A 127,901-nucleotide genomic window follows, 5' to 3' on the forward strand; every position below is an offset into this window, starting at 1 on the left:
ACCAGGCGAATAGTGATTTAGCGTGGGATGTATACTATTTAGGGTCTGTTCCAATTGGCGAATTAAAATTATTTTTTACTTAAATTTGACAGTTCGACACTTAAACTTGACAGTTCTCCTAAGGAAATAATTATCGAACTGTCAAATTTAAGTGAAAATTAATTTTAACTCTCCAATTGGAACAGACCCTTAGTAAATAGATTTTTTTCAGAGTGGAGAGCAGACGAAGACGTTCCTGAAGGAGAAATATGGCGGCCTGGAAAGATAACGGTTTAAACTTCCAGTGGCATTGGCGCGGCGCTTTTCTGCGCGAAAACAACGGGCAACCTTCGCACTTTTGGTTTGATTTTCAAGGCGAGTGGACGCGGTTTGTTTGCCGGTGGTTTCTTTGATCTTCAATCGGCCGAAAACCGCGTGTTGTGATTCGTTGCGTTTTTTTTTCTGCGGCTGTCGTTTTGGATAAAGTTAAAAGTCGTGGAGTACCTAGAAGTTAGTGAGAAAACAACTAGTGCGTACAGTCTGTAGCTGTGATAATGAACATTATGAAAAAGTGTGGCTTTTGCCAGCAACCGGCTGGTCTGATGTGCAGCCGTTGTCTGGAAGTGTACTGCTCCGTCGAGTGCCAGATTCGCGATTGGTCCGAGCATAAGAAAGTTTGCATCGTTATTCCGTAAGTACCTTTGAGAATCTGTTTTTGGTTTGAAGCTGTTTGATCTTAAAAAATGTTTTTATTCTGCAGCAAGCTGTACCCCAACGACAGCTATTTAGATGTGTTAGCGAGTGGCGTAACGCTACCCCTGAGAAGCTCGTCCTTGATCGAGCAGGCTTCGAGCCGAATGCTGGCGAACAATGGGCGCTCGCTGAGGCCATTGCGCAAGCCAAACTTTCCGATGGGATCGGTTGAGGCGTCGGTTGGACGGGAAGCAACAGCATCCCTTCCGGATGGATGCGACAACGAGCAGGAGGACAAGGTTGAATCCAACGGAAGCGTATCGAATACGGTTAGTAACATTACCGTATCGACATCCGATTGCGAGAAGCGGATGTCAAAGATGAAGATCGAGGAAATCGGCCAGAACGGCATGGTTAAAGAATCGGCGAAGCCTAAGAATCCGGTTGGCGCCGAAAAGCCACAATCGTTGGCCAACTTGAAGTTGGAAATGATCAAGAATCACAAGAAGTACGTCGAAAATTGTCAGGGTGCGGCTGCGGCATTACCAGCGGGAGGTGCTCCGCCGTCAAACAAGCAGCGCAACAATTGGCTCTTGCATTTCCCGCTAGAGAAAGCCGACGGAGAGCCCTTCGAGGTGATCGTACAGTACGTTGTGGCCAACCGTCCCAATGAATGTTGGGTCATTTCGGCGGACCACGAAACGCAGTGCGATAAGTTGTTGCGCGACATCAACGGGCAGATCAATCCGAAGGGTGATCCCATCAAGTACGATGATGTGCAGGTTGATGATATCTACGCTGCACCGTACGAAGGTCTTTACTATCGGGTGGTGATCTTGGAGAAGGTATGTTATGTTTTTGGTTTTGTAATTGTTTTTGATGCTCTGTTCATCCCTCGCAAGCCTTGCAAGTGCTAAATAGTAAAAGTTTACGTAGCACTACTTGTAACTACTTCAACATTTGATGTTCATTCATGTATCTTCAAGGTCAAGTTAAATTAAATAAAATTGTATTAAAAAAGCGTTAAAAGTCGGATGCAGGTAAGTCTCACTAATAGGTTATTGCTGCCAAGTGCCAGTTAAACAACGCATAAAATTTCATTACGTTACTTAACATAGCTTAACATTACCTTATATATGGTACAAGCAATAGGTTATCGTTATGAACAAATAAAACAATCACAATTACATTACTCGTTATTTCCAGGTTGACGAGGCCAAGTCTTTGGTGAAAGTTCGCCTCATCGACTACGGGAACGAAGCGAATTTGCCCGCATCCGACTTGCGAGCTCCCCTCACGCTGATGAAGAACCTGCGTGCATTCGCCTTTTTGATCGAGATACGAAATCTGAACCGGCCACTCAAGCTGACCGAAACCATTCGGATCGGAATTGTACGATCGGAAGCTGACCGGAAGATTGTGGATATCGATCTGGGTCCGACGAGTTTGTTGGAACTGCTTGGGAAGGCGAACCAAGTCGTTGGCGAAGGCGGAATTGTGGCCATTCTTTCTTCCCGGAAAGCTTTGATCTTGCTCTCGTCAGAACCGGTGATGCCGATAATGAAGATTTTGTACACTCAGATGCCGGAGGCCGCAGCAAAGTTCCCGAAGGCCGAAAACGTCAAGGTGGGTGATTTGGTTTGCGTGGAAATCGAAGGAGTCGGCTGGTCAAGGGCTCAGGTTATGGAACAACACGACCGTAATCGGATTGTGTACACGATTGATAATGGAACGGTGGAGTTGGTTAACGCAGAAGATATGCGTTCCTTGCCGGATGAGTACATGAACAAGCCACGGCTCGTGTTGCAAGTAGACTTGACCAATGTGGTTATGAACGAACAGGAATTCAAACGACTCTGCTATATGCCAAGTTTTGCGTTCAGCTTCGAGCGGTTGAGTTACGACAAGCAACAACGCCGGATGAAGTGCCTGATGAAGGACGTTGAAGCTAAGCGGACCCTGGCGGAGGTAGAATTCGGGGATTTTGTTTGCGATCTGAAGACGGTTGGGATCAATTATTGGCCGAACATTCCTCAAGACAAGAGCATTGTCAAGATTTCCTCCGTGCTGGACGTGGGAACCGTGATTATCTGTCCGAAGGGCAAGGTCAATGTCTATACCGAGCTGCTACAATCGGTAATGCCGACATTGACACGTTTGACCGCCGTTCCAAACGTAAAGGATGTCGTTGTAGCCGTGGACGACGTCATGATGCCATACCGGGCACGCGTCCTTTCGATTCCGTCACCGAAGGAGGTTGAAGTTCTGGACCTGGACAATGGGCACATCAGGAAAACGCCCCTGCAAAACTTGTACACCACCAACGGGTTCGTGAACAATCTACCAGTCTACACCGTAAAGGTTCAGATTCGAGACATGAACGTTTCGGCGATCAAGGATCAGGCCTGCGTTCTAGATCAGCTGGATGCATTCAGAACCGGCAAGCGGGAGTTCCGAATGATGTTCGAAGGCGGATCGTACATGTACGGAGTCAAGTTGATCGATCTGAGCACCAGTCGCTCGCTGGTCACCATCCTAATGGAACACCACGACAAGAAACTACGGGAAGTCGAAGAAGCAGCTAAAAAGAAACAAGATCAAGAGGAAGCCGCGAAGAAGAAACGCGAACAAGAGGAGGCCGCGAAGAAGAAACGCGAACAAGAGGAGGCCGCGAAGAAGAAACGCGAACAAGAAGAGGAGGACGCACGTCGAAGGGCGAAGGAAGCGACCGAAGCCAAGGCTAAGCAGGAGGAACAGCGTCTTGAAGCCGAACGGAAGGCAGCAGCCCAGGCAGCGGCGGCTGCAGCAGCCGCCCGTGCAGAGCAGGAACGAAAAGATCGCGAGGAGCAGGAACGCAAAAAGAAAGCAGAAGCGGAGGCCTCTGCTGCTGCGGCAGCAACTGCGACGGTATGTTCTACGTTGAAGATCGACGATCTGCAACTGATTCCGCTTCCGGCGGGAAAGAGTGATGTCAAGCTTACCATCCTGGACGACAGCGATCTGGCGCAAGGGGCCATCACCGTCTGCGAAGTGACGGAGCAGAATGTGAAACGGTATGCGACCTTGACCGATGAGGTAAACAAGCTGGCCGGAAGGTGTGGCGGCGATGGTTATGCACCAAAGTAAGTAGATTTCAACTCGTTTTGTTATCAGAATAATAGGAAAAATCACTAAAGCTTGCACTGCCTTATCCTTCGCTCCCTCGCTTCATTCAAAATTCCAAGACATTTTGTCGAGTCCGTCGCTTCAACGATGGATGCTCCTAATTAAATTAAACTTTACAGTTTCCATGAAGGATAGATCTCGTTTTGCATTTGCGAAAATCCTTGAATAATTCGTTATTGGGTATTGCAGATGTCGACCCATTCTTCATTCAGATTTCTTTAACAATGTCGCGTTATTTAAGAAACACATGAATCACATCACTTGCCTATATGAACTTATATCCTGCTCAAGAGCACTGTGGAGATGTAGAGTGGATGCTAATCTATCATGATACAAATTGCATGAAATATTGTAAATGTACGATGTTTTTAACATGTTGCGCAAATAGTTGTGCAAATGTACATACTGCAAACACAACACTAAACCGTTTCCTTCCAGGTTGGACGAACTGTGCATTGCCATCTTTGACCTCGATAAGATGTGGTACCGAGCCGTTTGCATCGAGCCGCAGCCTGAGAACAACATATTCTTGCTGCAATTTATCGACTATGGTAACGTGGCGACCGTTAAGCGTGAGTCGATTCGAACTATGCCGAAGGAGCTGGCCTTCCCATGCGCGGCTCACACGTGCATCGTCAAAGGTAACGATGCTTAATATGGTTTACGTTTAGATTCTTCGAAACTTAACCAAACCATTTGAACGTTTATTTTCAGATGCAAAAAAAGTGGTGGCAACGCTGCTCCAACAACAGACTAAGCAGGGCTACGTAGTGGCCCAGGAGATCAAGTCCGAGGGCGAAATCTACTCGTTGAAGTTTTAAGCTTTTTCGTTTTTTTTTTCACATAAGTAGATCGATTATTGTTATTCCTTGTACTACAGAAGAACAACTTGTTTACATTTTTCTTTTCGATATTGTTTTTTCGAAATAATATTTTTGCTGTATGACCACATTTAAAATGACCTACCGAATAAAGTTTCACAGCTGGACAGTTAACATTGTTATTATGAAATTTTTCGACTAAAATATGTGCACCATAAATACATTTTCAAACTATCATAATAGTTATTTATGTAACGAGTTGCAAAAAGTTGATTTTTTCAGCACGAGTCGTACATTTATCCAACGAGGCTTGCCGAGTTGGATAAATACGAAGAGTGCTGAAAAAATCGAGTTTTGCAACGAGTTCCATACAAAATTTTATGCAATGATTTTTTCATAATGCAACTCATTTGAGTTGCATAATGTTCATAATGCAACTCAAATGAGTTGCATTATGAACATTATACAACTATTTTTCATTATGCAACTCATTTCAGTTGCATAATGAAGCAGTTCGGAAAAAATGGCCATTATGATACTAAAATGAGTTAGATAAAATATAAATTATGATATTGAATTGCATAAAATGCTTATCGTACTCACAATTTGCATTGAAAGTAAACCTGTCTGTTGTAGCAGTGCTGAAAATGTCATTTTACCTATCTAGATTCAATCGCCCACCAGCTCATTTTAGAAGCTGAATCTGAAAATTTTATCTTTCTGGTGCACCATTTGAAAAGTACATCTATGCGTTGGTAAACAATGACTTCGCACGTCGCTGCTTAGCCCTCATCAACCATCAATCCTTTGGATAACGATGTTAGTTTGCGTGGGCGAGTTGTTGTTAGGACCTACGGAGCATTTTCGTAGAAAGGCACAAGACCTCTTGTTCCCTTTTCAAATGTGCCGCACAAGTTTTTCATATACCATATTCTCAGGTTCAGCTTCTAAAATGAGCTGTAGGTGATTGAATTTAGATATGCCGAAATTAATTTTTTGCAATTATATGGCATAAGATTGAACTTTTCAATCACCGAAATTGTGCCGAAATGGCCTACTTTTCTTCACCAGTATAAGAGTGCCGAAAAGTAGTACTTTTCAGCACCTTTAAGAGTGCCGAAAAGTAGTACTTTTCGGCACTTTTGCTAGGGTACACTTTTCACAGGTTTTCCGAAACACTAATGGCCTTCCGTAGTTTTATATCGATTCGATGGCTGCTTCTTCGTCTGTTTGGCAGACCGAATCTGATTAGAAATGATTAAAATTCTGATTTGGTAAACCAAACAGACGTAAAGTGAGAACCAGCAGTAGCAAACAAAGCTCGTTGTTGACGCAACTCCGAATACTTGTGATACTTGTGAACACAGCCTACCTGATTGAAAAAAAAGGTTTGTGCGCATGGAAACTAGCACGTGGTTTCTCTAGAGGCATGTGTGGCAGTCAGAAATGATCATGCTCAAGGGTATTTTTTTATAATTGCAAAAAATGTTGTATGCAACTCGTTGCAAAACTCGATTTTTTCAGCACTCGTCGTATTTATCCAACTCGGCAAGCCTCGTTGCATAAATGTACGACTCGTGCTGAAAAAATCATCATTTTGCAACTTGTTGCATAAATAACTATTTCAGCACTGATGAGGATGATAATTTTGTTCTACCATCTATTGTAGCCAGTGGTGGAAAGCATCATGCGCTTGACGTGATTTTTGGTTCACATCAAATACAAACTTTGTACTCGTGCTCGCGATCCCAAAAAGCGAGAGCGGTTCACAGTTTGCCGAAGCGAAGAACCAACATAAAACAAATGTCAAACGAGCCGGATCGCAGATGGTTTGCCTGAAGGATCGCAATTGGCTCACATTGGTTCGTTGCCTTTTTTGCTCCTAAAGATAATTAATTTAAACAGACAAACAGATGTATCACTTAAAAGAAATTAGCATTAGCATTAGCATTAAGCAAATCGCACAAATTCGTAGGCGGTACAGCCCTGGATCGCTGTTATGAGGGTTGCATCTTTCCTGTCCGTTATCAAAGCACAAAGATTTGGGACTAATCTCTGACTCTTAGCCAAGATTGACTCAATCCTCCAACGGTCGAGTGCTGTCCTGGCCACGTCCTTGCGACAGCTGAGGGATGGGAAAGGAAGATTAGTTGGACACCTATGAAAGTACATAGAGACCTCTACATTCTTTCAGGCCTAGGTGTCACGGGAATTTGGATGTTAGTGGAAGGGTAAAGTTCAAAGGAAACGTTTGGTCAACGTTCAGGTGCACGCAATATTTTTGGTTGATGCCTGGTTCCTTTCCTAATTCCTCGTTGGGTGTTCGATTCCAAATCTGAAATAAAAAGTAAAGTTATAGATTTTTAAATGGTGATAGACTCACAACAGTTACATAATTACAAATTACCTGAATCCTCCTGAAAGAAATGGTTTATTAACAATGAAAAACATAACATGTAAAAGAAAAAAAAGTAGAGCAAATTGTGATCTTGGAATTTTTCTGCATTTAAATTAACAAAGCTAAAAAAATACAAGATCAAAATTTGTTATGGTAGATCTTACGCCGTAACGCACCATTATAAGGTGATTTACCCACGTTACGGGACCCCAATGTATCACTTAAAAGAAATTGCTATTAAAATCATCGTCATTAAAACATAATCGACCAATGCCAATCACGCTGTGTTTCGTTAACCGCTCAGTAGGTGGCGATAGTGAGCAAGCATCAAACAGAAGCTAAAAAGATGCGAGCGTCGTCAGCGAGCGATTAGAGAACTATAGAGTTCAAACCAACCGTTAAAATGTGAAACGATGAGATCTGAGTAGACCCGTCTGTCTGTATGTGGCGATATGTTCGAAGTATTACGTATGTTTAATAGGGATAGCGATGAGGACTCCCGTAGCAATGGTCTTAGTGATCAGTCATTCTCCTGTATTAAAGGCCAAAAAGGGTTGTGCGGAGCCGCAAGCATAGACATTTGCGCGAAAATCCCCTTCTAAAAGAAAGTTCTCACGAACAACTGCAAAATCAAGTCCTCGATTGACAAAATACTCCCAATAGATGGAGTGGAAGACCCCGCCCTCTATCCACGAATTGTTAACAACAAGGAGTAGGCAGTCCCAGGCTCCTGTCCAATTCGTTTCAATCGGGTGCCCTGATGGTCCCTTCCTTTCCCGATGGATCATTGAAGCCGACTTTTCCGCTACTCACCGCATCAAAACAAAAGCGCCACCGTATATGGACGGTAACACAGTGGATCATTGAAGCCGACTTTTCCGCTACTCACCGCAGCAAAACAAAAGCGCCACCGTATATGGACGGTAACACAGTGACAGCAGTCGAGTTACGTCAAACACACAAGGCTACGGTGGCGCTATCTGTTCATTTCATAGCGGCCGTTTTAGTTATTTTAGTGATCCATTAGTGATTGATTTTAATGATAGAGTCAACTGTCTTCGAAAAAATGGATGGTTTTTACCATATTGAGGGATTTGCACAAAAGTGCACGCGGCCTATCGTTTCCGAAAGGTACAACCGCGGTTTTCACCCCCTGTTTACTTCATGCTTATGGGAAATAACATTGCGGCGTTTCCTTTCGAAAACGATAGACCGCGTGAACTTTTGTGCAAAGCCCCTTTTTGAAACATTTCAACGACCGCGCGGTGTTTACGTTTCAAGAAATCTGACAATACCTACATGTTTCCCATATGCGAGTTTTCTGAAAAACGTTAAACAATAGCTTGAAATTGATATTTTGATTACAGGTATGGATTTGGACCATTGTGCAGTGCAAGCCCGTTAAATAAAATTTACTTTCAAATATTTAGCACTAGCTGTCCCTGCAAACGTTGTACAGCCTGCCTACTGTGTTTTTTTGACGTAGAAAAATGACCCGCAAAACGGAATAGTCTATTTTACGAGCCGATTTTATGAATGTTGTTGTTTTTGATGCGTTCCCGGTCGATTTTCCCAATTATTTTTTTCATACGAACACGTCGGAGTCCTGCACGAATGAAACACTGAAAGAAGTATAGTAGATCCGTTGGCCCGTTTCCGAGCACATTCGTGACATACACTCAGAAATAAAAGTATTCACGGAATTACTATTATTTATGCATTTTGTATCCACATCTCTCTCACTCTCTTTCTGTTTTCATACTATCCGCTGCTTCGTCTGGGTTGACAAATCACTTTACCACTTTATTAAGTCTATGACTTTACTTCAACCCAGGCTAAACGGCAGATAGCATGAAAACAGAAAGAGAATGAGAGAGATGCGGATACAAAATGCATGGTCCACTGCACGAATTTATGCTGGACTGCTTACTCCCACACGAAATTTGACGTTTGAGCGGTGCCGACACCGCTCAAACGTCAGATTTCGTGTGGGAGTAAGCAGGCCAGCAAAAATTCGTGCAGTGGACCATAAATAATAGTATTGCTGACTGCACCCCAAATTGGACTGACACAATAGTGTGCACACACCTTCAAAGTGTGATTACAGCGCAGGGATACGTCGGATCAAATTGAGGTCTTCGGTGCACTTATTCCTTGTGAATGGAGGAATAAGCAGTGGTGGCGCTACAAAAAAATGCCATCGCATCGCAAACCTTTGCTGTGCGATTGTGTTCGCACGTTTGTGGCTCACGATCGTACGACACGAACGCCAACGAGTGCATCGCATCTTTTGCAAGCGCGATGCTTTTTTATTTTAGAGGTTCGCGGCCGATATTTTTGTAATGAAATCAAATGTTGCTAAACTTTTTCGTCGATATCATTTATTGGTATGGTACCTGACCAGTATAATCATAAAACACCCAACTAATTACCTTTAAGTGTACAAAAAATGGCAACAAACCAAGTGCTCTACATTGTGATCCTTCTGGCGAACCAACTGCGATTCTGCTCGTTCGACATTTGTTTTGTGTTGGTTCGTCGATTCGGGAAATCGTGAACCGTTCTCTCTTTTTGGGTTCGCGAGCGCGTGAGCAAAGATTGTGTTTGATGCGAACCAAAAAACACGTCAAGCGCATGATGCTTTCCACCACTGGGAATAAGTGCCCCGAAGACGTCGAGACGATTCGAGGCAAATGTGCACTTTTATCAAACTTCAGGCGTACCATAAAAAGTGTGATAGTCCAATTTGGGATGTAGTCTGCAATAATTTCGTGTATACTTTTATTTCTGAGTGAACACCATTCTAATTGGGTTTTTAAAATTTGAAAAATGTATCGATTTTATGTTTTTATACGAAAGCGCACCATTTTCTGAGCCACTATGATTTTTTTCAGATTTTTAGAACTTTATCTTAGTACGTAAAATCAATTTCTAAGAAGTTTTTGAAATCACCTTTTGACAGCTGGGCAACTGCTTGACAGCTCCGCCCAGTACAAAATGCGACGAGGGGTGATGCGACGAATCGCTCCCATACAAACTTCAAATTGGGTTTTTAAATTAAGAATAATATATTGATTTTTTGATTTTATTCGAAAGAGCACCTTTTTTTAAGCCAGTATGATTTTTTTCAGATTTTTAAAACTTTATTTTGATACCTAAATTCAATTACAAAAAGATTTTTTGAAATCACCTTTTGACAGCTGGGCAACTGCTTGACAGCTCCGCCCAGTACGAAATGCGACGAGGGGTGATTCGACAAATCGCTCCCATACAAACTTTAAATCGATTTTTAAATAGGTTCCCGGGCACCAAAGTTCATGAAAATTTGGATTTCGGCTCAGTTTGGCAAGTAGATTGTGAATATGAAATTATCTCAACACCACTAAAGAAGCCAATTGATTTTTAAATAGGTTCCCGGGCTCCAAAATTCATGAAAAATTGGATTTTGGCACAGTTTGGAATGCAGATTCATGGAATTATCTCAACACCGTTAAAGAAGCCAATTTTATTTATAAAAGAAGAATATTATTTACCCATTTTGTCATTCATTAGAACCCACTGTGCAACGTCGATTCCCTGAGCCCCTCGTCCATCAGTTTTCAGTTCAGTGGTGTTGTTTTGACGCAACGTGACAGAGTCGTCCGTTTGGTCGTGTAAGTGCGCGGTCGTGATCCAACGGTTCTCCATCCATCGCTGACCAGCGTTACCAGATCTACGGAAATTTCCGTAGATCTACGGAATTGCGCTTATTTTACGGAACTACGGATCCGTAGAATAAATCTACAGAAAACCCGATTTTTATACGGAAACCTACGGAAAGCTACGGGAAATCTACGGATTTTCGACCTGAATCTACGGAATAAATATTCTGAAATTGTTGGTCATAGTAACCCTTGAATTATTTAAGTTTAATAAATCATTCTAGTTTGTCATTCCGTTGCAACCACACGTGTTTTCCTTCAGGTTATGGGCCTGTGGCACCATAGCAACGGACAAACAGTTGAAGAAAATTTTTTCGCCGATGTGAAGAACTGAAACTTTCAAGATTTTTATACAAGAAGAAAATTGATGTCGCTCCAGAGAACTCCAACACGAAGCATGAACGGTAGCAGCTCAGAAGCACTTCCAGGCGCCGGAGGTCCGGCCGGAACAGCAGGAGCAGGAAGCCAGCAAGCGGATTCGGTTGGAGGAGCACCGGTGGCGACGAATTCAAGAATCCTACCAGCGGGAGGAAGCCTATCGTTGCCTTTGGCAGAGCGGTTACGAGGGCAGGAAAACTACAGCTCCTGGTCCTTCGCCATCAAGATGGTTATGATCCGGGAAGGAACATGGGCAGCAATCAAGACACCAAATCCGTCGGAAGAGCTATCGGAGCGGGCGCTCGCAACAATTTGTCTGAGCATCGACCCGACGAACTACAGTCTCGTCCAGAACGCAGCGACAGCCAAGGAAGCATGGGACAGTCTGCAGGCGGCTTTCCAGGACAGCGGATACATCCGGGAATTCGGACTACTTCGGCAACTGACCGGAGTAAAGTTAGTGGATTGTGCTACGGTGGAGGACTACGTCAACCAGCTGATGTCCACCAGGCACAAACTGTCGCAGATTGGCTTCGAGGTGAACGATCGGTGGATGTCCAGCATTCTGCTGATGGGCTTGCCGAAACAGTATGAGCCCATGATCATGGGCCTGGAAGCGTCCGGGATCCAGATGCGAGCCGATACGATACGGGCGAAGATTCTCCAGGACGTGAAGTGGCCTGACGACTCTGTTGGAAGCGAGTCGGGTCGGGCATTCTATGGACAATCCAGGACGAAGCCGAAGTCATCCAAGCCGGACAAGAGCCATGTGAAATGCTTCCGATGCAACCAGCCGGGCCATTACGCATCTGAGTGCCAACGAGAAGGCAAGTCGGAGCCAAAGGGACAGCGTAGAGGCAGCCAGCAAGCACCGAAGAAATTTGACAGACACTCGGCCTTCATGGTACAGCACCAGCGCGCCAGTACAGATGAATGGATTTTCGACTCTGGCACGTCGTCCCACATGTGTCGGGACAAATCGGATCTGAAAGAAGCAGAAGAGGTGAGTGATAGTGTCATAGTTGCAAACAACATGGAGACACCAGTCGTTGCTAAGGGCAACGTGGTAATCAAAGCCGACTTGGGTGATGCAACCGAAGTGCTCGATGTTTCGGAAGTGCTGTGCATTCCGGAACTGGCGATGAATCTTTTATCCGTGCACAAGATCTGCAGTCGTGGTCATCAGGTGGTGTTTTCCAAGGACGTGTGTGAAGTTTTCGACCAGACCGGTCGGATTGTGGCTGTTGGTGATCAGCAAGGCGGACTATATCGTCTCCGCCAAACCGGAAGAAATGTATCGTGCATCGCGACGCCCAAGGAGGACATCGGATTATGGCATCGCCGCATGGGGCACTTGAATGCACACAGTTTGAAGCAACTTCGCAGTATGGTCTGTGGTGTGCAATTCGACGAATCCGATATGCCGGCGTGCATTCCGTGCTTGGAAGGGAAGCATCAACGTCAACCGTTCAAATTCAAAGGGGCCAGAGCAGCAGAGGTGTTGGATCTCGTCCACAGTGATCTGTGTGGTCCCATGGAAACGACTTCCGTAGGAGGCAGCAAGTACTTCCTTACCTTCGTCGACGATTGCAGCAGGAAGTGCTTCATCTACTTCATTCGATCGAAGACGGAAGTGCTGGAATGCTTCAAAGATTTTCAAGCGTATGCAGAGACCCAAACAGGTAGGCGAGTGAAGCGATTGAGAAGTGACAACGGGACGGAGTACGTGAATCATGACATGAAGCGATATTTGCGGCAATGTGGAATCCGACACGAAACCAGTGTGCCGCATAGTCCGGAGCAAAATGGTCTGGCAGAACGGATGAACCGGACCCTCGTGGAACGTGCTCGTTGCCTACTATTTGATGCAGGATTGGAGAAATCGTTTTGGGCCGAAGCGGTTGGAACATCGTGCTACCACGTGAACCGTTCACCAACGAAAGGTCTTCAAGTGACCCCGGAAGAAAAGTTCAGCGGAAAGAAGCCGGACCTATCCAATCTGCACGTTTTCGGTACGAGAGTGATGACGCACATACCGAAGGTAAGAAGGAAGAAATGGGATCCGAAATCGGAGCAAGGCATCTTTGTCGGATACGCAGCGGGAACGAAAGGCTATCGAGTCTACAATCCGAAATCCAGGAAGGTGTATGTGAGTCGGGACGTTGTGTTCCTGAACGAAGGCAGCAGCGAAGAACGACTGGAAGCTCCCGAACCAGAGATGCTACAGTTTCGGATGGCATCAGTGGACACCGATCCGGAATCCGAGCAAGGCGGAGAAGCTACCGTAGCAGAACCATTACCAGCGAATGAAACTGGCGGCGAAGTGCTGTCGGACCCATCACAAATTGCGCTCCCTCCACAACCAGAGGACCCCCAATGTGTGGTAAGGCGCAGTGGCAGGGAGCGCCGTATCCCAGGCAAGTACAATGATTTTCAGTTGAGCTTCAGTGCCGTCCCTCAAAGCATTTCCCCATCTCAGGTATTTCTCGATGAGCCGCAAACGTTTGCGGAAGCAATGCAGCGTGACGACAGCAACCGGTGGCATGAAGCCATGGAGGCAGAGATGAAATCCCACAGCGACAATGGGACCTGGGAGCTCTGTGCCCTACCGGCGGGGCGGAAGGCCCTGAAATCGAAATGGGTGTTCAAGCTGAAGACGAAAGCGGACGGCTCGATCGAGCGGTACAAAGCGCGATTTGTGACGAAGGGCTACTCGCAAATCAAAGGAGTCGACTATGAAGAAACCTATTCTCCAGTGGTCCGGTACTCCACGGTCCGCTACCTGATGGCAGTAGCAGCGAGATTAGGATTGAAGATCCACCAACTCGACGCAGTGACGGCCTTTCTTCAAGGCGACTTGACGGATGAGGAGATCTACGTGGAGCAACCAGAAGGCTTCGCAATCCCCGGCGGCCAGGTGTGTCGTTTGAAGAAAGCGCTCTACGGACTCAAGCAAGCGAGTCGCGTATGGAACAAGAAGCTCGATAATGTACTCAGGGAAATCGGTCTGCAGCAATCGAAGATGGACTCGTGCGTGTATTTCCTAATCGACGGCGACAAGATTCTCATCGTGGCCGTGTATGTGGACGATATGTTGGTGTTCGCCAACGATGATGAAATAGTCGACGCGTTGAAACAGCAGCTAATGATCCGGTTCCAGATGAAAGATCTTGGCTACGCGGAGCAGATCCTCGGAATGCGGGTCACACAAGATGACGGGAGGATCACATTGGACCAGGAAAAGTACATCGAGCAACTGCTCGAACGGTTTGGAATGAATGACTGCAATCCTGTTTCCACGCCGTTCGATGCAAGCCAGAAACTGAGCAAGGAAATGAGCCCGAAATCGTCCGATGAAGTCAAGAGGATGGCGAATGTACCCTTTCGCGAACTCGTCGGTGGATTGCAGTTCGTGGCTCAGTGCACCAGACCGGATATAGCATTCGCGGTTAATGCAGTCAGCAGTTTCAACAGCAACCCGGGAGAAGCTCACTGGACGGCAGCCAAACGCATTCTGCGGTACCTGAAAGGAACGAAGGATATGAAGTTAATCTACAGTAGCGAAAGTGAAGAATCGTTCCACGGGTATTCGGATGCAGACTGGGGAAACGATCTAGAGACCAGACGGTCCGTGACAGGCTACGTTTTCAAGCACTCGGGCGGTGCAGTTGCATGGAGCTGCAGAAGACAACCCACCGTTGCTCTCTCCACGACGGAAGCAGAGTACATGGCGATCGCAGCCGCGGGCCAGGAAGCTCTATGGTGGCGCTCATTCCGAGCAGAGCTCAGTGGCCTCACTACCACAGTTGAAATGCGTTGCGACAACAGAAGTGCAATGTGTTTAGCCGAAAAAGAAGTCGGTTACTCGGCGCGGACGAAACACATCGATCTGCGTCATCATTTCGTCAAGGAGCAGTTGGAGCAGAAAACTATTGCCCTTCAACACGTTCCATCCGAAGGTCAACTGGCGGATGTCCTGACGAAGCCGGTTCCGTATCCGAAACTCCGAGAAGCAAGAAAATCACTTGGGGTTTCTTAAATTCAGGGTTAAGGGGGGATGTTGGTCATAGTAACCCTTGAATTATTTAAGTTTAATAAATCATTCTAGTTTGTCATTCCGTTGCAACCACACGTGTTTTCCTTCAGAAATTCTCCCCCCGCTCATCAATTTTCATCTACGGAAGCACTTGTGAAAAAATCTGACATCACTGTCGCTGACCAGTCAGTGCAGTAGTGGCAGTAGCGAGCGGTGGTGGTAGTTGATCAACAGCGGTTCGTTTTTTTCCCGTTCGTTCGTTCGCTCAGTGATTAGCTGAATCTTGACCACAACGCAAGTGTTTTGTACGGTTGACAGTGGACATCATCCCGCATAAGCGCGACATCGCAGTACGGTTCTGGGTGTTTTGTGTTATTTTCTTGTTCTTTTTTTTTCCTCACGTTCAACACTCTTGCACAAACGGTTCCTTGGGCAGCTGTGTGCGTGCATAGGAATTTTGTTGCGAAGCACAAGAGTGACGACGACGACGACGAGGACGAGCACTGTTGTAGTGGCTGAGCTGAACGCAGTTTCGAGTTGACGTGAAAAAAGTGGTGAACAATTTTATTGACGTTCGCAAGGTGATTGGAGAGAATTTTGATTATCTTTTTCGATCAAGGTGTGATGTGTTTTGACGTATCGGAAAATATTCTGGGCGTGTTCCTCCGGGTGGAAATGATCTAGTGTTACTTCGGTTCTGACCAGTGGCTGCTTATCGGTGTGTGTTTTTGCGTTGAAGATGGGCTGTTCCTGTTGAAGGAAAAAAAAGTTGTGCAAATTGAATTAGGAAATTCTAGTGCGGAAATTTGTGAATCCGCAGACGACTTATCAACCGTGTTTCAAATTTTGATTTTTTTGAATGGTGATGTGCTTCAGCGGATAGTTTGCTAAAATCGACAGGAAAGAAATTTGGCTTACGATTACATAAAAGAACGCACTTTTACTCTTGGAAACATTCCCCGGCAGCAGCCAGCAAAACTACTTCACACCAGCAGCACCAGCAAGAGGAGAAACATTCCAGGTGAAATCAGACGAAATATGGCTTGACTGTTTTATCAGGTCCTTTTTGGAATATGTATTTCCCAATGAATCTTCTGACCCAAATAAATATTTAACATCATATTTTAATCATAAACAATCATTGTGATAGATTGTGATAAACATAATATACAGATATAATATTATTTTTTCTGAATGTGAAATTTAAGGAATTGTTGGGAACTTAAGTAAAAAGTACTGGCTTAATATTGGAAGTTACACAATAAATATTTGAGTTTTATGAACTTTTTTGATATATAAAGATTTTAAACTTTTTAAGTATACTCTTTGTTTCTTCTTGCAACCCACCCCCTCGACAAATGTGAAAAAAAAAACTCGGGATTTTGTCAGAATGTCTAATCAATAAAGACAAAGACGGCTACCTTAAACATTTTTTTTTTCACAAGAGTTACAAAAATAGCACGTTTCAAATGTACGGATATGTTCATATTTCCTCTGGGAATGCTGGGAAGAGATAATTTTTCTTTTTGTCCCAATTGGTTCTACATATTAGAAACAAAGATATTTAAAGAAAAACGCTGATACTCTCAAACCATCTCTAGGAAGCTCTAGGATGGCGATAATCTATACGCACCAAATAAGGCGTAAATTTTACATTATACCCTACTCAAGCCTATGCCTTTTTTATGACAGATATTTGGGAACATTTTTCCATAAGTACCTTGAAATTTGTGGTAAATGGAGACAATTGCAATAAAACATTTACTGGAAACCTTTTAGGAAATCTTATAAATCCCACTGAGAAAGAGAAGGCTGAAAAAATACCGAATCGATTAGTGGGGAATCTTTCCAAACGATCCTTTAGATTAGATAAACCGTTTTGGGAACTCCTAAAGAAGTTTCCTGAAAGAATCCCTGTTCGAACTTTTAGTCAAGTTTTATTGTAATCCATAGCCAAATTTGTAGTGAAATCCCGGAAATACTTGTAGGAGTTATTTTGAAGTATTTCTTATGGAATATAGGCTGCACTGGCACTACATACATGTAGACATTTATAGGTTCTTGAAGAAATCTTTGAATGACAAATGAATTATAATGCTCGTTGGGCCGTGACTTTCCTCGAAGTATCGCTGTACTTGGTGTTTCATTTTTGGTGTACAACGTTGTTTGAAAGCGTTATAAAAAAAAAAGTTCTAGAGATGGTTGCATATGGAATTGTAAAAGATAAAAATTTTAAATATCGTTAGACCAATTTAAAATTCTAAACAGCTCAAGGCAGAAATATTTGGTATCCATTACGTTTGGAAGTAACCGCTAGCTCGTCGGTTCCCCGCACAGTCAGCCGCGCAGTAGTCAGTTGCAAAGATGAAAGACGAAAAAAAAAATAAAACAGCAGTAATTTTTTGTCGTCGTGGTCGCAGAATTCCGCTCTGCTTGCTGGTGAATGTGTGTGCGCGCGGCGAGAGTGTTTCACTTGGCGGCGGGTGTTGTAGGTATTGACTGTTGCTGCTGCTGCTGCCGCTGGGTCATCACCGTCATCATTGCCGAAGTAGCAGTGTTCACCATGAAAATCACCGTCGAAAAGTTGAAATGAGGGAAAACCGGAATAATAGCGAATAATTTCGGTGTTCGGAACATCGTCACTTATGTCAGTTTAGATTTAAAAATCAGTTTCTTGGATATTATTTTTGGTGAAACATGAAATCGAATGTCCAGTTTTGTGAAGTGTGATTAGAGATAAATTCTTAATCTTTACGTGGTGTTCCAAAGATCTTTCCAACAGTGCGCAGTTTATCGATAGTTGAGAACAGAACTCCGAAAAGGAAAACCATCAACATCAACATTGTGGTGTGAAATAACTGGATACCAAGTCGTTGAATAAATTATTAGTGTGTTCCTGCATTTTGACTTCTTTCATTGGATACAAAGGATTATCGTCGTCATCAATAAATCACGGCCCAAACGACAGGTAAGAAACACTGAATATTTGGATATTCAAAACCTGCACCTTCCAATGTCCGCCCACGATCGACGATGTGCATTCTTGTCACGTTGTTGTAACCTTGAACTTGGTTTTGGTAGTACTACACGTACATGCCTTTTGTGGTTGCATTATTTACATGCATAACAACCTACGATGGTATTTTATCGAAACGTGAAGACGAAATAAAGGGAGGCCAAGAAACAAAACAGAATGAATTAAACATTTTAATTTTTTTTTCAATTTATGCTTCTATAACCGGAGATAAACAAAAAAAATCATAAGATTCCCAGAGATCTTTCCACCACTACCAGAGGCGAGGGCCATCTACAATAACAAACGCTGCGTGGGTGTACCATTTCATGAAGTAGTAGTAGCATCACGTTTGGTTGGGCGAAGATTGGTCTGCGAGCTGTGTTTTGCTTTGAGATTCAATTCCCGTACGGCTACTGTGTTCAAGTGGGTATTTTTAATTCTAAAGTTGGCTATTTTGGTACATTTTCGCGAAGGCGTTCTGTTTTTCGGGAGGATATACGATACGAATAAAACATGCGATTACGGATACCTCAATCAGGTATCGATAGCTAGACAAACATTTGTTCGATGTTTATCAGCTGAAGTGGATACAATATTTCTACAGCCAATTAATTACGATTCTCTAATTTTACACATTTGAATAAATTTTGAATTATTGAATAGAATTCGTGGTAAGGTAGACCGCTCCATTAATTTCATTGATACATCAGAAAATTGCGTAACTCAATCATTTGTCTAAGAATATTAATTAGTTCACTTTTTGGAGAAATTTCTATCAAAATTTGTGAGGTTTTTCGGTTGATCTTGAGAAATCTTTGAATAAATAGCTGTAAGCTTTTAGGCGCAAATTCTGGATTCTGTCAGATCTTCTAGACAAAATCTGAAAAGAAAGGAATCTTGAGAAACTTAATTAATGTCCAAGACGCAGCAAATTCATCAACGTTACTTACTCCGAAAAATCCTTGATCCTTAAAAAATAGCTGTGTGAATAAGATAAAAGGCGATCTTTAATCAAAATAACTTGATTAAGGACAGACTTGTTAGAATCCCAAAATGGCCGTCACAATGGCCGACTTTGGCACCTACTCACGATTTCGAGGGCACAAATCTCTTCGTAAACAAAATCAGCGCACCTAATCTTCTTATTTTATGCTTATTACAAGTGAGCAAGAACATAATAATAAAATGCTTTGTTGTGTGATGCTTGCTTCTTGAGATTTGTGCGTTTGAAATTTTGATGCACTGTTGAAGCGGGATGTCAATACGTTTGTCCTTAATACATTAATCGTTGATACGGATAAAAAAAACTCATGGATCAAAAAAATGGCAGAAATTTCACTCAAGTCCCTAAAAACTCTTGCTAAGTCTTCAAAATACTATTTTTTAATCCTTTGCTTGTTACGAAATAAACGAACCAGAAGCACGTACTACCAGCAACAGCGACATATATATCCAAGCCCAGAATATTCGACATAATCGTTTCCTGTGAAAGAGCGCCGCTCAGCAGCAGTGTGATCAAATTGGAACTTTGTTTTAAGGACAAACGTCTTGAAATCTCGCTTTAACAGTGCATAAGAACTTCAGACGCACAAATCTCAAGAAGCAAGCTTCAAACAACAGTGCAATTTTGTTATTCTATTCTTGCTCACTTGTAATAAGCTTAAAATAAGAAGATCAGATGCGCTGGTTTTGTTTAGAGATTTGTGCCCTCAAAATCGTCAGTAGGTGCCAAAGTCCGCCATTGTGGCGGCCATTTTGGGATTCTAACAAGTCTGTCTTTAACAGTATTGAACTTTATTTTGCGCACCCCTAAGCAAACCGACTGTTCCATGAGGGACCTAGAATGTGGCACTTGCTGGCTTTGTTTAGTGTGCCCAACAGACCCTTTGATTTTGCTGGTAACGCTTTGTAATGAGAATTGCGTTACTAAACGTTTCACAGCAAAATCAAATGGGTCTGTTGGGCACACTAAACAAAGTGCCCTATGATAGATCACGATCAGTAACTACACTGAAGAAAAATCCCCGCCAAAAATTGTATGAAAATTGCCTCATCCGAGCCCCATGCCTAATATAAGATGATTTGAAGAAGGCCATCATTCACTTGCCGATTTGACAGAATCAAAACAAGAGATATAAAAATCATTCAAAGCTAGCATTATATTCATACAATTCAAAATCAAAACAAATACAGGAAAGGATGATGGTCATTCAAAAGTCATCCAATAAAGCGGATGCAAAATAAATGAAAATAATTACGAAACCAAAAATTGTTCATATGGGAGTTTTTCACTTCTGGATTATTATTTTTAAACATTCTGGCAAAAACTAATATCACAACCATTCCAACTAATTTGAGAGATAACCCAATGAAGTGATTTTCATAAGGATTTTCACTCAAACTAGTTGGAACAGTTGTGATATTAGATTTTGCCAGAACTATGAGAAAATGTGTACTACAAATATTGTTTAGTTTTCTTTATTTCACTACCTCTAATTCCAAATGTTAAACACCGCAGCATCACTGCCATTTCCACGACATAATCCTCCTTCTTGTACAAATACTTGAATTGGTTTCCCACTGAGATTCTCTGGAAAGAGTTAAAAAAAATTAAGCAAATATCAATATTGCACCAATAAATAATCCAGAGAAACTTACCGGAAAGTGTTAGAATAATAAACAGGCGATCCTAAGGAGTATTTGGCACTCAATATTTCCCCTATCGCGAGACTTATTCGCTACGAAGTAAAAAAATACTTCAACCGTCACCATTTTTTGCGGGTACAAATAGCGCGCAAACAGCAAAATGAAAGGCGAACCAACAATTGAATGATATTCGTAATGGGATTAGCAAGAAATATTTGCAGCTTGTTTCAAAACTACTGTCATACAGAAGATAAAAACTTCTGGAGGATTTTTCGATGATCATCTAAAGAAGTTCTCGAGGATCTCCTGGAGGAATTCTCGTGGAACTCCTGGAAGAATTACCTAGGAGCTCCAGGAGGAATTTCCGAGGAACTCTTGGAGTAATTCTCGAGCAACTGCTGGAGGAATTTACGAGAACCTCCTGGAGGAACTCCCGAGGTTTTCCTGCAGGAATTCCCGAAATTCCTGGAAGAATTTCCAAGGAATTCCTGCAGAAATTCCTGACGATCTCCTAGAGAGGAATTCCCGATGAAGTCCTAGAGGAATTCCCAAGAAACCCCTGTAGGAATTTCCGAGGAACTGCTGGAAAAAATGCCGAGCAGCTCCTGAAAGAATTCTCGGAAAACTTCTGAAGAAATTCTTGCCAAACTTTTAGAGGAAATCCCGAGGAACTCTTGGAGGAATTCCCATGGATCTTCAGGAGGAATTCTGTAGGAATTCCCGAAAATTGCCTGGAGGAATTTTCGATGAATTCCTGGAGGAACTCCCAAGGATCTACAGGAGGATTTCCCGACAAACTGTTCAAAGAATTCATGAATGAGACTCTGGATCTGGAGGAATTCCCGATAAAATTCCGAAAAAGTTCCGAGCTACATACTCCGACAGTAATTCCCAAGGAACTTCTGTAAGAATTGCCGAGGACTTCCTGGAGGATCTCCAGGGATCTCCTGGATGAATTCTCGAGAAACTCCTGAAGAGTTTTACGAGGATCTTCTGGAGGAGTTCCCGATTAATGACTTTCAGCATTAATTTTATACTGAAGCCACAATGTGGGGTGTGAAGACATTTTAGCGTGCCTTGTGAAGACATTTGAAAATTTCACCTGGCATCCCTGGTCATACTACTCCATCATCATTGAGAGGCAATGAAGCATCGATTTCTGCAGAGTTCTTTTTTTGTTACCTCAGACTGAGGTTTGAGAAATCGAATGTGATGAAAAGGTACCATTTTCATAGGGACATAAAACCCAGCAAAAGTGTGCCCCTAATCACACACAATCGATTCGATTTCTGAGAAAAACAAAATGATAGAACTAAAATTTGCCCATGCATCGGAACTTTGGCCCCATCCATGTCTTGCTTCTAGTTTAGTCCCAGGACAACATAGAAAAACCCGGGACTTTAGACTAGTTAAAAGACTCTCAAATTATGGAATGTGTTCAGTAATAAGAATTCACGTGTGTCCTTGTATCACCAGTACTTATCAGTCCTTAATAGGTTATTACGCAATTAGTTACGTAAACCATGTTTGTTTTCCTTACTACACTTGATGTCTCGGCGGGGGCAAACCGTTCTCGTCTTTAACTATCCGTAAGGCAAAATAAATGCAATTTTAGAAACTGTCTCTGGTAACAAGGGCTTTGTACTATGATTCCTTATTACCGAAACACATTGCCCTAGCTTAATGTGTTGGATGTCACCAGGGTTCGGCTTGGTAGATCTTACTCCGTAACACAACCCAAAAAGGTGATCCTGACACTTTGGATTGGCGTTCCCTGTTTGGTGGACTTTTACATCAGCTAAATGGGCATATCTTGCTCGAAACATATATTTAGGCACGAAATTGAATTCTGTAGCGTGATTCTATTTGTAGAACAATGCCACTCGATCGAGAATCCCATTGGAACTGCCCCAAACACGCGTCATTTTCACTTTTACCTTCGAACAACGCAACGCGATGAAGATCCCCATCGCAGCTGCCCAAAACACGCGTCATTTTTCACATTTTCTTTCGAACAATGCCACCAGATCGAGATCCCCATCGCAAGTGCCCCAAACACGCGTCATTTTTTACTTTTTCCTTCGAACAATCCAGCGCGACGAGATTCCCATCGTAACTCGCTCACAGAGTAGCAACTACGAAGTGTAGGGTCACCAATTCTCATGCTCATGCTCAGTTGCTCTTCCCTCCGAGAGCGGCTGACACCTAACCCTCTTCTGAGCATATGCTCTAACGCATAGTTTCCAAACTGTGGTTCGCGACCCCTTAGGGGAGTTGCCGGTCTTCATCCAGGGGGTCGCGAGGGACAGTCGAAGATTGTACTGTAACAGACAACAATTGAGGGAATTTATGTGGTGGGTCGCGAAAAGTATGTTTGCAAGCAAAAGGGGGTAGCGTACCTGAACATTTGGGAACCTATGCTCTAACGGACCCGGAAACTTGGATATCGGCTAATGGCAATTCATAACGGACTCCCAATTCGACTGGAAAAGAAACAAGAGTCCCACATCAACATTCTTGTGCTCATCATTCTATCATGGACAGGGTAGAAACGTGACAGCAGCGCAAAGGCAACCAGTTCAATATACCTAGTAGAATTAGAATAAAATACATTTAGGCGCTGTACAAAGTGTAAGTGCAGCTGCCAATGGATCACTAAAATAACTAAAACGGCCGCTATGGAATGAACATATAGCGCCACCGTAGCCTTGTGTGTTTGACATAACTCCACTGCTGTCACAGTGTTAATGTCCATATACGGTGGCGCCTCTGTTTACATGCGGTGAAAGCTTGAAAAGTTGGCTACATTGGCCCATTGGAATTGCTCAGGCAGTGCCCCAGTGGACAAAAGAGCTGTAAATTAGGTTAAGTGATTGGATAATAAAAAAATAAATTTCATTCAGAAATTCTTCCGAGATTTTATTTATGCGAGCGTTCTGCATGATTGCTCCCGGATATTTATAGTGGGTTTTCCAAGATTTCTCCCAAAGATCCTCGCAGATTTTTTCCCGGAGTTGCTCAAGGGATTTTCCTGACTGTTCCTCTTGAGAATTTCTCACGGATGTCCACACACAAATTTATTTTAAGATATCTGCCAGGATTTGTACAGGAATAATTCCCTGATTTCTTATCGTTATCCCTTTCCAGTATTTCTTAGAAAAAACCCTCACAAAGTATATCTCTGGAGGTAATTTCAGAAGATATACAGAAACCTCACGGAAAAATCTGGGAAGGAACTCCTGTTGAAAATACCAGAGATTAAGTCTACAACAAATCATGAGAGAACCCCAGGAAGAATAACCAAGACGAAATATTGGCGAAATTCCATTCCCAACGCTATTTGCTAAAGAAATTCTACAATGAACTCTTGTAGAAGTCCCAGGAGTGATTATGGAAGAGAAATGCCAAAAGGATCTTCGTGAAAACATTTCTCGGAAAGAATTCCTGTAAATATCACGGATGGAACTTCAAAAATCTGGGAAGCATCTATAAAGTAACATTTACAGAAATCCAAAGAGCAACTCTTTTGGAAGAAATCCCGACTCTCGAGGAGAACTCCTGTACGTAATATCGGATAGCACTCCGGTAAAAATCGCGGTTAATTTAAGGAAGGAAAAATCATTGGAAAAATGTCTGCAAATATACATACCTAAGGAAATCTCGGCAGGAATCCAGAAGAAAATCGGAGCAGAATTCAATGAAAAATTCCTCAAGAAATTCCGGGAGGAGTTCTAAAACTAATTTCGCCACGTTCCCTGGAAGCAATTCTAAGATGAATCTCTGGAGGAAATCCAGAAAATCAAAGTTCCCGGAGAAGTTGTTGAGGAGGAATTTCTAGATAGATGAAATTCTATCGCTCAGCGTTTATTCGGGCATCCCCGTCTTGCAGGAAACATTCGATTGAACCCTCCTTTATTCCATTACCTTTGATATCAAACTTCCTTTTAATTTTTTCTTGCTTCCTGAAAATCATCCGCAAATTCCTCTGGATTTTCAACTTCTTCACGAAGTCATCATTATTGAAGATGACTACATTTCATCACATTCTTCCCATTCGATCGAAAAGCGTGATGTCATTCTGATTATAATATTCCTTCAAGATTTCGCTTCTGGTTGAACGAGCATCTCGTTCAACAATTCACACTAGAGACAGAGACGGACAATGATACAAAAAATATTCACATCTCTCATTCTGACGAACGTTCTATCCGATGATAGGTGGTAGATACACACATGAGCCTTCAACACTTCTATCAAAGGCGCAGCCATGTTCCGCTGGCTAATTAGCACATTGATGTCACGTTGGCTGGCTGGGCGAATCATTGCTATAGTATACTAAACTGCTGTCTGTCACCATACAGGTATGCTATGTTTGTGTGTGGATCTCCATTTACGATCACGACATCAGCATCATCTTCTCCATCGCCCCTCTGATTCGGTTCCGATTTATTGAACCTGTTGTTAGTCCGGAGAAAAAAAAATGTATCTACCCAGTTTCTACGACGACGAATAATCTCTGTCCCCATGGCCGCGCCTGATGGCGACTCGAGTCCACAGCATTAGAAAGCCGAAAACTGGTTCTCGAAGAATTTCGAATTCTATCACCTCTGGCACCTTATAGATTTAGATGCGGGGATGGGGATGCTAATTTCTCCAATCGTGTCGTTGATCGCGGCTTAGCTAGTTTTATCAAGCGCGCTGGCTGATAGAGATAGTCGCGGACCTGTTTTTTCGAAACCGAGTTCGATCGAATGCGTGAATTTCACCGCAACAATTCGCTAATGATGTCATGATTTTGTTTCAATCTGGACAGCGGTAGTGGCCGTTTGTCGGCTTTCGTGAGAGCACGCTAATGGATTCGACTTTGACACCCGGTGGCCTCACGATGATAATTGTGATTTTTATATGGCAGAAATGGTCGGTCATGCGGGGATGTCTCTCAGTGGAGCAATGAATAATTGATTTATAATCATTTTTAAAAACCATCAATGGAGTTCATTCTTACATTAACACTTCATTTTGAAGGAATATTTTTCCTTACCGCCAAGAAATCAAAGAAATTCCATGCGTGAAGCCAAACGAAATACCTTCTTCTTTGAAAATTCCTATGTAGCTAGTTCATCATTCGCCATTGAACCTTCTTCGATAAGAATTGAATTAATATATTAACGTGAGTTTGCCGCCTTATCATTTCGATATGCTCTGCGATAAGGTTCCCCAAGAGTAGCTCAAGTTGATTTCTGCCGATGACAGTTTCTAAGAAACTGTCGGCTTTTGCCACACGGTTGACCGTGTGGGCTGGACTGGACTGGACAGTGGACACACAATCAAACACTAACGACATTCCTTTTATGGGTCGTTGTTGCTCCAGCATACACCGCCGAAGCCAAAACCGATCCGATGGTCCACCACTGGAATCTGGTTATTTTGTAGCCAGCCACGTAGCGCAAAAATTCCAGCATCTCTTCGTTCGTCCTCTTCACCTTGATAGCCAAAATCTTCCCGTCTCGTCCACTTCAGTTCAGCACCATCGCGCAACACACGTATACGCATATGTGAATGTACCGTGAGAGGGGGTTTCTTTGATCTGCGAGACGACTTTGGTTGGAAGTAGGCTGAACAGATACTTCGAGAACTATATTGAATGATTCAGTAGATCTTTTGAATACACATAAATTAAAGAACGTTCATCTGTAGTTTTCGACTAGGAAATTTATGTGTTCTTTATCTTTTTAAATATTCAACTTTATCGCAGCTGCATTTGAATGTAAGATGCAGGAAAAAACAGACAATTTGCCTAGACTTTCGTGTAGTCAAATTGGAAAACTTTTGGAATTTCATATTAACACATAATTCACATTGTAATAAATAACACCCAAAGTATTCAAATGTATAGAATGAGCTATTAGCTTTATAATTTAGACGTTCGATTGAAATAAATCATAGCATAAATAAATGTGATTAAATAGTATGACACATATATGATACATTACGACAGAATCGATGAATATAAAGTCATTTGTTTGATTATATCATGCCTCTTTGTAAGAATTTGTTTTAAAACAAACAGAGTAAGTTCATCATGTATTTTTTCAGAAGATTTCTCAGAAATTGCGACATGAATTCCATCAGGGATTACTCCAAGAGTTCCTTCAGAGATTCTTTCAGGAGGAATCAGGATCCATCAAGAATCCCATAGGAGCTCCTTCAGAGATTAGTCTATGAGTTCCTTCAGAGATTCTTTTTGAAGTTACTTCTGGAATTCTTTGGAGTTCCTTTAGGAATTAGTGCAGGAAATCCTTCACAGATTCATTCAGGAATTCCTCTAGAATTCCAATCTGGGAATTCTCCTGGCGTTCCTTTGGGGATCGCTCCATTCAGAAGTCACTCCAGGAGTTCCTTGTGGTATCCCTGCTGAAGTTTCTTCAAGGATGTCTCCAGAAATTTCTTCGGAGATTCCTCTTGGAATTCCTTCGGGATGCCTCATGGTGATTTTTCAGAGATTATTTCAGGAGTTCTTTCAGGGATTTCTCTAGGGGTTCTTTAAGGTATTCCTGCAGAAGTTCCTCCAGGGATTAATTTATGAATTCCTTCGAGGATTTCTGCAGTATAGAAGCGCTTGTAAATATTGCTACAGAAATTCCTACAGTGATCTCCCCGGAACCCAGCAAACACGAAGTCGTATATGATGTAGAATAGGATGCTAATGTGGAGGCCATATCCGTACATGCTTCCATTTAATCGCGTATAAGGTATTATAATATTGTAATACTCATAACGCCTCCACTTTAGCATCTAATTCAACAGCATATGCGATCGTGTGTTGGCTGGGTAGTTCCTTTAGGGATCTCCCCAGTATTTCCAGCAAGATTCAGGGATGCCTTCAGGTGGTTTATCAGGGATTCCTTTAGAAGTTCCCTCTTCTATTCCAACAAGAGCTCCCTCAGGAATTCATCCAGAAGTTCATTCAGAGATTCTTTCAGGAAGGTTCAGGAATGCCTCCTGAATATCCATCAGGAGCCTCTGGAAGTTTTTTTTTCAGGAGTTCCTACAGGAAGTCCTTCAGAAATTAGTCTAGGAGTTTCCCCAGGGTTTCCTACTATAGATTCTTTAGGAATTCCTGCAGAAGTTCCTTCATGGATTAGCCCAAGCGTTGCTTCGAACATTTCTCCAGGAGTTTCAGAGATTCTTGCAGATGTTTCTTAAGATATTCCTGCTGAAGGGGATTCCCCCAGAAGTTCCTTCAGAGGTCTCTCCAGGAGTTCCATTAGAAATTCTTCCAGAGATTCTTGCAGGGGTCGCTCCTGTAGTTCTTTCGGAGATTATTCCAGGAGGATTCACGGATGCTTCCAGGAGTTACATAAAAGATTTCTTCAAGAGGTTCCTTCAGGAATTCATTCAGGAATTCCTACACGTGTTCCTTCAGGGATTTTTCTAGAAGTTTCTTCTAGAATTTCTTTAGAACTAGAATCAGGTATACCTACAGGAATTCTATTGGGCATTTCTCCTAGAAATCTTTTGGGGATTCCTCCTTAAATTCTTTTCGAAATTCCTGCCGGAAATCCTTTCGGGTTTCCAGCTGAAATTCCTTTGGAATCCATGCTGGAATTCTTTCGAAGATTCCTCCTGGGTTTCCATTGAGGATTTTTTCTTTGATTCCTTCGAAAATTCCTCCTAGAATTTCGTCGGTGATTTTTCCTGGAATTGCTCTGGAATCTCTCGGAAATTCCAATCAGAGATTTATTCAGAAGTCTCTGCTGGGACCTCTCTGAGAGAGATTCTTGAACCATACTTGATTCCTGCAGAAGTTCCTTCAGCGTTTGGTACAGCAGTTCCTGCAGAGACCTCTCTGAGAAAGATTCTTGAACCATTCTTGATTCCTACAGAAGTTCCTGCAGGGATTATTCCAAGATTTCCTTCTGGGATTCCTCCACGAGTTCTTTCAGAGATTTCTCCGGAATTCCTTCTAAATGGATTTCTTCTGAAAATCCTACGGAGGTTCCTCCTGGATATCCATCGGGGACTTAGGGTCTTCTAAGTAATGCGACCTAGTCAGAATAACTCAGATTTCAGATGTTTTTTTCAACTTTCGGATTGTGTTTTTTTTTAAATTTCTGTAAAATGGGTGAACGTCCAGAGGCATTTTTGACTCGCATTTTCAAGAGCACGGAAGAAGTTTGGAATTTTCGAAGGGACGGTAGAAGGTTACGATCGCAATGGTTGTTGTACGTTTTTCACATGTTGGTCTAGAAATAAACTGTTTATTTCTAGTTCAATATGTGAAAAAGCGTAACAACCGTTGGAAATTTAAGCTTCTACCATGAGCATGAGTATAGATGACCGCATAATTCGTAGTTGGTACTCCGTGATTGACCGGAACAATCGAAATTGCACAAAGAACGAATGAATTCTCAATATGCACACACAGTTCGAAAACACCAGTTATGTCAATAACGGCGCTGGCCACGTCCTTACTGTCATCGAGGAGGGAAGGAAGTGTTAGCAAGAAAACCGTTGTTATGAAGACCAAACATCTCAGTGTCTCTACCATTGTCATGGCAAGGAGTTTTTGTCAGTAGGGTAGGGTACATTGTCAATCTAGGAGTCACCTATGGTTGGTGATGTGAAGTGACAATTGATCAATAAACACTAACTTTCGCGCACAACCGACCACTTTTCTATACGAAAACCTGTCTTATAAAATAAATCCTGTCGCGCATCTCCACCCTATTAGGGAGCAGAAGTTGTTAGCCCGTTCCACGCAAGAATTAGCTGAACGCGATAAAGGACAGACTAATAATTCAAACCCTATGCATTCACAACAAGAAGCAACACTAAACACTTGTGCATCCATTTAAAGACACTACACCGTCTTCGGCCAGAGGCCGCACAGACTGAACATTACTAACATTCGACAAGGGACAACACATATGACACCCAGTGGAGAATTTTCCGTATTGACAAAAAGTTTCTCCTCGATTGGTGCGGGAATCGAACCCACACTCCGAGGCTTACGAGACACCTAAACGACTGACGCCGCTAACCGCTCGGCCACGAAGTCGTTTTCGCACGAGACAATAGCGAACGCGATCGGTTATCCTGCAATGCTCACCCCATATAGGAGCGATGCATGCACAGCAAGGAACAACACAATATTAAATACTGGACACTCACGCATCTATTCCGTTGGGAATTTTAGTTTCTACCACAAAGAAACAGACGTAACACTTAAAACAAATAGCATTCAAAAACATCCTTACGAAAAATGAACCGCGCAATGCTAATCATGCTGTGTTTGGTCGAGCTATCACTAGGTGGCGGTGGTGAGCAAACGTCAAATAGGAGCAGAAACGACGTCAGCGCCGTGGATGGCCAATCGATTAACTACCAAACTTTAAATCAACCGTTGAAAAGTTAATCGATGAGAAGCTATTAGAATGTGATGTCTGTTTCTCTGCACTTCTACCGTCTCTTCGGAAATGCCAAAGTAGTTTGAGAATAAGTAATTCCTTATAAAACCTGTGAAGTGTTTCTTGGAATTTCAAGAATCCCATAACATCTGAGAAAATGATTTCTGAAAGCATTGCTACTAAATCTTTGGTTGACTTTCTGGCGAAATTCTTTAAACAGATCTTGACAGACCGGAGTGTGGTTTAAGCAAAATTCACAAAAAAATTAGTGGACTCCGTAATGAAATAATTAACAGTTAACCTGTTATGTTTGCACGAGACTCTCTTCTGGTTGAAGTAATGTCTTGAAAAGAGAATAGTAACATTTTATAAAGATATCTTGAAAAGGATTATGCACATTCTTACCAAGAAGGCTGTTCTTCGTATTATGCCAAATGGCTTTTAGGCCAAATGCCATTATACCAAACGGGATTATGCCAAATAGGGTAGAGACAAGCACACGACAATCAATTCGCTATACGGGCACTTCTTCCCTCCAAGCCACGGGGCCACTTGACCATCTCCGTTCCCTGAAGGAACAGCCTTCATTTCGGATGGACAGACAATATCCGAAGTTCGGATGAAATTAGATGAACATCTACACGTCTCTGTTGTGTGCAACGTGCATGAATGTAAGAGCAGGACAGGAATTATTTTTGAATTTTCGTGAGCTTCAGGCACTGTCAGACACCATTAATTCAGATTGAACTTGAACTTTTGGGATGTCTAAAAAACGCGGCAGGAATATGTTTACGGTCATTATGCCAAACGGCGTTATGCCAAATGGCGTTATGCTAAATGGGGTAGAGCCGTGTGTTCGATTCCCACCGGAGCACGAGGGAAATTCAAATCTCAATGTCTCGCGCTTAGTATCATAATATGATACCATGTTATGGACAAATCTACAATGATCGATTGAGCTTTTTTTAGATTTGCCCGAAATACAATAGGGTTACCAAACCTATTCCATTCTACGGTACATTCACATTTATTGAACGAAAGAGCTCTCAAGCCTGTTGCTGGCTGTTATTGGAAATCTCTCGGTCCGAAGGGGGAAGTTCCGTTAGGCTTTTCATTCTCATTCTTGTGTGTCTTGGGTTTGGGCATCCGAAACCGGCTCTGACCGGGCACCGGCCGCCACCCGCCTCGCAGCACACTGTGAGTAAGGGAATCTTGTGACACGCAACCCCTACGGCGACGTGTGAAAGAGTTCAACCTGAGCCTGGACAGTGGAGGAAGGGGCACTCCCAACCAGAGAGTAAAAAATTCGAAGATTGAAAGTGAAGATTGACATTCTCATTTTTTCATTCGTGTTTGGCCACATTCATTGTCAGCTGAATGCCTCTCTTTTTTCATTCAATTCTCTGTCACGAATATTTTTTCGCACGTCGTAAAATGTCCAATTTCTGTTAACAGACGCACAATTCGACTTAATGGACAAATAGAGAACATAATTCATATTCTAATTAACTACTATACACAAGTTTTGAAGTAATTGGAAGTATAATCGGGAGTTACGGTCCAGTTTCATTTCTCAGTGAAAATTGTCAGTGACAGAAAAATGAATGAATAGGTGAAAACAATCATTCATCAAAATGAATTTTATTTTGATCCCTCAGTTGAGAATCTTCAAAATTCACGATGAATTTCACTCATTGAAAATGAAAATTTTAAACTCTGCTCCCAACCAACAGCGAGAGGAAGAGACCCAGGTCCCGGAAAGAGACGAACAAAAAACTGCGCGCCGCACACACTTGATTCGTTCGTCGGACGTAGTTTGGATCGGATTTTAAACGATAACCTGTTTTCTTCGGTGATCGGGCGCGTCCTCCCTGCCCGTCATATTCACGACACACGGCAAAGAAAACCGATTTGGGTAGGCTTGCCGCATCGCGATCGTTGTCTTCAATTTGTTATGTTCATCATCTTCATCCTTTCTTTTATTGGGTATCAATTCTTCTCCAAAAAAAATCTTTGGTGGAGTGATTGGCGCGCAAGAAAGACGACGACGTCGTTGATGATGAAGGGACCATGTAGCGTTACTACGATTTATGTTTATGGTACATTGACTATGTAGGAGAAAAGTTTCATCATCATGTTTTTTTGTATCAAAATGTCGATTACTAAACAATTTGGTTACAATCAACCATCTGCTCAAAAACAATAAATTGTAGAGAGACTGGTTAATGTCCGATGTGGACTTAGACACTTACAGAAGAAGAAGAAGCATTGTTGATCATCATATCCATCTAATATATTAACGTTCAAAATTTCATCCAATTCGGTTCACTGGTTTCCGAGATATGACAGTTCAAAAATTATTTGTCTAAAAAATACTGTTTTACGAGAACGAGCTTCGCGAAAGATTAACCAATCGAGCTCAAATTTGTACCAATGACGCACATATAAAAGGTTGACAAACAGTCAAAATTTGAGAATTTTTGATGCACGTTATGAAAAAGTTGATGCACTTTTTTGTGAGAGAAAAACAAGTTGCCTATCTCAAACATTTTGGCCACCCTCAGGCCAACTGCTAACTGATAAAGGTTAAGGAACAATAAGTATGGAATTGACATTCTTTATGTGTTTTAATCGAAGCTTATACCGGTTGAAGTATACGGTTGCCGAGATTTGGAATTAGAAGATACCACGGTACGGTACCATATCAGCTATAAAATAAATTATTCATCTTGATTTGTTTTTTTTTTCTGTGGTTGGTCTTCTGTCGTTGACAATGTTACAACTATGCGTTGGTGTTAAACCACAGTTTCATGGCTTTTGAACTGTGGTTTTAGATTAGTTTTGTCTGTAAGTTTGATTTCAACGTTGTGAATGAATTCCAGAATTTCATATATTGGAGTTGTATTGGATGCTCTGATCTACTTTAAAGCTTAATTTCACAATTTTTTGACAATACGATGAGATTATGAGTGCTCTTGAAAACTTGAGTAGAGGTTCAGCTCTACTAAATTGCTACAATAATCGGACATGCTCTGAATTCATACCTGATAGTTACAATAGTTAAATGTTTCTCCACATTCTATTAATGTTTACAAACCTATCGTGAACTAAATACTTGTCTACCTTGTTGCATAGGTTTTCACTATCGCCAAGATCTAGTTCTTCGTGGCTACTAACCACAATAATTGCTGCCTAGAACAGCAAAAAAAGTGAGTCAAGAAGTACCTTACCGATCTATTGATTTTTATTATTTAATCCAATTTCGCTAGCATTTCTGCTTGGCGGTTGGTACTTGGTATGCAACGTTCCGTACATATGCAAACAAGCATGCCTACCGTGGAATGCGATCCGGTTCCACGGTAGAATGAGCAAAAACGGAACGACGATGGCAGAAGTCATAGTCAGGCCTGCTAGCTGGTGTGCCTTTAGTTTAGTAGTGTAATGCATAAAGGCCAAAACAAACGGGTGCCCGGCCCGCCCGATGATGCCTAGCTAGCTGCCTGCTCGGTTTTGGTTTGACCCAGCTTCTGGCTGGCTGGCTGGCTAGTTTTCATGCCACTACGAGTTCAGGCCCAGAACGGACGAAGTGCGGAGAACGGAATTCCATGTGCATTGGAATGAGGTTTTTGCCGTTGCACCGGGATCTACGACGATGACAACGAGTGGCACGGCGAACGGAGAATGAAGTTTGCCTCTAACCTCGTAGCCTGGTAGTGTACTTAGCGTTATTCCCTTTTGATTGTGCTGTTTTGAAAACAATTTCCATGCTGTGAATTCCTCGTTAATCGTGGTTGTAGCAGTTTTACGACCGAATCAGACATCAACCTTTGTGTGCCATATGCACCGAAATAACCAGCCAGGCGTGCAATCCAGATTGAGAGGCACTCTGATGTTAGAACGACTATCGTCATCGATGTACAAAGTGTTACCTTCAATTAGAACGGGTAAAAATGAAGCTACTACCGTCAGTTCTATCGTGTTCGTGAATAAAGGCTTGACGGATTTCGCGCCAACTCGAACAAATGTTGGCAGCACCCTCTCAGATTACTACGAAACTTTCTTGGTGTGTAGACCTTGCCCAGATAAGCCACTTTGCATACTCATTTTTCTATTTTTTTTTCTCGACTGACTTTTGAAAAGGGCTAAACTTTTTTATGGATTTTTTAAAAATGTTTTTAATCAAAAAATGACTACTCCTACAAAAAAGTGTTGTATGGGTGATTATCACAAAATAAGTCAAATTTTAAGAAAAAAATCCAAAATGAGCCCTACACTGAAAAAAATCATTTCTAAAAATTCAAAGTTGATTTAAAAAAAAACACCATTTTTGATTTTGACGAAATTTTGTCTCAAGACAGGTAATTATGTTCCCTACCAACCGTCCATACATCACAAGATGGGCACTTTTAAGGAAAAAAAGTATTTCTAACAAAAACTTTTTCTTGTTCGAATGATTTTTTTTTCACTGTATTTTGTTATCAACAATAAAACCAGTGAAGGCCATAACAATCCCAGAATCCAATGAAACTCAATTTTCTAGGAGATTTTGTGTTATTTATTCAATCATTTGGAAGGGTTTTCCTATACATAAAAAACTTCAAAATATTACAAATGTATTTTCTTAGGAAATGTAATGTTTGATCGCAATATGTATTGAAGTGCACTTTTAAATATATAATTATTTATAATTATGAATTTTTCAAATATATATATATATATATGTGTCTTAGAGCCAATTTCAAACATGTTCTTTTCTATTTTTTTCCGATCATACTAAATATTTTTGGTTCATCTTCTGAATTAGAACACCTGTTTGCCTTTACTTTGTCGTCAGGAATAGGCAAAAACTATGGAATACCAGTTTTGGCGTTATTATATATTTCTTCGAGATCTTCTGACATTTTAATGTACTGTTCAGTGGATACGTAACAGAAATTTAATTTAGTTATATTTTTATCTGTCTGTACAACTGCCCAGTTATATAACTCTCGTGGAGTTGTTATGGTATTTCCATAATCTCGAGCAAGACTTGCTCTCTTTGCCATTCGCTTGAGAGTGCCACCAATAGCATCACATGGACCTTTACCGTGGGACGTTGCAAAAAAAATGCCATTCTGCTCTTAATGCATGCTTTGACTGGAATCTACATAGACTAGCAAAGTTCTTCTTATTTTTGTATTGTGATGCTGCCCCATCAGACATAAAATAAATTTTAGAAAAGTTCGTTAATTGTTTCATAAAATCTATCATTTTTTGAGATGAACAACTAGACCGCAACTGTATCGTGAGCCATTACTTCCGATATGATAATGAAGCTAACATTTACAAGTTTATTATCTTTCATATAGAAAATTTCAAATGGGTGTATTGTTGCTTGCGAGTTGTTCCAATGATATCCTTGAGCAGCGTTTTGAATTATGAATGAATAGTTTTCAGAGAAATCTCAAATCGCAAGAATTTCATCATCCTTTAATGTATCTTTTTTATTTCTGAGAAATGATTATTGTTGTTTATGAATAAAGTCGTGTGTTATAAGTTTGTCAATTTTATCAACAAGATACGGAACAAATTAATCAACAGGTTTAATAATCGTTTCTAAATTACAGCGATCAGTATTCAACCGCTGCTGAAATATAATCTCTTCTTTGTCATTTGATTCTAATATCAATGTAAGTTCCTCTTCAATGTGTTCATTACAAGCGCACTTTTCACAAGCACGGAAAAAGCAATTATCTGTTCTGGTGGAAATATCGCAAAGCATTTTTTGTATTATTTCATCTTGTGACACAATTCTTATACTGTTGAACATTAAATTTACATTTTCATGAATAGTACATATGCATACATTATGTATACCAGTAGAATCAAGTAAAATACAATGCTTTGGTCGCAACTGTGTAAATACTGTGAAACCAATATTCACAGTTTTGTACATATCTACAAAAATCATATAAGCCTCTTTGAGCGACATCATCAAAAGTCGTTTTTGAACTTGTTGTTTTTTTCCATTTCGAACCTCAGAAACAAAATCATTTGTTCCTGGCATTGGCCTGCTGATATCATTATCATCAAAAAATTCTCTTACTATTTGTTTTGTATCGTCATCAATACCATGCCCCCTTCTTTTTTCGGTGGTACAAAGAATACCCTGTTCATAAACAAGATCCTTCACCTGCCTCGCCATATACATTGGTGCGTTAAACTCTCTTGTGATTTTATTTACCGACCAAGACTTAGGAAGTACAGATAGTATTTTAATCTGTTCGCTTCTGTCAGTTGTAGGGTGATTGAACTTATCCTTTAACTGCATAATTATCTCGTCATACGCCTCCACTTTGCCAACATCCGTTGAATCTATTCCGAAGATATTTTTTCGAACTGCTTTCGTAATCTGCAATGATTTGTTTATGCGATATTCCATACTTCTCATGTTTCTAGATGAGATTGGCGATAAACTCAATGTTTCAGCAATGGTATTAAACTTCTCAATATTATGGGGACCCTGTAGTTGATCTGTTGACGGAATTGACTCCAATGATGGAATAGATGGTACCATATCTGTAAGATAAAAGTTAAGGTTAACAATATAATAATGAATACAGTGGAAAGTTAATGATAGTTATTTATGCAACGAGTTGCAAAAATGATTTTTTTTCGCACAAGTAGTACATTTATCCAACGAGGCTTGCCGGGTTGGATAAATACGAAGAATACTGAAAAATGTAGTTTTGCAACGAGCTGCAAAATGAGTTATATAAAAGAAGCTAACACGTTGAAGGCTTACTTACCCAGCTCATGTTCGATTTGTTGACCACTCGTTGACGGTTCTGGTTCTGGAACATCATGATGTTGCTGCCCACTAAATGATGGTTGCATAGTTTCGTCGTTTCCATCCGATCGGCGTTTTTTCGTATTCGGGCTTCTGTTGTGACTTATCAATCCACGACATGACTCACAAATACTCATCGATTCGTCGATTTCATGTGTATATCCCAAGGAATGAATTTTATCTATCAATCTTAATGACATGCCCCGTAGATTATGACGGTTGCACTTTGGATTGTTTATTTTTGCACTGCACTTGAATTTGTTGAATTTTGATTTATACGATTGATCCATTACTTTTCAGAACTGCCTTTAATAACCAAAGAGAAGTAACACGTTGAATGATACCGATTCATTTTCTTGTTTTGTTCCTAAACAACTCTTGATTTGTTTTTTTTTCGATTAGGTAGTTCGAATCTAATAAATAGCCTTACCTAATATTAGGTAAGAACATGGGGTAGAAACGTTTGGGTAGAAATTACAGCAGCACGTATGAAATGCGTGTTCTAATTGTATATTGTTTCGTACTTCTAGAGTGCTGCTGCGTGAATATGGGTGCATTGCATTGTCGCATATGACACAATAAGTTTCATTGCATTTTGAGATTACTAGATAACCTTCACTGGTTTAGTTTGTTTTTAAAAAAAGACACTGAAAAAATAATAATTTGGACATGAAAAAGTTTTTGTTAGAAAAACTTTTTTTTCTTAAAAGTGCCCATCTTGTGATGTATGGACGGTTGGTAGGGAACATAATTACCTTTCTTGAGACAAAATTTCATCAAAATCAAAAATGGTGTTTTTTTTTTAATTAACTTTGAATTTTTAGAAATGATTTTTTTCAGTGTAGGGCTCATTTTGGATTTTTTTCAGTATTTTTTTCTTAAAATTTGACTTATTTTGTGATAATCACCCATACAACACTTTTTTGTAGGAGTAGTCATTTTTTGATTAAAAACATTTTTAAAAAAATCCATAAAAAAAAGTTTAGCCCTTTTCAAAAGTCAGTCCAGATAAATTTTGAAGAAACTAAGTATGCAAAGTGGCTTATCTAGTCTTGGTGTACATACCCAGAAAGTTTCATTGTAATCTGAGAGGGTGCTGCCAACTCCGAATACGATTTGGGGCGAAATTCGTCTTATCTTGTTCGCGACTGGCCCACATACTTGCAACAAACTAAACTCAATGTACCAGCCAAGGTGTTTCCCAATCGTTGTTATCGGCCAACTAACATGACGCCGCCGCTGCCTATCTTCTTATCTATATGGAGCATGCCGCGCACAGTCTACCTACCTACCGCCACTCTGTCGGCTGTTTTCCACAAATTACTATACATGGAGGGCCACTTGAGTCACGTGTCTCTAGGCAATATCGTCCTCCCACATGCACGCATCAGACAACCAGACCTATAGTATCAGGCCATCATCAGGCAGGTGTAGTCCCCAGCATGGACTGCAACGCCAGTCTTCGACAACGGTGTAGATAATTGGTCATTGAGCGAACAGGAAATTCATATTTTGTCAAATTGGATTAGATCAATAACCTGCCGCTGCTGAGTCGTAAGGTGCAAGCTGACCAAGTGACCTTGAACGCTGACTAGCTTAAATTGTTCGTTGCGAATATGGGTACTACTGTTTATCATCGAAAGACGTAGCTGCAGCAGTTGAAACACCACACTGGTGCAGCAACCACTTCAGGGGGTATGACGGTAATAAGTTAATGAGTAAAGATACTGCTAAAACTGGATTTTCCCAAATGAACAGTATTTCACAAAACAAACATCTTCAAATGAGTGTAATCGGTTTCATACCTTTTAATTCCTCCCTATTTGCTTATCCGAGTGGATAACTGACACTGAGGAAGATTACAAGTGGTAGTCGAAATACGCGTATCTGTCAAAGGATAAGCAATTAGGGCGGAATTAAAAGGTACGAAACTGATTACACTCATTCGAAGAGGGTATTCTGCTTAGAGGGTTCAAAAAGTCGGTACAAGATAAAAACAAACATGTTGATATGCCACATTGATCAATGCAATGGTGGTGCAGAGGGCCGTCATGGAAGATCACCATCACCATCACCAAGCCGCCACGAGCCTTTTGAGATTGCTTCTGCTACGGTACCTCGTGGGTTCCAATCTGATGATAGAAAAAATTCGCTTGCGCTTTTTGTGAATACATAGATCCAATTATTGTGAATTCACCATGCATGAAATACATACTGCTGCAGCAGGCCTCTGGTGCTCCAGACCTGCTGCAAGCTTCGAGTTATCTCCACTGATTCACACCATGTTCCACTGATGTACAGCAGTTTGAGCGTACGAACGATGACAAAATTTCATCAGCAAACTTGTACACTTGATTTCGATGCGCCAAGCGTGGCACAAATCAGTCTAATCAGCTTCGCCAGAAAACCATGTTTGATCACAATCTGCCATAACTCGTTTATCTTCACTGAATTGTACACCGCTTTGAAATCAATAAACATATGATGGATCTGCAAGTCCGGAATTTATCGAAAATCTGCCGCAGGGTGAACATCTGATACGTCGATGATCGGCCTTCACAAAACCCCACCTGATATTCTCCGATGAGGGATTCCTTAATCTGCCTCAAAATTCCGGACACAATTTAGTACGCTGAATTGAGAAGTGTTTTTCCTCTGTAATTCGAGCACTCCAGTCGATGCTTTTTTGTATTGAGGGCAAATGAGACCATCCAATCAAATAGTAGGCCTATTTGCATATATTCAATGGGGCACTGTAAGCCGTGATTGCTGACATTTTTTTTCTAGTCTGATGTTTCGTGGCCTTGTTCTTTACAATTTGGACTTGGTGGTTTGATTCTATTCAACTCGTGGGAATGTGTGCTGATTTATGACTTGATGACGGCACGTTAGCACCCCTAGGTGCCCGAGGTCCTTCTGGGATTCCACAGAAAATTCCAACCGCGATTTTTCCAAGAAAGTCTTCGTGGTTCCTCTACAAATTTGTTCCAAGACTCCTCCAGGAATTTCTTGTGGGATTCTCGGGGCGTTCTTGATGAGACTTTATTAAGAATTCATTTAGAATCATCTTCTGTGATTCCTAATTTCTTTCAAGATTCCTAAAAGGCTCCATCTTAGATTTGTATAGGAACTCCTGTTGGACGAAAGCCAGAAAGAGCTTGCTGGAGTATTTCCTCAAAGAAATCCTGTAGCAACTTCATAAGGAATGCCATAAATAAAAACTGTAGGAGGTATTGCTCAAAATACTCTCTAATAAACTTTTGGAGGATGCCCATCAAAACATCTGAAGGAGGGGTGTCAGAATTTTCCTTCTGTTGAGTTTCATTTCGGCTTGGATAAAACGAAATCACTGAATACGAAAATTTATGTTTAATAGTGCCCAATGAACAATATTAGAAGAAATCGGAAGCCCAATTATGTGTACAGTGAGAACCTGCCGGATCCTCTAGTGAAAAATTCTCGTCCGCAGTTGCTGAATCACACGATGTGTACCCCTCTTCAAATCAATCTGCTGGCCTGAAATTGCAGTTTCTTTCAACGCAGTGGATGGAATTGATTCGCATGAAATACACTACATCTGTACCACACATGGTGTCGGATGAATGCTTCTGAACTGCAGATTCGCGACGGATATCTCCTGGTGCGTTACGGGTATCTTGGCTTCCTGTACAAAGTAGTAGTACCCGGATGACGATTCAGTGTTGGCATGGTGAGATTAATCCGATTTATCTTTTCTATGGGCGGACTTGTTAAAGAGGTCTTTTCTGTATTGTTATAATTGGGCATACGCCATAACGCATGTGGATCGCTTCACATAGATGAATTACAACGTGAGATCTGCGATTCATCTTTCATGCATTCCTGTGTAAAGTAATAATGTTTGACGCCTGGGTAAACATTAACTCTATTTTTTCTTCCAATGATAGCAACTTTATCTCAAACAAGTACTCAAGTTTATTCTAAAATATAATCATCGTTTAACAACCTCCACATATGTTTCTAATTTTTACTCTTTCAGCGGTAATAAGGTAAATAATGATACATAATTAAATATTGCTTTACAACATCTTTTCATACGCTTTTTCGCCACGGAAACCATCCTATAAAACCCCATCCAACTTCCAACTCCAGATATCTATGAAGTGGGCCAAGTTCTTGGACATATTCTGAGTAGATATCTAATCAACATTTCCTCCCCATCCCCGCTGATCGTAAGGACCTGGCCAGGTGTCGAGAGTTCGTTCAATGAAAAGTCTGTCAAGCCCCAGGCAGCTTTTCTGGCGCATTAAACGTCTCTATCGACAGCCACCCCAGGATGTGTACGGTCGGCTATGCTATGCTATGCTATGCTATGCTATGCCCATCAAAACATCTGAAGGAATTGCAGAATGAACTTCTGGCGGAAATCCAGCAAAATCTGCAGAAACTCGAAACGGAACGAATCCTGGAAATAGTCTCGAAAGCTTCTGAAAGAAGTTTCTGAAGTTTCCGAAAGAATTTCCCGGGAGAATCTCGGCAAGATTTTCCAAAGGAATTCCGGAAAAAGTTCCCATCCACGTGAGAGCGCCTGAAGAAATTCCAGAAGCAATTTCTGACAGAATACCAGAGTTCCAGAAGTAGTTGCTGAAAGAATCCTGGAAGGAGCTTCTGGTAGAATCCCGGAGAAATTGGAAGAATACTGAAAGAAGTCCTTGTAGGATTCGTAGAAGGATCTCAGAAAGAATTCCTGAAGAAATCCCAAAAGAAACTCCGGGAGGAATCTCGCATGAAATTCCTAAAAGGAATCCCAGACGGAGTTGTGGAAGGAGTTTCTGCAGGAATCTTGGAAGGAATTTCTGAAGCAATCCTAGAGAGAACTCCTGGAGGTATACTGGAAGAAATCCCGGGTGGAATTGTTGGAATCCCCAGCCATATTTTCCAGGAATATTGGAAGTCATATAAAAACTTTTAAAGACATTCCCAAAGAAACTATTGAGAATCTAGGATGGAATTCCTGAAGGATTCCCCGAACTTTTGTAGAAATCCATGGAAGTCCCAGAACGAATATCTGAAGAAATCCTGAAAGATCCCTGGAGGAATCACAGAAGAAAATCCTAGAATAAATTTGTGTAGAAACCACGGAAGAAATTCCCGAAAAGGAATTTTGAAGGAATTCAGGAGCTCCTAACGTAATCTCAGAAGGTATTCAAGAAATCCCAGAAAAAAATATCTGGAAGAATCTCGGGCGTATTTCCTTGAGGAATCCTGGCATGAGTTTTTGAACTAGAGGGAACTTCTGAAGGAATCCTTAACCCTGGAGCTGTTGTATTTTGTACAACACATTGAAAAAAGCTCGCCTTCTGTACTCAGCATTAACGTGGTGCTGACGGTGCTGACGGTGGTGGCCAACCGCGCGACTTACGGAAGGTTGATAAACCCCCGGCAGAATCTTATCAAGAACTCCCTGCAAACTTCACCTGGCAGGCAGCCACCTTTGTTTTGTTAGTCAGCAAGTTTAATGGTTTAATTGTTTAATAGTTTATTTTCAATGTCGCAATGTCGTTGCACTTGACGGGAGAAGGCGCTGTTTCTCTCCGGCTGCCATTGACAGTTTTGTAAAACCTACGCATATCATTCTGTTCCATACCTTCTTGCGCTTGAGCAATCACTTTTAACTTATAGTCTTTTTTCTTTCTATGGTGGATTGTTTTTCGGCTGTTCTTGCTTCCGTTCATCGCTCCCTGTTCTGCTCTGGGTCCCCGAAAAGCAAGCATCCATCGCTTATCGTTGAACCACTAGTACTTAGGTCGTCTTTGAGCAGTGCTCATTACCTTCCGCGCTGCCGTACTCATTGCTCTATGGATGGACTCCCACATTGTGATGAGATTATCGTTCTCGTTGATCTCACTTATCCGATCGTCTAACTTCTGCAATTCGGTTCAGCTACCTTACCGTCTGTTGAAAAACGCTGGATGTTGAAACGCATCGATCGGCGGTTCTTGGAGTCTGGTACGGTTTATGACCGAGCTCGAATCTTACCTACGCGGTAGTTATCTGATTCGATGTTGGGACCCCCAAAAGTTCTAACATCAAATCAACGACGTCTGAGTTGACAGCAGGAACGTAATCTAATCTCAGGTCGCCGTTATAGTTACGCGTGAGAGTCGGAGTGCACGTGTGCGAAGCTGCAAAGAAGAATATCAACAACAGCAAATCAACGAAAATCCTTTGGACGCGCACTCTCACTTTCACGCGGCACTATATGGCAGCGCGGTCAGGCCGTTGTCGTTTATGAAGGAGTGAATTAAGGCTCTCCCTTCCCATGATTGGACGAAAAAAGTCATCTCTTCCTACCTGCGCATTGGCGTAACCGAGGACAATCTTTACGCCATGTTTTGAGCATTCTGCATATGCGTAATTGTCAAGGGCGTAAACGCGCCCTTCACGTCATCAGGTTTGACATTGATCAGGTTGTTCAGTTCTAAGTTAAGAAATTTGCATTGATCTGCCCGGTACAAAATCCTACGAGAGGTGATTGATTCAGATTATGGATCACAACACCGTTAAAAGTTTTTTTCCTTCTTAGAATCATAGGCTGTTCTTTCGAGTTATACTGATGTAGAGAACATTTTTTTTGTTAGGAGTGAGCATGCATGTTAACAGACGGAATGGATGAATCGGTGCTTAAGGACAAACATCTTGAAATCCCGCTTAAACAGTCCATCTGAGCTCCAAACGCACAAATCTCAAGAAGCAAGCTGCAAACAACAATGCATTTTATTATTCTGTTCTTGCTCACTTGTAATAAGCTTAAAATAAGAAGATCACGTGCGCTGGTTTTGTTTACGAAGAGATTTGTGCGCTCAAAATCCTGAGTAGGTGTCAAAGACGGCCATTGTGGCGGTTATTTTGGGATTCTAACAAATCTGTCGACTGTTTTTGAACAAGTTTTTGAAAAACATAGGGGCTTAGGATGAAGAAGGGTACACATATCCTATGAAGTATAATCGTGCAAAAAACTACATCAATTGGTTAACATGTAAAGATCAAATCATGCATCAAGGCTTTCTGCTGGTGAACTGCGGAGATTCTTGTAGTATACCATGCTGAAATAAAGGTTCCATCCTTGGCTCTATCTCAGATAGAATGTATCACTTATACAAGAAAAAAGGAAACAACATAATGAATCTGGAACTGCTTTAACAAACCATTCTGATTTTCTAAAACACACATTCAAATTGTGATATAATTCGTCTAAAAGAATGTGTGTTTTATCAACCGTCATCTAGCAGCTTGCTGTCAATGTTCGAAGCCGGGTTCAAAGCAGAGTTGATGTACACGTGCTGTAGTCCCATGTACGCGAGCCACATTGCAAGCTAGCTCCCAGGAGCACAGTACATTTTGAGACTGAAAGTTGTGCGCCTCATTTTTCTCAAGATGTGTCTCATGAGCTTCGTCTCATGCGCTGATTAAATTAGAAAATTTCACGACAAAAACTTCCTAAACGAACGAGAATTGAAACCTTAACCGTTGCATTGAGAGTCCCTAGTCGTATCGCATAGACCAACCAGACACTTGTGTTGTGTACGGAAAAAAGTTGTTGAGGTTCTTCGTTACCAAGAAGGTGTTTTTCACCTTAGATACCAACAGCTCACGCAGCGCATGAGACGAGCTCCCCGGGAGCTATGTGCCTAGCTCGCACCCACCAGATTTTCGTGAGCCTCCTAGCAGCGCAGCACACTGCGATTTTGAAGAGCTGGGAGACAATTTGGTGGGAGGCTCTCTGTCACATTTATGTACACATGAGCAATGAACTTCAAAGTGAAGAAGCCACTCCTCCAGATACTTGAGATTCGCAATTGCCGTTTCCACTTGTTTCCGGAAAGGCTCTGCCATGTGTGTGTGTCGTGTAGGAGCATTATCCCCATTTGTATATGGTGTACGCTACAGGGAATAATTGTTCACAATCACATGCATCACTTCTCCGACCAGATTTCATATGGTTGGAATACAAAAGCTAAAGACGCGCTGCAGCTCCTCGAGAGCAAATATTTGCACGAATTCCTATTTATGCGAACTGTAAGCCAGCTAAACGCGAGAAGAATCAGAGGAATCAGCACCAGATTGCATAACTATAATAGAATAATGGATCAATCTTCCAGACGGGAGTTGTTCAGCCAGCACGTCTGGCCGTTGCTCTGCATTGAAGATGCGGATAATTTGAAAGCTGTAAGAACTTTCTTCCTATGTGTAGGTATTTGTTTTCGCTATTCGAAATTTAAATAACGTTTGAATGTTGGGATCTGGTTGTTGCATTGGATCATGTTATTAATTGCAAACTTTGATCGAAGATATCAATGTTAATTCGACATCTTACAATCGCGAAATCAATACTAGAATCTTCCAACGTACTGGGATGGATGTAGGACCACCAGCAGGTGTCGAAACGAGAACACCAATAGTAGTTTACGCAACAAGGTGCAGAATGACGATTTTTACAGCACGAGGTGGACATTTATCCAACGAGGCTTGCCGAGTTGGATAATTACGACGAGTGCTGGAAAAATCAAGTTCTGCACCGAGTTGCGTACAACGTTTTTTTGCAATTTCATAAATTACCCTTGAGGATAGTTTTTAACAAAACTTTTTCATCAAACTGCATACTGATGTTCATAGCCATGTTTGAGAAAATCTGAACATAACAGGTTATACTGTGCAGTTGTCACAATTTTTCAAAACTGCGTTCAGAAAGCATCAAGAAGTTGACCAAAACTGAAAACAGTGCTGTAATGGTTCATTACGCAACGCAAATCAGTGCTGTAATGAACCATTACAGCACTGTTAATTTGGTGTGGGAAAGTAGGCCTTTTCCTGTCAGATTTGCGTGAGGTAAAACAGCCTATTACGATGAGAAATTGCAAAAAACATGTACATACTTTTTGTATGACCTAATTCCCATCAACCATGGAACTTCTAATGATTGATGATATGTATCATCAAGGGTGTGTCAGGCATTCTTTTCATTTAAGGCGAGGGGCTGACTGTTTTCGTTTTTTTTTTCTTCCGTTAAGTGAACATTCTCGAAAAGAAAGAAATTGATTCATTTGACTGATACCGAACCGAAAAGAATTGGAAACTGAAAACTAAACGAAGTGCGCGAACCGGTTTGTTTGTGTTTGCCACAAATTGCTTATACCAGACGTGACACATTTCAAACATTAATCAAAAGAGAATTTTATGGTGGATGTAGGGTATCGCGCCACTTGGGCGGTGGCTTCTATATTCGTCTGTTTTCCACTATAACTCAGTCAGTTTTGAACCAATTTATTTGAAATGTTGTACACGGGTAGATACTATACCTATCTCACCACATTCCAAAACTTGTGTCAATTGGTTCAAATTTGACTGAGTTATAGTGGAAAACAGACGAATATAGAAGCCACCGCCCAAGTGGCGCGATTCCCTAGATGTTTGAAATTTATATAATTAAGTGATGTGATCTACAGTTGATCTTCGTTAGCAATCCTAAGATTGAATTTGTTTCAAGTATTTACATATACTAAGTATTGATTGACGTATTATTCAAAAACATTAAATATTGTCGCGCTTATCTTTTATTAGAGTCCTGCGGCGGTGCCACCGCCGCGGTGGTACGCTCGCAAGGCATACCACCGCATGACAGTCGCAAGGCAAAACAAAAGAAAAAGTGTTCCCGCCAAAAACAAAAGCACGTGGATTTCGCGAAGTGACAGATGTTTTTGAATGTATTTGTGACGAACGGCAAGAGTGGCTCAGTGGAATGAGTGTTCTTGCTGTCAAACCCCATATAATGGAATTATATACTTTTAAATCTGGTGACGCTGTTATGATTAGTGACTGTCGCGCTAATATCAGAAGCCAGAGGCAGATAATCGCCATATTCTGATTTTTCTTGAGAGGCATAATAACAAAAAATAATAGAATTGGTTGAGCAGTCTTTAACCGTTATGTGTCTGACAATTTTTTTGCTTTTTTTCTACACCGTGCTTTTTAAATGGGCGCTGGGTACCCGGGTACCCTGTCGGCCACATAAGGGTTAAATTAAACTATGAACTATAGTTGTTTTAAACCAGCTGGCCTTGAATTCAAACTAACAAAAAGCTTGAAAAGGCAATACGTACTTATCGTAATTTGCGATGGCTTTACTGCCGTGAATCGCAAGTCAGTCCCATCTGCATTTTGGGCAAAAATGAGTTAATGGCCGTTTTCGAGCTTTCTTCGGATGATCTTTCAGCTGCGTGCAAAAAAATATATAGTTTGTTCAGTAAAACTGAAAAACAACACCAAGTCAAATTGTCCCATAATGAAATGTAATCGCAAGTCAGTCCCATTACGAACTTGTGCACCCTCCAGTACAAAACCTAACATTGTTTTAGCCAGTTTTATATTTTTCACTGTTACGTTTCCAAGTTTGAAACAATATGTGGAAGTTTCATGATGATCGCAGAAGTTTTCAATTTATGGCGATTTTATAGAGTTTCGCATAGAAATCGAATTTGAAAACTTTAGAGGCCATTTTCTCAATGCCTACTTTTTACATATGGGACTGACTTGCGATTCACGGCAGTTTAGCACGACCACTTGAAGATTGCTCGCGAGCACGTGTTGTGGAAGCGTGAAACCCATGCGTTAAATATGTTTAATTGCTTTTGCAGTGCCAATTTTCCACCGATTTGTAGTTACAACGGTGGCAGCCGTATAATGGTAATTTGTTGTCAGGTTATTGTAGGGATGACCTACAGGAAATACTTTCCTCAGGTTTCTTCGAAGAACTTTCCCAGTTCGGTAACATTAACTGAACACACTTTTGAACAAATGAACATTTTTATCTGGTTCATCATCGATTGCCTACTGTCCTAAAAACTACTTAGCAATAGCGAAGTCAATAGGCCTCCTCCTTTCCTTTCCCTTGACATGTTGATTGATCCCATTTAACTAAAGTGTGTACACTCGTGTCGTGATCTTCGTTACGCGATACCTCCATTTACAAACCGGCATCAGCATGAAAGGTCTGCTGTTGCTGCTGCTGGCTCCCTTCAGGTTCACGCCTCTCACGTGCGCTGTAATCGTTTTCATGGGGCGCTCATCGGTACCACCCGTTTGGCGCACTGCTCTTCAATTTGTCCGCCAGGGTCTGTACCTACTGTTTGAGTTGTGTTGAATGAAAATACTCATGAGTAAATTAGTATCGGCCGTGGTGCTGGCTCTCTATACATACCAATCCAATGGATTGCGATATAATTTATAGAATATCAATTTAATGCTGTGTGCTACTTAACATTATTAGGCTTTTTTTCTGCAAGAGTTCAACCATTTAAAAGTTTACTAATCAGGTATTTTAATCTGAATTAATATCTCTTTCTTTTGCGGAATTAGTAAACATTTTCTGTAAGAAGTACTTTAGATGTTGTTCTATTTATCTGTTCAAATCCATCATCAATTCAATTGCTTGACAGCTTTATTTTTCCAGTTCACCTAGGTGTCGGATTTTATGCACCGATAAAACATTCCGTACGACGTGAGTCCGATAAAGTGGTCTGTATGCCAAAGGAAACTGAAATGTCAACAAGGCGTTGTCAGTGCAGCTAGCGAAACAAAGCACATTTGATAGATAGAGGGTGAAATACAAATATTTTGCCAAGGTTTCAAATGGCTCCCGTATAACATTGATTCCAGAGTGTAGATAGACATGCTTCGCTGGTTCCCGGAAAAGAAGTGTGGGCGAGGTGGGTTACCGTTTCCAGTTGATGAGTAAAAACAAGTCTACGGAGCTGATTTGAGCACTGTTGTTATTCTCAAAGTATTTCAACAAAATCTCTTAGGAATTGGATTCATTACTCTTTGAAGCTATGCCGTTACCATTGGACTTGCCAGAACCCGAAGCCGTTTCATAGTTTTCGCTTTTCGCCGATAGCTTATCCTCAGAACACGCATGTTCGGAATCCACCTTTTCCGATGAAAAATCTACACCACACGTTTTGCAGTACGGTGGACTTAGCGATGGCAGGTCTTCAGATGTTTCGTCACCTACCAGACTCTGGCGCCGGGCTGTGTACTCCGCACTTGCTGCCGCCTTTTCGTTGTATCTCTTCAAAGCACTGACCTCTTCCTGAGCATCGACGAATTTCATCTCCAGGCTGAGAAGCTCCCGTTGCATACTGTAGAAAGTTTGTTAATTTTATGTTATTTGAGAACATTGAGAGGGAATATTTAAATCATACTTATGAGATACTTCAGACGTTTTTTGGCACTGTTCCTCAAGGGCAATCTTATACTGGAGATTTTGGCATTCCAGTTCCACTACGCGTTCCTGGAGTTCCGTTCTCTGCTTTTCATTCACGGTTTCCACATTAGAAATCTGAAAAAAAAAAACAATCATGTGAATTTGCCACACACATATCTAACAATGCAACTCTTACATAATCAACGCTTTCCTTCCTAAGAGCGTCGTAGTCCTTCGTTAGAGCTTCTAGCTTCGTAGTCTTCTCCCGTAGGGCAATACTCAATTGGGCAACGGATTCCTTCTGCTGTACGGCTGAATCGTACTGTTGCTTCAGTTCGCTATACTTGGCGATCCAGCTGAGGACTGGGTGGTATGAAATAGTACAACAAAAAACATGTCGGTTTGATACATTATTACGGTACTTGAAATCCACGATTTTCTAGGTTAGTAAAGCTGTTTCAGCACGTTTCGTTTATTGATCAAACGAGTGAAATAAAGTAATGATTAATTTCAATTATGTGTTTGCAGCATATGACAGATACGTATTTCGACCCCAACTGTAATGTCAGGTTTAATGTCTCATAGTTGAGCCAAGAACGAGACAGCTTACTCATATCCACCAGGGTTTTCTCCGAGGTTTCCTCCAGATACAGGAATTCTTCCAAAACTTTTTTTCAGCAATTTCTTCTGAGATTCCTTCACGAGTTCTTCCTGGGATATCTCTAAAAGGTTTTTCAGCTTTGCATCAAGAATTGCTTCTAAGATTTTTCAAAGAGTTTTATTCTGGCATTTTCGGAAAATCCCTCTGGGGATGCGCATCGCAAGCTGCAAGGCCGAAAAAAAAAACCCAAGTATCTACTTCTGGGATTTGTTTGGGTTATCTCCAGTAGTTTCTTCTTCCCAAGTGTTCCATATAGAATTAAAACAAAAGTTTTTTCGGCATTCGTCTTCTGGACTTCATCCATAAATAACTTCTTGCATTCATCGAAGAGCTTCTACTGGATTCCCTCCAGAATCGTCTTTTTGAAATCTCCAGGATTTCCTACCGGAGTGGAAATCTTCCAGGAGTTAGTTTTGGGAAATCTTTAGAAGTTCCTTTAGAAAAAGTTTCTCCGAGAATCCTCCAGGTGTTATTTTTGGGATCGCTGGGAGTTGTTTATGAAAATCTCTCAGGATATTTTTTTTTTCTAGAAATCATTCAAAAGTTGCTTCTGGGCATCTTTTAAGAGTTTCTTTTTGAAAACCCTCCTAGAGTTCCTTCTGGGAGTAATTCAAAAGTTTCTGGAGTAATCCCTAGATGGAATTCCTGGATCAATCGCTTGAAGGAATGCCCGAAAGAGTGCCAGACTAAACTACTGTGGAAATCTCTAAATTAATTCTGCAGCAATTATTAGATAAATTTCCAGAAGGAATCCAAAAAGGAATACGGAGGAATCCACAAAAAGCAATCGTGATGGAATCCCCAAAAGAATTCCTGGAAGAATCTCCAGATGGAATTCCTGCTGGTATCGTGCTTGGAGGTATCTCAGCAGGTATTTAGAAAGTTTTTCAAAAATGTAGTCCTTGGAGTAATCTGCGAATGAAATTTCTGGGACAATTTCCAGAAGAAATTCCCGAAGAAAATTTAAGCAGGATTTCATGGAGCAACCCCCGGATAAACTATTTTTCCTGGAAGCCTTCATTTTTGTTTTTGAATGTCAATAAACTTAGTGATGGCTGCAATGAATGTTGAAATCATATAAACATACTTGTTACATGAACACTTCGAACTGTGTTGCATACAAAAAAAAAACGACGTGAAAATAAAACCGCACTGCGTTCATTACAGCTGCTTGGTGCTTTCATTTTGTTATGCAAATTTCCGGAATTCAATTCTGTTTCCGAATGCCGTTCTCGACTGACTGAAAGGGGTGAATGAAATGCAGTGTCCCACATTGGGCGCACTCCAACCTCCTTCACACACACTTACCTTTACGCTTTTCCTCGTCGATCTCGTTCAGTGTGTTAAAAGCACGTTTCCGTTCCTGTTGCAGCTCGCCGGAGATGTCCTCGCACGTCTCCAAACCGGACTCAATGTCAAGCAGCAGGGACTTGAGCGTGAGTTTCGTTTCCTGCAGCTCCTTGTTGGCCACCTTGAGGGCACGTTCCCGCGCCTGCAGCTCATCCGGAAGGCTCTTCAGACGTTCGATCTCGGTCATTAGGGTTTGGTTCTCCTCCTCCAGGGCGGTATTGATTTTTTGCGTTATGAGCTCTTCATTGTCCTTGAGTGCCTTGATTTCTTGCTTCTGGCGCTCGACGGTGGCATTAGATTCCATCAGCTTGCAGCTATTGTTAAAGGTGATGTTGATTGGAATGTGAACTAATTAGACTTTTATTCTTACCGGTAGAGTTTAGTTTGTTCGTCTTTCATTTTCATAACCCGGAGTAATTCCTCCTGTTCGGTCTGTGCTCTGCGAAGTTGACCCAGATAGATTTCCAGAGCTTGATTGCAGCGGCAGTTACAGCCGCTAAATTTGCTGACTATTGACCCCTTTCCCTGGGAAGATTGACTGTCGGTATCGCGGACGCGATCTACCGAAGGACATCTTCCGGCCAGATTCAGCTGGCATCGGTACAACAACCGCTGGGTGTTGAGTTCATTACGGACATCCAGCTCAAGATTGCTGAGAGTGTTCTCCAGATTGTCGATTGTGTTGATGATTCCGGCCAAAGGCTCACTGTCATCGATGGCATTTGGCGTGCTGGTTGAAGACATTTTTGTTAGATATTACGAATCGTAGCAACCCATGAAATAATATGTACTTGTCATTAGCATGAAATAAATTAGTCTTTAGTAAACCGTCAATCAGTTCAGTCGAACTTCCCTACACCTCCGAATACCCAATAGGTTGTGGGCCCGAAGCAAGCGAAACGTGGAAGTTTCTGGAAGCGCCATGGAAGGAAGCAAGGTATCGATCGTGAAGCTGAATAATTCCAACTACTCGGTGTGGAAATTCAAGGCGGAAATGCTGCTGACTCGAGAGGACATGTGGAAGTACATCGAGGATGAAGCCCCGGAGCCCCTGACGGACGTCTGGAAGGGAGGTGATCGCAAAGCAAGAGCGACGATTGCGCTGCTGGTGGAGGACCAGCAACACCCCCTGATTCGTGATACGAAGACGGCCAAGGAAGCATGGGAAAACATCCAGAAGCACCACCAGAAGACGTCCCTCTGCTCGAAGGTTGCGGTCCTGAAGAGAATCTGCAACAAAACGTACAAGGACGGGGACGACATGCAGAACCATTTGTTCGAGCTGGAAGAGCTGTTTAGTAAGCTGTCGTGCGCTGGACTGGACCTGGGTGAGCCGCTGATGGTTGCACTGGTGCTGAGGAGCCTGCCCGATTCCTTCGATACGCTGACAACGGCCCTCGAGAGCCGTTCCGACGACGAGCTGAAACTGGAGCTGGTCAAAAGCAAGCTGCTGGATGAAACGGCGAAACGGAACCACGGATCGGCGGATTCAGCGTTGAAGGCCAATTTTTCGAAGAAGAAGAAGACGATTGTGTGCCATTTTTGCAAGAAAATTGGCCACAAGCAGAAGGAGTGCAAATTGTACGCCAAGGAGACGGAATCGGAGAAAGGTCGTTCGCCGAAAGCAAAAACTGCACGCAGTGAAGACGCGGTAACGTTCGCCCTGATGGCAGGAGGACAAGCGGATTCAGGTGAGTGGATTGTGGACTCGGGGGCATCCCGGCACATGTGCGGCGAGCGAGGATTTTTCGAGGATCTCAACGAAAGCCCCGTAAAATCTGTCAGCCTGGCAGATGGAAAAATTGCGAAGGTGGATGGCGTCGGCGCAGGGCGGTTGTTGTGTTACCATGACGACGGAAAAACAACCACCGTTACCCTAGGCAACGTGCTCTACGTACCAAGCTTGGAAATCAATCTCCTCTCTGTACCCAAGCTCGTTGAGAGAGGCGCCGCAGTGACGTTCGATGAGGTAGGATGCCGGATTCTCGTCGGTGGCCAATTAGCAGCGGCCGCGGTCAAAACTGGTGGACTCTACAAGGTGAGGACAACGAAAGAAGTGACGATGGCTGCGAAGGATCACCACAACGTGGACTGCCAACACGTGTGGCATCGGCGATTTGGGCATCGAGATCCCAATGCGCTCGAAGACATGGTTAGCAAGAACCTGGTGAATGGGCTGAAGCTATACGATTGCGGAGTGCGAGAGGGATGCGACTGCTGCCAGAAAGCAAAAATGAGTCGGAAACCGTTTCCGAAATCGGTGGAAAGGAAATCCACTGCTGTGCTCGACCTCGTGCACACCGACGTTTGCGGCCCTGTGGAAAACGTGTCGGTGTCAGGGTGCCGATATTTCATGACCATCATCGACGACTACAGTAGGTTTTGCGTCCTGTACCTGCTGCGAAAGAAGGAAGAAGTCCCGGAGAAGATAATGGAGTACGTGGCCATGATGAAGACCCAATTCGGCCGGCCGCCGAAAGTCATCAGAAGCGATCAAGGCGGCGAATACACTGGAAGTGCGCTGAGAAAGTTCTACAGGCAAGAAGGGATTCGGGCGCAATTCACCGCAAGCTACTCTCCGCAGCAGAATGGCGTCGCCGAGAGGAAGAACCGGTATCTGGTCGAGATGAGCCGGTGCATGCTGTTTGATGCCAAACTTCCAGAGTGCTACTGGGCTGAGGCGGTAAGTACTGCCGTTTATTTGCAGAACATTTTGCCTTCGAAGTCGGTTCCAACAACTCCGTTCGAGCACTGGCATGAAAGGAAGCCGGATGTGACGCACCTGAAGGTCTTCGGTAGTGCGGCGCACGTCCACGTCCCCAAGCAGAAGAGGAAGAAGCTGAGCCCGACGTCGACGAAGCTAACGTTCGTTGGGTACTCGCCGGACCACAAAGCATACCGCTTCTTGGACCGATCAACTAGACAAGTAGTCATCAGTCGTGACGCAAATTTCGTTGAGGAGGAGCGCCTTGAACAGGCCGACAGCGTCAGTGGGCATCAGGAAGCGGAAAATGTCGTTGATTTCGAGCTTGGATCGAGGCCAGTCGAAGTCGAGGCTACGCCGGCGGTCAATCAAGAACCGTTGGATGATTTGGACAGCGATAATGAACACCTGGACGATGAAAATTGTGGTTACGACACAGCAGACGATTCGATGCTGGATGAAGGCGCTGCGTTTCCCCGAAGATCGATCCGTCAAACCAAGGGTATGCCTCCAGTACGATACCGCGAAACGATTGGCATGGTTTCGCATTCGGATGCTGAACCACGAAGCTACAAAGAAGCAATGGCCAGTCCGGAAAGTGTATTCTGGAAGACAGCGATGGACGAGGAATTCCGTTCCCTGATGGAGAACGATACGTGGGAGATCATCACGTTGCCAGCCGGCCGCAAGAAGGTTGGTTGCAAGTGGGTGTTCAAGCGCAAGGAGGATCAAACCGGCAACGTCGTGCGGTACAAAGCCAGATTAGTCGCCCAAGGCTTTTCCCAAAAATTCGGATGCGACTATGACGAGGTCTTCGCCCCGGTGGCCAGGCAGGTCACCTTACGTTCGCTGCTAACGGTGGCGGCTGAGAGGAATCTACTCGTCAAGCATGTGGACATTAAGACTGCCTACTTGTATGGTAAGTTGAATGAAGAGGTCTTCATGAAGCAGCCTCCTGGGTACGAGACCGGTAACCCCGCCGGTGTGTGTCGCCTCAAGCGGAGTCTGTATGGGCTCAAACAAGCGGCACGGGTCTGGAACAAAACGATCGACGATGTGTTCAAGCAAGCTGGATTCGTGCAGTCATCAGCCGATGTGTGTCTCTACGTCCGGACGAGGAATGGAGAACAATCGTTCGTCCTTATCTATGTGGACGATATTTTGGTGGTCTGCAACTGCGAGGACGAATTTGAAGAGATAGTTGCCCACCTGCGGAAATGCTTCAAATTGACCGTGATGGGTGACATCAAGCACTTCGTCGGGATCCAGGTCATCAAACAGCGTGATGGGTACTACATCAATCAGCAAGCGTACATCACGAAACTTGCAGCGAGGTTTGGCCAATCGGATGCGAAAGGCTCGAAGATTCCGATGGACCCCGGTTACCAGCAAAAGGAGGAGGATTCAGCTGTACTACCGAACGGCGACCAGTACCAAAGCCTGGTGGGTGGTTTGCTGTACATTGCAGTGAATTCACGGCCGGATGTCTCGATCAGCGCTTCAATTCTCGGACGATCAGTCAGTCAGCCCCGGGTTAGGGACTGGACAGAAGCAAAACGGGTGCTAAGGTACCTCTACAACACTCGGAATTTCCATCTGAAGCTAGGAGCGGCAGATAGCGGCCTGGAAGTTTACTGCGACGCCGACTGGGCTGGTGACACCAGCGACCGGAAATCAACTTCTGGTTTCCTTATCTTTCTCGGCGGAGGAATCGTAAGTTGGGCCTCCAGGAAACAATCGTGTGTGGCTCTGTCGTCTACCGAATCAGAGTTCATCGCTCTGGCAGAGGCGTGTCAAGAGCTTCAATGGCTGCGAAAGTTGCTCAACGACCTGGGCAAAAGCGTGGATCTTCCGATCCGCATACGTGAGGATAACCAAAGCTGCATTCGGCAGGTGGAGAACGAGAAGGTGGATCAGCGGTCGAAGCATGTCGACACGAAATACTGCTTCATCAAGGACCTGAAAAGAAAGAATATCATCAGTTTGCTGTATTGCCCAACTGAGCAGATGTTGGCAGACATGATGACCAAACCACTAACGAGCGTCAAACTCGGAAAGCTACGTGAAGCTGCAGGAATTGTCGCTATCGATGTCGAGGAGGAGTGTTAGATATTACGAATCGTAGCAACCCATGAAATAATATGTACTTGTCATTAGCATGAAATAAATTAGTCTTTAGTAAACCGTCAATCAGTTCAGTCGAACTTCCCTACACCTCCGAATACCCAATAATTTTTTCCAAACTTGAATTTAGATTACGAATTGCTGAAATTTAGGCTTCTAATTTGCGCCACTCACGGTTCAAATGTGATGTTATTTGATCAATTTGATAGATATGGAATTCAAGGCTACTAGGATGCAAGACTTCAGTTAGAACTTCAGAGGTTCAAATTCCGGCTTCAGATATATCGAATTAGATTAAGCCTATATAACTGAAAGCCAATTTCTCCATGTCCGCTTGAGGACAAACGTCTTGGAATCCCGCTTCAATAGTGCATCAGAACTTAAGACGCACAAATCTCAAGAAGCAAACTTCAAACACAGTGCATTTTATTATTCTGTTCTTGATCACTTGCAATAAGCCTAAAATGAGTAGCTCAGGTGCGCTGGAGAGATTTGTGCCCTCGAAATTGTGAGTAGTTGACAAAGTCGGCCATTGTGGCGGCCATGTTGGGATTCTAACAAGTCTGTCCTTAACTAATACATCTCTTTTCAATTGAGTGTAATGCGTTTTTGTACCTTCCAATTCGGCCCTCTAATGCTTATCCTTTGATAGATACGCGTATTTCGGATACCACTTGTAGTCTTCCTCAGGGTCTGTTATCCTCTTTAATCCTGAGGAAGACTGGAAGTTGTAGTCGAAACATGTACGCGTGTCTAAGGTGAAAAGAGTATACTGCTTAGAGGGTTCGACACTCGGTACATGATTATAAATCTGGTTTGGCAATATAGTTAAAAACTTGGTTAAACCAGGTTTGAGGCTAAAACGGGTGTGAATAAATGGTTAGATCAACCGTTTGTAGCATTGTTGTCCCATGTTCTGTGGGAATCCCTATTAACATGGGACAACTATGCTGCACACGGCAGAGAAACTCTTTACTTATGTCTTGGTGAAGATTCACATATTCTTGAAATTACCCCAATTACCTCTGGGTCACACAGGGACAAGATCATCAGCTTTGACGTGGACTCGTGTTAGATCGACTGCCGCTATTTATATGTGTAGGTCAATATCGGAAAGCATCTTTCTTAACATAAGCTCTCACGTAATTTTACAGAACTGGGGCCACTTACCCCCTTTTTCATTCCGCTCTTTTTCGTGTTAGAAATTCTACCTACAGAGTTACAGGAACGATTGGTGTTCTCATTCACCTGCCAGACACGTCTTTCAACAACTTTTTTCGTTTGACTTATGACTGTCACTACAATTCGAGCATTTCAATTTAATCCATGTGACAGTGTCAATGACAAAACGATGGCTAACTAATATTGCTTTGCTGTGAGCTCAGCTGCCTGGAATGGTTAAACGAACAATGGGACAGTTTTACGGTGTATCGTGACTGACAAGCTTGTTACTTGCTATTAATTGCCCTCCTAATGTTTGAGATTATTGTTCCTTAACACCTCTGTTTTTATTTTTATTACATATTTTTCACCAGAGTCACGTTCATTCGATTGCTTACGTTTTCTTTTTGTCTCTCTTTTTTGCAGGTATGTAATATAAACCGGAAAAGTTACACTGGTGACTCCATAAGCTTTTCAAAGTGCGCTGAACTTCCTCTGTTGATAGTTGGTGGTCACCCACCAGCTCTACTGGGCTTCAACAAATATAAAACTCACGCAAATACGCGATCAATTACGCAAGAACCCCGAACGAAAGTAACCAGAAAAGGTAGTGCCAGAGAGGAAACAAACGGTATCATAGTGTTCGTCCGGTCCGGGGTGAACAGCGAATAATAATGAAACAACAAACGTTTGGCTACTCCCAAAGAGCATGTGGTTTGCACCAACTGACCATCATCACTATCATCAGCCAGCGAGGTATCGAGATTCCGATGGATCTGGCCCACCTCGTGGTCAACGCGCGCACGGCGGCGTCGCTTGCGGTGAGATAAGCGCTTCTTCCGTAATAGACCGACAATTGAAATGGCAGTGAAGTGTGCGGTGATGTAGACACCTGGATAGAATAGAGTAATGCGGGGCAAAAGTTCGCACCTAACAGACTTCACAAAATAGCTATTGAACAAAAAGAAAACAATATCGTTTTTCTTCGTTAAACGGGTCCCTATCATGTTGCCTTCAAAACGTAGTACTAGATTTTTTCGCGTTCCTTTTGTAGTTTTAGTAATACAATTTTTAAAACAAGTACTCCAATGCGAACTTTTGCCCCATAGTGGGGGCAAAAGTTCGCATTATGCGGGGCAAAAGTTCGCACCTTGTACAGGGTAGTTTATTGGTGTGATGTTCATTTATTTCATGTTAATTCATGTTCGTCTTTTCACTCTAGCCATGAAATCTGTTTCTTTCTGTTCTTAGCTTTACGGCCCAACTGGAATACGACCTGGTGTTCAGCTTTTGTATAGAGCGTGTTTTATAAAGATTTCCACAACTATTAATTAGGAGCTGTCCTTTACAGCGTTACTGAAGTTGTCAAAATACATTATGGGGTAATCATAGAGATACATGTTGCACAAAATACATGAAAAAAAATCAAATATGCAGCAAAACTGTTGAACGGGACCGTAATCGAATCTTATCCCCGTCAGTATGGTGATGAATTACATTTTACATTTTACATTTATTTATTTATATAACTATGAATTTACAAACTAAGCTATTGAAGACCCCGGTAAAGTAGATGCATAAGACCTTCAAAAACATACGAAAAGACACAGCGAGGATAACGGAGAAAATGTTTTAAAATGTTTTCTAGTCATTTTTCATGTATTGACTTAAATGGATGAACATAATGTATGTCTTACAATCAATCTTCTTACAAACGTAAATCCAAACCCTTTGCCGCAACGATTTCAGGGTGTATACTACACATATTATGCATATATAGTAGTTTCTATACGAAATTATCATTGCTTCAAAGATTCTGTAATTATATGGATGTACTAGACTCAGAAATGTAGTGCGAACTTTTGCCCCACAGCAACTGCGAACTTTTGCCCCACTGTCGAGGTTTTAACAATGTACCTTTCTGCAAGAAGCACTAGTAGTTTATTGTTTATTCAAGTGCACCTCTAGAACTACTATGGAATAACAGTTCTCCGACATCAATAGGTTATGAGATTCTTCTTCTTCCTGTTACTACAAATTCTTATTCCAAAAGGTCCAAAAATTCTATCAAAACACCGAAAAACACATTTTTTCGCATTACTCTGCCAAACCATAACGAAATCGTTCCAATTTTTATTGACGAGTTGCTGACCGGATTATGTGTCGAACCCATACAGATTTGTTTGGGTTCTTAACTCGTGCTCAGAAAAAGACCCACTGCAAACTTTTGCCCCGTGCGAACTTTTGCCCCGCATTACTCTACATTTGCATTGCCAATGGAGCCCGCACCGCACCGGTGTGTCCCATTGGCACACAGACCAATCTATCTGAAATGCATAATTTTTCGTGAGTGAATGACAAAGCAAATAAAAAGTGAAAATTTTCGGACCCGACATTCGAAAATAGCACACGAGTACCGTTGGTTGAGGTTGATAACATTTGAAGAGCTGTACCACTATAGTTTTGTATAGGATTGATATTACTACAGACGACGCTCGTTAGGCCAGTTCATACATCAAACATCGTCAAATATAACTACAACATTATTTTATGTACCTGTTGAAGTTCTAGCAAGTTATCTTTGAGATGGAATTAAATTTGGCGACAAACATATCTAAAGGTCCAATCTGCAAAAGAGAGGCTCTCTTTGTTCCGATTCTCTTTAAATTATTACGATGTCACAGTGGACATTTCGGCAATTTGTGATGTGTAGATCGGAAAAGGATAATTTAATCTACCTTCGGACGCAAGAAGTAAATCAAAATGCACGTTATAATCGAAAGAGAGGAGACTTGAAGAAAGCCTCTCATCTGCACTTAGGACCTATAGACATGTTTGGCCTGATTTATCAATCATATTCTTTCAATTAACAACCAAAATCATTCCCTAACCAGTTATGAGATAGTAGTAGTGATTCTTATTTGCGGATGTGCACATTGTTTTCTATTCAGTTGAATAATCTGCTGATCCACACATCCTTGTTTTTGCTCTTATATTTTTCTCTTGATTACATACGTTTAATATGGGCGTGTTTTGATAGGGAATCTCAGCATTGAGGCTAGAGATCCTAGCAAAAAAAACAAAATACAGAGCCTAAACCAGTCTAGTGCAACTATTCCACCAGCTGACATTCCGTTCCGATCTGCCGTTCGATGGACTTTCGATTTCTGCTGGTGCGCGCCTTGCTCGTTGATGATGATCTTCGGTTCGGATCGGATGGATTGAGGCGTGGCGCTCATTTAGCATGCGGCCGTTCGATCAATCGTTGCATTTTACGCAATATCGGTAGTATTGAAATTCATGCCGCGAAGTCGGCTTGTCACTCTGGTTTGGGGTCTTGGAATTTTGGAATGTGCGAGGAATGGTGGGAATGCGCGATGCAGTGTTTTTGCATAAAGTTTGCAGGGAAGAAATTGTGTGCTATTTGAAGTAACGGCAGAAGTGATATAATATTGCAAATTTGTATGCACAATGAACGCTTTCAGAAATCGTGAAATGTTTGCATCATTTTGGCCCAGAATTCACAGCTGTCAATCATGGAAGGTCGTGATTTTGTAAAGATTCACCTATATTCAATTTTGAGGAGTATAATTATAATTCTACTGTTATACATCTCTTGGAAAAATAATTAAACGTTTTCAACAACAAATACTAAATTAGTATTTTAACCCTCGAGCGATCGCGCTGTTGTATTTTGTACAACACGTTCAAAAAATCTCGCTTTTTGTACTCAGCATTAGTGTGGTGCTGACGCAGGTAGTCAGCCGCACGAGTTACGGAATGTTAACTATTGAAAGGTGATAGTTCGAAGATTGATTGTTTTAACAAAGTTGAAGGTACAAGTTGTACAGTTAATCTATATATATAAAAATGAGTTTGACTTCCCTTTGAGGCAACAAAAGTCACGAACGGCTGAACCGATCAGGATGACTCTTGCATGGTTAGATTCGTATTCATGGTGGCAGTGTTTATATGTAAAAAAAAAGTTAGGAAAATGAACTAAAAATATAAGAAAATAGACAAAATGCTGATTTTTTATGACCTGGGAAGAAAATCAACACGATCAAAATTAATTCAATCTAGAGTGCGGTGCCGTTATGAGCTCAACAGTTGTCAAACCACCACACCTTGGCAAAACAAAGTTTGCCGGGACAGCTAGTTGTTTCATAAAAATCAACACATGTCCCAAAAAAGTTTTGCAATACAATGAACAGTAAAACTCCCACGAAATGCATCGCGCCCATTACGTGATTGCATAAGCAACATAACAATCCGTATGCCGCGCCGGCAATAATAGCAATGATTCCGAATAAGAAAAATCCAAAACAGAGAAAAAATCAATACGTTATCAAACTCTGTTAATCGATTATACCGCCACGCCGTGCCGCCGGTTTCCGCAAGTGCACCGCGACACCAGCTGTATACGAAAATTCAACCATCCGCGTTGAGGTTGAGACTTGAGATCATTTCACTTTCCATTTCAAGCCCCATTTCCCACCTGATGATGCGCAAGAGATCGGAAATTGGCGGTTCACTTACACACGTACATACCTGTCTGTACATCAGTACACATAGTTCCGATCGATTGTTGTATGCGAGGGAACAAGTAACTTTTTCATTGTAAATATTTGGAACCAAAAAGGGCAATCCAAAAGTTTAAATTTTGTGTACCTGTATGTTTTTAAGGCCTCAAGTGATGAGATTTATTAGACAGATAAGCATGTAAGGTTTAAGATGTTAACTATCAAGGTCGTAATTTGCCATATATTGTTTCAAATCATTTGAAATAACACGAACAAATGATTTATTGCTGAAATTAGCAGAAATGAGAGGGTTCAATAAATCTGTCAAAGTATCTAAAACTTAATAGCTACCCATTTTTCCTCTCGATTAACTTTAGCTTTTACTTTTCATTTCCATTCGTCCTACGTCCTTCTGAGTTCATGGTTTTTCCAATTCCCAAAACTCGTTAAATGCTTTTTGTTTTGCATCACTTAAACTTGCTTTTCCACTTGAACCCTTTTCATTTATTTATTTAGGTACTTACACTATGATTTGGACTACACCGTACAACCAGCGGTGGTGGAATGAAAGAGAAATTGAAAAATAATTGCACTTGGCGCTGGCCACACTTTTTGTCTTCTTTTGCAAAGACTCTTCTGCCCACCTTCCTACCAACTATTGCTACGATGGCTATGATGGGCTCAATCAACGCCAGTAACGTTGACCAAGCACTCGCAAATGAGGTAATATCTTGATCGATTCAGCCCATTGCATTGATACCTAAGCTGCTTATGATGGATTGTTCAGTGATTGAATTGCGAATTGTTCCATCTGAGAGTTCTCTCTCTACTCATAGACTTTTCCTAAGAAGTATATCTGATCGGTTTAACATTGATGCGTTTTACTGTTCTTCCGGCCTAATGTCCTCATGACCCAGCATCATTGATAAACACAGTAACATTAAACTAAAAACAGCAGTGTATGCTAGCTAAACTGGGCCCATATAGCCGAGGCGGTAAACGCACGGGTATTCAGCATGACCATGCTGAGGGTGACGGGTTCGATTCCCGGTCGGTCCAGGATCTTTTCGTAAAGGAAATTTCCTTGACTTCCTTGGGCATAGAGTATCTTCGTGCCTGCCACACGATATACACATGCAAAATGGTCATTGGCAGAGGAAGCTCTCAGTTAAAAACTGTGGAAGTGCTCATTGAACTCTAAGCTGAGAAGCAGGCTTTGTCCCAGTGAGGACGTTACGCCAAGAAGAGAGAGAGAGAGATGCTAGCTAAACTAATTCGTTCTTCAATGTCCGGGTTTCCCTATGACCTAAAAATATCTGTATTCTTATTTAATTGTACAATACTGAAGCCTTTTCAGCTCAATTACTTGAACTTGTTCAGTGTTCGCCCAACATATTACGAAACACATCTCCGCGTTCTCACACGTACCATTCTGGTGTCGTAGGTTCTAGTGTTACACAACAGCATTCTAGCATATAGGTAGTCTAGTCATTTTAAATCCAGCAAACAGTTCGGTCGACGGACCCGGCACACTTGTGCTGAAACTTTACAACCGACCGGCGCAACGACCAACAAACAAACAATTTAAGGTCGGCGCTTTATTTGTATCACATTCTCACATGTCTAGATACCTAGCAGGTATCTAATTGACTAGGCAAGCAGCCAGAGTGCTGTCTTCATTGAGCATGCCCGCTTCGCGGTTATTCTAGGGCAACGCGCCGCCACGCTGCTTGTGTTTTTTTTCGTCGGTACATACGAATAGTTGTTGATCGCTAAATGTTTGGCACTGGAGCGAGTAAAAATTGCACACCCCTCTCGAGCCCATTAGGTGTAAATTCGTACAAGTTGTACAAATGTGATTGCATTGTGATAGTTTGCAAGTGGTTAGACGTGAGTAAACATAGTGTATCAATTTGAAACTAGCTCAGACGGCAGGGTGTAACGAAAAGGGAGCAAAAAAGAGTGCAATCTAATCATATCAAAGCTAGCGTGTAATTATTAGGTGACTCCGCCTATTAGCAATGTGTAGTAGAGAGGGTGTATTTCACCTGTTGCAAGCACATGTTCATGAAACGATGACGTCGAGTCGTAATTTCCAGACGACTTATCACTGATGTTCGTGTGGTACATCTTTGTACCTATATGCGTGCATCTATGTATGATCCTTATCAGAAGATACTCATCCGAACCACTGTGGACCATACCGACGATTATTCTGTACATAAACGCGAGAAGTGCGTAATTGAAAACCATTGCTGCCCGAAGGTAAACACAACAACGGAATTAATTAACTGATTACTCATAGCCGATGCGCATGTTTACATTTGGTTTGGCAGCATAGCATTTGGATGTAATTTGCTAGCTGCGTACGTGTGCGACGGTGCATAGTAGCTCAATCGGGTGATAGAAAAAAAAAACGAATGATCTTGGGCGTATTAAAGTGATCTGGCGTAGATAATGCTGTAGGAGAGAGTGATCCATTCTTCTTCTACCCTTCCTTTATTAAGCAAAACACTCTCACCGGGACAGGCACTTACGCAATTATTAACTGATATCTTGCGTTGCATATTAGAATCCAAGAAAATTTTCAAATTTTTAAGGGATGTTTGATTCGCACTTTTTGCAGCTGCCGAACACTCTACTTCCCAGTGTTGCTCTAGAGCACCATCGATTTTCGACAAATTCGAGACAAACAGAATTAGATGAATATGATGTAATCGTTTTAGAAAATAATCGTAATTAGGTTAGGTTAGATGTCTTTATTAGAGAGATTTTCAGCCCGAGGCTGGTTCACTCTTAATATAATCGTAATCTCATGAGGTAAACCCAACTATCAACAACTAGCTCCGGTCGATAAATAAAAGATGAATATTTATTGGTGAGTTCTTTCCATATTGATTAACCCATTAGCGCATAGTACTGTCTTGAGATCAGAAGCTTCAAACGCCCAGTCATTCGAGGTCAGTTAGGTATTTCTGTGATGTCCGTGAAGAAATGAAAAAAGTTATAGTGTATTCGGCAAACTTGTTCAGGGGGTCAGGGACTCTTTGACAGTGAGTTCCACTAGGTTTTTCTAGCGGGAATGGAACAGTTTACTCTGATAGGTATTGCGACATGAGTCACTATCGGTAACATTTCGCTCGTGTTAGGCGCAACAAACGTGGTTTATAACCCGCAGTGCAACCTATCTTGGGGCCAGAATTATTCCAAGCGTTACTATATAGTTTTGTTAACGTTTTTCTATAGTGTTATGCTCAAAAGCATAAAAAATGACAAGAGAAGGTGAAAGATATTATTCAGGATGTGGTAGATCATTTGAAATACATCTCAAAGCATAGTATGTATACAGTTGAATATCAGTTGCGATGTTCTAACAAGTCATTCAAACTATTCAAATATAGGAACTACACTCTAGATCTAGACCAGTATCCTAAATCTGATGCATTTTTTAGCATTAGATTGATTAGACGTAACAACGAAGCTCGTAGCCAGCCGTATCCGAGTACGGATGTTTAATTTTCGCTCTCGTTGTAATTTTTCACGACCAGCTGTTTTGTGAATTTCATCGAAATTTAAGTAGATGTTGCAAATTGTATATTGTATAGGAAAGTGTGAAGTTCTAGAAATCCCGAAAAACAATGGACTTAACTCCAGGACAGTTTGGATGGCCCTGACTACTGTTACGAGTGTAGAACTGAAGTCCTGCTCCTCGGAGCAGTTTGTTTGGTCTGGTATATTTCAAAAGAATATTGAACTGATTTGTACAAGGGTGTTTTTGATAATAGTTTACGCTATGTCTGAACCAGCAGATTATAAAAATTGAATGTACATCGGGTTTCTTTCCACAGAATACCAAATTTGAAATATTTCATCAAGGAAATTTTAATTTTTTAATCATTTTAGCTGTTTTTAATACAAATTTGCATGAAATTCTCATTATCGGCCAATTCCTCTCCCATACTAAACGTATGGAAAGTTTTTCAGGGATAGAATATTTTGAAACCTCCTGCACATGGAAATATAGCTTGAATTCTGATGTTTGGTGGAAAGAAACCCGATGTACTATCGATTTTTATAATCTGCTGGTTCAGACATAGCGTGATGTAGGATATGCGGTGTTAGAGTTCATGGCGAACATAACTACTGTAACATCTGAAGATGTCAAAAGCTAAGCTCCAGGATAGTTTGGACAACATTGAATTCATATAATAATATCTATTAGTCGTCAAGTAGGTTCAGTAACCATCGTAGGTTAAGCAACGTTACTCTGTATAGCGGATATGACTACTGTCACGATCTATGGCAAAACATTTAGAGTTAGTTTGGATGACTTGCATAATCCTTCTAATAATTGCAAAAAGTGGCTTCCGAATTTCAAAGAGATTCACGAATTACAGCAGATTATGCAATCTCATAAAAAGATCAAAATTACTCCTGTAGATTTGAACGACTGGAGTTCAGAACAGTGTGGAATAGCTACCCGAGCAAAGTCTGACAGCAAATCGAAAACTTATTTTGATGTTGTGATATTGCAAATTATGATTACTCAGGTTGATGTCGTTTTGGTCGTTTTAACGGTTAAAACATCAAAAATGAGAGCAGAAAAATGTTCCTGTGACAGCAAGTTGAAAACAATTCCTGCTATCAGTGATAGCAAATTGATTACTGTTTTTGCTATCAGTGCGAAAAAATGGAAAAATCGTTAAATTTAGAGTTTTTTCGAATAATATGGAAATCTAAATGCAATACGCTAATTGCACTGATGGTATATCATTAGATGCTTTATACAAGGTCGCCTAGAAGTTTTGAAATGACTTAAAAACTTAAACATTTGTAATTATTTTAAATGACAGCAAAACGATATCAAAATTTGAAATCGAAATTAATCAAGTCAATCTGATATCAAAATATGATATCAATTTGCTGCTGATTACAAATCGTGTTTTCGATTTGCTATCATTTTGTTGTTAGACTTTGCTCGGGTAGAACATCCCCATATATGAACAATTGTTCTATAATCATGAAGAAGGCTATCAAAATATGTGTGAATGTAAACCATATCCCTTTCGAGACGGGCCATAAAAGACTAATTATCTCATTTATCTCTCATAAACTAAACATCTTTTAGAACAAAACTTTTTTTACTTTGGCTACTTTTGTGCTGGTCCGTCCTCAAGGTGGACAATGTTCTATAAAAAAATGCAGGGAATTGCTCACTTTTAGGCGTTTTATGGCATGGAAGATTGATTGTAATTATTAAATAACTACAAAGTGTTAATTTATAAAAAAATAGTCACGTATTAGTTTATAAAGAAAAGCTAACACGGGTTTTTCAAATCATAGAAGTGAATTACAAGAAGTGAAAAAATAAGCAAAGTCTAATGCGTCCCAGTCCAATCTAATTCGTGATTTCGATAATATGGAGTAATATTAATCACCCAAGTATTCTTTGAAATACCCGTACATACTGTTTTAGTGTTACTTGAGATGATATTGAACGTATATTTTTTCTAAACTAATACTTTGTAGTTATTTCATATTTACAATCAGTATTCTATACTATAAAACGCCTAACAAAAGGCAATTTCCTATGACGTCTTGGGACGAAACAGCACTATTGTGCTAGTTCCACTTTGATTACCCAGAAATCTTGTGCTTTTCAATAAAGTACCACTTTTTCTATCGATTTTTGTTTCTGCATACCTGGATTAAACAAATATTTATAAAAAAATACACCAGATAAAAGTTTTTCAATTTCTATGGTGATTGTTTATTTTTTTGTTTGTTTTGTGGCATATTTTATGAACAATCCTAATCAAAGCTGAAGTTCAGAAAAAACAAGCATGAAAACAAGTATAAGTAATAATTCTATCATCAAAATTAATTACATCACATGTTTTACGGAGAAAACAATTGAAAAAAAAAATGTGTAAAACTAATGCACAAAAACAGCACAACTGTGCTGATTCGTCTTGAAAGGGATGATAATCAGTATTTAACACTAATGTTTCATCTTTTTTTCAAACTTCTTTGTGTTCAGGATGTTCTAGTAGGTATTTAAATGATGTCTCAAACTCAATTACTCCGTTTTTTTCTAATAAAGGAGTAGGTTTGCAACAAATTTTTCCAAAGACAGTGGTCACATGACCCTCCGACCCCGAAGGGTTAAGCACAGAGAAACAGGCGTAACACTTAGAACAAATTGTATTGAAAATCATCGTCACGAAATCGTAATCGCCCAATGCTAATCATGCTGTATTTGGACAAGCCACCATTAGATGGCGGTAGTGAGCAAACGTCAAACAGGAGCAAAAACGATGTCGCGACTGGTCAGTTGACCAACTACTGAATGTTTGAATCAACCGTTAAAAAGGCAACCGATGGAAAGCGAGTAGAGCGTGACGTCTGTTTCTCTGTGCTCGGAGTATTTAATCAAGTTGATCAGGAGATCAAGGGCTGGACAGCTTGTAAATTGATTGTTGCTGGATTTATTCTCTAGATAGCGCTTCAATAAGTAAGCTATCAAGTTGGAGTTTTGCTTGATTGGCCGCTCGTAGATGCTACTCCAGTATCACCCAGTAAGCAGCCACACTAACTCAAGGAACCAATGAGATATCTGCCAGGAACTAGCAGTTATCTTTAGAGTGAGAGCGTTGGTATATTCTATTTTAGGCGATTTTGGGGTAATGGTATATTAGTGATTATGACCCTTACAGTTATATAGGGTAGAATTTACGAATCAGTCATTTTTACCTCACTTCTATCCTCTTTCACACTTTATATAACAAACTTAGCTGATTTAGTATGGATTCTATATACCATTTTTTACCTTAAGAGTGTAACTTAGTCTAGAACTTAGTTTATGAACATTCCATAACCATTTCTGAGTCTTGCCTTTCAACTACCAAGCAAATAAATTGGATTTGTACCAAAAAAATGACTTTTGCACGGGAGTGTAGGAAGGGGAAGGAAGTGATGAGTGCAATCGTTTGTATCCACATCAGACCAAAAATACTTGCATAAATTCATGCGGATGACGGTGTATTGGAGGGATATATTTGGCAAAGGGTTCACACATTGGTTCGTGGATGCCAGCCGTAAGTGAAAGAATTGTGTGTTTTATTATTTCGAAGATGTGCTGTGCGGTACAGTTCGCTTGATGACATAATTCGTAGGCGTTATCTGATAGATTGGCACTGTGCTGTGAAAGTTTGGAAGGAAGGGAAACAATTGTTCAACCCGATTCTGTTCTAGCGATTTAGAAAAAATCACCGACTTCGGTAATGTTAAGATTGTTATACAGGAAAACTCGGTAAAGCTTGCAACTTTTACCGAACTTCGTTAGAGTTTAACAAATAAACGATAAGATTTTACCGAAATTTGGCAATTTTTTACAGTATCTCGTTAAAATACCGTTACCGAACGCTCAGCAGTTGAGATTTCGGTAAAAATTACCGAACGCAACTAGCTGTGAGGTTGTATATGTAGAGAGAAAGTATATAGAAATATACAAAGCAGGAGGAAAGCGACGGGCCAGGGATTGAACCCAAGACTTTCTGCATACAAGCTAAAAGCGGTAGCCACTAGACCACCAAACCCGTCCAGTGTAGGTAAGCTATAAAGTTGGAATTCACCAATAAAAAGGAGTAAAAAGAATCATAATCACTGTATCTCGAGATTTCGACTATACAGAATAATTTCGTCTTTAGTAAAATTGATCCGGATCATCATCAGGACATAAATGGCTCTCGGATAATCATCTTTTTAATTCTGAATGTATCTGCTAAGCGACGAACGTGAATTTGGGAACTCTTATGTAATATTCAGTAGGTATCTCAAAATTCTGAGAAAATAAAAGTTTAAAATCTGATGTGGCCGAGCGAATGCATCATCAATACTACCCCCACAGACAACCAGACGCATTACTACTTGGAACAAATGGCGTTCACGTTTATCATCACGAAAGCAATCGCCCAATGCTAATCACATTACGCTTGGCAAACAGCTAAATAGGTTGTAAACTTCAAGTCATCACCAAAAAATTCTAGCTGCGGAAAATCGGGAACACTGCAAGCAATTCTCACAGTATCATTTCAGAAAAATTCCACAAGGACATTTTTTTTTTGATATACGTTTGAGATTGAGCGCTTCTGTATCTGTATCTCAAGATTCAGACTATATAGAACAATTTCATTTTCAGCAAAGATAATCATTGACTAACTGAAGATCAATTGTTTAGTTCTGAAATTTTCTACCAAGAGACCGTCGTGAGTTGAAGGAGTTCCAATCTCCTGTATCTCATGATTCAGAAAAAAATAAAGTTTCACAATATGTCGTGGCTGAGCGAATGTATCATCAACCCTAACCCAATAGACAACCAGATGTATCACTTGGAATAAATTGCCAGACAACTCGATGTATCATCTGGAGCTGAAGCAATTCTCACAGTAACATTTCAGAATGTATTCATGTACCTTGCTGAAAATTTCATTGATACACATAATAATTTATATATTTTTGTATTCCTGTTACACTTAGGTAGAGGTTTTATTTTAGTTATATTTTCCATCTGCATTACAGTTAATAATTGCGAGCTTTCTTTACCAATTAACTAATTAAAATGACATCGGCTGTTGCTGGAGAAAATTTCGAGCCTGGATTTAGATTCAGCGCCCCAAAATGTGTCAGTGACATGTACGGTTACTATTGAATCAAAACGCTTCGATGTGTTTGTTACATTTCTATATCGTGTTTCAGGCACGAAAAGATCTTTCTGAAGGAATGTGCGTTTACCTAAAGTTGGGTTGGGACGCTACTCGTTTACTTTATAACCAACCCCGAGTAAATCTATCAGAGTCAGCTGAAACTTCTGTCTTCACCGTTTGGAGTGCCATCCATCATAGATATTTATAACGCGCCATTTTCCCCTCAAAACGCTTGGCGCACGAACCGACCGACCAACTCAACTACGATGATAAGATACCGTACTGGCGGTGGTCGCGCCAATTTAATCACGTTCCCCCAGTTGCGAAAACCACGCTCGCATCCGCACCGGCTAGAAACACTGGAATTGTGATTTATTTTCAGAATGATAAAGCTTTTTGCTTCGAGTGGAGAGCAGTGGTGTACTACTCTTGCGTTCACGAACGATGCCACTCCAGATGCTCGCGGAGTGACCTTTTGGTGCACCAAACCAAAACAGATATTTGTTGCGCTTTCGTTTGCCGCGCTCACCTTGAATTTGGTGTGGTACATGGTTCCTGCTACAGACAGACCGTCGAACGGCTATGGTTAAACAGAGGAATGCACGATAATCCTCGAAAACTAAGGCAGTTTATAAGTTCATTACTTCAACTGAGACAGGTGGACGGGTGATCGTCAAGATGGTACACTACATAGTCTTCGAGGCACGCGAGTTTGAGCACGAAAGTGAAAAGTTGAAACGATCTCGGACTAGGTAGCGGGTAAGAGGAGGAAAAAATCTACGGACGTGATGATCAACTCGTCATCTTATGGTCAAGCCGCGTGACTCGCAAGCTTGTTTCACAGTGATGATGGACGCTGCGGGACTTAAAAACCAGGCCTCTCGAGCGATACGAGCGGGCCATCAAAGAAGTACATTCCTGATTGAAGATGGCGAAACGTTAGAAAACGGAACCCGTTGCAACTCGTTTTGCATGAAATTTGTGGTTGCCTTGTTGCGATGAAGAGATGTGTTTCCTCACCACTAAGTCGCAAACTATTAGCTCACCGAATAAAGATACGACGTACACAAAAATGCTGGAGAAAGCATTCGCTATTGAAAAAGCTAAACTTTTGTTTGTACATATGTAGATCAATATAATGTTGAACCCACAAACGGTAGAATATATTCTCCCAGATCCAGTTTTCAAACTTATGCAGAACGTAGATAAGCGTCAAACTGATTGAAAGTGGCATGTCGAGCTAACGAACGGGATAACCTTCTGTTGTTAACCTAATGAGCTTTCAATGTCGTACCAACCCATTCCAGTTTCACGCCACACAAATTGATCCCATACAAATGTTTCCATTGAGACCGGCGCACTCACCTCACCACCATTCAATCGTTAGTCATAATGGGCCTTTTTTGTAGGCTGAATCCATCGAAACGTTTTACGATATTGTTCATGAATAGCTCGTATCGAACTTTATTAAACGACTTCAATGAAGACCTGGTTTCAACCGTTATTGATGCGTCTTTTGCTAAATGACCGGTTGCAAAGAGCGATGGATCAGGTTCGCCATAAATGCTGACGTATTTCGCGGATTGCGGTCTAAATTACCACCGATGAATGATGATCATACACCTGATATTATCATGTGCTGAGGGCAAGTGAGACTCATTTCAACAAATCAATTGCTTATATCTTGCGCTCGTTCCGATGCATCGGAATTGAACCGTAGTATGTATTGCCGTAAGGTGCATTTCCCTCCCGTACGCATCTCTCGACACATGATATCTAGGCTAGCTTGTCAAGACAATTATCATGTTTTAACAGCCACACAGTACAATGTGGCATTAAGCGTTTTGTGAACGGGAGTCGATGGGCGGGGGTAAGTGGTTTTACTGAAAGGCCTGCTTCTGATGCTCCCGACCGACGCACGCTAGCCAGCAGTTGCAGCATTGCGATGGCTTCTTCATCAAACGCGCATCACTGACTGTCATCATCACAGCTCGTGCTCCCCGGGATCAAGGTTAAGGTGAAACCACCCGAGTGATCTCTGCCAGATGGAATCCGGTTGAAGAAAGCGGTTTCCATCGCACAGCTTATAGGTGGGGCGGCGAAAGGTGATGCACATATTCATATTCAAATAATCCTCTATATGTGCGTAAATTTCAATGTGCAATTTCAGCAGCACGTGACATTTCATGACACTTTCACTGGAATGCTGTGCAGCTGCTAGGATAGAGGTGAACAGCACGAGACTAATTTCAGTTAGTTTCGCTTTCGCTAACGAAGCCCATCTGATAGTCAGCCGGCCGACGTTTGCCAATTGTCGGTCGAATCGACAAGTTACCTCTGAGTGCACCGATTAGTGCAACTGAAAAGACACTCTCCTCTCTGTGTTCACCGGTGGTCTACAGCATGATGTCTCACAAAATCGGATAGATCGTATGGGTTGCGTGTGGGGACGCGGAAATATTTTGACAAATGAGGAAATCACTTTACCTACCTCTCTCGGCTAGGCTAATCGAGGACAACTTCGGCACTGACGCTGCGGTGCAGCAAAGTTTCGATGGGAAAATTCAAACGAACCTTAATCAATTTTAATTATAAACGGAACTTCGTATCGACGGTATGGGTTCCACCACCCGGCTAAGACGACAGCCCAACCCAGACGATGCGATGTTTGGTGATTAAGTATCCGACCTATCCAACCATCTCTAAACACTATCATCAAGCGTTGATTCGATTAGGACGACGAAGTGCTTTTCCCCTTTGACTGTCTAACAACAAGGTTGAGTCTGACCGGTGCATCGACGAGTTGGCTAACCGCAGTCGATGATGCTGAAGTTGCCTGGCAGTCAGTGGTGACCGAACGGGTTGCGATGACTGCGGAAAGAAAGTAGACAACGACGACGATGATCGTCCACGGACGTGACGTGATGATGGGAGATTACAGGGCAGTCAGTGCATCGAGTTGTTAGGTCATTGAATGAATCACAAAGTATGACGTTTACACAACCTCAGTATCACGGGTTAGTGATGCTGTGGACAATGCAATGAAATTTTAAAAGATGATAGCTATGGTATAGTTCTTTATATTGATTCAGAAGTTCTATCATGTCTGATGGCGAGTCCCTTTTTAGTTACTAAATTCAGTTATCCTCACTGTGACAAAGTCAGCTTAGTGTTCTATGAGCATTTCTACCGTTTACTGAGAGCTTCCTCTGACAGACCATTTTGCATAAGTGGCAGGCACGAAGATACTCTATGCCCAAAAAAGTCAAGAAATTTTCTTTTACGAAAAGTTCCAGGATCGACCGGAATTCGAACTTGTCACCCCAGGATGGTCATACTAGATACCCACGCCTTTACAATTAATTTGAAAGTTAAGTTCATTTATGATACAGAAAACAAGATTGAATGAATATAAAGCCATTTGTTCGACCATTTCAAACATTTTTGTATGAATATCTGTTTTGAGATAAACAGGGAACAATAATTATGTACGATCCTTCTTGCAGAGTCTTTACTTGCTGATTTTTAATATATTCAATATTTCCTTAAAATTTCAGAGGCATATTATTCTGGTTCAATTCCTGGAAGACATTAGACATTCAAACAGATTTCGTTGACCATTTTCCGGAAAATCATTTGACGAATGTCTGGCAAAAGTAATCGTGGAAAAAATGTGATTTATGCCTTTTTGAATGCCTGGAATAATTTCTAGCAGTCCTTATCGTATAGGAAGCCCTGAAGGAATTATTATTCACACATGGAAAATATTTGTTGGTGAAAATGATGCATAATGCTTTTTCAGAATAACTGAACGGCTTTGTAACGAAACTCCTTGAGAGCTCCAAGATGTAATATGGATAAAATGCGCTGTACCAATGTGTTGTAGTTTTTATTTGGTACTAAGAGAAACCAAATCGGTTGACAGATAGCTGAGAAATTTATTTGATACACTTTGTCAAATACCTATTTGATTTGTATAACTCCCAAGTACTCTTCGAAAGATATGTCGGTAACAAAATGTTCAATCGAATTAAAATTTAATAGCGTTCTTCTAGGATGTTTGACGCAACCAATATTTGATCTATTGTGGTATATCCCGTGTCCTTTGTATAGTGCATGTCGTGTTACTTGATGATCACTGTTGAGTAGTAATAAAGTATTCGGGTTTGTTACAGTACTCATTTTCAACTTAATCGCAAGGAAGGATTGTGATTGATAGGTTCTGCTTTAGCACGCTCCTTTTTTACTCAAAATGGGATTAACGAAAATGTTAAGAAATGATACCGATATTGATCATGCATCGGAACCCTAGTCCTTACTGCCTTAAACCAGTGTACAACGAAAAAAAAAAGATTAGGAATACTAAATCCAGTTTTCCTTGTTTCAAGATCATTCTCGGCCACAAGCAAACCGACGACCAAAATTTATTCCTTTAATTACTTAAATATGCTGTTTCATAGTTGGCAGCAGTTAGGACTATGGTTGAGTTTTGGGTAGATCGCCGCAACGCAACCCAAAAAGGTGATCTACCCACGCTACGGGCTCCGTTAAAGATCGGGCATCTTTTAAACCCCCTCAACCATTCATCTATCAGCACAGGTCGCCTGACACCTTGGATTGGGGTTATCTATTTAGTGGATTTCTATCCCCGGAACAGGTGATCCGTAGTGCTATTCTAAGCCGGCAGCTACACGGGCAGGTCCGGATGATGCTGGAGTTGCGGTGGAAATTTATTGATTTGTCTTTATTTCAGAGACTTTCAGCCCTTGGCTGGTTCGTCTCTTTGCGGTGGAAATGACCACGTTGCTCGGGACTGCACGAGTCAAATCATGCATGCTGTGCAAAGCGGAGGACGTAAACGACCCTAAGACGGGAGGCTTTAAATGTCCGCCCTATAAAAAGGCGAAGACAGGTCAACAATGACTGAAAACCCAAATCAACCGCAACAATTGCGATGTCGCACAGCAACTGTTGTGGCAGTTGGCAACAGAGACTAAATGTGATGTTGCAATCATCGCAGAGCCGTATAGGTTGCGCCCGAGGACCGCAAACGGACAGATCCAAGATAGCGGACATACAAGTGATGGGTAGATTCCTCACTCAGGAAGTGGTCGAGAGTTACGAAGGCTTTGTGGTTGCCAATGTCCATGAAGACTCCAGTTGGTGTTGCTATTCAACTCCAAGGTGGTCGGATGAAGAGTACAGCAAGATGTTGGATGCACTCACGGCCACGCTGATCGGGCGGGAGCCGGTAGCCATCGGAGGCAATTTCAACGCTTGGGCCGTGGAATTCGGTACAGGGGGTACAGTCTACTGGAAGCCCTGGCGAAGCTAAAGCTAGATGTGAGACTTTGAAACAGTGGTATTGAGCCAATACCGCAGCGTCGGCCGTGAATCCATCATCGATGTTACGTTCTGTAGTCCGTAGCTAACGGAAGACATGAACTGGAGAGTCAGTTAGGACTGCTCCCACAGCAATCACCAGGCGATCCTTTACAACATTGGCCGACGAGCCTCTACGGTAACAAGGCGAACGAGGACCCCTCAACGGAAGTGGAAGGCACAGAACTTCGACAAGAAGAGTGGAGACTCGCGTTTCGCAAAGCTCGCCTGGCTCTCAAGCGGGAGATTAGGAAGAGCAAGTCGAACTGCTTCAAAGACCTGTGCCAAGAAGTCGGTGCCGACCCCTGGGGCAACGCGTACCGAATAGTGGTAGCAAAGTTCAAGGGCCCGGAAACACCCGTCGAGATGTGGCCAGACAAGTTGAAGACGATCGTGGAAGGCAGTAGCGATTCCCTAACCTCAAATTTACCTGTACAATGAATGTTAATTCTTGAATTTTCTCAACAAACTGGCTTGTAATTTGTAGAAAATGACGAGAATAGCCGTTTCCGTTCATTTGCAATTTGATTCTGATCTTGAATCCTCCGCATTTGCAAGTTTAAGGGTAGTTGGACAGGTAAAAAGTGAGGTTACGAGCCGCCACTGGTGGAAGGTCTCTTTCCGCACCACGATTCAACTCCGTGGCCGAATACGCCATACGAAAACGAAGAAGCTGAACCGAGAGGCTCATGGATCATTAACGAAGAGCTAATAGTAGTCGCTAAGGGCCTGAAGGAAAGCTTCTGGTCCGTATGTTATCCCTAATGTGGCACTAAAAATAGCGATGAATTCCTTGATATGTTCAGGATGGCGCTACAGAAATGCTTGGATGAAGGCTATTTCCCAGACAGATCAGATGGAAGGTCCAGGTTTTACTGCCGAAACCGGGGAAGCTGCTAGAGGACCCAGCATCGTACAGACCAATATGTTTGCTCGATACCCTCGAGAAGATACTGGAAAGGATCATCCTTAACAGACTTACACAGTGCACGGAAGGTGAACTTGGTCTTTCGAGAAGGCAATTCGGATTCTGGAAGGGAATCTCTACGGTGGATGTAATTCAGGCAGTCGTGTATAGTGCAGGGAAGGCATCAACACAGAAGAGGAGAGGTAATCTGTTTTGCGCCGTAGGGACGATTGACGTTAAAAACACTTCAAATAGTGCTAGCTTTGAGGGTATCGGTTTAGCACTGTACAGGATACGGGTGCCTTCCAGTACGATGGAGTATTAACGGTGCAGCTGCCAAACGGAGTTGAGATCGTTTGATTCGCTGACGATGTCGTTCTAACGGAAACTGTCGAGACGCTAGAGGAGATCGAGAGGTTGAAGGCGGAGGCGTTAAACACTGTTGAAACGTGGATTACTGGAACTAAACTTCAGTTGGTTCATCATAAGACGGATGTGGTGCTAGTGAGGTATGGAGAATGCTACCAGCGGAGAAACACCAGGAACGTGAGGATTATTGTCAGAGCGGACTCGTTGGCTAAATGGCAACAAGAGTGGAACAATGCGGTGAAACAACAGGTTGTTGACGGCGTAGAACTCTATCACATTTACTCACAAAAGTGAGAAGAGGTTCTCATCGCCGAGTGTGTGAGTTTTGCTTGACCGGTCAATAGTGAAATATGTTGTTGATGTTTACATCTGAATAATGAAAACAAGATAATGATTCGGCGTACATATTCCATCATTGAGTTCGAAAACAGTAAAGAAGATAGTTATTTGCGAGTAGTTTTTAAGAATTTCGTGGTGCTTAGTGAGTGTTGATTTAGAAAACAGAGCGTAAGTTGAAAGCAAAGAAATATGTGTTCAAGTGCTATAGTAATGTCGTGATCTTTCATTTTCGGTTTCTGTAACTGTTTTTGGGTTTCGAGAACAATTAGCTGTTTCCGTAAGGTCCCCTATCCATCGCGGTGGGGCTGCCACCTTAGGTATAGCTTCCGGTGGAGGAGTATTTCATACTCAGCCGCTGGATGCCAGAACAGACGCTGTTTGAGCCGCACCTCCTTGGTGAACAGACGCTCGGGACGTACCTTCTCAATCTAGCTAAAGGACAAAAGTGCTCAGGCTGCACTACCAGCTAGGCACACAACTCTTAGCTGGCGGTCTTTGTCATCGCTTGACCCGTGGAAGCATGAGGTAGGAATTTGTGAGAACCAGAAGTTAGACGCTCCCCTTATCGATTCACCATTTTGCAGCCCAGAACTTTAGCCTTGTATGTTAAAAAAAAATTGTCGAAGTTCGCAAAGTCATCAGACGCTCGTAAGAGAAGATATAAGGCAGTCTGGTTCTTCACATTTAACACGTAAGGGAATAATAAAAGCAATAAAATCTATCTGTGTCCCATCGAACTTTTTTATATGTGGCCTTTTCCATACAAGCGTAACACACTACTGTTAAATTTTAAATATCATAAAAACAACTAAGTGTTTTAGACTTTTTTTTTCTAAATTTCGTTTTTGAAATCCTATGGTTGTTCAGAAATTTCATCGTACGCAAGTTATGTTGTATTTCATAACACTGAATCAAAAAGAGTGTATGTATTAGTATTTATTAATCTTTGTCATCCCTCATTCATTCAGTCTAAATGATAATAACGATGAAGCAATTTGAACTATTCTTCGCTCTCTTTGTAAGGTTATTTCCTCAACTGTTGTCGTCGTCACAACACTTGTTGTGATATACTTTGTATGAGAAAAAGGTGTGAAACTCGTGCAACTGTATCTCGTTACGGTAGAAATGGTGTGATTTTTTTCCACTACATTTGATTTTGTCTCTTCTCGCGTTCCTCGCCGATCGCTGTGTTTCTACAACCAACCGTGTCATCGTACGTTAACTCATCAACCTGTTCTGCGTGTCCGATGGATATTTAGCGAACGTTGTAATACCTCTTGGGCAGAAATCACATCAAGCTTTGCCGCCGAATGAGACATAAGCATTGGCGTCATAGTCGAAGCATGTCTTTCTTAGGTACTGGCTACGGGTTCGAAGATAAGAAACAATAATAAATGATCCAATCACGATTTTTCACGCCTTCAGCGACAGAGAGCTGCCGCGTGCGATGGATGCTTGTTTGCTCGTTCGTTCGTTTGTCTGATGGAAAATTGTAGCTTGATTGTGTTGTTTAACTATATAGCTTTTATCGGTCAGCAGCTCTTGAAATGTGCTGTTCACAGTCAAGGTTGATATCGGATCACTCCGCCGGGAATTGACAGTTTAGCGCCGCTAGAAATAGACGCTCTATGTACCATAGCGAAGACCAGGGATTCCCAAAACTTGAACATCTACTTGAATCAACTAATTTTATCTGGTTCCATTTACCGTCAATGATCATTGCTATTATTTTATCGAATTGAACTTGGAGCCAGTTCAAAGCAGCGTGATTCTCGGATACTCATCAATCAATGAAGACGTCGTCGTCGTCGTCGTCGACCGAGACCGTGATTTTGCTGGACAAGATCAACCACACCACTGACTGCCAGCCACAGCCATCTATCCATCTATTACGTAATAACACCCATTTCCCTCGCTGGGTGCTTAGAGCAGCTAATTTATGACCATCAACAAGTTACATTCCGTTCCCATTACAATTCATCACTCAGCGAACGAATCGAGATTTTCCCTTGGTGTTCGGCCGATGGCTATAGTGCACTTTCATTAATGATTTATTAAGCTGTGCAATTTTGCCTTTTTTCCTCCGCTTTTGGTTGGATATATCTCTCTGCACTGCGCGCGTTGAGCTAAGCACGAATAGATAACACCGAGAGTTCAACTTGCTGTGAGTCATAAAAGCAGGGTTGGTTCCCAAGGGCATCGCATGATTGCGGCTTAGAGCAGAGCATTTGCGAATCTAATGAGCACACAGGATCTCAGCGGTTATTGAGTCATTAGGCTGCTACATGTAGTTCAGCTGCGTAATGGGATCGCGTTTCGATTTGATGTGTAAAACAAATACGTGTACAACTTAACTCTTGTTCTTCTGGCACTTGTACCGAATTGTTCGAACATTTGCTCAACGCAAAGACCTACATTCATTGCACTACTAGACCATCCATAGCTATGTACACCGAACCGACACGATAAGGTGTAACCATTTCATAACAGCTGTTTTTCGGCGGAGCAATGAAGAACATTTAAAAGGCTCATCCAACAAGAGAGTGCTCGTCGGTGGGCTTGAAAACGTGGGGAAACCAACTAAGTGGGGCTGATATATTCCAAGATGACGATTGTGCGCCTTTTGTCAGCAGTCGTCGCTTTTGTTTGCAAATGCCGGGTCTTAGGGCTTCAGCTTCATGTTTTAAGCCGAGCGAGCAAGCAGAGACAACTCTTTTCCTTCTTTTAGATGACTCAAACTACTGCGGTGGTGGTGGTGCTGGTGTTTGGAGTCTACTGTTCTTTTTCACTTTGCACATGCTTAATTACTCGTTCGTTACCATTAATGATTCTCTTACGCTGTGTCTCTGTTTCCACCATTCCGGGGGTTTACTTGCTACTACACACAACATGAGAATCGGTTCAAATGGTGCCCTTTTTCCCCTACGGCGGCGCGTAGATTGCTAGTTGTTCTAATTGTTATTTTTCTTTCTTTCTTTGTTTCAGATAAATTGCAACTGGAAGTGGAAATTGAGCTTTTGCGCACGCGGGGGGAAAACTTCGGTTATGTAGCCCCATAATGGTTGTCTGTGACTAAAGGTGAGCTTGAATGTGTTTTTTTCGCTGTGGGACTATTTTAGGGGGAGAGGTGGCTTGGTGTTCTAATAACTATCGCTTCTGATGCGTATGCAGAAGGTATTGGGTTCCTTCTGCGTTGAATCTATCTATCTACTAGTATTTAAACTGATGTATATTCTTCCCATTGAGTTGTCCAAAAGAAGTCGCACGAAACCTAATGAAAAACTCGTATACGGGAGAACAAAAAATTGTAACAGTTCTCACAAATTCTTAACAAAGGAAATTTGTAAACAAATCACTACGCAGGCATTCGGTCAATGAACCATTTTATGAAACCACAACATTGCTGATATCGCTATTGCTATTCACGTGTTAGGACGCAAACTCCTGTCAAAATTTCATACATAAAATTGGCTCGTAAAATGGACTACAGTGTATCAAACAATTTAAGACAAAGGCCACATCAACATTGCGTAAACAAACACGTTTCTGTCGACTTAGGGCCTTCTAGGATCCATCCACGCACGCATCTCACCACCATTAACAGGAAGCTTGATGTTTGCGCTTTCTGTTTGTGGAGGTGAGGTGTGTGGGTGGAGTTCAAAAGGCATCAAGTCGATATTTATTTATTTATTTATTTATTTTATTTTTAACTAAAAATTTGAAAGAGGGAAAATCCCTTTGAGCGATTTCCATTTGAAATACTTCTCAAAAAGGCACAAAACCTCTTCATCTTTTCAAAAACATTATAATAATAAAATCTAAAACTAAAGGCTCAAACGGCAAAAAACCATAGCAGAGCCAGTGTCTTGATGCTTCGTCGATTGGATCTAGGGTCATCATTTGCTCAAGAGTCATCAAGGGTCATCAATGGATCAAATCTGAAAAAAAAACAAAAAAAAACAGAAGAAACAAAAGATTTCAAACAGCATATGAAATTTCATTTAAAAATCAAAATAACAGCTTCATTATAGGAAGACATTTTCTACCGAGTATATCACGTACAGATTCCGGGATGGAATGATTGAAAAGATTCAAACTACAAAAGAATCTTTTTCTAGGTAATTATAACCTATGGCATACAAATACAATGTGATCAATGTCTCCATAAACATGTTTGTTTACAAAATGTTGTTGCGGCCTTTTCAATTGTCGGTCTTGAATTGTACGTACAGCATTTTTTTCGTCAAAGTAATTTTTCATTCAAATGTTCATAATTTTTTTGTACGTCTATCAAAAACGTTGACATTATGACCAATCATTCAAATGTTTTTAACTTTTTTATACGTCAAATACAAACGCTGAAATGTTGACCAATCATAAATCATATATTGATTGGTCAAAATTTCAGAGGTTTTAATTGACGTATAAAAAAGTAATAAACATTCGAATAAAACATTATTTTGACGAAAAAGTTCCTGTACGGACAATTGAATGATACACTGGATATCCGTTGCAAGAACCAGAAACAGTTTGAAAAGAGAAAAAGTAAACATTTTCTGAGTTCCATGTAATATAACAATTTCTGGAGATCTACATCTTTGGTAATGGTATCTATGAATCGATATTGTTGAAATTTTGACACGGAGTCACAAATTACTTGCATTGCATGTATTTTTTTAGTTCTCGCAAATTTCATGTCCTCCGCGAGCATTGTCCGGGTTTTGTTCCCGTAGAGAAACACCGGTCTTATCACCGTTTTGTAAATTGTACATATGGTGCGAGGGTGAATCTTTTTCGACCGCAGGTTCTTGTGGAGCCCATAGTACGCAAGACTTCCACTGATGATGCGCTTTCGTAATTCACGGCTAGCGTTGTTGTCTGTGCCGTGAATTAGGATTCGAATTAGACGAAGTTCTCCACCACCTAGAAGTGTCCTCGTCTATCGTAACACTGATGCCTAGGTTTGCCCTGCTGTTCGCGGTATTGCCTACCAGCATGTACATTGTTTTTGACGCGTTCACGATCAATTCGACCTTTGTTGCTTTACGGTTCATGCCACCCTTCCAATGTTCTAGCAATAATATCCATGTCATCCGCAAAACAGACAAATTGAACGAATATCGGGCTGTTAAGCCCGGTACGTCGCATAACACTTTCCATGGCGATGTTGAACAGCTGACATGGGAGTCCATCACCTTGTCGCATTCCCGGGCGACATTCGAAAGAAGTAGATAGTTCAACGTACACATTTTTTACACCGTCCATCGTCGCTTTGATCAGTCTATTGAGTTTCCTGGAGAAGCCGTCCACGATTTTCCTTAGCTCTCTGTCGTACGTGAAGTCGATGGGAACTAGTGATGCGTTGGGAACTAGTATTCACTGACTTTTTGAGGTTTTACCGTGTAATGAAGATCTGGTTCGTTGTCGAACGGCCGGTGATGAATTCGGCTTGATAACTTGCAAAACACTCGTAAACTTTAGGTGAAATACGACGGATAGCACTTTGTAGGTGACATTCAGAATTGTGATCGCTCGAAAGTTCTCACACCCCAACTTGCCACCCTTCTTGTAGGTGGGTCAAATGACCACTTCCTTAAACTCCCCTGGTAGCTGTTCGGTCTCCCAGATCCAGATTTTCAGCCAGTGCAGACAGGTGGCCAACTTTTCTGGGCACATCTTGATGAGTTAAGCTCAGATACCATCCTTACCAGCTGACCTATATATAGCATCCTTAACTTTCCTCAGTTGGCTCGTTGTTGCTCCCTGCTGTACTGAAGTAGTCATTTCTCTCGCTGCCTTGGTCCTCCATGTCTGCGCTTCCCACACCATACCACCTGTTGATCACACCACGTCTGTCTGTCAATATGCTTTCGACTTGCGGCACGAAGCCTTTGAGGAATGCTTTGAGCTTCTGGTAGAACTTACGTGTATCTTGGGAACGGCACATCAGACAACGCTTGTTATCCCGGGACTGGTGGATTTGCTGGTTTTACATCGTTCCTCGTTCTGCCGAGTCCCATGCTGCAGCATAACCGACCACGCTACGTTCTACTCTTCTAATAATCTCTCTCACTCATCGTTGACCTATCGTTACTTCGGCTACGCTCCCAACGCTCCCAACGTTGTTGATGGCTGATTTTATCGTACTCCAGTAGTTTGCGAGGGGCTTCAATGAGCACTCTTTCGTCCGGAAAGAATACCATGAGATTCTTTGCCTATCCCTATACGGTGGCGACATCCGGTTGTTTCAGTCGCTCCATGTTATACCGAGGTGACCGTCGGTACCGTACGTTGTTAATTAAGGTAAAGTTTTTGGCGCATTTTCACTATTACCAAGTAGTGGTCAGAATCTATTTTAGCGTCACGATATTGTCGGAGAAGTGCCGTCCGGCAATCAGGACATGGTCGATTTGGGATTCCGCCTGCTGTGGTAATCGATAAGGGAGGCTGTGCTGGAAGAGGCCATATTCTCAGAGGGGGTGAAATAAATCAATCGTAGGCCGTTTTCGTTCGTCAGCTGGTGGGTGCTGATGGGAACATTCAAATTGTCGGTCTAAACTCCGCCTCCTGGCCAACTCGAGTGTTTGAGTCTCCTATGATGACCTTCTCGTCGTGTTTTGGACAGCTATCGTACTCGCGTTCGAGCAGCACGTAGAATCCGTCCTTGTTATCATCAGTACTTCCAGAGGCTGTGCACGCTTATTATGCTAAAGTTGAAGAACCGACCCTTGACCCTTGCTTGCACATTCTTTCGTTAATCGCTCCAGCATCTTGCCCATCACTATAAAAGCTGTTCCCAACTCGCGTGTAGTGCCGCAGCGCTGGTGTATTACCTTTATGTGTTTGTACTGTTGATCCTGTCCATCACAACTCCTGCAGCGCTACAGTGCCGAACCCGCGGTCCTCCAGTATATCGACAAGTATGCGGGTGCTCCCAATGAAATTGAGAGATTTGCAGTTCCACGTACTGAGCTTCCAATCGTAAGTTCTTTGGCAGCATCCAATTATTGTGTTTATTCATTTATTACGTTTCCCGGACTGAAAAAAATCCCGGGATTCGGGATTTTTATTTTCCTTATGCCGGGATTTCCTGGGATCCCGGGAAAAATAAACATTTTCCAAAAACTATGAAAAAACTAATAAAACGATTTCTTAAACACTTTTAATCAATATATTCCAAATGAAGCACATACTTCATAGACATTTGATTGTGTGAGGGCAGTTGGACATTCAAAAATATTTGAAAATTTTCAAATAAAGTACTCATTTTCTTTCAGAATAGGCTGATTTGGGCCATAGGTTAACTTCTGCCATATTTATCCGATCGAAGCTTTTGACAGAACTTGAAGATATTTCTAGAGAAATCCCTTATCATCATGAGACGTGAATAAAATGTGTGAAGCATATGCATTGGAGATACATTCATGTTAAAATTTTGGAATTCCGATTTAATTTTTTTGGTGAAATATTTCATGGAAAAAAAAATCCAGAATAATCCAAGGCAGACCCTCTCAACGAACTTCTTGTGAAATTGAATATCTTCAAAAAATCATAATAAAATTCTTTCAAAAATTTTTACATGATTTCCATCCCAAAATTTCTATCCCGAAACTCCATTGATATTTTTTTCGATTTCTTTGGCAAGATAACAACCTTTAGCAATTTCTTCAGATGTTTTTTGTGGTTTTGCAGCAATTTTTGAATTTCTCTGGTATTACATTATATTCTTCGATTTTATTGCACAATTCGCTTTATTTCTTGGAACTTCGATATTGCACGATTTTCTCAGGTGTTGAAAAACGTCAGCCCAAAAAAGTTCTGGTCTCACTGCTGGGTTGTGCTTTTACCTCGACAATATTATACATATTCCTCAGAGCCCCAGGACAAACTTTTTATTTTTGACCGGCTGATACTCAAAATCTGTAAAATATAAAAATAAGCGGTTTTCAGTATGATCGATGGGAAGAGTTTTACTTCATGCGAGGGTAGTTGTCAAACCGGGAGTCCATGCTTGAACCTGATTTTGCACCGGAAATAAGTGTTCCCTGGTGCTATGTTTGGCGATATGTTCTACAGCTGCCTTTAGGCTACTTTTTCAATAAGTAGTTGTTTATTCTCGATAGATCAATCAAGGTGGAATCTCAGTCAGGCCTTAAATTTCTTAGCGAAGCGTGCTTTTACAAATTGGAATCAATTTTGTAAATTGGGACAGAAACCGATAAACGCCTAGAAGTATGCAATGATCTAGTAATAATTCGTTGGCTAAAAGTAAGACCCGTGTTTGAATTTTAGGTGGATTAATCACATGAGTGATACTTTTAAAAGAAGGGCTCAAATATACGAAACCATTGATATTTTTTTCGATTTCTTTGGCAAGATAACAACCTTTAGCAATTTCTTCAGATGTTTTTTGTGGTTTTGCAGCAATTTTTGAATTTCTCTGGTATTACATTATATTCTTCGATTTTATTGCACAATTCGCTTTATTTCTTGGAACTTCGATATTGCACGATTTTCTCAGGTGTTGAAAAACGTCAGCCCAAAAAAGTTCTGGTCTCACTGCTGGGTTGTGCTTTTACCTCGACAATATTATACATATTGCTCTGTTTTTTACCATAAATCATCCGAGAATTTCTGCAAAAAATTTGAAAATAGTGTGCTGTTCCTTCCTGTAAAAAATCCTATATTCTCTTAGAAATTTCGTCGAAATTATCGTTTGCTCCAGACACATCTAATCAGATGTACTACATTAGATAAAAATAAAACTTTGCAGAAGTTTACATATTTCACTTGTTTTGCAAAAAAATATACACATTCTGCTACTAAAAATGTTGAACATAGCCGTACATTTCAGGAATACTACTAGAACAATCTAGTAATATATCATAAAATAAATCATTTATTTTCACAGATATTCTACTGATTTAGATTTATTATAATTGTAATGTAACACCACATAAATGAAAAAAATGAATGACATAAATTCTGCCAAAAAATCTTTGGTATAATTAGTTCGACTTTAATCAAAAATTTGATTTAAATCTAAATAATATAAACTAAACCTGCCAGATAGCGTAGAATTAGATGAAAAAAATGGCAACATTGATAAAGAAGATTTGAAGTGGGAAGATTTATTTTAGTAGAACACATTATTGCTATTTTTTTGATTTTCGGGAAATCCCGGGAATTTCGGAAAAATATCCCGGGATTCAGGATTTTTCAGATCCCGGGATTTTTGTCCCGGGAAATCCCGGGCAAGACCCTCTATTTATTACGCTAAAATGGACATTTTTTTACGGGTGGAGGGGGGGGGGGATGTGGGGTGCTCTTCCCTCCGTTACGATTTTTGGTATGAAAATTCTAAAAATTTTGTATGGGCCCTAACGCTTGGCCGCACGCCTCCCCTCCCCATAGGCAACTCCAACGGAAGCTAACGATCCCTCCGCATCTGGTGGCAGGAATGAGAAACCTATGAAAAGAGGGGCTCCACCAAAATTTGCCATTGCGCAGCATAGGCAAACTGCACTTTTTTTCACTTTTTCATATCGAATTCCGCATCGTAGAGAAACAAACGAGCACTTTTTGAAAAGAAAATCTGATTCTCTTTCAGATGCGCTTAGATCCGGTAGGTACTTACGAACAACTTATGTGATTAATTTGAGGAGCTCTTGCTATGCCTCCGGCGGGCAATCTTCCGGATTTTTTGTTAGCTGGCCAATCCGGTGTCTGTCGCCGTGGGCATCGAGATTGATGATAATAGAAGCCATTACCAATGGAAAATAGCAACCACCAAGGCAAAATATGAGTTAATTTTGAAAACGAAAAATTGAATTTTTGATGTAAACAAACGATTTTCACCTTATCTCACTTAGCGCCTCTACAATTGGGGGTCATCCGAATTCACCTATAGAGCGTTACGTAATTTGTGGACGGCGCCTTTTTGTTCGCTGGGGTCATTGTCGTTGGTGTCGTATCATATTCTTTTGTTGATTTTTCGCTGCTCGTTTTTTTTGACGACTGGCTCGCAGGACCTAACACCAAGAAGAAAAGGGTGTAATATTAGTAACAAATTTTCAGAAGTAGACTTTTACATACATAATTTTTTTTTGATTGATCATAATAATGAATAGATGCAAATGATCATGGTAAAAAAACTGAACTAATAAAAAAGTGGAACTAGAATTTATAGAAAATGAAACAACAAGGAACGGACTCACCGAATCACCCCATCTAGCTGACTCTCTGTGTTTGCCTCTGATTACAACATCCAAAAGGTCAAAAATGTTTACTCGAACATCAAATTTTATTTGTTGATCCACCCTACTTACGGAATGTTTGCTGTTGGATGACAACGATGACACTACGAAGAAGTCTAATACCACTGATGCGCTTTTCCGTGCATGTGGAAATGATTGCCATCCTAACCGGATCTCTGTCAATGTCATCCTCCTGCTAGCTCAAGTATTTGAAAAATGAATCAACTGTATCTGCATATAGGTTCAAGTATTTCCCCTTCTGCGGGAGGTAGAGCTATATTCTTCCGTTTTCCCTTCCCGTTCGGCTCGGAGTCTGCCACTCAAATCATCATCTCATGTTCATGGTTTGTAGGTTAGGCATTTGTGGGACACATCGGATGAGGTATTGATCGTCTTGGTATGTCATTCTGAAGGGACACTTACCGTTTTCCATACTCCAATGCTAATGTAATGCAAACGAAATGTACGAGCGAACGAAATTCTATGATGATGATGGCAGGAATAATTTCCTCTATTGATTTTTTAACTGATATCGGTAGGTATAGTTGACCTTTTTATTTGCATACTTGTTTTGAAAAAAAAAAATCAGGTAGCATTGGTAAAGCTACTCTTAATTTTCTTGGGTATAAAGTAACTTCCTGCCTGCCAAACGATATAAAAATGCAAAATAAGTATCAGCTAAATAAGAAAGTTCGTAGTTAATAAAATGCGGAAGAGTTTGTTGAACACTAAGTTTATGATCCCAGTTGAGATGTTAGATGAAGAGAGAAAAGAAAACTAGAAGTGATTTGATTGATGGAATAGGTTTATGAAATTCGTCCAAAATTTATAAATAAAATAGTACCTACTAATATACCCAAAACATGTCTTAAAATGCAGTACCCGCAATGTTTAACATTTGTTATTGATTTCGCATCTCATTATTTTTGAATTCCTAATGCTTATTTCATTCTCATTTTTTCCCTTTTCAGACACCTACTCGTTTGCGTTGATCCGTTTGCAAAAACTTCACACCACGGTCAGAGGGCTCCCTGACTGGTTGGCTGGCTGGCTGGCTTGCAGGTTGCGAGACAGAGAGGAGCCACTTGTCGTCGCTTGGCGACTGACCAACAAGACCACGTTCAATTTAGTTTCATTAGGTTTTTTTTTTCTTCTGCTGCCATAGCTTAGCAGTAATAGTTTAGCACTTTAACGGTGTCGCCAGCATCATCATCACCATCACTCCCAACATAGGCTTCACAACAACTACATCAACAATGTCACATCACAGCGACGATCAGCTTCTGCAGGCCGGCAGCGATTCCTTCTGGGAACCCGGCAACTACAAACGAACCACCAAACGGATAGAGGATGGCTACAGGTAAGGGAATATGTTTTGATCTTTGTCACGGGGCGTGGGAAACTTCCGCTGACCCATCTCTTTGGGGGCAAAAAATACAACTACTATTCACACATCAACATTGTCATTGGCAATAGTATCAATCCCATTTATTTACAAATAAAATATTTTTCAAGATATTAGGAACGAAAAAGATAACATGAAAAAAGGAATATTGAAATACAATGGCGAGGAGGCTGCCCATATTCGCATAATCGATGTAACCACCAACGTCTGCTCTGATGGGAAAACACGATTTAATAGATTTTTTCCGGATTTACATATGCACCGACTATTTGAATGAAATAATCTGTCAGTTTCGTGGATTACAGCTACAAAAAGTGAGCCGCAATGATTTTAAGATGTTTCATGTAATTTTTCCATATTTAAAACGTGTACGTCAGTTTATGCGACCATTCAGTCGTTTTGATGAATGATTACACGGATAAGTTGACGTAACAACCAGATTGCTATGACCGTTATGTTAGCTACAACTGCGGTACCCGTTTTCTGAACACGTGTAAGATTTTTTTCCGGAATGTCCGTCTTCTTCTTCTATATGGCTCTACGTCCCCACTGAGACTTGGCCTGCCTCGCTTCAACTTAGTGTTCTTTGAGCACTTCCACAGTTATTAATTGAAGGGCTTCCTTTGCCTGCCATTGTATGCATTTGTATATTGTGAGGCAAGTGCAATGATACACCATGCCCAGGGATTCGATAAAAATTTCCCGACCGGAACGGAAATCGAACCCGGGTCTCCGGCTGAATGTCCGTATTCGTGCGTTAAATACATTTTTTGTTGATAAGCAGCAGTCCCGACTCGAAAGAAGATGTATTAACCGTGATTTCAGAAAAAAAGCTAACACGTCACATTCTGAAAATGTGAACTATCTGATAGTGCGTCGAGCGTACCATAAAGCGTGGGCATCGTAGTAAGATTCACAGTTGGTCGGTTTTAAATCAGACCGGAGCAACTGTCTTTAGTTTAGTGATTCCTTGGCTTATCTTTACCTGTCCAAAAAATCGCCTAGTCCAATTTGACTTTACGCCGACCAGTTTTCTTATTTCGTTTAATGTGTGCAAAATACCGGAATTAACATTAATCCCCAGGCTCTGCGATGGATCCTAACGACTTATTCCAATGCACCATGCAATTAAGGCAGTCTATGTTGAAAAGGTTATTTTATGCCTTATCCAATATGGTGTTGTACTTAACTATTTATTAAGAAATACCTTAGTAATATTTAATTTTTTTTTTTTTTGAGATTTACTTGATAAACTGAAACATTAAGTGTCACCCGCGGGCCTTATTTATTTTTTCTCATAGTCGACAAATTACGAAATGTTACGAAACTAATTTCATTTTAATAACGAAACTAATTTCATTTTAATAACCTTCTACACTAAGCTGTTACAATTAAATTAGTAAACATCAAAAGCTCATACGCCCAACGCCTAATCAGATAGATATGGATTTAATTTATCTAAGTTTTGGAGGATGTTTACGACTGGGAAGAAATGTTGAACTGTTGTGGCTTTCTTAGTCTAACAGGATTAAAACGGCTATGTCAAACTCCTGACCGTTTCACTTTTGTTAGACTGAAAAGCTACAACAGTTCAGTAGTATTATTTCAATGATGGTTTTGAAACATGGTTTGATGGTTTGCTGTGGAATGATTTTACTCGTGGCTAACCATGAGTTTACTATTTCATTAATCAATCAGGTGCCACAAAAACTCACGTTTCGGGTTTCAATGAGTTTGCTTCAAGCACTTAGTAAGTAGCTGAAAGGGGGTTTGAGAAGTTTAGCGTCGTAATTCAAGGGAAGCGATAGATATCTACCACAACCATCCATACAAAAAATATAACTGTTCATACATGAGGTGTTTGGATTCTAAACTAAGGAGATTTGACAAATACCCATTTTAGAGTAATTTAAAGTAAGCACGTTAACTACGAACAATACTCGCCGCTAACCAGGCATTTGGCGGCGTTGCATGAACTACGAATTTTTCCAAGTATGTAAATAAATCGATACAGTATGAACCCAATTTTGTCAGCCCCACAAACTTTTTGATCTCATTAACTTACGGTCAAAGTTTAACTAATTCAATCATGTTCATCACTAAACTACTGCTTGAAAATCTATTTAGATATTTAGGGAGAACAAAAAATGTGTCCCCAGAACCGGCTGACAAAATCGGTTAACTGATGTATGATGAAGTGGATAAAACACGGCAGGCTGCGGTGGGCTGGGTACGTAGCTCGTATGCCAGAGAAATGACAAATTATACCATATTAGCAGAGAACCAGGAAGAAGCCGTTGGCTTCGTGGTAGGGCGCGCACGTGGGCCTTTTAGGTCTTCCTCAACTGCATTTTGCGGCCCTAAGGGGCTCCAAAATCTCAGGGTGACTGGAAGCGATTGATCCAGGACTATAACCAGTGGAAACGATTACTTCAATCGGCGTAGACTCACCATTACGAATTGTAGGCTATCAAGTATCAATTTGTTAATTTATTCGCATGTTGTTTTCAAAGCATCATAAGTAAATGTTACAGTATATCTACATTGCATCCATAATAAGTATTAAACATAATTGATAATATTCACTATGAAAGTTGTTGATATTGAAAATGATTTTCAGGCATCTGAAATCAAATAATTAGATATCTCAAATATAAATTATGTTTATGTCAATAAATTATCTTAATAAATTATCTCAATAAATTATGTTCAATCACGTTTTATGGGGAGATTTTAGTTTTCTTGTACACAGACGTCAGTATTGCGACCACATGGTGGTTACGTCAAAACGTTCTTTTCAATATACTCACATGTTTTAGAACAAACACATTTTTTTAATAATTGGAGCATATGCTATACATGGTGTAGGATATGTTAAGCTAAAAAAGTGGATTTTGACCTATGTGGCGTTTACGTCACCTATGCGAATATGGGCAGGAGGGTTTTGGCCATCTTTCGAGTTTGGTAGGAGTTCATACAGAAGATCTCTTTTTTATTAAATTGAATTAAACATAGGTTAATGTTAGTTCTTCTATCAGTCATACTATATTATTAACAGCCCTTCATACGAAGTCCATGAAGGATTGTTTGATCTAAATACGAAAATTGTTTTGTGGAGAGGAGGGGAAGGATTTTTTGGTAAAATACTTTAAAGAATTTCTAATTTATCTGCAGTGTGAAACATCCAATTTCTTCTACCCAACAAAAATCTTGAAGTTCATCAATAAAAATGTTTTCAGTAACATATCGGCTCCAGCACAAAATATGGAAGACTACCTCTTACAAAGTAGACTTCTACAGTATAAGTGAAACTATTCAACTAAAACACCATTGAAATAATCTTTACTTCTACACTTCTTCTTGATGTTTCAGGTTTACATGGCTATTCCTTTCAATTTGTAAACACCACCCATTTTAGTATTTACTAAAAGTTTTTGGTGTGCTTTTAGACAAAACAGAAAGTTTATCCAAATTTAACTTTAGCACCTGAAAAGTGTGTGAAGATTCGTAGCCGTGGGGTTAGGGTCACCAAGCTTCTAATCGCACCATGCTGTGGGGTGAGAGTTCGATTCCCGCTTCGGGGGATGAAACTTTTCGTGTGGGCTTCGTGGCCGTGCGGTTAGCGGCGGCAGTCGTCTAGGCGTATTGTAAGCCTCGGAGTGTGGGTTCGATTCCCGCCCCAGTCGGTGGAAACTTTTCGTCAAACGAAAAATTCATCACTGGGCCAGTGGGTGTTCTGTGTGTTGTCCGTTGTCTAGTGTAAGTAATGTGTCCAGTCTGTGCAGCCTCTGGCTGAAGACAGTGTGAATTGTCGTTTTTTCTCAAAAAAAAAAAAAAAAGTTCTTCGTATCCACTGGTGCATTTTCCGTGTGTATTCCCTTGTCTAGTTTTAAGTTTCGTTTGGTCTGTACAGGCTCTGGCTAAAGACGGGTGTCTGTGTCTTTTTTTAATGATACCGTTAGCAAATCCAGATTATTTTAAGTCGTATCCATCGGCAAGCTTAATTACATTGCTGCTGGCGAAAAACTTTCTATCCGATGTCTTATGACGCCGGAATTAATCACCATTGCTGATTCACGTGTTCGCATTCAAGTGCAGAAAAAGAAACCGAACGATCTGTTTTATCCTGGATCGCAACTTTTGCATTCAAAACTCTTCGCTGAATCCGTCTCCTTCACATTCATCCTTGTGTTGTTTTTTATTCTAGTCTTGACAGGTATTCGTTGCAGCCTTTCCGTTTCTGTCAAGCCTTCCCACACTCGAAGAAAATCCTTTATTTATTCGACAATACTGATTAATCAAACAATCTTCAGTTTTGATGAGCTGCTCTTCTCGCTGTTTTCTCCTCATCGCTGTCTACTCGAAAACTTTTGCTGACGAATTCTATAAATATGTACAGAAGCTTCTAATTTAACGACTTCATTGAGTATTATCCATCCTTTTCTTCTATCACAGTGACAAAACCGTCATTCGAGTCTTGTAAGCTTGCCACAGCCTATTCCCGTGAACTTGTCGAACATTGCATCCATTACGATCAAGACTCATGTGTTTCAACAGAACCATTCGACCAGCCGATGATTGCTTAACATGATAATCAATTATGTTCCATGATTCTTGGGCTGTTGTGGCATTCTTGATAAGTTGTATCTGACTCCTTAGGACCAAGTACCCAATAGTGGTGGCAGCACGCTCATCTTTATCTATCCACGCCTCAGTTCTTTACGGTTTAGTTAGAAGATCATTCATAACTACACGCCACAGTCCCGCTTGGGTGAGAATTCTCTTGCTTCTTTCTTTCCACAGGTCATAGTTACCGAAATTCAACTGAACAGCTGAATTTTTCTGCTCCATATCCATTTCGACGTCGCATAACCAAATTGCCTTCGATCCACTGTTCCTATCGGAAATCTTTTGGGAGGCTACACGGGTTAAATCCGGAACCCGAAACTGGTAAAATGCGTCATGATTGGGCGATAAATCTGGAGCTCGATTTGAAAAGGTCGTATGTACATTTGTCGATATAAAATTCGATCAGTTTATTTTAGTTATTGTAGCAATAGGGAAGATATTTTGGAGACTTTTAATGATGGAACGGAAAGCCTGTTTTGTGATGATTCTGCTGTATGTATCAACTTTGTTCAATTTCAACGGTTTTTGCTATAATAAGCGAATCCAATTGATCGAATTTTTAATCGACAAAAGCACATACGACCTTTTCAAATCGAGCTCCAGAAATGTATGTTTTTATGTTATAAATATACACCATGAAAAATCGGCATGATATCATGACGAGTTTTGCCGTGACATAGCTTCGACGCTACATTTCTTTTGTTTAGTACAAATAATTATAAATTTGCGGCATGAAATCATGCCGCATGTACACTGCATCATGACGAAAATTTATGAAATCATAAGCCTTATTCATGGAACTCGTATTTATCATTTATGATTTCTATCAAATGGAAACTAGCTACAAATGTTAAACTAAATTAACTTCTTGTTCCAATTACTTTTTGGTAGTTCTTAACTCCGGTAGCATAATTTATGTTGCATGATGCGAAAGGAATTTTGATCCTCATATCAGTTATTTGAATAAAGCGCCGTCATAGGTAATAAAGAAAAATATCTTTTATGGGAGGTTTCTGCATGCAAACCATACGCCCTTCCTTTTTCCTGCTGTTCTTTTTGCTGAAAAATTAATAAGGGTAGAGTTGTACACTTTATGTTTATTTAAAGAATACTTTGTCTTACCACGAAACACAGCCAATCAGAATGGGTGTGGAGCTTGCTACCGTACACGACGCAAACAAGATCGGTCGTCTTTGCGACCGAGAAAACACTTTACCACCGACCGACAGACTTGCTGTGAACGCAACGACACATAGTCCACTGACAGTGTGCGTGGACCGTGTGGTGACGACGTTGATGGGTGGCATTTAGTACAAAGCTCGCACCCGTTTGTTTTGTTGTATTGCTTCATGTTGCAGTTTTATGGTTTTATAGTTCAGCGGCATGGTTCTATGACTTGTAGTCATGTTATCATCAAGCGGCATATTTTATGATTTCATAAATTTTTCGTCATGTTTTGGGTTCCGGATTTTTACCCGTGTAGCAGATCGTTCCTACACAGTCTTCACTTCTGGGCGCATAACATGATGAACAGAACTTGGAATGCACGTCTTTATTTGAGGAAATCAGAAACAGGAATGTACAAAATTTGACATGTCAACGGTTGTTATGACTACCTCTTACAGACTAGACTACTACAGTATAAGTGGAACTATACAACTATAACATCATTGAAATCATCATTACTTCTTCAAAAAAAAAAAAATAGGGTATGTGTGCCATCAGTAATCTCACGCTCCCATATTCATCCTACTCGAAAACAAGCGATTACGGCACCGATTGAGTCTTCTAACAAAAAATACAAAAATAAGAAACAAAACAAAAAGCGCTTCAATCCTTTGTTTTTCGTAGGATGAAAATGGGAGCCACATGTTTAAGAAGGGAACCAATACCCTAAATGCTTTTGGAAACAAGACTTACTTCCAAAGTTTCATCTGCTCATGTTGATTAACTGTCACTACTAGACTGAAAAGATGCTGTTTTTTTTTTTGATAGAGTTGGTAGATGGTGTGGGAGTAACGGGCTTGGTGGTCTAGTGGCTACCGCTTCTGATTCATATGCAGAAGGTCCTGGGTTCAATCCCTGGCCCGTCCCTTTCCTTCTACTTTGTATATTTCTATCAACTTTGTCTATACTATCCTCTCTATATATACAACTCATGTATATGTTCATAGCCATCGCTAGAACCAGAAACGGTTGAAAAGCCGTTTCCCTTCCTTCCAACTTTCACAGCACAGTTTCAATCTATCAGATAACGCCTACGAGTTATGCAATCAAACAAACTGTGCCGCATATCTTCAGAATAATAAACACACAATTATATCACCTTATGCCTGACATCCACACACCAATGTGTAAACCCACTGCCAACCATATCCCACCAACACTCCGGCATCCATATAAATTTGTCCAAACGCAGAGGTATATTCGGTCTGATGTTTTTTTTTCCTTCTAAACCATAGGGGGATAAATCTGCTTATCAGACACCCTAACAGGAAGGTTAGGGTAGTGTGGGGTTAAGGCCGTCTTCTACAACGCCAGTAGAAGCCAGGACTACTCTCTCCTCGACCCACTAAAACACATTCCTATGGTCGCCAAACCCAACGTCTCTCCGGAACCACCAAGAAGGTATTGCTTCAGAGAGGGGCTAGTGCATATCGCACCCTCAAGGTTAGCTGCCGTAGCCTAGCAGCAATGAACATCGATGACTCGCTCTGGAGAGTCCATCACGATAGCATGCTGGCGCTTAGCCAGTTTCCCGAGTGGTCCTCGCCACTCCCTTTGTCCTCAGAAGGCGGGCAGGGTCAACCCCGCCCGCGCCCTACTGCTGAGCGGACATCAAGAACTGATGCCCACGTGCAACCCGATCTGACCTGCCCGTAAGGAAGGGTATCACTACCCTTCAGGCCCTATCAGATGCACCCGTAGGTTGCAGACAGCAGGATCTCACCTACCCAGACCCTTGCCGGGGACCCCTTCCCGAGCAAAGTCTGACAGCAAATTGAAAACAAATTTTGATGCTGTGATATTGCAAATTATGATAACTCAAGTTGTTGTCGTTTTGGTCGTTTTAACGGTTAAAACATCAAAAATGAGAGCAGAAAAATGTTCCCGTAACAGCAAGTTGAAAACAATTCCTGCTATCAGTGATAGCAAATTAATAACTGTTTTTGCTATCAGTACAAAAAATGGAAAAATCGTTTAGTATAGGGTTTTTTCGATTGATATCAAATCATAAATGCCATAAAATAGTTACACTTATGGTATATTTCTAGAGTTAAGATTGCCTAGAAGTTATAAAATAACTTAAAAACTTATTTTTTTTAAATAGTTTGAAGTGACAGCAAAACGAAATCTAAGTTTGAAATCAAATTTAGTCAAGACCAACTGATATCAAAATGTGATATCAATTTGCTGTTGAATTCAAATCGAGTTTTCGATTTGCTATCATTTTGTTGTCAGACTCTGCTCGGGTTTCCAACCGCGAGCTCGGATCCAACCCAGTAGACCGACGCCACGACAGCACCGCTACCGGGACTTCCTCTCCGTGGCCACTTAATCGCTGTAAGGGTCGATCTCGACCGCAGGGCACCGGTATGACCTACGAAACCGACTTCGAACCCCTGGACCACCTCTTGTACTGCATCTGGACTAGCCATTCTCCGAGTCCACGCGGCACCTCCTCTGTAGCTCCCAGACGATATGGGTGATAGCCGTTGAAACGGCATTCCAGCTAATCTCATCCCTACACATTCTCTGGACCAAGTTGTCCGGAGTTGTGTCCTCCCCGCATGTGGCAAGCATGCGGTCACGCATTGTGCGAAAACGCGGGCACACGAACAAAACGTGTTCCGCCGTTTCCTCTAAACCATTGCACACTGGGCATTCGGGAGAATCCGCATGCCCGAAACGGTGTAGATACTGTCGGAAGCAACCATGACCTGTAAGGACCTGTGTCAGGTGGAATGTAACTTCCCCATGGCGCCTATTAATCCAACTATCTACCCTCGGTATCAACCTATGGGTCCACCTCCCTTTGGTGGAACTGTCCCACGCGCGCTGCCATTTGACCATAGAGGCCATCCTGACAGTCTTGCGTATGCCTCTTGTGCCGCGCATTTCGAAGCACTCCATGTCCTCACTGATAAGAATGCTGATAGGCACCATAAATGACACAAAGAGCGTCGTGTGACACGGTACGGTACGCGCTTGCAACCCTCAGACACATAAGCCTGTAAGTACTTTCCAGCTTCCGTCGGTAGCATTCAGTACTTAGCGCGGTACCCCACGCCGGGCCGCCATACCTAAGTATGGACGTAGCAACACTAGCCAGAAGCTTGCGCTTACTGGCGTACACCGCAGAGCTATTGGACATCATCCGGGACAGTGCCGCAATAGCTGTGGAGGCTCTTTTACAGGCATAATCGACGTGGCTACCGAAGGTAAGCTTATCGTCGATCATCACGCCCAAGTGCTTGACAGAGCGCTTCGACAGGATAGTGCACTCTCCTATACTGATCTCCGTCTGCTGCGCCGACTGCATGTTGTTAACAACCGTCACCTCTGTCTTGTGGTGAGCCAGCTCCAGTTTTCTGGACCGCATCCACGCCTCCACAACCTTGATCGAGTGGTCGGTAGTCAACTTCACCTCCTCGATCGTTTCACCGTAGACTTCGAGCGTAATATCGTCGGCAAATCCGACAATCACCACTCCCACTGGGTACTCTAACCTCAACACCTCGTCGTACATGACATTCCATAACACCGGACCCAGGATGGAACCTTGCGGGACTGGTTGCTCGAGAGACCATTTACGCCCTCAGTGAACCTCATCATTCTATTGAGGATGATCTTTTCGAGCACCTTCCCCGCCGTGTCAATCAAGCATATTGGTCTATATGCCGACGGGTCTCCGGGTGGTTTTCCCGCCTTTGGCAATAGTACCAGGCTCTGCCTCTTCCAAGCTTCTGGGAAAACTCCCTCGTCCAGGCATTTCTGCATAGCAGACCTGGACATCTCGGGAGCTTCGGAACTCCGTCCGGACCTGGGGCCTTACCTACGCTAAGGGACTTAGCTATCCCCGCAAGTTCCACATCGGTGACCCTTTCCTCATCGCCAGCCCCAGTCCCCGGCTGTCCTACGAAAGGAGGCCAAGGACTAGGATCATGACGCGGAAAAAGTCCTCCAATGATCCCCTCCAACATCTCTGGAGATTGCTCTGTAGGAGCCATCACACCTCCCGTCTTGGCCATAACGATCCTGTAGGCGTCACCCCACGGGTTCGTATTGGCACTCTGACAGAGACCCTCAAAGCAGGCCTTTTTGCTTGCTCTTATCTCGGTCTTGAGCGCGGCTTTTGCAGCGGCGAACACCACCCGCCGTTCGTTTCGCTCTTCCTCTGATCGTGCTCGCTGCATCCGCCGCCTAGCCCGTAGGCAGGCGCGGCGCAGGTCCGCAATCGCGTCGGTCCACCAGTAAGCCGGTGGCCTCCCATTTCTAGGGTGGACTCGCCTAGGCATGGTCGCATCACACGCACGTGAGAGCACCGCTACCAGCTCGTCGCCGTCTAAACCGATTAAGTTTCGCTCACGGCGGAGCGCTTCCCTAAATACCTCTTCGTCGAAGTATGATGTCTTCCACCTACGAGGGCTTGGCGTTGGCCTAGCCGCCTCTTCTTCTATCCGCTGTCTGCTGTCTATCCGCCAGGTGGTCGCTGTGAGTGTAGCCATCATCTACTCTCCAGTTCGAACTACTTGTTAAGCCAGGACTACAAAAGGTCACGTCAATAATTGACTCCGCTCCGTTTCGACTATAGGTACTCTTGGTACCGACGTTAGCCAAGTCGACATCTAAGATAGCCAGTGTTTCTAGCAGGATCTGACCCCGCTGGTTCGTGAAACGGCTTCCCCATTCCACAGCCCAGGCATTAAAGTCACCCGCTATTACCACCGGCCTTCGCCCTGTTAGCACGGTCGTTAAGCGGTCCAGCATTTGCGTGAACCGCTCGATCGGCCACCGCGGAGGCGCATAACAGCTACAGAAGAAGACCCCGTTTACTTTGGCGACCACGAAGCCCTCGTAGGTAGTAGACACCAACTCCTGCACGGGGTATTTACCCGTCGTCCATATCGCCACCATTTTCCTGGTCCCATCCGAGGCCTAGTTGCCGTTGCCGGCGGGTACTCGGTATGGGTCCGATATGATGGCGATATCCGTCTCCCACTCAGAAACTGCCTGACAAAGCAGTTGCTGAGCCGCATCACAGTGGTTCAGGTTCAGCTGCGTTACCTGCACTGTGATTTGTTGTTCACTGCGGCTTTCTTAAAGGCCGGGCACCCTGGACCACCCATCGTATGTCTGTTTTTCGAAGTTTTCCCGGTACAGATCATGCAGATGGGCGGACTCGTGCAGCTTTGGGCCTTATGACCTTCAGCGCCGCATCGCCTACACAGTTTGCGCCTGTCGGGGCCTTTGCAGTCCCACGACTTGTGTCCTGGTTCCAGACACCTGAAGCAAACCTCTGGTGGCTCGTGGAATGTCAGGTGACATACACACCAGCCCACCTTTATACTTCCTACTTTAACGGACTTTTTAACATCCGCCACAGGTAGCTGAACCAAGGCTATCTGTGTCCCTGCTGGCCCTCTCCGTAGCTTAACGGCTGCGGCGGCCACCTGCACATCGCTCTGTTGCCGCAGTGCCGTGACGAGCTCTTCCACTTCGGTGATCACGTCAATGTCTTTGACCTTCAGAGTCGCCTCATGTGTCAGAGCCCGCACCTGCACACCCTCACCAAGGACCTCTTCTGCCAGCCTCTTGTAGGCGGCGCCCTTGTGTTCCTTCTGGCGCTTCAGCTCCAGGATCATCTCACCCGTACGAATACGTCGGCTCCGAGACCCTCAAGCTTGGCGTCGCTTCGCATCGTCTTCAAGACGTCCGAGTACTTAGACTGTTCGGTCTTGATGACGATAGCGTCGCCTTTCTCGCGCCTGGCACCTGCCTTCCTACGCCTTGGCTTGGCGTCCTGCACTTCTGCCTGCGGATTCACCTTCTTCCTCTTCCGCTCTACCTTTGTCCAAGGAGGGTCCTCTCCTTGGATCGCCCTGCTCTGTGGCTGCTGAGGGCCCACCATTGGTCGCAACCCCTTGTTCCCATCATTCCAGGACGGGCCGGCCTTTTCAGGCCCACCCTTCCCAGCTTTCCGGGAACCCTGGCTGGGGTCCGACTTTCCGGCATTACCACCGGCTTTCGGGGTTATTATACGCCTGGCCTTGCGGGCGCCGCCAGACAGCTCCTCACCTGACGGCTGCCTCGCCCGCTTCTGCGAATGCTTGTCACGTTTGTCACGAGCATTCGCTTCCACACTCTTCGGACTACCCGCGAAGGAGAAGGCCTCCGTTTATGTAAACTTAGACGCTTTCTCTTTTGCGGGTTCCGCCGCTGCTGCAGCCAGCATCGCGACCGCGTGCTCCTGCTTGGCCTCATCGACAGACGCTCTAAGCCGAAGCAAGGCCGTTTTCAGGTCCTTGCTTATATTCGACTTAGTTGTCGCAAAGTCGATAATTTTGCCAAGCTGCTGCTCAGCTACCTCTAATGCGAGCCGTCCTTTTCCTGCTACTTGGCTGATGGCCCTCAGCAACCATGCTCCGTCCATACCTCCGCCGGCTGGCTTGCCGTGGAGTGTACAGGAGCTCCCACGCTTGAGCTGCGTAAGCAGCTTCCAGCACCTGACTCCTCGCTTCTCCTTGTTGGAGACCTCATCAACCCGCATCTTGCGAAGGGGTTGATCGCACCACTACTTCCACCTATGTTATTATTTTTTGAATTTTTGCTCATATTTATTCCCACGAGTTGCACGAGAAAGAACGTCCACCACGCCAGAGCTCTGCATTAACGCGGTAAGGGACAGCTTACTGTGGGGGTGCCCAGGTACCGCACAGGCTCCGTTAAAGATCGAGCATCTTTTTCACCCCCTCGATCACTCATTCCTCGGCACGGGTCGCTTGACACCTTGAATTGGGGTTAGTAGTCCTATTCTTAGCCGGCAACTACGCGGCTGATGTGGATATAAACGATTGCAATCATCACTTCCTTCACCTTCCCCACATTTACGTGCAACCTGACGTGGCAGGCGCGATTGTCGTTTAAAAATAGAAGATCATTAACGCTCACAAACTAAAGATGCCTGCTAGTTCCCGGAAGATATCTCATTGGTTACTTGTGTGAGTGTAGCTGTTCTGGAGTATAGCATCTACGGGCGATCATTCAAGCTCAAACTCAAGCTGAGATAATGGCTTAAAATTAGACTGTATTTTTGGTAGGCAGATAATAACTCTAAAGAATTTAAAACACATGTGAACTTCGCTGATTGTGCGTTCACTCTGCTCCATATCATGTAGAATATGAACTTATTTGTTGCCAAAATCCAATACCACAACAGGGAACATTGGGAAGCTATATGATTGATTGATTGATCGATTGATAGATGGCCTGTGGTGGTGGTGTTGTTGTTGTTGCTAAAGCTTATCGTTGGAATTTTTCCGTACCTTTCCCATTCCAGATTATGCACAGACCTGCAAACGCTGATACAGGAACGAGCGGAAATCGAGAAAGGATACGCCAAAAATCTGAAAGCCTGGTCGAAAAAGTGGGGCGAACTGATTGAAAAAGGTAAGTGCAGCATGTTATAAAAGTGAAGGTATAGGGTAACTGAGAGCTTCAACAGCATGTGTTGTTTCCAATCAATTTTTTTGAAAGGTTAGAATGCCAGCAAATCGGAGTTCATACGCCAGAACATCTGATGGATGTGTGTCATTGTTATATTTCAGTATAACTGGGTTGCGCTAAAATCAACGGTAATTCGTATAACTAGTATGACCCAACCAGCAATGTCACGGTCATCACTCGACTAGTCACCGAAAACTGCATCGCATATTCTCTTCCTGTGCACCGCGTGTGCCCATATACGCTCTATCCCCCCTTTTCGGGTGAGTCTGAGTTGGTATATTGTGCCGCACTTTGACCACGATTACGTCGTGCACCATCACGATGATGATAGCAACAAACGACCTTTTTGGTTGTTATTGTTGCTTTCATTCGTAGGTATATAGTACATATCTACATCAAGCGCTAGCGCATCGCGCTCGCGTGTTGGAAATAAATAAAATAAAACGTTCATAAATTCCCGACACACAGCTGAAGATTACTAGGTGTACTGCTGCAGTGCAACCCCGTGCAGAACCCAGACACTGTCTGCAGTGTGATAGCGCCATAGGTTGTGCAGGACCGGATTTTGGAGACATGTGGGGTAGTTAATCAAACTCGTGGAGATGAGCCAGCTTCGGGCAGCAAATCTCCATGATAAAGCTAATAATAATAATGATCAAATTCTTGTTTTTGTTTTTAGTATTTTATTGATAAGCCTATTTATACGAAATTTTTGTAGAACGTACAGAGACTTTGTTTGGGTCAACGTCGCTGACCCATCAGCATGAGGTTAGTATGTAATTGTTGAAACTGTTCAAAAGCATTAATCCAAACTGTATGCAGCGGCTTAACGAATTTCGTTGTAATGCTGCGAAAGCTAGTATACTACTACCAACGATATGTAACGTTACATAGAAGGTTAAACTCCCGATCAAAAATATTGAGCCTTCTCCAGATCCAGCCCTGGAATCAATCAATCGACGTGAGGTGTCTAATTGTTCAAAAATGTTCATGAGGATTATTCCGAACTGCGCGCGCGAAGCTATTGACGAGTCACGTGCTAAGGGTGATGTCATCACCGTAATTTACCCCGAGTAAAAACAATCAGGTGGTATCAAAGGTATAACACTACACACATCACATAGAATATACGTTAACGGACGGTTATCACCGCTTCGGTAGACACTGAACTTTGATGATCGATTGAATGAGCTACAATGTACTCGAGAGATGGCCGCCGCCTGGGATCAACAGTAAGTACAGCGGAAACCTACAATCTGTAACAGTGCCCTATCTGAGACTAAAGGTAAACAAACCCTCAACGATGGTATGTAGGGGCATCTGGGGTAATACGCACTGTCGAGGCAAAACGCACCCCCTTTGTTTTTCAGGGATTATCGGTTTTAGAGCTTTGAAACCTTATCAGTCTAATAGAACGTCTTAAGCATCTGGAAAATTTTACATATCTGCGTTACGTAATTAGTGAGAAAAATGAATAAAATTGAAAAGCACGATTCTGATGTAATTTTCCCGATCGTTTGTCGAATGATTTGATGATGAAAATCGACCAAACATTTAATGCTGTTGTGTTTATTCAGTTCATTGAGGGCAATGCTAAGCATAGGGAAAATAACTTAAACAGTAATCTACGTAAATTATATGTTTTAAACTATTTAATTTTTTGCTATTGATTGGGGCAATATGCACTCCATTGGTTGGGGCAAAACGCACCTATAGAAAACAAGCTGTAATCATATCTATGAGTGCTCTGTAAGTAATCGCAAACAAAATTGAGCTATTCCCAAGAAACAATTATTAATTGAAGAAAGGTTTCTCAAACCATTGTTATTAAACCATATGTCGAATAATATTTGGTTTACTGGAACTGAAACTTTTGTTCAACTCTTGTTAGCCCAGAAATGGAGAATCTGTTCAACAACGACCGTTGTATAAGAATTGAGAAATGCATGTTTTTTCAATTATTGTTCCTTGGTTATGCAACTGTCGTTCAACGTCGAAACCATCAGCTATTTACAAAAATATAAGAAGCTTTTCTTCAACGTTGATTAAACCAAGTTGTATGATGCTTTTTTGTATAATCGTCTAATAAAGATTATGGAAACCATTTTTACCAATTAGCTGCTAGGTTCATAAAACAAGCTTTCTACAACAATTATTCCATCACAATACAATCAAAACATGAATATCATGTCTATTTATAGATTTGATAGAACAAATGATGCAAACATGTATGTTAAACGTTTCTTCAATATTACTACATATACCAATTAATTGGCAAAAATAAATTGCCATTTTACATTTTTTCACATATATTAAACTTGAAACAACTTTAAATTACCTACAGCTGTGCATTTTAATGACATGTTTATGGAAAATTTTCAACATTGACAAGACTCGAACTCGGGACCTACTGCTTCACTATCGTCTGCATCTGCTCTGCTCCAATCCGGGATACAAGATTTGAAAAAAAAGCAGTATTTAAATATTAAGTCGACGACGTTTAATTTCATGCGTTGAATAAACATCGCTTGAGTAATATTATTCGACTAATTGTCTAGATCAACATTAAAGCTGATCAATGTTTGAATAATCATTACCGCAACGTTTGTTCATGCTGATTAACCTTTTAGCAAGCTTTGTTCATCTGCAGTGCTACTGGAGCTTAACAGTAGCTGTGTGTAGCTAATGTTGTTGTTTTGCAAAATTACCAGCTGTCAAACACTTTTTAACCATTTCGCACACCCAGTACTGAGCTGTGTACAAATAGTTTTAACAAATTTCGTATCGGGAGTAGAAATGTGTGATTTCCAGTGATTTCAGTGAAAAGTATCAGGCCTTATGTGTATCTAGAGGCTGATGAAAACAATATTCAATCCGTGTCGTGTCATGGAGAAGAAACGAGCCGCTGGGGAACTTTCTGTCGATGGTAGTTATAGGGGCCGCTGCCGTTTTTGAAGCTCTGTGGTTTCGTTATCGATCATTATTGTAGTTTTAAAGGTAAGTTGTGATGTTTTTAAGAGTGTTCGGTATATAATTATTTGTTGCTGCAACTCTCTTCGTTAATGTTTGATCCAGTGCGGGCTTAAAAACAGCGATCAAATTTACAATTGTGAACATGGCGAACAATGACAATGAAGTGATACTATTACGCTACTAATCAGCAACTGAATAAAATGACTAAGCAAGTAGTATTAAACTATACTTAAGCTACTTGTTCCACTGAGAATCATATGTGGAACAACGACATCTAATGAGTTAGAAGCAGCTTCTCTTCTAACATAGTTACAACATTATTATGCTATTGACGGTAACTTCTAAACAACTTTCTTTAAACTTTTGTTCGACTAGTTATTAAATTAACATCTATATGATGAACAAAAGTTCTATTTTAACCGTTTGTAATGTTTGTTCGTCACTTTGATCAACATATGCTCTTGTTCAACTATCGGCGCTTTTGTAGAATGTTTATTAAACTGGCATGCTTATTAATGGTTCCGAATTGTTACTTGGGTTGTTTGTCTTAATACCTTATAAAACATGCATTTTGTCTAAGAAGTAAAAAGATTTCTAAACTCGACGGTGCATCTTGCCTCAATGTTGTGGTGCGTCTTGCCTCTTTGTTTGAGTGCATCCTGCCCCATTGTTGTAGTGCATTTTACCCCGAGCAAGGGTGCATACTGCCCCGCATAAACATACGAAGCCGTAATGTTAGTCTTTACAAAAAAACGTTATTTTCAAGAGCTGAACTGTATTAAGGCTGAAATTTTGTTTGGTTTCTCTTAGAATGAAAGTATATGCAATGAATGCATGCATTAAACCAATAAATTATTGCCTTTTTATATGCATTTGGACGCATCTTCCTTAAGTGGTGCGTATTACCCCAGAACCCCCTAGATGTTTATTGTGTGCCACCAGATGTGGGCCGGCTCAGATGATAAATATCCAGTCACATCGTTTATAAATAGATCGCAATTTGTAAACTGCAAGCAACGAGAGCCATCGCAACACTACTCAACTGTAACATTTGCACTGACACGTCCGTATAAATATCGGGACCAGTTGACTTGACCGGCATGGCGCGCAAGTGTGGTGTGGTGAGGCTGGCTGGATTGAGCGAAGCAACTATGCGCTTCATTGGTTTGTCCGAATGATTGTAATTTATCATTTTCCCCATCATCCGGCCGTGCTGTATTGAGCGCGTATGAAGTGTATTGTATAAGAGTGTGGATAGCACTGGACGTCTCTGGATTATATTTCTGCGATGACGCATTTGAGATTGTTATGCATACTGAATATGACTAGGGTGCTTTCCCGGCGGATCTTGCTGACCGCGACATTCGGAATAGGTCAAATGCATAACCTACTCACTGAGATCATAAACGGGAATTGGGTTCTTTAGGGGTATCCGGATTATTTCATAATCGGATTCTCCGCCCAAAAATCAGTCGAAATCCAAAATTTCATAATTTTTGGAGTCTTTAAACTATTTTTAAAATGAATTTTAAGTTTGTATGGGGAAAATTTTTTGTTCGGGTCGAACTGTCATTTTACCGATTGAACTGTCATTCAGGGTGGCCAGCGAACCGGGAAAACCGGGAGAACCGGGAAAAAGCCGGGAATTCGGAATCACCGGGAAAAAACCAGGAAATATACGGGAATTCAGATTGCCACCGGGAAAATTTTGCATTTCCAGGAATAATTCCATACTGCTCTATTATTTTTCATTATTAATCACTTTTTTATCATCCATGAAAATAATCTGTAATGCCAAGCTTGTTGCTTGTTTAACAGAAGTTGCAATATTTCGATATATTTTATTGAAAATACGACTTGCGTTATATTTAGATGTTGAGAATTAACTATTTTTGGCTACGCAGTCATAAAATGAACAAACTGCGTAGCCAAAAATAGTTAATTGTACGATGTTGAGAATTTTAAAATCATAATATCGGTTGCTGAAGTCGATCTGTTAAGTCATTTTAAAAGTTATAACTGTTTTTATTCTTAGTTTTCAGCAAATCAAGAAGAAACAATAATTTATAATTCCTGCATAATAATGTAAAGAGTTTCAGTAAACTTTAGTAAAGGGCAATCTTCCTCTGAATTAGTCTTGTATCGATGTCACCAAAATACAATAATGCTACAAAAACTAACAAGGGCACTCACATGTTTCTTTTCACTTGCCTACATCAAATTGAAATGGTGGGAAATGAATTTTAACAACAGCAACGAGGAATTGATGAAAGACAGACTAAATGGAGTAAATAGGACGTTGTCGTTGGCTAAATTTTAACAACAGTTATGTACAACTAAACTGAAACCTAGAATCAGTATTTTTACTTGGCCAACGTAATTTTAAGCAGTTTTTTTGGCAAGTGTTACTAAAACAAATAATGTTATTATATGGAACATGAGAGACGAACACAAAACAATAAAGCCTATAGGCTTTCTGAAAAAAAAAATGTAAAATTGTTAAAAGGAATTAACGATTGCTCAAAGGAATTCAGCAATAGGGCCAGTTTCGTGTTCAAAAGGAATCGCTCAAGAAAGTTTTAGACCAATTCCTGGAATAAAAATTCCACTTCCCGTAACGTGGGTAGATCACCTTAGAACGGTGCGTTACGGTGTAAGATCTACCACATTGCATCAAATTTTAATCTGGCTATTTTTTTGCCTAAAGTGGTAGCATACCAGATTAAAATTTGATGTATTTTTGTAATGGTTATGTTTTAATTTATGTTTTGTTTTTAACTGCTAATAAACCTTTATTGTATAATATATAATATATAATGTATAATAATACCATGTTTTAAAAAATAGTAACTGTAACGAGCGTATCACTTATGCCTATTTTAGTATATATTACTTAATCCTTTATTCTCTTTTCAGTGAAGAATCTTACCACCATTCCTGGCGCACTAATCAATATTTTAGCAAATCACCGTATACATCACCATATTAATACATGCGAACATGTTTAAATATCTATATCGTTATCTGGAAGCGTTTGGTACGGGAGGTCCACGCTTCCATCTTTCCCCTCGATTTCAAGGTGTAGAATGTTTTCAAATATTGGCTATGTTGAAATCTTTCTATCCCTTGAAATCTTCTCTGCGGTACATGCTGCGCAGTTGGCCTGGCCGTTAGACAAGAAAAATGATAGACTTGAAAAGTCTTCATTTTCCAGGATGCATTCAAGTAATGGCTGCGTTAGTGTGAGATTAGATTAGATTAGATTAGATTCCTGGAATAAAAATTCCACAGTGACAGCCATTTGAATTGTCATTCCTTCGCAACTGCGTACTGAGAAGAAAAACGGTTTCCTGGGCGATTCATGCAAGAAATTCTGTAATATAATTGCTTTCCATCAAAAGTTTGAATATTTTTCAAAGAAGCCTGTGTGCCAAAAATGGCTGAATCTGAACATGTTGTTTAAATTAAGTTGATATGAAACATCTTCAAAATTTTAACACAAGTATCAGGCATACTGTATCAATTCTAGTGGAAATGATGTTTTGACGTTCAAACTTAAAATGAGAAGAAATGTGAAAGTACTTTACAGTTGCAAAAATGTACATGTACAGTTTTTACAGAAACCTATGTTTCATTGGCATTGCAAAAAAATGTCATCAGGAATTAAAATTCTTAAGAGATTATTTCTGAATTTTACCCAAAAGAATCTATTGAAGTTCACCCAGGAGTTTAATTGAAAATTCAAACATATGTTAGTTCTGAAATTTATCCTGGAACAGCTCCTGAACCGATAGGGATTATTTTATTCAACACAAGTAAACAAACAAGTAAAACCGGGAAAAAATTGAAAATTTCGGGAAAAAACCGGGAGAAAACCGGGAAATCAAAATCTGAAATTCACTGGGCACCCTGGTCATTCTATCCACGAAAATTGAAACTCTTTTGTTAATTTTACCATCAAAACAAAGGTATTGGAATCTAATAAATTCACGTTATACTCAGTAAAATGAGCTCTTTCAATTAGGCTATAGAAAATAGGAATATTTTTTTCACTAAACAACCCAATTGTAGTAGAGTGCAACCTTTTTCGTGCATTAGCTTGCGCTCACCTCGCTGACCTAGTGCACGTTTAGGGGTCATAATGACCCCAATGCACGACGAGTGATGCGAATTTCAACCAAATGGCAATGTTGGTTGATCGCATAGTGCTGCTCGAGCTCCTGTTGATGGGAGGTGCGTCTATGGAATTTCTTCTGCTCCACGTTACGATTATCTCGTCGACGGTCTTCATGTCGCAGTTCAGCTGGTAATCTTCCTACGCCAGATGCAGGGCGCTGTCTGTGGTTAGCTTCACGTACAGTAGTACGTTACATCTTGTGACGGTTCTGGCTTTCTACACGAACTATGTCTCTAGCTTCTGGATCTGGGGAGATCTGCACGGATGTCGGTGACGTCTCTTCCCCCTACTGCGCGTGGCAGAGTGACTCTCTCAATGGACGTCTTTGGGTGACGTATTTGATGCTTAATGAACGCCAGTCGTACTGTTTTTTTTAACGCCTCGTGGTCAGTCTTCGCCCAATTAACCACCTTGAAGCTGTAGGTTAACAGGGGTACAGCAAACGTGTTGATCGGCCTCGCCTTGTTGTCGGCTGACAGAAAGCTCCTCAGGACACAGTTGACATGAAGCAAGAATTTATCCTGAAGCTTCTTCTTTATCGTTGTATGGCAAATTACTCTAAGTTGCTGGAAGCCTATACCGCGTCACTTCCGGATCGTTGAAGTGAAAACAGCTGGCAAAGATGGATTGACCGACATTTGTCGATTCCAAACACCATCCAGATGTCATTGCTAAAAAAATACCGTCACAAGCTGCAACAATTGATGCAGCCTTTGTACTGATTTAGCAAACAGATTCAAGGCATCTAAGAAGAAGGTATGGGTAATTGCTATGCCTTTTCCAGTTTTTTATCGAAGATCTCGAAGAGTTCGGTGAGGTTCACAAATTCAGCAACATGAAGAACTAGCCTTGTTGATCAATTCCTCTGTTTGTGCTCTGTTAAACACTGAACCGCAATTCGGCGATCTGGTTCTGCAAACGTCGAATCCATGCGGGTTTTTGTGTACTGGGGCGTATGTGACCCTCACCATCTCTTTGTAGGCGCGTCCGCAATCCCATTATGTTGACAACAGCCACCGCAGCTGAATACTAAGTAAACTGTAGTCCCTCGTGGTTCAATACGACTTTCAAGTACTGTAGCAAATATTCTGGTTTAGATGCTTACTGCACTTGTTAGTTGATAGGCATTCCGTTGTTTTGGTATTCGATACCAGGGCATGGGATGTCACGGATCTGCGTGACTACTGTGGCCATATGGAGCGCTAGTTTATCTCTTAGGTAGTTGCTGTCGTTTCATATCCGCTGGTGATCCAGAAGATGTGGGTGCAGTCGAGTCACTTACTTTCGATGCATCCAGCCAACAGAACTCTCTTTCGACGTATCGCTCGATTCTGTCCACTCCTCCCCCAATTATCTTTGAGCTTGATGTGTTCCACTTCAGCTGCGATGAGTATATTATGAGACATATTATTGCTTGTACAACTTGTTCAAGTCAAGTTGGTTTGCAAAGCTAGGAAATCTCTCGTTGAACATGTCCAGTATTCCTGCGATCTACAAGACATGTCCGTCTTCATCATCGTGCAGACACATTAGCAGCGAATTACGTACATATTCAACTCCCTCATCCACATATGATCCGCTTTCGTCGGGGGTTCGCCATTTTATAACATGACTAACCTCGATCAGCCACAGCAACCTTGGTAGGTGCACAATATGGCCTTGCTATTGCTGCTGTTTCTGCTCTGCGTTCGCGACTACGAGTTGTGTCCATTGACTGGTAGGCTGCTCTTGTACGACATCTTGTTCTCGCTCTGTCTCCCGTAGGCAAACACATTCTTCTCTTTAACCTTGCACACCATGACTTTTTGCATGAAACGGATAAACAATATTTATGCAATTGTCATTACCGTCATGATATTATGACTCGTACTCAGGATATCATGAGCTGACATGTATTATGACTCCATGACTTTTTCGTGATGAATTCGGAAACGGATTTTTCCAGACTGGAACACATTGCGTCTGTTTCGTTGAGGTTTGTGCAGCGCTTGAAAATTGAAGCGTTTTACCCCAGACGAATCAAAATTTGCTCTTCTTTGACCAGCGCTTTTCAACCCAAAGCGGTAGCAATATGCCTTCATTGGCTAACATGCTTCAGAAGCAAGTGGGAGCGGGTGCAATAAAAAATATGAGTGAGAGTGAAGAACGACGATTCAGCGCCGTGCGGCTCTCTGAATCTCTCTCTTCGCCGGTGTATACTATGAATATACTTGATTTTTATCTCGTTTTTACAGTGCAAATGACATAAACTCGAATTAAATCTATTATAATAGTCACGTCCATCATTCTCTTATGGACAAAATGATTGTTTTTACAAGTTTTGAGCAAAAAATAAATTCACTGAATAATTTACGCATCTTCAGCCTCACCGCAGCATGTGAGAAATAATCGTTACCAGTCAATATGCTTCACCAGCCAACCGACCGATGCACAGTGTTCGAAATCGATGATTTTGCGATCAAAATTAAATAACTTTTTTTAGGTTGGTTCTAGAGAATTGGCGTGTTCTACAAAGTTTTTCGGCATGCTGAAAGGCGTCTTTTGATAAAATGTAAAAAATGATTAATCCCCCTAGAAGTGAGATAAAAATTTTATTTTTTCGAAATATTTTTTTAGAGGTTTGACGTCTTCGGCAAAGTTGTAGCCCATGATAAGAGAACAAAAATCGTAGAACACGTCCAATCTCTATCTCTTACGGTTTTCGAGATATGGAGCGTTTTGTGCGAAGTACCCCTAAAACTAGTTTTTTCAGTGTAGCTTCAACAGATAAAATCCTACAGTTTTGTGACCTTCTACAAACTTGTTCAGGACGTCAAAATACACATTTCTTCCAAAGATATCAAGTCATTATATCTTAAAACAAAAAAGTTATAGGCAAATTTGTCATATTTTAAGGTGTACTTTCACCTTAAGTAACTATTTCCGGCGCAAAATGGCGCAGATGGCTCAATCGGTAGTTGAAAGATTAGACTTTTTACTATCACTTGGGGGTGGAAAACCTCGTGGACAATAGTGGGAAAGGTGGTTTAAATACATGACAAAAACTAATTATTTTGCCTGTAATACAAGAAAAATAAATTTAAAAAAAATAATTAAGAAGCCCACAGTAATTTTTACTGCACTGTGTTTCTTCCGGCAATATTTTACAACGTTTTTGAGCATGATTTATTTATTTATTTATTTACTTAAATTAGCGACACTTTACGCCAAAGGTGCATTCGTGTCGTTTTTGAGCATTGTTCTCGCCAATTCTCTAGAACCAACCTAAAAAAAGTTATTTAATTTTGATCGCAAAATCATCGATTTCGAACACTGTGCGATGAGAAATAGTGGTCGCGGTTGGTTCGGTTTCTCTTTGCTCCCTGTGCGTGTTCGTTCGTAGTGATGGTTGGCGCTGATGGCTGATCGTATCCTTCATATTCACTCGATTTCAAGCACTGGGTTTGTGTTTTTTTTTTTTCGACAGTACACACAAACGTATCCATTGTATGGGGCATGTTCTGGCATATAGGTATGAGATGAGTGTCTGTGGTAGTCTGAATATGGCGAACACTGAACGATCATAATCGACGTTTACCGTTGATACACTTATTTTTTGGATTATGACTGGATTTATTGGACACTTAGCTTCAATGATACTTTGTAATTCAAACGAACTGAGACAGGGTTCTGGTTAATTGCTAAACGGTTGTTAACTATACTAAAGCACGATTATGTCTTATATAGGATTACAGTAAATTGTCCACAACTGATTCCTGAAGACTATTGTGATAAGGTCGATCACCTTTCACTGGAAGATAATTCTGCATTGTGTGCAATTTGGCGGAAAACGCTACAAGTATTGCGAGAGCGTGAGTGCAACTCAATTGAGTGCAATTCTGGACAAACATTTGAAAAGGGCCTATCTGCTTTTTGTAAACAAACATGTTTCTGTCTCTGTAGGGCCCATCTGCATCCACCCACGCACATCAACACCCTTATCAGAAAGAGTGTTCTTCAAGCTTTCTGTTAAGGGTGTTGATGTGCGTGGGTGGATGCAGATGGGCCCTACAGAGACAGAAACATGTTTGTTTACAAAAAGCAGATAGGCCCTTTTCAAATGTTCGTCCAGAATTGCGTTACGGATGTATTGCAGTCTGTTTGATCTAATCCGAACTTATCGTTTCTGATTACAAATATGCGTGAACAGGGCACTTCAGTGGAAACTACATATTGAAATATTTTGACATGGCATCCATGTAAATACACAGAAAAAACCCATAAACAAGGGATAACTGACAATGAGAAAGGATCAAAGGATAAGTATTAGAGAATGGAGTTAAAAGTACAAATCTGATTTACAATAAATAAAATAAACACATGTTTTATTGACAAATTTTAATTGAAAATGCGAAAACAATCAACGTGCTCGGGTGGGAATTGAACCCACGACTCCCAGTTCGCTATATGGATCGTGCAAGCAGTGGTGTTTTTAATTGATTTGATTTATTGAGTTACCAGTGTTATTTTTTTGGTTAATTTCGGAAATACCGCAATAATCATTGCGGGCCTTGTCAAAAGTTTGCAATTCAAACCTCGTTACCCTAAACCGCACTTATTTAATTAGGTTTGCATACGACCCTCGCCTCCCCATCTACCGTATTGATGGTACCTATTCACTTTAATGTAATTTCTTCAAACCGTTCCCCCACAGGTCCAGAGTATGGCACAACGGAAGCCGCGTGGAAAGGAATCCTCACCGAAGCGGACCGGCTTTCCGATCTACACCTAAAAGTTAAGGATAACCTCTGTACCGACGTGATGCATCAAATCAAAGTATGGCAGAAGGATAATTACCACAAGGTAAAGGCATTTCCCACCCCTCTAATCCAATTAACGAACGTATAAAGTTAGATTAATACGTCTTCTATGTAATCCCTCTCCAGACGATGATGCACATTAAGGAGCGAAAGGAAATGGAAGACCAGTTCAAAAAGGCACAGAAACCCTGGGCGAAGCACCTGACGAAGGTGGAAAAGTGCAAAGCCGACTACCACGCGGCCTGTAAGACGGAGCGGTCCGCAGCCAATCAGGAACGGAATGCCTCCAGCGATTCGTCACTATCCAATGATCAGGTTAAATGGGATTAGCCCCGCCGATTGAGGTCAACGTGGCGACACTAACGTTTTCTTACATTCTTTTCCGCAAATTTCAGCTGAAAAAGATGCAGGACCGAACGGCACGCACCAAGGACGAGGTGAGCAAGTGCCGGGAAAGGTACGAGCAAGCCCTGCAGGAAATCAACAAATACAACCCCGTCTACATCGAGGACATGACGTCGGTGTTTATCAAGTGCCAAGAGATGGAAGAGACCAGGTTACGCTTCTTCAAGAATGTGCTATTTTCGATACACAAGTGTTTGAACATCTCGGAGGATCCGAGCTTACCGCAGATCTACAAGGAGTTCCACCACACCGTGAACAATGCCGACCACCTGAAGGACCTGAAGTGGTGGTCGAACAATCACGGTGTCAATATGGGTATGAGTTGGCCGACGTTCGTGGTAAGTTGGCAGTTGTTGTTTTATATATTTACGCGCTTTCGCATGCTGATTCTAACGTTTTAAGATGCCTCTTCTAACGTTTCCCTGCGGAATCCCTGTATCCTTGAAGTGATATTTCTGTTTTATTTTCTAATCGTTTTCTTCTGTGGCATGGTTTTGTGTGATGCGAAAGAATCACGAACAGTTCAACATCACATTTGAATGTTTGAATAGTGTTGAGTTTTTTAATTGGAATGATTCATTTGTTTGGATTTTTACCAGTGTTTTAACCAGAATCATTTTAGCTCATGTACCGTGTAGAATACCACTGATGTAAAGTTCTCAAACAACAAGCCCAATTTGACTTGGAGTGGTTTTCAGAACCGTCATGAAACCACAACACTTTTATTTCGGCTTTGCGATGATTCCAAGCACTTTCTCGAATCTTTTTAGCCTAAACATTTAGAAATTGTACTTGTGGTTATCTATTTACTCGAGTCCGACAATGGTTACGCAAATAAGTACTTGCATCTATTCCCTTGTCCTTTTTGGGGCATTGAAGGAACAAAGCGGGGTTTCAACTGATTTTAAGATAAAATTACAACTTCAGAATCACAATTAGAAGGGCAACTGTAGAATATGTTGGTCAATTGATGAAACTGAAATATTATGCCACATGTTTGATTTAGAATAAGTTTTAGTGATTTGATTGTAACAACAGCTTGTAGACAGATTACCATAAAACTTAAAATTTCACTTGGGCTGCGAAAACTTCGAAGCAGAAAACTGAATGGTTTGTGAAGATGTTGTATGTTTCACGGAAGATTTCAGAAAAATCTTGGAGTTCTGAGAAGACATTTAGATAAGAGTTTGTGAACATCATGGGGAAATTAAAGAAAAATATGAAAATTCTGCAAATTAAGGAAAATTTCAGGAAGAAGCTAATAGATCCAGTACTTGTGATTTTACAAATAATTTAGATACTTTTTTGGCTTGGAGTTCAGAATTCTGAGTACAACTAATGGTATTCCTGAATTATTTTGAAAGTATTAAAATTCATCTAAACTTCTTTGCTCAAGGAATTCTCCACAGATTTATTGAAAGATACCTTCTGAAATTGTTGCAGGAATTTCTCCAGGGATTCTCATTCAAATCCTTCAACGTATACAGGTACCAATTAAAATTATATGATTTCTATGGGGTTTCTCAATGTATGACAAAGAAGTATTTTAGGAAAAAAAAATCGTGTTGTCTTCGACGAACATGTAAAATATAATGCTACAAAATTTCAGAAACTGTAAACCGCCACAATAAAACAGAATGTCATATCCACGAAACGATCTGTAACCTTTGCAAATCAACAAACAAGCTTACTAACACACTCATATGCTTCAGAAATCCGCTGCTATAGCAATGAAACTTTTCTACTGCCTCTGAAACCGCTTCAAAACGTAAATCTTTAATCGAAATATTGCAATTGTAAAAAAAACACATTCCAAATTTTCCAAATTATAACTAAGACAAAATTGTTGATCACTGTGTAATGAATGGTATACGAATCACGCCAACAAAAAAAAAAAACGCCAACCGCCCATCTATACTTGCAGGAGTACACGGAAGAATTCCGCGACATTGCCAAGGGAATCAAGTCGAAAGAAGCTTTGCCCGCTGCGCCGATAACGCTCATTCATCAGCGACCCGTTGCCGAAGATTTGCATGTAATTTCAGTTTTTTCTTTCATTTTTCTATTTTTTTCTTTTTGTTTCACGATGTACATTTTGCACAGAACATTAGAACAATGCAGGCACCATTTTCTTTCGTTAGTTTTTTTTTGTTTTGTTTTAGAAACTTGACTTGTTTTCGATTAAGGAACAATAGAGTAGAATACTATGTTGATTTTCCGTAGTCTATTGGTTGAAGTGTATGACTCGTTAGTAAGAGTAGATTAGTTCTTTTGGTAAGGATTTTTATCATCAAATAAGGTTACGCCACAAATCCCATTTGCATGCTTTTACGTCATTCCTGGTAGTATCCCGTTTTATCTAATATCGCTTGTGAAGTCACTTTTCGTGTGTCACTTGCTTCTAGGCATCTGAAGTAGATGCTAGGTGAATCCCAAGTAATTAATAAGCACTAAATGCGTCTATGTGATCAGTTAATGTTGATAAAATGCTTATAAGATATACGTCAGCTCTATATTTGCATTATATTTCCATTAAGTTAAAGTATGACACACCTAGTGCTTACTGGTTATGTGGGATGTCCTTTTACTGTAGATTGTGACGTAGTGTAGTGTCGTATGTCGTTGTACAAGTAGATAAATGCCATTGTTCAGTAGAAGCCGTAAAATGCTAGATCGCACTTTGAACGAACCAAACTTAATTATGTACTAATCCTTGTATTTTGCTTCGATTGCCATTGTGCGGAACACTTGCCAACAGGAATATCCTCCACCGGCCAGCAACAATACCAAGAACAGTATAAACCGAACTTCGGCGTCGCTCAGTATTAGCAATTCGAATAGCAATGCCAACAACGGCAATGCCCAGAGGGCCACCACGCCTAGTCAGGAATCGCCCAAGTCGGAGAGCGCCTCAATGAAGAACAGCAGCGATACGGCGACGACTCCACCGAGGACCTCGCCTGCACGTACAGTTGGAGGTGGGACAGCCGTTGTAACGTAAGTCGCTGGACACTTATGATTTTTGGCGTTTTTTGGTACAAAGTGACTTTGTTTTTCAGGAATGGTACCAACGGAAAGGCCAACGATTCACAGAATCCGTTTGACGAGGAAGAAGAGTGGGATGAAGGCGATGGGGCGGATAACATTCTGGTGGACAACGGTGAACCTGGCGTTCCGGTTAAGGCCCTGTACGACTACGAAGGTGCGGAAAGTGATGAACTGACATTCAAAATGGGTATGTATTGATAATAGAAACTTGATCAACGGTTGAGGATTATGTTCTGACGATTCTGTAAAAAAACGCATTACTGTTAGAACTACAACAAACTATTAGGTACCTACTCACTAATATACATAATTTGCCAAGGTTGTACAGCATTGTATCAATTCTAACAGAGAATGCGTAGTGTATTCGTCTGTCTGATTAACGCCAAATCATCGATGATGAAAAGCTATAATCTGCACGCGATTGAGTGTTGGAAAGAAAATAAGTTCTTGTGGAGTTTTGCGTACGATGCCAGTCGATAGTTTGAGGCCATTTTGTTTCGTACCGTGCGTTACCATCTCGCGTAAGGGAATATCTAGCTTGGGTCCCTTCGTATCGCCCGATTTATAATAATGAGAAAGCAGACTTTTTCGCCAACTTTGTTTTTAATTGTACCACTAAAGATCGATGCATATGAAAATGGTAACTTGCAATTTTCTCCTCTTCCGCTTCCAGGTGACGTATTCGAAAAGCTCGAGGATGAAGACGAACAGGGTTGGTGCAAGGGCCGCAAGGACGGCCGAGTCGGTTTGTACCCGGCAAATTACGTCGAAGCGATAGCGACGTAAACAAGCTTCGGGAGTCACGGACTACATACGGAAACTACCCGCAAGTAGGGAGATGCATTACCGCCAGCAGTCGCCGGGAAGCCGTAACTCAATGCCGGAACGATTTGAATGTATGTACGTCGAGGTGGGTGAGTGTTGGTGTTACATTTATTTCAAATTTACCACGGGAACACTCAAAAGTGTCCTTTCCGGGTTGAGGACTATTTGGCGTAGAGTTGTATAGAGATGTAGAGTTGTAGAGTAATTTTCTTTTCAAAGGAGAAATAAATTTTACAAAGCCTTGTCTGCCTTATTTCAAAAGTATTTGAACTGAATGCTGAAGGAGCGTCCCAGATAGTTAGTTCGATTTTCATGATCGATTCTTTCAAAATCAGCTGTTTAAAATTTTATTTAGATGTTGTGTAAGATTTTGTTAAAATAGTTCATAAAAGTGGGATTTGTGGAAGATGAACAAATGAGACTTGCATGTCTTGTGTTGTTCAAAGGTTATTTTGAAATATCGATATGCGAGTATCTCATTTGACGAAAAGTCGTTTGGCATAATGCCACTTCGTATAGAAGTAATTGGTCTCACAGCCATTGGAAAGGATCATTTATCAGAACGCTGCTAAGATATAACTTTGGTAGCAGCTCTAATTAAAATGAAAGTTATATTATTGGTTTTATGCTAAATGATCATTATATCAAACGATGTCATGACAAATGGGATACTTCAAACTATCGAATGTTTATATTTTTACCAAATTAGCTTTTAATCTGTTCCGTACGTTTGAGAGGTTTGCGAAATGTAAAGATCGAGTCTTGAGTGAAAGTCGAAGGCAATTTTTAAGCAACAATTATGCTCACACATATAAGTACATACACCTATAGGTTTGTCCGTAAGCTAGGGCGGTACTGACTGAAGCGTTTACGCGAAAGCAAATTGTGGTTTTTTCAGGACGGATCCCGTGTGGAGATCGAAGGAGATGAACATAGTCACGTTTGTTGAAATGTAGATTTATGACCTTAAAGTGTAGAATATACAAAAATGATAGAATCAAAAATTCAGAGCATGTATAAGCTAAGCTGCATTTACGATTAATACAGTTTCAAAACTTGGATGAATAAACAGAGAACAGCGAGTTTTCGATTCCCGGAACCTACACTCCCATATATCCAAACGCTCCGCATATGACCAGTCCAGTTTCCTGCCTGCATTTTGTTGCCGCAATCGTAATAAGAACCTAGCACTGAAAACAATCGATTTCTAACTACAAGGAAAAGCATACAAAACATTGGAAAATTTGCCAAAAATAATGTTATGGGACTAAAGTAAAACAAAATACAAAGCATCTTTACAAACAAAAAAATACAACTGAATCCACCATCGAATATATTGAACTAACACAAAAATATTACACGATTAGCGAGTCTTAGGATCGAATCATTCTTCTGTAGCTCTACGCTAGGTACCATCGAAGTTTACGCTAAATTATACGATTTTCGAAATGGTTGGACAAGTGTTTCCTAAAATTGTAGCCGATTTTGTGAAACATTCGTTCTATTGTTTGAACAACACACGTTAAAGTCACAAAAACTTATACACAACTGAACTTTGTCGAAAAAAAGAAGAAGATACATATATCTTTAGGGCAATTTAATGTTCAAGTTTCAGTAGGTCGAAACATATGCCAGCGGAGAATCTCCCTTCGCCTGGCAAAACATTCAAGAGCAATTCAAGAACCGAAAAGTGACAAGGTTGCGAATGTACACGTATCAGCGATATGATAAAACTACTCTTACAAATGACGGGAATTTGAGAGGCGAACGAAACCGGCAGCAGTTGAACCGAGAATGTTATTGTAATATATTACGTTTGAGAAATATTCTATGAAGAAATCAGAGCAAAACATATTAGGACTTAGTAGACGACTAGGAGATTTAAGTTATTTATATACATTACTAGTGAAGTTAAACATACGAACTGAGTGGTGCACTCATTGTGAAAGAAATTCCTTGCATTGGCGCACGCGCGTCAACAGGTTGAAAAAAACTTTATCAATAACATCAACAACAGTTACTTAAGTGTTCTCGACTAATCAATTTCATATTTGATTACCTATAAGAATGTCCTTGTTACAATTCCAAAACCCCTTGCTATAAATACAAACGAGTCCTAGTATTCTTTGTCAATCAGGTGTTCGTCGTTGTGTTTTAAATCATCACATTTCAAACGACATGTTCCAATTTTGGCTCCTGTGCTGGCTCATTGATTATTTCGTCTCCTGTGATATTTCGACAGTAGCATTTGCGTTAAAATTTTTACAGCTTTCCATTCGACGCATCTTCTTCGTGGCTCATTTTATCTACGACGAGTGGATTGGATGGACGGTTGTCTGTCTATTGCCAAGGGTACGGATAAATATCAGATGCTGCACACATATTAGTAGAATGTCCAGCAAGAGTCGTTTATAGAGCGGAACTCGGCGTTGAAGAATCAATGCGCGAATAAAGCTGATTAGGCAATCAACACGATGTAAAGAAAAGAACTGCAAGAACTTGTTCTCAGAAGGGAAGAGTACCAGCCTGTGGTATTCCAAGAAATCAAGAAACATGTGTAAATATCTAGATACAATTAGGAAAGTGGACGTCCAGCGCAATGTTGTGTCATCGCTGTTCGCCAACCTAGGAGAATCTGTTTGAATGCGTTTGCGGTGAAGCCTTATTGCATGCAGATATACGGTGTATTTAGATTTAGAGCAATCATTACTTTACATAAACACTTAAGGTTGATTTAATGTGGAATTGTCAATTATGCGACTGTTCTAAGATTTTTTTTCCACTAGCTTTATTTGGAAGGCTCAAATGTTTAATGAAAAGCTCTGCAGAGCCAATAATCTCAATGAACAATTTTTAAATTATTCTCATTACAAATAAAAAAATATCAGTAGTTTGTTCGCCGGGCACACAACTTCTTAGGACGTGAATGCTCCTTGGATCCTGATCCTTACGACGCAAACTGGGCTCGCCGCTGACTTGCGTTCTGCTTATTGATTGCTTCTCCGAAGGCCTTCGCCACTTCAGTCAGTTGCTCTATGGCTGCTTTCCGTCGTAGTTACTTTTCTGTAACAGGCTGCAACTCCTCTTCTTCGCTTGCCGTTTCTACTTGATCTTCCAACATGTCTTCTTCCAGGCAGGACCTCAATGACTTCATCAGACACTTCCGTTGATTCTTGCTCCACCGAAACGGGCCCCTGTCCGGAAACTATCGTTGCATACGACACCGTCTGTGTCACTTTCTTTTTTCCTTCCACTTCGTTCCTGCATCGCTGCGAACAGCAATTTCTGCGGTGCCCTACGCCATGGCACAAAAAGCAAACGTCTTTCAATCCGTCATAAAATAGCAAGTAAAATAGGTAGGGGAGACTGGGGAGACTTGATCCCTTCTTCTTAATTTACCTGAAACTTTAAGAAAAACACAAAACTAGATCCGATTTCCGTACAAAATGGCAGGTAAACATCTATTGCAAGTTAATACACAACAAGAGGCCTTTAAATTATTGTTAAAGTTTTCAAAACTGTGTTTTTATGAAGGCATGTCTTATGATGCATTTTTCAAAAATGGGCGACACTTGATCCCCCTTTGAGCACATGGTTTATTTAAAGAGAAAATAATCCCAGAGTCTTCCTATTCATTTTCTTTTCGAGTTTTCTTGTATTTTCGATGAATATGGAGTGTTTGAAATTGTAAGATTTCCTTAAATTTTTAAGGATATGCCGTATTTTCAAAATGGGGAGACTTGATCCCCCTTTTCTTGGTTTGTACTAAAGTTATAATTATCTGACACATTTTATCGTTGAATAGACTAGAATTCCAAGTACATAGAGGCTTCCGAATAGAATTTTATTTTTCACATGTATACTGCCGGTGGAAGCATAATTGTCCCATGTGCATTTTTGGCAATATTGAGATTTTGCAGCCCATGACCATGTATCGTGGGGTACTATCATATGAAGAAATAAAAATAGGTAGTTTGTTCCGAAAATTGTTGAAAAAATGCATGGCCGATTTGTAACATTCTTAAAAGTGGACGCATAAGCGTCACGTTTCATTGGAAATCCTATGGAACTATAAAATCGCTCTAAAACAAAAAATAGTGCTTAAATTAAAAATTGGTTGATGTTAGAACACGATTCAGCACTTATACTTCATAGTTGAGACAATTTACTTTTTTCGAACTTTGGACGCGATTTTCTCGATTGTCTGTTTTTGCACATGGGACATTTATGCGTCCACCGGCAGTATAATGTGTGTGTAATCCTCGAGGGATCAAGTCTCCCCATGTCACTGTTGTGTATACTAAGCTGAATTGATTAAAATGTGTTAACAACAGCCTTATTTGAATAAATAAGTTTGAAAGTATTTTATTTAAACTATGAACTGTGAAATTTTAACACGAGTTGGTTCAATTTTCACAAAGTTATGGAAATTTTTCGGAATCGCCTAAAAGATTTCTGAAGGACTGAAAACAAACCATCAGTCATTAAAAAATAATGCAATGTACAATCGAAATCACTTATAGCCAAAACATAGTCGTTTGTCCAGGAGTAGTTTTGGAAAAATTATGCTAGAAGAAAAATGTTTTTGATTCCGAGCAAATATGGGGGGAACAAGTCTCCCCAGGGATCAAGTCTCCTCAGTCTCCCCTACTTTACCCATCCGGTTTCCAACGTTGATTGACGGGGTAAATTCTTTCTCGATTTCCATATATACACCCCTGACTCCTTCATATGGTCGAGTCCAAGGTTTGCGGGAAAATTTTCCCGGAACATCCATTCCACTGCGCCGTAATCTTTGAGGGCCAACGATAGACTCGCATCGCTTTGTTCCGGCGGCAGATCGAATATGCGAACGTAGCGAACATTTTTGCCCGCTATTGTCATTCGCACTTCTACCGAGGTTCCACTCGCATACTCGAATCTTCTTGGCTCCATATTATTCTCCAGTACTGTTGTCATCGCATCCAGAGAGGTAAACTTGACGAACAGCGAGCGGTCGTTGGGCGTCTTGTAGGCTGATTCCATAGTAGTCAAATCGACGTCCAGCTGCTTCACAAACGTTGCGATTTCAGCCCACGATGGTCATGGACTAAACGCCGGGAATCGAAATTGGACGGTGTTAACAATTGCTCCATCCATTCCGATAATTGATTGGCTTTCAACAGCGGTATCCAATACACCACCGGTAACGGCACAGTGTGAACGATCAAGCGAACAGAGCACACTTTTTTTACCTACAGCAAGGCCGATAGGAACGATGTCTGTTCTAAGATTATACCGGTATGATCTTAATTTTATTCTATAATTGCCCATTCCCACATCAATCGTTCACTCTCTGTCTCTTCTTGGCGTAACGTCCTCATTGGGACAAAGCCTGCTTCTCAGCTTAGTGTTCTATGAGCACTTCCACAGTTATTAACTGAGAGCTTCCTCTGCCAATGACCATTTTGCATGCGTATATCGTGTGGCAGGCACGAAGATACTTTATGCCCAAGGAAGTCAAGAAAATTTCCCTTACGAAAAGATCCTGGACCGACCGCGAATCGAACCCGTCACCCTCAGCATGGTCATGCTGAATACCCGTGCGTTTACCGCCTCGGCTATATGGGCCCAGAAACATCAATCATCAATCGTTCAATATCCAACGAATAGCTGCTTCATTTTGCGGTCTAGGTCAAAGTCTTTGGTCTAGGTTGCGATAAGTATGTAAAATCAAAGCAATCCTTCTGCAAGACTCCAGACAGACGGGGCAGATCAAATGGCACCTCGTACGAAGCGATCCATCATCCACCGTCCGGTGGACAAAATATCTCAGCTGTTCTGTCAGGGTTCGAAGATCGAACGTGAACCATATGGATCATCCTACCATTCCTCGTTCCAACCGGCCGATCTCGAAACCTATGTGGCCGGCCGTAAACACCCTGTAATCGATGGCTATTACACCCAGATGAAGGACGTAATCGAACATGACGGAAAGGAGGAGGAGTTTTCAACCGTTCCGAGTGTAGTCTACCGCAAATCGGCCTCTATCGGTGAGCAACGGAATCTAGGAACGGTGAAGAATCTGCGGGAAACTAAACGGCGGACACATGGGATTGTCACCACTTCTAGTACGGACATTCGCAAAATCATATTTCCCGGCGGGGATGAAGAAGGAGATGACCAGGGCCTGCCGGACAACGAAGAAGTCGCACTGCTGAAGCGGCGAGTTCATGGAGCGAAGTCGAACAGCGATCCCACTGGTGAACGCACCAAGAAGGCTCTGAAATATGAAACTTGTGGCGAAGATGACGGTGCGAAAGGGAAGGACACTACAATCCGACGGAAACGGATTGAACATGGGAATTGTTCAAGGACGGAAATGAAATCTTTCAAAAGAAAATCGAATTTCATTGTCAATCGTGAGTTTGACGATAAGTTCCTGTCACTCCAGGAAGCCATACAATACCTAACCAAAATTAGATCTACATTGGTCAAAACCGATAAATCAGCAATAGATGCGTGCAGGAAATCTACCATAACCTGCGCAGAAGATGGGATTCAAATGTTAGTTTCAAAATCGTCCATATCTATTGAATATTCAAAATTGCAACCTATAATCGGAACGTTAAACCTGAATATCATTGATCAAGCAAACGTGCACAAATTTTGGGATTTGTTCGATCACCAACAACCATTGTCTGGGTTCAAGTTCGGACGCCTAGTTAAGATTTTCTCGGACGAACCTTCGCCAGATGACTTGTCCAAATCAAAATCCACGCAACACAAGGAGAAGCATGATCGTCTTGAACAACGTTCCAAAGCGAAAAAGTTCAAAGACTACGATACTGCCGGAGATCTGATATCGCCGAAGCCGGGCACGCCGTTCGGACTTGGCCACGTGGATTATTTTCTTCCACGGGTGAGCCAGGACATCAAGACCATCTTTCGTAATTTCGATCTTGACGAGAGCACCTTCCAAGAAGCTTGGAGGGAAGCGCGGACGCTGGAAACCTGCGAAATGAACAAAGTTTCGGCGGAAAACTTTCGAACGATCCTCAAGCAGAAAAATGTAGAACTGTTACACAGATGAAAATTTGAAAGTGATTGTAATAAATTGAATAGAGTTACCTATTATACTTGGACTTATTTATTATATTGTACAAATTCACTGCTGCTGATTATCAACATCATCATCGTCGTCCTCCTTGGACTGCACTTGCCACTCTTCCATCAATCGGTTGATCAGATTACTGCTGTCGTTTTCCGCGTTGGCACCGTTGGTGGACGACGATGAAGTGGATGGCCCTTCGGTCGTGACTTGAAACATATCGATAACGTCCTGTGGGAAACCGTAGTTGTTCCGCCGGTTGGGTTGTATGCCACAATCCTCCGGCAGGTATCGAAACTCGGGATCATCTTCCTCTTCGATGGTGGCCGTCGCCGCTTCCGCATCTAGCTGGTCGTAGTCAAAGGCCAAACTGTCAGAATGGTTCTTCCCGTAGAGGTAGAAGTCCAGTACGACCACGTGGTCCTTCGTCGGTCGGTACACGTCGAAGACATCTTGAAACGAGGGGATGAAGTTAGAACTCTAAAGGCAGGAAACTTAATTTTAGGAAAAGTTGATCACATTAAAAGCTTCGTCCAAGAATTTTATCTGAATTTATTCCAACATTTTGAAAAAACGCTATTTTAGAAATAGCGTCATGCTGTAGTTATTCTCATAACAGTCCCATCCTTATACTAACCTTGGTCCCATCTTTGCTGGGTTTCCTATTCACGTGAGACTGTTGTGTGAATAAGGACAGCATATTTAGTGAAATAATTCTACTTGAAACTTGCGGTACAACAAATGACGAAGAGATGAATGGATGCACATTGTGCATTGCACATGGGTGAGCTCGTTCTAGGTTATTGTTCTATTATAGAAAAAATATTTTTCACTTAACTTTTAATCAAGTCAGTCTTTTTTAACTAACCAACGCCAATTAAAAGGAAGGTAACAACAATGATTTCTTACATGATTAAGGGGTCATCTTTTCCTATAGTATTCATTCGGCATTTTCATCTATAATGATCAACATAATCCAAAATTTAAGGCAAGAAAAAAAAAACATACTTACAATCTTTCAACGGGAAACTATCCTTAATCTTCTCCTTGTACAAAGAAACTATATCGCTAACAATATCGCTCCGTTCCACTGCAATATGTTCATGGTACGAGGGCCAATGCCGAGGCGAAATTGCTACCAGCGATTTATTCTTCACAAAGCAGCGGAATTCCGATCCAGGATGAATGTCACGCCACTTCTTGAGTATGATGTGATAGCCGCTGCTATTAGCGGGCGACCGTTCCGCAAAGTCCTCCTTGCAAAAGCTTGAAGCCTTCAGCAGCTGATAGACGTCCGTGATGTCCTTCACGCAAAGCGACTGCCCCAGTGTGATCCACTGGGCATCCTTGGGACAGTGCCAGTCACCTTTCACGAACGCCGATCCACCCAGTTTCTCGATAGCATCGGCCAACTTTTTGCTGAACTCCGGAAATTCCGGCAGTTCCTCATCTTCGTCGTCATCGCTGAACTGGTCATCGTACGAGTTGAAATGCTTGGTTTTGGTGTCTTCGGACGAATGCAGGGTGGAGCATTCTTTGGGAAGGATTACCAGGTCCTGCCGGAGGTACGCCAGAACATCGTCCGGAATCGGAATGACAAATGATTTTATCGTGTTTTTCTTCAACTGCCCGTACCAATTCACGAACATGCAGGCGGCCTTTTCCAGTTCAACATTTCGGAGCAGCATTTTCGAGTTTAGTCGGGCACACGCGCGGAATCGAAAGAATCTGATGAAACTCACTCACGGGCTGCCGCAATCCGACGCGCACTTGTTTTCGTTTGCGTTTTTTTGTCGCAAACTGTCAAAAGCACGAGACTCACGCAAGTTGTTTACGGTTTGCTGGTCACCCTCATGAGAGTTGTTTGAGTCGACATAATCTTTTTCTGCAATCATGATGATGATGATGATTGCTGATGACTGGTGCTCTGCCGACATAAGCGAAAACCGAAAGAGCAAACGTCAGAATTTGTTTTCGTCAACAGTTCAGACTCACCTGAAATCGTAAGTTTTCCATCAAATTTTACGAA

General features: G+C 41.5%; 4 protein-coding genes across 7 annotated transcripts; 2 read left to right on the forward strand and 2 right to left on the reverse strand.

Moving 5' to 3' along the window:
- The first annotated feature begins 316 nt into the window (after nucleotides 1–316).
- LOC109432555 (uncharacterized) lies at nucleotides 317–4,832 on the forward strand. 2 transcript variants are annotated; one of them, XM_062849583.1, is made up of 6 exons: nucleotides 317–670; nucleotides 740–1,517; nucleotides 1,879–3,279; nucleotides 3,310–3,794; nucleotides 4,276–4,478; nucleotides 4,552–4,832. In XM_062849583.1, the coding sequence occupies exons 1-6, from the start codon at nucleotides 534–536 to the stop codon at nucleotides 4,656–4,658; spliced, it is 3,111 nt and encodes a 1,036-aa protein (XP_062705567.1). In that variant the 5' UTR covers nucleotides 317–533; the 3' UTR covers nucleotides 4,659–4,832. The 2 variants fall into 2 exon arrangements, with proteins under 2 accessions (XP_062705567.1, XP_029726862.1); XM_029871002.2 differs by having other exon boundaries at nucleotides 1,879–3,794.
- A 10,959-nt stretch (nucleotides 4,833–15,791) lies between these two features.
- On the forward strand, nucleotides 15,792–120,702 carry LOC109432531 (protein kinase C and casein kinase II substrate protein 3). 3 transcript variants are annotated; one of them, XM_062849592.1, is made up of 12 exons: nucleotides 15,792–15,889; nucleotides 17,941–18,139; nucleotides 80,524–80,616; nucleotides 88,766–89,154; nucleotides 102,389–102,498; nucleotides 114,399–114,547; nucleotides 114,631–114,819; nucleotides 114,900–115,247; nucleotides 116,834–116,944; nucleotides 117,668–117,906; nucleotides 117,969–118,144; nucleotides 118,631–120,702. In XM_062849592.1, exons 4-12 carry the CDS (start codon nucleotides 89,051–89,053, stop codon nucleotides 118,741–118,743), a joined length of 1,539 nt encoding a protein of 512 aa, XP_062705576.1. In that variant the 5' UTR covers nucleotides 15,792–15,889; nucleotides 17,941–18,139; nucleotides 80,524–80,616; nucleotides 88,766–89,050; the 3' UTR covers nucleotides 118,744–120,702. The 3 variants fall into 3 exon arrangements, with proteins under 3 accessions (XP_062705576.1, XP_062705577.1, XP_062705575.1); XM_062849591.1 differs by lacking the exon at nucleotides 15,792–15,889 and having other exon boundaries at nucleotides 17,833–18,139; XM_062849593.1 differs by lacking the exons at nucleotides 15,792–15,889; nucleotides 116,834–116,944 and having other exon boundaries at nucleotides 17,832–18,139.
- Nucleotides 40,959–52,093, reverse strand: LOC109421383 (protein Daple-like). Its single transcript, XM_062849594.1, has 5 exons — nucleotides 51,695–52,093; nucleotides 51,283–51,638; nucleotides 49,510–49,676; nucleotides 49,312–49,448; nucleotides 40,959–49,248 (listed from the first exon to the last, which is right to left on the reverse strand). Exons 1-5 carry the CDS (start codon nucleotides 52,066–52,068, stop codon nucleotides 48,909–48,911), a joined length of 1,374 nt encoding a protein of 457 aa, XP_062705578.1. The 5' UTR covers nucleotides 52,069–52,093; the 3' UTR covers nucleotides 40,959–48,908.
- A 5,193-nt stretch (nucleotides 120,703–125,895) lies between the features above and the next one.
- On the reverse strand, nucleotides 125,896–127,659 carry LOC109432562 (cell division cycle protein 123 homolog). The gene is made up of 2 exons (XM_029870991.2): nucleotides 126,885–127,659; nucleotides 125,896–126,324 (listed from the first exon to the last, which is right to left on the reverse strand). Exons 1-2 carry the CDS (start codon nucleotides 127,558–127,560, stop codon nucleotides 125,930–125,932), a joined length of 1,071 nt encoding a protein of 356 aa, XP_029726851.1. The 5' UTR covers nucleotides 127,561–127,659; the 3' UTR covers nucleotides 125,896–125,929.
- Nucleotides 127,660–127,901: the final 242 nt, after the last annotated feature.

This window comes from Aedes albopictus, chromosome 2 (assembly GCF_035046485.1).
Source record: "Aedes albopictus strain Foshan chromosome 2, AalbF5, whole genome shotgun sequence".
In the NCBI taxonomy this organism is placed as follows: domain Eukaryota; kingdom Metazoa; phylum Arthropoda; class Insecta; order Diptera; family Culicidae; genus Aedes; species Aedes albopictus.

Bases quoted from the DNA above. Each gene is read 5' to 3' on its own strand.
- LOC109432555 (XM_029871002.2), top strand. From the start codon at position 534: ATGAACATTATGAAAAAGTGTGGCTTTTGCCAGCAACCGGCTGGTCTG. The intron at 671-739 runs GTAAGTACCTTT...TTTATTCTGCAG, and splicing joins AAAGTTTGCATCGTTATTCC to CAAGCTGTACCCCAACGACA. The intron at 3,795-4,275 runs GTAAGTAGATTT...GTTTCCTTCCAG, and splicing joins GGCGATGGTTATGCACCAAA to GTTGGACGAACTGTGCATTG.
- LOC109421383 (XM_062849594.1), bottom strand. From the start codon at position 52,068: ATGTCTTCAACCAGCACGCCAAATGCCATCGATGACAGTGAGCCTTTG. The intron at 49,677-51,282 runs GTAAGTGTGTGT...CATACCACCCAG, and splicing joins CGACGAGGAAAAGCGTAAAG to TCCTCAGCTGGATCGCCAAG. The intron at 49,249-49,311 runs GTATGATTTAAA...AACTTTCTACAG, and splicing joins ACGTCTGAAGTATCTCATAA to TATGCAACGGGAGCTTCTCA.
- LOC109432531 (XM_062849592.1), top strand. From the start codon at position 89,051: ATGTCACATCACAGCGACGATCAGCTTCTGCAGGCCGGCAGCGATTCC. The intron at 114,820-114,899 runs GTTAAATGGGAT...CGCAAATTTCAG, and splicing joins CGTCACTATCCAATGATCAG to CTGAAAAAGATGCAGGACCG. The intron at 117,907-117,968 runs GTAAGTCGCTGG...TTTGTTTTTCAG, and splicing joins GGTGGGACAGCCGTTGTAAC to GAATGGTACCAACGGAAAGG.
- LOC109432562 (XM_029870991.2), bottom strand. From the start codon at position 127,560: ATGCTGCTCCGAAATGTTGAACTGGAAAAGGCCGCCTGCATGTTCGTG. The intron at 126,325-126,884 runs GTAAGTATGTTT...CCTCGTTTCAAG, and splicing joins TAGTTTCCCGTTGAAAGATT to ATGTCTTCGACGTGTACCGA.